The sequence below is a fragment of the Anguilla rostrata genome, chromosome 16 (assembly GCF_018555375.3).
Source record: "Anguilla rostrata isolate EN2019 chromosome 16, ASM1855537v3, whole genome shotgun sequence".
NCBI lineage: Eukaryota > Metazoa > Chordata > Actinopteri > Anguilliformes > Anguillidae > Anguilla > Anguilla rostrata.
In genome coordinates, this window is record NC_057948.1 from 13113197 (window position 1) to 13257375 (window position 144179).

The following is a 144179-nucleotide window of genomic DNA, read 5'->3' on the forward strand; positions in this document are numbered from 1 at the left end:
TTCAAGAGATCCATTTGCTGGTCATTCAACCAAGCTTGAATGTGGTTCAGTGTTTCATTTATTTCGCTTTATTTGTGCATTATTACTTCATTCAAAATAATCAATTGTAAAATTAAAGCAAGTTTCAAATTCATGCTGCATTTGGAGATAATTTGACACCCGAATATCTGGATCTGACAGCTTTGATTTTGAAGTGTTTCGCTCTCAAAAACACTGCTGCAACTGAGTGTTACTTACAAAGTAAAGTAGTCTTGATGACTGTTCATGTTTCTTTTTTGAAGTTATGTAGTGTTAGTGTACAGTGAAGTGCTACCACAGTCCTGACACAGGGCTGGTAACTCCAGCATCAGCCTGTCAAAGCCTGTTTAGCAGTGCTGGAATGGCTGCGTCCTTTACAGGGGTGTCGAATGTTAACCTGACATCCTATTCCCCAGTAATAATCCATTACACTCCAGCTGTGTTAGCAGCAATGAATTTTAAAGGTTCTATTCCCACCATTCATAAGTGGTGAAAAGGCACATGATTTATCTCTTTATCTTCTGTAATGGAATTACCCTTGCGTCTGTGCTAATGCTGTTTAAAAGCATGATTTGTTCCAGGTAATTACAAGGGCTAATAAAAGAGCATTCTGAAACAGCTGCAGAATATTGTGTATGATAAGACCTGATGCCCTCATCAGAGGTGCTATAAAAATGAAATCTGCTTAATCTGCAATGTGGTTATGGATTACTGTATCTCTACACACTGCAAACCCAGTGTAGACTCCTTCCTGCTGAAAAGTTCTTATTTCCCATAAGAATAATAATCACACAGTGCAGAGGTGTTGGATGTTGAGGATGTTGAAAGCCAAGGCCATATTTTTGTGAGTGTTTCAGGGTTTTAATGGACAGGTGGTATTTCAGAGAATGTGACTATGAGGGCATAATTTCAACTTTATCTAACCGGGGTGGCCCAGTGGCGTGGGTATATACGGTACTGTGCACACTCTCATCTCTCTTATCAGTAGATATATAAAGCATGTTGCCAGGACACTCATATCACATGCTTACCATTCAAGCCAGCTTCCTGCCTTGTTCACAGAACAACAAAAAAATCTGTGGCATTCTGCAGATGTATATCCAGGAGAGAGAAAGGGACAACAAAGCCTCATTACAGTATTAAAGTGTTTATTAGAGAGGAAAAAGCTAAAACTATGAAAATGATTCAAAGTAGCAACAGCAATATTGCTTGTGTGTGTGTGAGCGGGAGAGATAGCATATCAAGTGTTTGAATGATTGGGCCACACACCTCCTCCACAGGGAATCTGAGATTTGAGTGGAGTTTGGCCAGCATGAGGCCAGTTTATGTGATGAGCTTGCAGAGATTCTGTTCCCTTTAATGAAGAACAGAGAGAAACAGAGCCTCAACTCTGCCACCAAACCAGGCTATGTCAGATGGGGAATACAGAACACAGACAATACATGCTAAAGGAGAGGAGGCTAAGTAATGGTGTTCTCTTAGTCTTTGTTGTTCCAGTGTGTGTCGCGTTGAAGATGACGTCACGGCACTTTTATGCGGCGTTGCTATAAAGACCAGCTACATTGACGGGGGTACTATCTGCAGTGGAAAACGAAGTACCTGGTACCAAAAGCGAGTAGAGTCGAGTCGAGTTGAGTCGAGTTGAGCCGGTACCATGCAGTGGAACAGCGGCTTAAGGTAACTGAGCCTAACCAGCCCTTTGCTCTCAGACATTTAATTCTCAGCTTAGAATGATGGCTTTTTTGTTATGCTTTCCCCTCCCCTTTTCTCACCATTCTGGAATGACCAATCAATGTTCATGCTCCAACCTTCTTTGCAACCTCTGTTGTTGCATGTACTGTTCTATGAAAGGTGTGATGCTAGCTGCTGTTTATCGCGCAGCAGTGCACTAGTCAGGCTTGCACAGACAGGAGTGGGAGAAAGGCACTTCGTGTGCAGCTCAGCAGACAAACTGAAATCCTTCTGTACCTGAGTGACATGGGAGGCAGTTTGTGAGCTTCCCTGCTGAGAATCCTTTTCAAGCATATGTCAATTTTGAATGTCAATCACTCAAAAGAAGATTTTAAAGTGGCTAGGATACAACTCACACAGTTTTCAATCAATTTATCATTGGTAATTGTCATTTTAATAGGTAATTGTAACCTTAATTGGCTCTAAAACTGTTACATCTTTATGGATTTAAATATGTAAAAAATCAATTTGTCATTGTCATTTTAATAGGTAATTGTAACCATAATTGGCTCAAGAACTGTTACATTTCTATAGATTTTAATAAGTGAAAGTGGAGATATTATGGAATTCTGTGGAAAGAGTGTGATTCTACGGCCTTTACGCAGACTGTATCCATCAGGAATTCAGTGGGGATTGTGTATGCTCTACCAATCAGGCACTAAGCAAGACAAACAGATGAGTATCAGGTTCAAGACCAAGTTATACATCAATGTCAGTATGTGCTGCAGTGGAATAACCACACAGAACCCTTCCACTTCCATTTCGTAAGCCTTATTTTATCACTGTCTAAGGAGACGTGAAAAAAGAGTGATAGAACAGTGTGGGCTGAACTGAAACAGAATGCTTATTTTTGGTGGGTTTGGACCTGCCTGTCTGTAAGAATATTGTGAAGTCTACTTCTGTAGATATTTATTTCTGTTATGTGGAGAATCCTGTGGCAAACATAATTTGGAATTGTCTTTTTTTCACCAGCACATGGAATCTGTCAATAAATCAATCAAAATTTATTTATAAAGCACATTTCCGACAGTGGGTGCGACTCAATGTGCTGGGTGCAACTGAATGTGCTGTTACTTTGCAACGAACTTGTAAGTAACAGCCAAGCATGTGACTAACATTGTATTCAATTGTATTCTTGAATAGATTTCAGATGCTCAGAAATTTCAGATGTTGATTTTTTTGAACTGCCAGCAAGAGGAGCTGTTGTCCCTTTTGAGAAATGAAAGCCATGATCCACTACCTCAGTGCACAAACTTGTATGTTCAATTACATTTACATGAGTGATGTTAATGCAAATTAGGACACTCCAAGACATGCTGGGTATCATTTATAATCTTAAATATTTTACAAGCAGATAAATGGTTGTCTCCTGAAGCATTTGTGTTCACATGAGCAGTCATAACAAATGGCTATTAGCAGCATCCCCTGGGATTCTCTGATAACATGTAAAAGTGTATTCCCAAGGTGTCTCTGCATTTCAAGATATGAATATTACAAGGCAAGCAATGGACTATGGAAGAGAATTTGAAGATGCATATCGTTAAATATGTTACATGCCAAACCTATACAGTATTGCTGCTGTTTTTTTATGCTGTTTCTGGCGATCTCCTGGTAAATTTCCAGGTAAACAGCATGCAGTAGACTTAGGAAACTGTGTTGGTACTCTGCTATTTCCCCTTGATGAAAAGCACTTTGAACTGATTCTCAAGCATAGCTGGCAGGTGGGGGTTCAGGGCTCAGAGAGGGGCGGGGTTCAGGGCTCAGTGAGCGGGGCGGGGTTCAGGGCTCAGTGAGCGGGGCGGGTTCAGGGCTCAGTGAGGGGGCGGGTTCAGGGCTCAGTGAGGGGGGCGGGGTTCAAGGCTCAGTGAGCGGGGCGGGGTTCAGGGCTCAGTGAGGGGGGCGGGGTTCAGGGCTCAGTGAGCGGGGCGGGGTTCAGGGCTCAGAGAGGGGCGGGATTCAGGGCATTTACTCATACTTTTTGATGATCCTTAACAAATAATTATGTTTACACTTGAAATAGTAAATTTCACTTTATGAAGCCTCCAATTATGCAGAGTACGAGTTTATGCATATTTTACACCCACCAGTCACCAGACCATATAGCATTTAGGAAAGCCAAAGACAATTTTACATCCTACAGGCTACACAGTATGACTGGAGAGCCAGAGGCCCTACCCTACAGCCAACACAGGACACAGTCAGTAGTACAGTACTTGAGTAGTGTCCCACACTACATGTGGAGAGGTGCGTCTCTCACTGATCTGACCTTTAGCTGTTATCCTGTGTATGTTGGCAGCAAGGCGTGGTATGATCTTGGTAAGTCATTCAGGTAAGATTTGGGTCTCTCTTTGAAAAAAAATAAATTTGCAAACCATAGATTCCACAAAAGCAGAAAATGTGTTGATTCACCCAGGGGCTGCCTGTGCTTTGAAGCAGTGATGGAAAGCATGGAAAGTACAGGTCAGAAAGATGACACCAGTTTGTTTCATCACTGCCTTCAGTCGATGAGCCTGCACTCATCTTTCCATTCTGCCCGCACAAGGTTGTCTGTGGGACTTGCTTGCTTTAATCACGCTCTCCCCGTTGGCCTGTAGACTTGCTTTTGTACTTTCTGAGGCTGTGTGCCACTGCTCTAACCAAAGGCCTGTCTCCTCTGGAGCTCAACAAAGTTATTTCTAAATAGGAGAAAGAAAAAATGGAGAGACTCTGTAGACTTGCATTGCATGATGGGACCATGGAGGACATTTCAGAGCCTACACAGGTAGAGCAGAATTAATCACACAGTTCAGTGCACACATTATGTAAATGCAACCTATTAAGAAACTAAACCTTAAAACCAATGATCTCACATTGTTCTTTTGTAATCAAAAAAAGTTGTTTGCCTCTGTTTGTTTTCAGCGTGGCTCGTGTAGACACAAGAATGTACGGGAAATAATCTCCATAATCTCCACCCTCCATTTTGTCTAGAGAAGCTAGTTTTGTGGAGAACAGATCTTATTAGTCTGTCTGTTTAGTATGCTTCACATCAGCAGATCGCACTTTTCAGTTTCTTGTGTAGTATGTATTGCTATTATACCAGATAAGAATGCGTAAACAAACAAGGGGTATGTAGAGTTGAAATAAATCTGAAATTTCTTATAAGTGCCATTGTCACGTGCTGGCAGGATGAAAATTGAGCCACATCAAATGGTGCTCCTATTTTATCTATTAATTCAGATTATGATGAGTTTTTTTGTTATAGATTGCTGTCATCTGTTTTTATTTTGGTTCTCAGTTAACATAGTTAACTTGCCTTAGTGCTTTAGTGATACTACATATACACACTTCTGGTCCAGGAATGTTGTTCGCCTAGTCTGGCACGATCGCTCATTTAAAGGTGATTGCACGTATTCTCTCTGACAATTGCAAAGTTCTCTGGATGAGTGCTTCTGTTTAATGAATGTAGAGCAGTCTAATACACAGAGTAATCTGTAAAGAGAAGCAGCCTTGTCTATAGGTGACAGGATTGAACTGAAATTCTCCTGTTTGATGACAAGTGGTTTCCAGATGACCTGTGGTGTCTCTGGTGTTCTCCCTCTCAGTGAACAAAGTGAAAGCAAGTTAACACAGCTTAATACATACTTTTTCAGCCCATGACATAAATGTAAATTTACCATTTTCTATGTAAAGACTGCTTTCATCGCTGGAGAAAATAACTTCTGTTGTCAGTTTTTCTAGCCTTCACGGAGGACTGAGTGCACAGTGTGATTCAGAAACAACGTTGATGGGCTCTCTGAATGAAAAGCATGAAACCAGAAAAAGTATTTGCTTTGACTTTGTGATCACATGAGCATATCAAGGTATGAGGCTGTGTTGTTATTTCAGAATGATGGATGAGATTTTTTTTCCTATTTGTGTCTGGAAGATTTCAGCCTATTCTGGGAGCACTGACAAACAACAGTAATTAACACCCTTATTTACCCTAATGTCTAGCACAGCAAGTCTGCTCGCGAAACCTACATCAAACTCCCAGCAATAATGGAGTGCCAACGGCATTTCACGGAGACCTGTCAGGTACATTCCAGACAGCTGCACTGAGGCATACTAGCTCTGTTCCACAGGTGATTGCAATCGGCTTCCCTTTTATAGATTGCCTGGATACTTATCTACAGTAAACAAACTGATTGGTCAAAACTAAACAAATCGACACAGTGTGTAGTTAACAGACAGATAGCCAAGCTCTATTGATGCTGAGAATGCGACCCATTTTCAGTGGCAAGGCTGGAAGATTGTGTGTGGGCTCCTGTGAGACAGGGATAAATGCGTCATGATAAACATCTACTGTGTGACTGAAACTGGTGGATATTGCTGCTTACATGTTTTCAAGGCTTCATAAGTGGAAGTGGATTTTACCAGTGATGAACAGGTTACTCTGCTAGGGCAGAGACAGCCACTGTGGAAGTAGATTGTTATAGCTATCACTGCAAGGCTGTTGCAAATACTGACATTAATCTCAGACATTGTAAAGCTTGGATTACTGATGTGTTTAGACGGAAATCAGTGTGAGAAAGACACATGTGCAGCTCAACAGCCAGACCTGCGGGTGCCTGATCAACCAGCAGAGGTTGCTAGTGAGCAATGAGATGCTCCAATCCTTGGGCAACCCGAGAGCCAACTGCGTGTTGCCCTGCATGGATGCTGGCCACAGTTGGCACTGGCACGGTTCACTTTACAAACAGACCTTGAAGCTATACCGTGCATATTAATATACCACTGTATGCTGCATATTCAGGAATATGTTCCAGTATGTTTTGCCTTGGTGCAATCACTGAATTATTCAGAGCAGAATTTCTTTGATGAGAGGACTTTGCTGATTTGTTCCAGTGTAACTGATATATCAGCTGACCAAGGTAGACAAAGAATGATGCTTAATTTTTGGTCCCATTACAACACATCACAGGACCCCTGTCATGATAACTGCTCATAGATTCCCAAAAATGACCAAGTGTTTACTTTCTTTAAACTCACTGTTCTGATATTTTTCAAGTACCTGGAAATCAACCCCTGACAACATATTAATAAAAGTGAAAGATGATTAGGACAAGATTACATGGTATAATTACAAATGCTTGGGCCATTTGTTTAAATTGTCTCCTGTATCAATTGATGCCTTTGAAGTACGTAGCTGAATGGTATTGTCTGATGAATACGTTTTTTTCACCTGCTGGTTTATTGTACTTTATCTCAAATCAAAACCACATTATTCTTCTGTATACCTCACCAGCTGCAGTGAATCTCCTAGTATGACAAGGAAACAGTAAACAGGTCTGTGCCAGAATCTGTTTTTTCCAAGAAATCCTTGAGGCGCTAATGCTGTGCAGTCATACTAAGCTATTTGTGTATTCAGTGAATGTCTTTCTGTAACCGCAAAATGTTTAATTACTGATCACTTTATGCAAAGACAATTAGTGCCCAAGCATCATAATGGAGCATCAGGCATGCTCTTATAATTAAAAAATGAAAGATTTTTTCTGAATGATTGAAGTTTTGCAGATGACCTGGTGGAAAGCAAGTTGTCCTCTAGTCCGTGGGTTTAAATGAGCTGAAGTTCTGGTGTGAAAAGCTTGTCCTTGCATTAATCAAACCTCAGAACAAGAATAGAGAAGATTGTAAATGCAGACCATACCATTGCAGTCATGACGATGGGCATGTACAGTCCAATGCAATGGATGGCAGCACTGAGTGTGCTGAGAGAGAAACTTCACTGGGACTGTAACCCGCACATTTCTGTGCCGTGTCTCCTGGAGGAGATTATTAAGGCCTGATGGCTAGAAGCGGGAAGCTGAAATTGACCCTGACCTTACTGTTTTGACTTTTCTGTGGAAATCAGACGATTTTGAATGAACAAACAAATCGAATTACCACTATTGCAGAACACTGTCTGATTAATCTGTCTGATTGCATGCCAGTGACCTCTGTGTATATACTCTAAACATTCCTAAAATATTCATTTGGATTTTGCAGACAGGAAACAAAGACAGAAGAAAATGACCGATTTCATCGTGCATAAAGGTCCGCATTACATATGTCAAGCTGTGAATCCTGCACCAATTTCTCATTTTCATTTTGCAAACTGCTATACTCGGCAATTTTAAAACTGAATGGCTATGTTACATACATCATTTTAAAATGATTCAGTGAACTAACATGTACCCAGAGAAATGGTGGAAGGGCTAAATTTTAAATGGCATAACCTTCTGCAGTAGAAAAGAATCGACCACACACTCAGTATTGACACATAGTAGCACTGGCATACTCGGCACTGAAACACCCAAAACTAACACACCCAGGCCTAATACAAACAGAAATGACACACTCAGAACTTACACTCCTACTACTGGCACACTTAATGCACCCATCACTGAAATACTCAGTGTTGAATTACTTTGCAGCACTGACACACGCTTTAATAATTTTAAAGAGGGCTATGTGCTGACTAAAGGAATAATGAAATGTGTAATTGTTGACATACTTATTTCACAAAGGCCCTTATTCATAAGTTTACACAATGGCAATAAGCTACAGTGGTAAAATGTTGAAGTTCTTTATCACAATCACAAAGAAAATCATGGCTCAGTCTGCCTGAATCAACATTAAGCTGGCAGTATACTCAGCAAGAAGAAAAAACTTCAGGATTGAGAACCAACGGCGAACATGTCCATGAAACTGTTGTCGGTATACTCAGTGAGAACACCGCACCATTTAAAGTCACTCCACGCCGCTGGGGCGTGAAGTTACGAATAATTACGAGGCAGGTATTAACCAGGGCTGGAATCTCGCCCAGACCTCTGTCTCGTGGCTACGCCATGGATGTATAAAGAGAAGGGCTACGCGAGATCACAACACAAAACAAAAAAGTTTAAAGTGTTTAAAGTGGCTTTAGTTCATCTAGCTATGCAAAAGAAGAAAAAAAGGCGAAGGAGATGGTACGTTCGCCCTCTAAACCAGAGTAGGACGGAGAATGGAGAGTTTTGTCTGTACATTTGGCAAATGCAGAGTTAAGACAAGGGGGTCCACTTTCTCTTATTTCCAAATGTGTGCTAGATGTTTTGATGACTTGTTGAAATGAGTAGCACCATTCATCAAACATGCAGGAACTCACAGAATTCCCATCTCTACAGAAGAGAGATTGCCGTTTACTCTCCGTAAATAAGCATGTGAAGTCCGCCCTCTGAACTCTCAACCGTGATGTAACCAACCATGTGATATTTGGACCAATAGCTGAGAGGGGGAGGTTGGAGAACAAGAAAGAAGTTTTCTAAAAGTTCTCCCTGGAGGCACACTGCACCGTACAAACACACAACAGCACATCTTTTTGTTCTTCAGGTGTACTCATTGCTTTGTTTTGCTCAAAAAGTTCTACTTCTTACGAAGTATACTGCCTACTTTGTGTGATTGCAGACAGGTCAGAATGAATGAGCCAATTAGGTGAAAGAGACTAGTTGCAGGTTGGTATGATGAGCCAATAAGGTGAAAGAGACTGAGGGCAGGCTGGTATGGGTGAACCAATAAGATCAAAGACTGGGGGCAGGTTGGGATGGATGAGCCAATGAGATGAAAGAGACCTGGAGCAAGTTGGGATGGATGAGCCAATAAGGTGAGAGAGACTCGGGGCATGTTGGGATGGATGAGCCAATAAGGTAAAAGAGACTGGGGGCAGTTTGGGATGAATGAGCCAATAAGGTGAAAGAGACTGGGGGCAGGTTCGGATGAATGAGCCAATAAGGTGAAAGAGACTGGGGGCAGGTTGGGATGAATGAGCCAATAAGGTGAAAGAGACTGGGGGCTGTACAGAATCTGACGCTAAAGGAGATGAAGAATAAACAGTCTTATGTTGGTGCTGGAAACTTTCATACCTTGGCTGTTTCTCCAGGGAATTTTCTGGGGTTCTGTCTTTTCAAAATCATATGTGCAGGTCTTCTTTTACTTTCTCATTTGTCAAGTTCCCTCTTTATCTCACCTTTGAGAACACAACCACACTTATCTGGTTTCATAAAGAAAAGATTTGAATAATTATCAATGTAGCTGGTAGATATGTCAGGGGCTTTTGACAATCTGTGATATATGCCAAAGATAAAATATTATATTTAAAATACCATGAAATGATAATCTCTGCTCATTATTTTTGAATGCAGTCACTATTTGCTCCCTCACAGTCACACAAACTCTTCATGTTTTTCCCTTCAAAATTTCAGGGTGAGGTTTGTGGGAATCCCTGTGACACTGCTTGATGAATGTGCTCACCAGTAGCACAGAGTACATAAAACAGCTTTCCAGGGACCTTTCAGTAAATTACCCACCCCTGTGCAGTGCCCTACACAGCTGATTACCATCTCAAGGACAAAGAGCTCAATACACAATACAGCTTTTACAGGGACATTATATTTCAGCTCCAGTCTTACCTGGGTTCTTTTCCAATTTACAGTGTTAAAAAGTCTCAGCTTCACTTTGCTCCACCTTTCATTCCCATGAACTTGCAGCAGTATTCAAATAATTTAATAATTCAATAATGATTATACAATTTAAGCTTAAAACCTGTTTGAGCTGTTGCTTCATCTTCAAGAAGTTGAAAGCAACTTTCATATAATTTCAACTTGTTACCAAAACAAAGTGTAAAATGAAAAGTGCTTTTGTCAAGGACGTTGTTTATGGCCATTTGATGGTAATCTGCAGTTAAAGGTGAAGTCTGTGGAGCAGAATCCAACCGACACTGAGCCCCAAGGTGGTACAGCTGTTGTAACCCATTTGACAAACTGTCTTCCTTCATCTGCTGCACAAATTATAATCCCTTTCCACCTTAAGTGTATTGATTTAAATACCCAACGGGAGCCTGTTGTACCTGAAATGGGCTCTATCACACAGAAGTGCAGTCATCCCGTGTCGCTATAAAGCAGCTAGTACAGCACCGCTGCGCATAGCCTCCACAGCAGGACATGCCTCAGCTGCCTCCAGTCATTTGTCACTCATTAACTGGTTGGGGAATCTAAGCCTGATGCAGGTATGGGTGGTGTTTGATCAAAGGGTTGAAATTCTGTCATTCAAGCCACCATCCTCACATTCTCTCTTGTTTACCACCCTCCTGAGGCCAAAGTCGGGTCTCCTAATGCTGCCTGTATTGGATCAACTATGAGAGAAAATATCGATGATAGATGAGGGCTGGGAATGGTTGAGATCTCTACTAAATATCACCTGGCACTTTGGAACTGAGGAAAATTGCACTTTGCATATCAGAAGAGAACAAGAAAGAGCTAAGCATTCAATAGACCTGAGAAAGATTCTCATATGTGTTTTGCATTTTTTTTCTCATAATTTCATGCAATACATCAACACTGAAAACACACAGTCAGTACATAATGAAGACAGATGCAGAACACACACTAAAAAAATGTCTACTCTAACTCTGCGTTCTTAAATGAGTAATATTAATGGAGGTTTAGTGCGATACACCTAGTATTGGGGAAGACATTAATCATAATTGAATAATCAGTTCATTATGAATAGTCCTCCTGCAGGCAGACTCAGAGTATCCTGCTATTGCAAAAATAATTTTCATGTAATAAAGAAATAAGTAGGTTTTTCACAAATGCCCTTAATCCCAATTTAATTTGCCAATGTGGATCAGGTGATCATGAGCCCATTGGGGTGATCTGTAATAAGCATCTGTAATAAGCATCAGCGAAGCTCACTGAGTGACCATCCACCACAACAGCCTCAGTATCTGTGCATTGTCACATTTAAATCATGGGGATCTGGCTCTACCTATGGAATTTGGCTGGAAAGCTGGCAAAATGGAAAGAGGCCAGAGGAAGGAGACGGATACACATTAGTTAAAAATGTAACATTATCTGTCTCAGAGCTGATCTGTCTCATGATACAAAATATAAATTCTTTGTAACATCGATACTTGTCTCATGTTTTAGTTGGCATTAATAGGGTAAACTATCCCTCGTTAGCCATTAAGTGTTGTTAATCCTCAGGAATTTTAGGTTAAGGTTGAAATAAAACTGGCTTGTCAGCACAAGAAATGGCAGGTGAATCAATACACAAATCAGACAGAAAGTGCAGTCAATCTGTGCTTTGTACTGGGCATGAGGTAGCCCTGCCTGCTGAGTGGTGTAAGCAGCGCTTCACTGCTAGCTCGCTGTGGAGGAATAATGAGTGTAGAGTGGTGCAGAGCTCGGAGTCGAAGGGAGAAACAGGTATTCCGTGTTCTGATGCATAGGTGTGTAAGGGCAGTTGTGAGAGTGACCTAACGTATAACTAGCTGTAGAATCTTCTACTGTACAAACACAGACACTATGAGCATTCTGCAACTATGAGGCATTCTCCAATTAAAGCTGCACTCATGTGACTAATTAGCATTAGTCTCTGCCCATTTCCTGCCAATGACATTGCAGAAGGGGGAGGGGCACAGACCCCTTTAATAATGCAGAAGACAAACTCTGTAACATCAGCAGAAAAATGAGGACGATGTTAGCCGCATATTAGAGCATTACCTTGGTGCGGGCTCATTAGTGGTGTGATGGTTACTCTGAGAGACGGCGCTCTCCCCAGAAATGTGCCATTAAAAAGTACACTATGGGAAAGTGCCACTGGCTACTGAGGTAAATGGGAAGCCATGTGGAAATCCGGCCTGCAGCTGTCTGAAATGGTGAAGGTGAAAAATACTTGCTGAACTCTGGAACAACCCAAAATAAAAAAAGCTCCTTGCAGGCAGGCTGAGTGTGTTGGGAAGAACCTTATATGTTGTGTAAATTTACCAAAGCATACGGTGCAGTCAGACCATTATGTAAGGCTTTTAAGTATGAAAACAGAATATGTTCTTCTGGTGTAGGACATGTATGTTCACTGCTGGAATAAATAATTTTTGCACTAAAGGGCGTAAGTGTAGAACATTCTTCACCATCCAAAAATATTATAGTTTCATCCAGAAGCTGCCATAATTCTGTCTGTCCCAGAGATAAATTTCCCTTAGAGTGTCAAAATCGCAACCACCCAAGCACATTGCAAACATTATTCAGCTGAGCTGTTTTTTAAAAACGAATTTGTTATGTTGGGAACAATAATTACATTAAATATTTTCTTCCGCATTGTAGCTAGATATACACACAAAGTTTGGGCTTGTAAAGTTTTAGAGGCATGCATGCATGCATGCACGCACGCCGTTAAAAAATTGTAATTAATCATGATTAATCACAGCAAGCCCTGTGAATCACTATTTAGACACTTTTTTATGTTAGTGTACACACACACACACACACACACACACAAATTTAGAAAAAGAGAACTGCTTGAGAACGCAATTGATTTGACTAAATAACCAAGATTGAGTGCAGTGGTTAAGTTCATATGAAACTGAGTTGTGTTTGGAAGTTTCCAGACTCCCCCAAAATGAATCTTTACTCTTCTGCTTGTCTACAGTGTGTGCCATGATTGTACAATTATGATTGTTACAAATGTGTCTATTTGCCTTTAGGAAACAATTCTATAAGAAACAATTTTATATAAATGATGAAAAATCTATAGAAAAAACATCACTCATTACACTTGTTTAACAGGATATTAGTAAAAAACGAATTTAAAAAGACAGCGTAGCCTTCAGAATTGGAATGATCTAAGCTTTACCATGACATTTAGCTCTAAGCAAAATGGCAGTTTGGTGCTCTTATCAGAAACCTGTCAGCCTCTGCCCTGAGCCAAAGGCTCAATCCTTTTCACACATGAGATTTACTCCCCTGAATGAGGGTGACACATGGCCATAATATCTCAAATGATGTCAAAAGGTTTCCTGCACTGAATTCAGGAAATGTGTGGTGTAAGCAGATAGAAAAAACAAGGCTTGTGTGAGCATAAAGCCTGCAGTATGTCAAATTCAGAGTAACAGAAACAACTCATGAATGCAAGTGCATTTCAGACGTCACCATTGAAACTATAGAGTCTTACACACAGATATCATGTTGCATGAGCGTGGTTCCAGAACCAGCCATTTTAAGTCCTGGTAAGTGGAACCATTCTGGTCATTCTAAATACGGACTATTGACCATGTACATTCTTGGACAGCAGGTATTTTAACTCCTTAAGAAATCAGCATTTGTATGCAGTGAGAAGCTGCATATTGGACTATGCAATGGGAAGGGCAAAAGCAGCACAGAAGTGATCGGGACCTGTTAGTGGGATTATACAACCTGACAGCAGATGTACTGTGAAAAAATGGTGCAGAATATATGATGGGAGGAGGTCACTTGGCATAAATCAAGTTAGTTTCTTAATGGCCGAGAGCAAAATCAGAGAGATAATATGCATGGAAAGTTCTGTCTGAAGATTGTTTTTAAGTAAAAGTCATCTTTTTGTGTTATTGTAGGAAGAATTTTTTTTTAAAAAAAACTTGTCATTTGGTCTGTTATTCGATAAATGCATATATATATTATTAATTGAATTCATATATAATATATATTAATTGAATTCTTCTCTACCTAATGTTTTTTTTTTTTTAAACTACAGGTGGCCTAATACATGTGTGTGTGTGTATATATATATATATATATTAGTTAAATGCAAAATCAGTTTAGCTTCAGAGTCATTTAACTGTATAAGTATGCTGGTATTATTGGATTAACATGTAACAATAACATTCTCTTTGATGATTGATTGATTGACATTAATGGTTTCAACTAGCAACAGCCTGGATCTGTGAGAGGCAGCTCTGCCGTTGCAGAAGTCTAGCTGTAAAGGACATGCAGAATTTAAAATGGCACCCTATGACATCAAGAAGCTCATTTTTTATTTTATGAAATGAAAATGGTCCTCAGAGGGTTTTCCTGTCAAACATTAGACAATACTTAAATTCTTTAGGGGTCTGAAAACTTGTTACCTGAAATAAGACTTCATTTTCTTTCTCAGGGTCAGCAGTATAGAAGATTTTCATTTGATAGCTGCCAGTCTTTGCTGACAGGTCCTTAAATATTCTACAGAGAGAAAAAATAGAGATGTAGATGTGGAGTTCAGGAAACAGGACATTTCTACAGGCTCAACTGAGTGATTTTTTAAATTATTTTCTTTTCAATATTTCAAATCCACTTTCAATATTGGTATATTCCTAAACCCCTGAATTTCACCTGTTCATTATTTTTGTTGTGTCTAATAAATTAATAGACTTCAGCAGGTGAACTTCAGCTTGGCTTTGCGATCACCACAGTAATGGACAGACCAAGGCTACCTTTTTCCCCCAAAATAAATCATATATTGGTATTGTCTTGGGAGATAGTATAAATAAAATAGTATAAGGTAGCATTTCAGCTTGGATCTGGGAAGCACCATATTACCCAGTAGTGGCTTATGGGTGGCTAATGGATGAAGCACATTGCTTATTCTACCTGCAGATGAAAGAATCAGGGAGCTGATGAATCCTTAAGGAGAGAGAACATTCACACAGCATGCAGTCAGCTGCAAAGCATGCTGGGAAACAGGACTCCAGTAAAGCAGTCTGTTTAGAGCAGTGGACTCCAACCCTGGTCCTGGACAGCTACAGAGTCTGCTGGTTTTCATAGTGACTCTGCACTTCATGAATCAATTAGAGCAGTTGATTACACAGTTAACTCAACTCACCTGGTATCTTGGGTCTCAATTGGGTGCTGATTTTAAGGTGAAAACAAAAACCAGCAGACCCTGTAGCTCTCCAGGACCAGGGTTGGAGACCACTGGTTTAGAGTCACACTCACAGCGTGTGGCAGCGTTTATTCTCTCTCACATGAGTAGCTGCACTCTGAGTTTTACTATCCTTTTAATCTCTCAGTTTCACCCAAAATATAATTTAAAAATGAGTGAATTAGTACATCTGAAAACATGTTTGTGGTGTGGGGATGGCTGGTTTAAGCAGCCACACCTGCCCTGGGTCAAGCTAATTAGACCTGGCCAATTGGATAATGGGTTAAGAATTAGATAATTGGCCAGGCTAATTGGACCCAGGAACAGGAGTGGCTGCACCTGTGCGTAGTGAGGTAATCACTGCGCACAGGTTAAATCTGCCATCCCCACCCACACCAGGAGCTCTCTGTCATGACAGGGTTTAACATCTGCTCATTTGGCGTTACCATCTTGCCAAACCCTCGTGGAATAAATGTGGACGGTTTGAACATCATCTCCCTGTGTCTCTGTGCTGGAGGGCCCCTAAGAAAGCCACTTCGGTGGCCTGTGGCAGGCGTGTTTGCCACAGTGGCGCCCAACGTGGGGCTCCTCCGGCACAGCAAAGAGGCACAGGAGGGCCAGCCAGGAAGCACACTGGAGGAGCGGCGGCTGAGGTGTTCCCGACAGGGCTTCGGGCGGATCCTCCGGGCCAAAAATGGGGAGCGGAAGATGACCAGGGAGGGGAAGGAGGCAATCCTCAGCTGGGACGCTGAGGAGCTGCACCTGGCCGAGGAGGCAGGTCAGCGACGGGCGGTGCACGAGAGGTGGTCGCGCCGTGAGCTGGACTTGGCCGGGAAGGCGGGTCAGCTACGGGCGGCGCACGAGCGGTGGCCGCGCCGTTTTGCTTCCTTTCTCGTCCTTTGGTTGTTTTTAGTTCTTTGTTTTGGCCTGGTTGGTTTGCCCGGAGCCCATGAGCGGATAAGCCTGCAGCCGCCCGCCAGCAGAGCCGACTGGCGGCCACCACAGCCACGAGGGTTCCTGGTCCCCAGCACCACAAGGCCAGTCCACCAGCCCACCAGCCCAGCCACCCCACCACAGCCCCTGGAACAGCCCAAGCCGGTGACGCCCCCACCAGCCAGCAGAGCAGCCCAGGACTTCCCGTGCTCCAGGAGGGAGGAGGAAGAAGGGCTGCCTTGTCATCCGAAGGAGGGTCGCCGCATGTACTGGACTGTTCCGGGGCCACCCACCCTGACTTTTTAAAAAAAATTTTTAGCGTGTTTGGAGTGTTTTTGTTTTTGTTTGTTGTCTTTTGCTTTGGGAGTGTGGGGGTGGGGGGGGGTAGGCTTCGGCCAGTGATTCTCCCTGGCCTCAGTTTGGCGTTGGGGGTATGTGGTGTGGGGATGGCTGGTTTAAGCAGCCACACCTGCCCTGGGTCAAGCTAATTAGACCTGGCCAATTGGATAATGGGTTAAGAATTAGATAATTGGCCAGGCTAATTGGACCCAGGAACAGGAGTGGCTGCACCTGTGCGTAGTGAGGTAATCACTGCGCACAGGTTAAATCTGCCATCCCCACCCACACCAGGAGCTCTCTGTCATGACAGGGTTTAACATCTGCTCGTTTGGCTATACCATCTTGCCAAACCCTCGTGGAATAAATGTGGACTGTTTTAACATCTTCTCCCTGTGTCTCTGTGCTGGAGGGCCCCAAAGAAAGCCACTTCGGTGGCCTGTGGCAGGCGTGTTTGCCACAATGTTATTGCCAATGTTAAAAAAGCAAATTAAAATATTGCAAAAGGATAAATATTACATAAGACAGACACTACAACTTACATAAAATACAAATAACCAAAGAAAGAAGAGCCACCTGAAGATCAGAGACAAAACTGAAGCCGTTGCCCAAAGCTGTTGAAGAGACAAAAAGAGCTGCATGTGAGCAGCGATGAACTGGCTTATCCCCTGGAATGCACCTGCTCAGGTGCACTTCAATCATTCAATTAGCCTTCACCAGCTCCACCTACAGGCAGACAGGTGGACAAAAAAAAAAAAAAAAACAAAGTAGGGGAGCTAAAGCCGGGCACCCACCGCACGCGTATCGACCGCGAGCGCACTACGCGCGTATTACGCGCGTAACTGAAGCGTAGTTGAAGTACTGTTATTACAACGGCAGCGGGCGACGTCGTCTCCACCAGATGCGAACGCGTCGCGTACCGGCTGCGAAGCTCGCGCGACACAAGCGAACTGAAGCGTAGTTTTTCGCTTCTGTTCTATTTTTTCGGCTTGTCGCGCGTCACGATGGCCTGTTTATACACAGAAATATGCTCAAAAATGCTAGGTATACATGCTCTGATTTATATTTCATCCTTATATTACTGCGGGTGTGTTCCTAGTTACCTCCTAGATATTTTATAAGCAGTTTAAAAAAATGCAAGCCTTTTCGTTTTGTAAAAATAAATAAATAACTGGAACCTGGGGAAAAGGCTAACTTAGTTTCGCTGTCTTATTTTGCGGAGGGGGTGGGGTAAATTTGAAAATACACCACAGAAAGACGTAGCCTATTGAATGACGTAGAAGTGAATGCACCGAGCAGCAGTTTGTTAGCTCTAGTGTTGGAAGGTAGTTTTTAACCAACCATTGCTCAGCCTATTTGACTTCTCCGATGTCTTCGTTCGCCGTGCTTTCAAAAAGGGCTTGTTAATAAAAATCAGATAATCCACAGAGCTTAAAAAAATCTGATTATTTAGTGGTCTTGCCGATGAAAATGCACCTATTTTATAAATGAAGTTGTAAGTAAGCCTTTATTGCACTTATTGTACTTCAAAGCTTCCGGTGTTCATGGCGCTGTGGTGTTCATATCCCTTTAAGATTAAACTGTTACTGTCTTTTTCATGATTAGCTGATTTTACTAAATCTGATCCTATAAATGTTTTGACGTGAATGACAAGACAACACGGGAATTCCCAATGGTTGATTACAGATTATTTCTTATTATTATGATCATTACATATTCTTCATGAAATTGGCACGCTTGTTAACCAAGCAAATAAATTAATACAGTTTGAGATTTGATTGTTTGATTGTTATGCAGGCTACGTTGCGATTTAAGTTTATGGTAATTCTTGAAAGCGTTTACTTTCTGACGTATTTATGAGTTAACGAAATATTACCAAATTAACAAATTAACAAACTGAAAAAGGTCTCTCACCAAAGTATTCACTTAACCCATAATCAACAGTCATGAACAAACGTGAAATACACGATGTAATCCCACTGCAGACTGCGAGAGCTACTTGGAATATAGAGCTTTAAGCAAGCCTTTGCGCGACACAAACGGAACCAGTGGAGACACCCTACGCGTCGCGCCGTGCTGCTTCGCCGTGCTGCTTACGCAACGCGTGCGGTGGGTGCCCGGCGTAAGACAGAGGAGATTGACTGTGGCATCTGTTCAGTTCCCATACACACAGCTAAAACTCAGGGCCCCAGAGCAAATCACCTTAAAGTGGAAATAAATGCAGTGCATAAATGGTTAATCAGTAATGACCGAATATCAAACATTGCTCAGAGCAGAGCCAATGAATCAATATTCCACTTACGTAGATCAAAGCAGGCCTGGAACAGCTGCTCCTGCATGCCTTCAGTGCAGGAAGAGGGGGCTGCCTGGAACAGCCAGGAGACGTTAGCTTATCAGTCCAGGTCAGCGTTTGTCATGTCTCACTGTGGTGACATCACTCATCATCGTTAAAGGCCTGATGTTAGATGCAATTTAAATAAATTACTGTCAACAAGGGAAGGTAAAAAATATTAAAGTGTTGAATCTGAAGAATGTTAGTGAGTCATTGTCGTTGTTGTTATCTGCCAGCCTTGCAAAGTTGGCATCTCTGCAAATAACAGCAATTTGCCAAAAAGGGATCATTTTATGAGTGGTAATATCTGAGCCCAGAATGATGCCACCAGGGAGAACTTCACCTAGAGTCTGGAGCCCGGTGGTAAAATGTGATGGCCTGGTGTCCTTGAGGGAAAAGAATGGCAGTTATGCTCCTGGCCGGAGACACAGTCATCATACCATGGAAGATGAAACATGATTTATAATTAAATTTGAAGCTGTTGAAAACCAGTTTGAATTAAATTTCACGAAAACTTTCTTAATAGCTTTTCACAGAGGAGAAACCTTAACAACCTCAGCACACACTGCCTTATTTTCACACACATACAGTATTCTTTCTCTCCTTCTGTCTGTCCATCTCTCTCTCTCTGTCTCATACTCACTCCCTCTATCACACACATTATCGTGCACACTCATATGCATACACACTCACATGGATAGTCTCTCTCTCTCTTTGTCTCATTCTCTGTCTCTCTCTCACACACACACACACCTATAAATACTTTGAGACAAGAACTGAAAGTACCAGACATACAGTACATGGAAGCAGCTACTGTAGTGCGGTTTGCCAACTTTGACAAATTGACCCAATATCTTGTGAAAATCACAAAAAGAATATTGAAAAATTGAGGTGTCTTTTGTCTCCACTGGGACCTTTATGCTGTGACTTTGAGGGATTATGGGCTATCTCTGATGAACAGAACTGCTGTCTCATTCTTCCTGAGTGATGGAATTATGGATGGAGTTGCACAGTATTACACTTGCTGAGATCAGTAGTATCTCACTGGTGACAATAAGCTCAACAGTCCAGACACAGAAGGGTGTACTGCCCAAGTGTGAGTACACACACCACCAATGCCGCAACACTGATACTCTACACATTATATGGAAATAAATCACTGCTGAATAACAGTACATCCGTTTATCCATCATTAAAACAGCTATTATCATGAGGGATGGTTCCATTATTTTCATAGTTAAATGGACTGCATTTATATAGCGATTTTATCCAAAGCGCTTTACAATTGATGCCTCTCATTCGCCAGAGCAGTTAGGGGTTAGGTGTCTTGCTCAAGGACACTTCGACACACCCAGGGTGGGGTTTGAACCGGCAACCCTCCGACTGCCAGACAATCGGTCTTACCTCCTGAGCTATGTCGCCCCAAGTTCACAGTGTAGTTCACAGTGTAGTTCACAGTGCCATTTTTCTGACAAAAAAATGGATGAGACCTTTTCTGTTGCAGTGAGAGTGGTTGTAAATAATGGCTGCTGGATGGAGCTGGACTCATGTCATATCTGAGCCAACTATTATTTTAGCTGTACAATCATGTTTGAAATTAACATAAAGATGTGTTGTCAGACATGAATATTTTTTTGTACTGAATCAAGCAAAACTACACAGCAATCGTTAAGAATTTAAACAGTGGCACAGTTTTTGTGTCGCTGTTTTCAGCACATTGGATTTGAAATGAAACAATGAATATGAGGATACAGTGCAGACTGTCAGCTTTAATTTATGGGTAATTACATCCATATCGGGTGAAATATGTAGGCATTACAGCCCTAGTTACACACAATCTCCCCATTTTTGTGGACCAAAATTAGTTGGATAATTGGCTACTAAGCCATTTCTTAGCCAGCAGGGATTCTAGGAGTGGAATTTACGTTTGGAGTTTGTTACTGTTATCTCTCAACACGAGGGTCAAAGAAGTGTCAGTGGCAGCAAAGCATGCTATCACAGGGTGGGAAAAGAGGATCATCTGATCAGAGACATTGCCAAAGCATTGGATGTATCAAAATCAACTATTTGATACATTCTTAAGAAGCAAGAATGCACTGGTGAGCTCACCAATAGCAAAACACCTGGTAGACCATGGAAGACCATTGGTGTGGATGACAGAGAAGGAAAAAATTCACGATTGTCTATGGAGCAACTGCCCCAGGTGGAGTAGTTAAATTATCTCGGGGTCTTATTCATGAGTAAGAGGAAAAAGGAATTTGGACATCGACCACCGTCTAGGTGCTGCGGCCATGGTAATGTGGCCAATGTATCGGGCGGTGGTGGTGAAGCAGGAGCACAGCCAAAAGGCAAAGCTCTCGATTTACCAGTCGATCTTCGTCTCTACCCTCATCTATGGTCACATGCTATGGGTAGTGACTGAAAGAGTGAGATCCCGAATACAATGACACCAATGATCCCAAACACACTGAACAAGTTTTTCAGGGCCAACAAGTGAAATGTTCCTGACTGGCTAAGTCTATCACCCTGCTTGAATCCAGTTGAACATGCATTTCACTTGCTGAAGACTGAACCCAAAAATCTCACAAAACAAACAGGAACTGAAGATGGCTGCAGTGCAGGCCTAGCATAGCACCAGGAATATACCCAGTGTCTGGTGATGTCTATGGGTCACAAACTTCAAGCAGTCATTGAATGCAAAGAATTTGCAACCAAGTACTAAATATGACAGCTTTATTTAAGATTGCGTTCATTTGTTAAAATGGGGGGACTATGTATAAAAAGGGCTGTAATTCCTACATGAATTACTGGATATGGAAGTAAATACCTGTGAATTAAAGCTGACAGTATGGACTTTAACCTCATATTGTAACCTCATTGTTTAATTACAAATCAAAAGTGCTAGAGTACAGAGCCAAAACAACAAAAATCGTGTCACTGTCAAAATACTTACTGACTGCCCTGTATGTCCCCAGAGAGAAAGAGTTACTTATAATGCCGAATAATTGAACAAGGGCTTTACAGTGTTATCTCCAGGTAAATAAGCAGACTTTGTGTACACTGCCTGGGTTGAATAATGGTGAAACAAGAGAAACAATTTGCTTGCTTCTGCAATAATGCATCTTTTTATCAGGATCAATGGAGCAAAAAGCAAACTATTATATCTGTACTAACACAAGGCACTCAGAGTCAAAGACGTGTATGCCTAGTGTATGTTATTTTAAATCTATGCCATCTCTCAAATATCATCATTAAGTCTGCCAGTTAATCTGCATTTTTGGTCTTTCTCTCAGTAGGCGGAATTCTCCAGTTTTTTAGGAGTTTTTTTGGAACACAATAAAGCTTGATTACACTGGAGAACTCAAACCTGTAAGTTTCTCCTCAGGCAAATATTCAAACTAATGGCTGACCATGTTACAATGCATTATAATCACTTAGAAGACACTCTCACAGTGATGTACAGCAGTGGAGAATATCAATGTAACTGATAAATACAAAACTGTGATATCACCAAGAAGGTACAGAGGCCCATTAATAATCAATAAGTTTAATATGAAACAAACAAAGAACTATTTGTATTGTAATTAAAGAAAGTACCACAACACAGATGACATACCTTTATATATCTATGACTACAACATTATTCAAAGGCAAATCCAAAGTCAGAAAGAAAAAAAGATGGGGGGGGGGAGATTGCAGGAGTGTCAGTCATGTCCTGAATAAACACACATAGCTTCTATAAAGAAAATTGTAATTAAAGACATTTAGAAATTTTTATCCATCAATTAAAGACAACATTTTTAGGATTGTAAGTATAATGTTGGCTTAATGCATTGTAATTCTCTTTAATTTTAAGGACGCATGGGAGATGTGGAGGTTATGAAGTAACACTGTAATTTGCAATGGGAGTTTAATCTTGCAGTTGAACCCCACACTTTGAATACAAACAGTCCACTGCTTTGGCAGAATCAAGAGCAGAGCAAAGTGCAGTTAGAGGATAAAATGAATAAGAACGCAGGGCTTGGAAGTAAAATCTGCTGATCTGTGCTGCACAGAATTATAATGAGAAACTAAAGGGAACCTTAGGCTAATATTCCAACAGATGGCTGACCATGTCCTGAAGAAACACAAATTTAAAACAATTACTAGCAAAACAGGACAAGCATAATGTACAATATAAAGCAATATATATGAATTGTCTTCTGCAAATGTCTCTGCAAATTCCTGAGTTAAATTATAAGATATATCGATACAAGAGAATTATATGTTATTCGTGTACTGTATACATGCTTGCACACTGCATATAATATATGTACATTGCACACGTGAATGCATGGCTCACACTGTATTTGTACAGCCATCAGTCACAGTATGAGGGTCCCAGCACATGGCTCTAAACTCTAGATAAATCCTTCCAGGTGGAACTATAACCTGGGACATGACAGTCATGATTTATCTCAGTTCTGTATTTCTGTCTCAGCTGATACAGGAATATGATAAATATAATATTCCATCTTATTGCTCCTTCAGTGTGTGATTAACTGCCGGTGACTGCTTCTATAACACGCTGTATCAATCTGGGCCTGGCACCAGCCCCCAACACCCTGACATCAGTATGCTGAATGTGTACTGAGTACGTGCTCAGTGTATGCTGAGTGTGCATTTAGTGAGGTTCAGTGTGCGCTGAGTGGGTGCTGAGGATGTGCTGAAGGTATACCGAGTGTGTGCTGAGTGTGTGTTGGGTGTACACTGAGTGTGTGTTGGGTGTACACTGAGTCCGTGTTGGGTGTATACTGAGTGTGTGTTGGGTGTACACTGAGTGTGTGTTGGGTGTGTGCAGAATGTGGGCTGAGTAGGGTTGCCAGATACCTGGTTTTGGACTGGAATGTCCGGTTTTCAAATTATTTATACTGGCCCAGTTTGTGGTCCCGACCAGACAATATAAATGTCCTGATGTGGTGAACCAACTGAATAATTAATTGAAATTTAATCGCTAGTTTGTAATGATCTACTGTTACACTTTTTTCCTCTCCTCCCCTCCCCCAAACCATCCCCCCAGGCCCAGTCTGCCACTGGTTCTGACAGCCCTCCATGCTTCGCGATCCAGTTTTAAGCTGCCCCCCAGTCAGCGAATGCAGACTTTGCCAAAGTGTGCATGTGAGCATGCATGGTGTCCAGTTTTGACAAATTCTAAAACTGGCAGCCATAGTGCAGAGTGTGTTCTGACTGAGTATATGCTGTGTGTGTGTTCAGTATGCACTGTTCGGTGTCTGAGACCGTCTCTTCTTGCATGCTCAGGAGAAGGATATCAGGAAGAAAGGAGTGTAATGAAAGCATTAGACGGCTGCAGAGATTTAGTAAGTAATGTAGGATAAATGATTTTGTTGGCTGCATACTCGCCAACGAAATAACCTGAAAAAATAATAAATTACCCCTCAAAATATCAGCAGCTCTGTTGTTTTTGACTCTTCTGCTCACACATTACAAACACTGAATAAAATGTGTATGTACATAACATAGAACCTTACTGAGCTCTGACCCAAGGCTAAACTACTTCTCATCTTGTCCAAACGTGTCACTTAGTCCTAGACCAGGGATAATTAGTTTGTAAAATACTGCTCAGGGTGCTGTCACAATAGTGTCTAAGTCCAAACACAAGCTGGGTGTTTGATGGGATCCATACCTCAGAAATGCTGGGAATCCTCCCATGTGAGTGTGGTGCTTCCAGGAGAAACAGCAGGAGCTTCTGAAGGCTTGAGCACACAGTAACGATGGGACACAGGAGCAAGGTTTAAAGGCTAAACCTGGACTACACAGGGTGATCTCTGATTGAGCTGAGACTGCACCTGCTACACCATCCAGAATGACTGAGGCGACCAGACACTGCACAGGCTCTAAAACCATAACAGCATCTACACATTAACTACACATGTTCTATCCAGTTACTGAAGATTCTTAAACCACTAAGCCAATCAGCAATGACCCTTCAACACCTGTGCCAATCAACAAAAACTATATAACCACTGATCCAATCAGTGCCACCCCGTTAGCTTTGCACACTGCAGTATTTATAGTGTTCTTTAGCCTAGGTAGCACTGCACACTAGGAGAGTATTCCAACGTGAATACTGTATTCCGAAATGCAGATGCATTGTGCTTAATGTTTTTTCCAACAATGATGATTCAACCAATAATATTTGCACCTGAGATGTAGCTCAGAAAGTTTGTCTTGTCTTTTTTGTGTTGTGCTGTGAGGACGAGGATTGAACACTATGAGCTTCCTCTTGCAGGCTATCAACAAATCAATCCCTGCGCCTTTTAGTAGAATTCTGTTGTCTTTATAAAATAAATTGGAAAATGATGACACCAGAGGAATGAAATATGTGGCCATCTGGAGTATTTCTCAGTCTGTAGGAGTTATATGTGAGAAGCCGTTCCTTCTTGTTGAAGTGTGATATAAAAAAAGTTGGTGTGAAAAATGAAATGCACCCTCGAGTGTGATGGTGAATTACAGCGAATGTGTTATATGGCATGCCTGCAGTGCTGTGTGTTTGGGCCCCTGGCATCTGATGTGTGTTATCACCTTCACTGGCTTTTTCTGCTATTGCTTCAGGACCTAGCCAATACAGCAATTGCAAACCATCGACTGCACCTTAGATTAAAATCTAATTCTCCCTGTTGTCAATGTCAGGTCTTTGCTGTTTGCTTATCTACTAGTAATTTGTGGGTTTTGTCTGTAAGCTCATGTTCACATTGACACATGGTGCTGTAATCACGGATGGCTTTTCTCTGAAATTGTACCAATGATAAATAAACCATTAAGACCAACATGACATGCCAAAGCCTGCTAATCCCTCTCACACGGCCGCACCAAATACAAGCACGGAGCCCGAGCCTGCAAACGTGTTTAACTGGGAGGCCCACTCCCCTCTGCCATTGATCTCTTCTTGCAAACAAAGGAGAGGAATATCTACATGACTAATTCAATAGGTCTACCACTGTTTAGGAACCAGGACTGACGTCCATAAACATTAATTAAAGTATAAAATAAATACCTTTACTTTCTTGGTGTCTATTTTAAGGAGAAATAATTGACCACTCTATCGTATGTATGCATCTTCAGACATACTGCATTCTCTGTAATTTGTGTAATTATTACTACTGTGACAGGTTGGCTCCATGCCTCTACCACCAAGTATTTTTATCCACTTGTTGTTATGGTAACAGTAAATTTGTAGCAGGGTGACTCTAGTAGTGTTTTAGCCGGAGACATGACAGGAGGTGGGACACGTGTCAGTTATGGTCAGACCATCTGTGCACGAACAACACTGACATGGAACTGCAGGACCAGTTAAAATGCCTCTGACAGCTCTAGCACTGCTCTGCCAGTTGTCTCTATAAAGAACAGCTAAAGAACTTAGCTTAGTTAAATGCAGATTGCTCAGTCTGGGAAGTGTGATGGAATCCATTTCTAGCCATTTAAATTTAGACTTATGCTGCATGTTACACAACCAAGTGCCAAGAAATTCACATACTGTAGCTTGAGGTATTAAACTGTAAAATAAAATACACATCAGAGCATTGAGTAAATGTCCTTACTGTGCATGATTCACACTGGGTCACATAAAAGCATAATTAAAAATATATATATATATATTTAAATCTGTGTACAGAAAATAAATGAAATGATGAATTGAAGGCAGATGAGAAAGGATTGCTCTTTTAAAACATTTTTGTAATCACCTCTTGACTTGGGCAGTTAAGGGATCGTCAGTATTCACCCCTTTCTGGTTATGTCCTCAAAGCTTGGAAAGGGGGTATTATAGGTTTTATGACTTTCACACCTCTCTGATGAAATCTGATCTAAAGCACCAATTCCACTGCCCTAAGTGTGCACACATTTATAGTGAGATTAGAGTTGCATCTTCTGTACAGTCGTTTTATCTGAAATAAAACTGGGCCTCTCTGCATTTGGACTGTGACTGTGTGTGTGCACGTTTGAATCAGTCCTCTGTGTGTGTGTGTGTGCACACGTGCACTGTGTGTGTGTATGTGTGTGTGTGGGGCAAAGTCTTCATATCAAACACCCCACAGTCCTGATAACTCTGAGCCCAGCAGCCAGCTTTGATTCATACAGCCCCACAGAACTGCTGCCCATGCTGTGATGCTGAGGCTGCTTCCCCATGGTTGTCATGGTGACTGCAGTATTTCCTGTCTGTTATGGATCTCCTCCTGCTCCACAGTGGCTGATCACTCGAGGTCTCCTAAACCCCTTGAGGTGGGAGGATAGAGGCCCCATAGATCCAGGCATTAGAGGAGATGGTGACTGATGTGAATTGGTCATGTTAATGATGCCCAGGCTAACAGTAAACACCTGTGGAGAGCAGACACCAGTGCTGGCATACGGTAAGTATAGAGCACAACACTGATGAGAAGTAGATGGGAAATGGAACCAGCAATAGCAATGTTAATCTCAGGTGTGCACTCTTTGATCTGCTCTGCCCTTTACACAGGGGTGCCATTCCATTTGAACAGGCATCCATGGAGATTTCAGTGCAGAAGCATTTTATCACGTACAGTTTGCATTATAAGCTTCTGTATGCAATAGGTAATTTTAAAGGACAGGAAACCAAAAGCATTTTTTTTTAAAGAACAGAAAACAGAATGTTTTAAAAAACAAAATAAAATGTGCTTTAAAAACAGAAAGCAGAATGTGTTTTCCTTGCTTGGTCACTCACTCATTTACTTCCTGCACTTACTTCCAGACAGAAAAGACCCTGGCCTTTCATGAGGATTGAGTCTGACTGCAGCTAAAGTGGAGAAATAATCACATTTGTGCTGAAGCTCAGCTGAAGCTGAGAGGTTAATCAACACAACAAATGGAGTGCCAGACCCCCTTGAATGCTCATTTATACACTTCTGTTTCACAACTCTCCTCTTTAAAAAAAATGAATGTGAACTGGAACATTTTCTAACAAAACTAAAAAAAAAAACACCACACTGAGCTATTATCCTTCCTATGAAGTGCCTTGTTTCACCTCATAAAAAGAAGTGGGGTCCTTCCTTAAAAGTGAGATTCTTTCTTAAAAGCCATTTCTAGAATCTGCTCACTGGCTGCAGTGGACAAAAAACAAGAAAAAGCATTTTGCAGCACTTTTTTACTGTCTGATATAAATATTTTAATTTTTTACATTTAGAAAATAGTTTTAAATCTTCAGTCTGAGACATATCAACATAATTGCGTTTGCTCAAAACTGTACAGATTGATTTCTTAATAAACATAACCTACAAACCTGAGACACTAGGAGGGCACAAATACAGCAGGAAACTTATGCTGCTTTTCCACTGCATGGTACCAGCTCAACTCGACTCGACTCTAATCAACTTTTTTGGTTTTCCATCGGCAAAAGTTGTGGATAGTACCTAGTACCTTTTTTCCCACAGCATGCAGGAACTGCTGCCGTGGGCTATGCATGGCAAATTGTGGTCACTCACTCACTCACTCACGGACGACCTTTGAGGGATGTTTTGTGGGACGCATGCGCAGGTGGTGCCAGCTAAAATGTGTTTGCGGAAGTGAGTTGCGCCGTGGGTCTGGACGGTTACATGCATTTGGTATCACCTCCGTTGAGGTTCCAAGCGAGCTGAGGCGATACCAAAAGGTGACGTGAAAACACTGCAGACCACTGATTGGTCAGAGAGAATTGTCACTAGGTTAGCTCACCCTCTTGCGTCGCCTTTTATGCTAATGAGCAACCAGAGTCATCTCGTCGTCTGAGCTCTGATGTTGGATTTCCCAAACTCTCCTGTTTTTTCTAAGCAGTCTTTTGTCTTGCTGCCTCCAGCCTCTTCTGAAACAAAATGTGTCTCCTTGCTGCGACCAACAGCCAAATTCCGAGAATCAAGAACACCATCCCTTCAATATCCTCCATTGTTCCTGTGTGTGTCGCGTTGAAAATGACGTCACGGCAGTTTCATGTGGCGTCGCTATGACGACCAGCTACATTGACGGGGGTACTATCTGCAGTAGAAAACTAAGTACCTGGTATCAAAAGCGAGTATAATTGAGTAGAGCCAAGTCGAGTTGAGCCGGTACCATGCGGTGGAAAAGCGGCTTTAGCAAACACTTGCTACACAGTAGCAAAGATATATCAAAGACCTAACGATTGTATATATCAGAGATTAATGATTGTACTGGATCCAGTCAACACAGAACCAAGGAACTGCAAAATGTATACTCTGATGTTTCAGCCTCCCACACTGCAGCGTATAGAAATCAACAAATAGTGGCCGACTTGTGAAGACACAAATACGGTAAAAATGTCTGACATTTATCTTAATATTTCTTCAGGTGAAAGAGGGAGATGCCAAAGTGCCCAAAGTATCACCATACAGCAGATGTGACTTTAGCTCCTTTTTCCTTGAAAACAGCAAAAGGAGTGTGAAAGGCCAAAGCAATAGAGTCTCTGGTAGTCCTCTCAGGAGCAGTGCTGAAGGTGGGCAGGTCACAGCAAGCTGGTGCTAACAGGGTCATAGCGCGCCGCCCGCCAGCAGGTGTGTGACGGTCCAGCTCTGTCCGCTGCACTGCTGCAGGGCCAGCTGGTACCCAAACTCATTATTGCCGCTTTCCACCAGCTCCAGGCATCGCTTCGACTTCCTGTTCTGGATGGAACCTCCCTGAGAACACAGAGAGGAGCACCTGCATCAGGTAACGCGTCGGCCAGGGAAACTGGCCCACAGTGCAAACAGTCCCACAGATGCATGCCCTCTGATCCACCAGTACGGCTGCTCTTTTTCTCTCCAAAGCCACACCCTCAGGTAAACGATCAAACGCTATGGTTTAATTGTCAATATAAATTACAATTATCTAGAAGAGCAGGGAACTGGGATTGCAGCTTTGAGGTGGTTGTAAGTACAATTTTCAGGTGAGGCTGTATAAATGGATAGCATGCAAGTTGTGCAAGGCACTCTGGATAACAGAATTCTCGAAAGGCCTAAGATGTAAATACAGTATTTCAAACATGGAAGTAATGAAGCTCAAGTGAAGGCTGGTGTGAGAGAGCTGTAATGGTGTTACTGCACAACAGGACACCAAGAAATCAGGTTCTATATCTCTCGGCCCCAGCTCTCCTCTCCAATGCTAATGATCCTTTTTTCTTCAGTGCAGTTTACCTGAGACTCCAGCAGGGGGCCTCCCACATACCCCAGCATGCACAGAGGGACCTAAGGTTTATTAGCAACAATACACCATTAAGCTTAATTAAGTCTCAGTAGGAAAGCAAGAGTCCACAAAAAAGATAAAACCTTTACTACTGTTACCGTAGCGAGAGAAACAGATGGTGATCTTCCAAACTGTGAATGTCCACAACCAACTACATTAGGAAGGCTAATAGGAGGGACCTATTCAGCTGTGTGTCTCTATATTGATCCAATCAGCTGTGTGTCTGTACTGATCCAATCACCTGTGTGTCTCTGTACTGATCCAATCAGCTGCATGTCTGTACTGATCCAATCAGCTGTGCGTCTGTACTGATCCAATCAGCTGTGTGTCTCTGCACTGATCCAATCAGCTGTGTGTCTGTACTGATCCAATCAGCTGTGTGTCTCTGCACTGATCCAATCAGCTGTGTGTCTTTGTATTGATCCAATTAACTGTGTGTCTGCACTGATCCAATCAACTGTGTCTCTATACTGATCAATCAACTGTGTGCACTGATCCAATCAGCTGTGTGTCTCTGCACTGATCCAATCAGGTGTGTCTCTATACTGATCCAATTAGCTGTGTGTCTGCACTGATCCAATCAGCTGTGTGTCTCTGCACTGATCCAATCAGCCGTGTGTCTCTGTATTGATCCAATCAGCTGGGTGTCCGTACTGATCCAATCAGCTGTGTGTCCGTACTGATCCAATAAGCTGTGTGTCCGTACTGATCCAATCAGCTGTGTGTCCGTACTGATCTAATCAGCTGGTATCTGCAGTCTGACTCATAGTGTGGGGGGAGGCCTGCAGTGGTCAGGTTCTGTACTGCATCCACTGCCCCATTAGGTCCAATACAGGGCCAGCTGTGATGGATGTGACAGATGTGAATTGTTTTTATTCTCCTGTTTCTTCCCCTGACACGGCTCTGTGGCTTGGCCATGTAAAACCGCCCTCATTAGGCTGACAGAAAGACTATCGGGGAAGGACAGTGAATGTCTGGCACAGAGACCACAATCAATAATGCACACAAGCCATCGATCATTCAGCCACACTTTCATCAAGAGAAGCTCAAATTTCATTTCGTTTTACTTTAGGCTTCCATTTGGTCAGCCGACAGTCCCCTTTCATCCACTGTAGTATCACTGTACGAGAGATGCATTTGACTGCGGCTCGAGAATTAGCTTACGTTGGATAACGACCAAAAAGGATTTTCCAGCTTACAACAATTTTGTAGCAATGTTAAAGGAACATTACCAGGTACATTATGTGTATATGAACATGGATACAGCCAGAGAAAAACAGCTGTTTGGTCTAATCTGTCTTAGGAGGACAGGCGGATTGGGAATCATATCTTCAGAGTTTGAAAGGAATATTTTTCTTTGGCCACATTCTGTCGTCCCTCCCTCCTGGCTCCCTCTCATGTCCCATTTGGCAGCTGAGAGCCTCTGCCGTTGCTTTTAATGAACTGGAAATGAAAGAAGCTTCAAAGTTCAAACCCTCATAAAAGATTCCAATTAGAAACCAAAGAAGCATCATTCAGTTCAAACCGTTTTGCTGTTTATTACATAAGAGCAAAGCAGGGAACTTCTCCATTTACGAACCAGCCCCACTCAATTATAGTTTATAACTCAGAGTCTGTGAGGCTTCTCTGTGTGTGATCTTTCCCTGGTTTACTCTTTTAGGTTTGTCCATCCCATTGCACATTATACAATACATCTATGTGTATGACTGTTATAATTTTGTGTTGCTTCTCTGAGTTATATTCTGTGAAACAGCATGTGGCAATTCCTTATCTCTAAATACTGAATTACATCCAGTTCCAAGCCTGATTTGAATACATTCCACCTACTGAATAGCACTTGTAGACACCTGCTGATATCCTCAACATTACATGAGCGTACATGCATGGATGAAGTATAAAATGGAAAGTAAGATGGGTTTATTATTTTGTGCAGTAATGTGACTTTCTCAACAGATTTCTTTAACTTCTGCTGATGGAAGCCGCAAGCCTTTTAGTTGTTTTTTTTTTTTTTTTAAATGATAAAAATGTTTTATTTCAAGTACAATTTAGTTGGTTGATTTACTGATTGATTGGGTATGTTTAAGCTACGGTGCATAATGTGGTCAGAACTGATCTTAATTTTGTGCAGTCCTAATGAAAGACTCCACGGTCACCAGACCAGCATCACATATATATATTTCAACAGAAACGCTGTTCAGATGCTGCTCTGAAAAATCCAGTACCAACAAAATGATTATCAACTACAAGCCTTCCCCCATTCAGGAATGCTATCACAGTGGGTTGGTCCACAGCAGCACAGAGAAATTGAAGGTCCTCCTCAGCATATACATGCGTAAAAGCTACCTTGTACAAGGATAATTACCCGGACCGTTCTCCACTAAGCTCGCTCGTTTATTCAAGCAGGCAAAATCCAATCAATATGATTTTATCTCTTTCTTAAACAAAATCAATTTCCCATCACTTAAATGGTGAACAATTTCTTCTGGTCAGGAAAATGAGTTCTCAACAGTGTCTCAGAAGCTGTGCAGTACAGAAGGAATCAGACAGCTACCTGGTTCCTGGTTTTAACCAGATGTGACTCGTTTTGTATGTTAATACCACACAGTGGCCGAGACCTGGTACATGCCAGGAGCTCTCTCTTAATTTTGGACGCAATTTAATTTCAAATTTAGAGGCATGTGAGTATTAGAAGAGACCTGCAGATCAGGATTATGTGTATCCAGTACCCATTTGTTTTAGATTTTTTTATTTTATTACTTTGAAAAGTCCTTTACATGCATGTGTTCCTGTGTGATGGATACTCGATTATTCTGTTTTCTGTACAGTGGACTGTCCTTTTGTCTGTGATGCATTCCAATAATGGCAGCAAACAAATCTTCTTTGATTTTCAAGCGTGACACAGACCCAGATTTGTAGGAGTGTAGCAGAGCATTCTGATTTACTATCGAGCTGGAACCCCCAGGGGCTGTGATGTGAACTCACCAGGATCAGATCTGTGAACTTAAGTGCTAACACAGGAGACAAATGCATGAAAAAAAATAGATAATATACATACATTATAAAAATTAATATTTCAAAACGAACCAGTCAGTAGACTGATGTGGACATGCATTAGAGCCAGAGAAGAACATGCAGTTATTATTAATGAAATCGTGTGAGTCACATGTCACGCAATGACAGCGAACTGGATGTGCGTACAGGCATTATAAATTGCAGTGTGCTGCTCTGAAGTGTGTGAAGGACGAGTGCAGATCTAGCATACGGTGGAGCTGGCGCATCCTGGCACAGAATCAAGCGTGTGGATTTGGTGTGCCGCTCAGAATTAAATTATGTAGGACAGAACGCAAGGCAGTAGCTGCTAGCAGGAGACGGGGTCATTTCTAAAGGTGGCAAAAATAATTATGGTAAGCGTCTGTTATCTGGGAGGCACTGAGGCTACGGCGCAGTGGTGCAGGGGACAGACTGCATGGAGGATTTAAACCAAACTTTTCCCTACAGTCCTCTCAACAGCGACTGTAAAAAGGAGTACAGCGCTACACTAAACAGAAACACCCCTCCTGCGTGTCACTGAGTGTCAGTGCTGGGAGGCGGCTGCTGTGAAACGGTTGCCGTGGCGCGCTGATGCGGTTGCCATGTCCGTGCCTCCCTGAGATGTGATCGATGCTGGCAGCTGGGTTTGCGTGATGCGATGAGCCAGCCCCGTATCCCTGCCAGGGCTCTCGTGTTAGCGACTTTGTTCCCACCTTCTGACTCCAGTTACAGGAGGGGGAGAAAAAGCACATTCAACACATTTAGCACTACTCTGCTTTGCGCTACTCTCCCAGGCTGACAGGCTCGTGAACATTAATTTCATCATCGAATGAACTGATTACATCCTCTGCTTTTCCCGTGTAATCATTCCAACCGAAGAAAACCTGCAGTAATGTAAATACACAAATAAGAGAGGGTGCAGCCACGGTTCGGGAAGGCTCTAACACTCAAGTGTGCTAGGAAACAAAACTTCTGTCGAGCAAGATTAATTTAATTACGCTACCAATTTCACAGGCCTGTGCTCACTGCTATAGTTCACAGTTATTAGGGTATTTTACCAGTGCTCTGACAGCCAGTAATAAGTCTGATATGATCCTTCGTACCTGACCATAATGTTGATGAGCTGAAGTTGAAGTGGATCTGGGGATATGCCGTATTACCTGTTGTTACAACATGCTTTAGCAAATGAAGACGTGCAGCTTTATGTAAAGTGTTTTCTGTGTGGTCTCGTCCTGGAAAAGGTTTATATAGTATAGCCCTAACCTCCCCTTGCTTGAATCTTTTCCATACTAGTTTTACTTGCCAAAAAATTTTCAATGAGTTGCTTATAGCTTTGTGAATGCCTGGAACAGATCAAGGTCACATTGCCTTACTCAAGTCAGTGTCAAACAGGAGGACCTTTGTCCTCAACCACAAAAGTATACATTAATTCTGTTTTAATATAATAGCACCCTTACTCATTATAAAGGACTCCACTGAGAGAGGCCTTGGGCTGAGTGCTCTCCCAGCCTTTTCATGATGAACATCTCAATAAGAGTTCCAATTGAACCCCGTGACACATCTCAAATGCTTACATTTCCACACCTTCCTACTGTCAGTCAAAAGAATATTTTCATATATTACATAAAACAATGGTTATCTAATAAGTTACAGCAAATATTGAAACATTTCTAAATAAGCTATGCCTACATGTTGCTTTTGATCAAGGTGCCTGTTGACATTTTTCAAAGCTGAACAGAATTAAGGGCAAGTTGCACTCTGAAATTATAGAGATACAGAATTATAGAAATTATAAAAAGTCAATAGATTGACTTCGCTAAAAAAGCACAAGGACATTGAGGCAACAGTTGAGGATGGAACTTCTGCGCAATTTTGAGATGGCTATTGAACAATAATAGTTTTGTAGAAAATTTTTAATTATTTTAATTGAAGTTAATATTAAGATAGATGGGAGTTCAGACAATATGGTGTGTGTGTGTGTGTGTGTGTGTGTGTGGCTAGAGGAACGGTGCACAGAAGACTGGAAGCTGCAGGTTTTTAATGACAGTTTCAGACCTGGTGAAGACTGGGGGTTTGAGGAATGTAGAATGAGTCCAGTGAACTGTGATATTTCCCAGACACGGGTGGAGTCCCTGGAGGAGCTCCGTAATGAGAATGAAGCTGGTGGTACAGAGCGCTGAAGCATACTGGCATACAGCTTCCTGTACCAGACTCCTCCCTCTCAGTCACAGGCAGGGGGGCCTTCGCTCTGTGTTGGAAGATGGATAGGGCTTCTGCTGTCCTGACCACAGTGGGAAGGTCATTTCCACACCCGGGGTGGGGGGGGGGGAGCGCAGAACAGACAGGTGCCTGGGCACACCGAAGGACGGGGGGGGGGGGGTTCTCTTTTGGTAGAAGTGTGGGATAGGGAGATTTACCTGAGTAAAGAGCCAGTAGAGCTTCATTCGCTTGGCTTTGGCATAGCTGCACTCAATGAGGCGAGGCCTGCTGTTCACATCCACCAGGCACTTGTTGTCGTCATCATCGATGGTGGGGCTCAAGACCCCAATGTGTAACTGCTGAGTGCTGGTGTAGTACACATTCTACAAAGACACAACATACAGGTGCTTACTGTTCCATTCTGGAGTAACATAGAACATCTCAGCAGAAAATAAAACCCTTAATGAGGTGCAACCCTTACTGTGAAAAGACAACAGATAGATATATTAATGCTGAACATTTCCTGAATTTTTCAGAAATAATAACATCTAGAATAACACTGTTAGTTGCTCTGGATAAGAGAGTTTGTTAAATTAATGTAATGTAATGTATGATAAAGCTGAAACAAAAAAGAACACTGACAGAAGTCTGACAGCCCATGATGAATACGTAATTTGGAAAAGTGCAGGGGTAAAGGGAATTAAAAATAAATCTTTTTTTCTGCTGTGGTAGCTGGTATGTGTAAGGATGTTGTGCCTTTGAGGAGTTACATTGTAGGTCACTTTCAAGAGAGATGCTGCTTTAAGCGCTGAACAATCTAAGCAGTCAAAGTATCACTACACACAAGGGCACATCACCCAGGCAGACACTGATGAATAGTCATTCCTTTATGAGCACCGTGTGGCATTGCGTGTTCGCAAACTTGCTTTTTAATAAACTGCTAACCACAAGAAAATAACTTTAAGAACATTCTAGGTCAAGGATGAATCGGTATAAATCTGTTTAAACAGCAGAATAATTTAGGCAACATCCTCTTGCATGTTTCTAGTCATACTGAAAGTGTATAATGAATGGTCAACATTAAACTGTGAGGTGGTGGCACCTCTCTCTCTGATTTCTGCGGGTTAATTGACCCTGACGAGGGGCAGGTGTATGAGTACTATGGTGAGGTGATAGCACCTCACAGGTATTTGTCTGAGCTAATTGTCCCTGATGAGGGTCAGGTGTAGGAGGCCTATATGTAGCCCCTGATTTCTGGGGTTCAGCGCAGACTCATTGTTTGTCAGACTCTTAGTGTGTAGGGGTGTGAGAATCGGCAGAAGTTACCGTGTTGATCCTATCTGCCTGATTTGATCACCGTTTAGTTTCTTCTCGAGTTGGTGATCTCTCTGCGCTGTGGAGGACATTTTGCCGTCGTCTCTTTAGTTTTCTTTTTGTTTTCTACCCGCCGGGCTGCGAATATCCTTTTTCTTTTGTAAGTGACCCCACTCTGTTTTTCTAGTGGGGGTTTTCTTTTTGGGCAGCTACGCTGCGGCGGTGTTTAATTTCTTTTAGTTTTCTGAGCCCGCTGACAGAAGTTTCAGTGAGTGGAGAGAGCGATTACTTCGCTCTTTATTATTTGGTTTTTCCCCTTCCCTTTCTATCGCTCAGCGATTTGGTGGTTATCCCTCAGGGTTAACTTTTAGATCCCCTCGGTCCGCAATTGCGTCCCACCCTCCTCAACCGTGACATAAACACAGTACACTTGCACCAGTTTATACTGACTGGTAAAGATTACCCACAGTGCACCAGTGTAAAATGAATGGTAAAGATTGCCCACAGTGTATCAGTGTATACTGATTGGTAAAGATTACCCACAGTGTACCAGTGTAAAATGAATGGTAAGGATTGCCTACAGTGTATCAGTGTATACTGAGTGGTCGACATTAAGCACAGTTTTACCGTGTCCTCCTCTTTTCTCTTTAAAGAGTTAGTCGTGTTTACCTCAGAAGGGGTGACTTTGTTTTAGGTGATCCCTCTCTGATGCCATCACTCTTTTCCTGTTCTATAGTCTCTAACACGGGGAATTATACATGGATTTATGTAAAAGATCCAAATGCCCTCATTGGTCCTTTTCATATCACACAGGACATGGTAACACAGGCCTCTGGTAGGTTTTTTTCCATTTCCAGGCTCTAAACTCACATCCTGATGTCTGTCCAAGTCTTAACACTCACACACTTTCAATGATGTATTTGTGGGTATTTTTTTCAATCCCAGTGCCATTAGCATGGTGCTTGTTCATGAGCATTCTTGTGATCCAATAAAGATATTACAGAAAGCAAAGATGGAAAAAACAAATGGTCAGTGATGTAATGCAATTCCTTGCATCGTTGGATGAGCAAACAGTAGGCCTAATTAAGCCATTTTAAATTTAAGATTTTTTCAATACACTTTAACTGTATTTTTAATGCATTTAATGTTCTTTGCTTCTGTCGATTAATTGAACTCAAGGCTATACATCTATAGTGCTGACTCCTGACTGCAGCTGGATTTAGTCCAGAAATTCACAGTTCTGCAAAAATTATCTGCAATTCCCTTCACCGAAGTGTCCAGAGATGCCACTTCAGATAAGGGCTCAGTAAGAGCCTTCCACCACTTGTAAACTACTTATATGGGACAACCCTGAACCCTCTCAAGTGAGAACGCACATAAAGGTCAAGGTCATAGCTAGGTTTCCAATAACTTGTGCATTTACAGTTCCCATTAAATATTTTTACACAATAGACAATTATAAATCAATAGTTTGTCTTAAGCTAATATTCATATCTTATCATCATACATACATGCAATCTTAAACAATAGATAAGACTTCAGATGTCAGTCGTATCTATTGATATGGATGCTACATTGCATTTCTAAATTTTACTCCCTTTTTTTCATATTTCTGCAAAGAACATAGATTCACTAACATAAGCTATTAATCTATGAAGCACCTAGTCCTGCCCTAAAACTAACGACAAATGGAGGTAATCCTGTACATATAGAACTGAGTAGGATCCAACCTTTTTCCTCCAGAACAGGCTGAATTCTCCTCAACATTGATTGGATATTTAACAGAGAACAGGGGACAGTGCAGGCCATTGGACTAAAGTGAGGTCACTGTCATGTTCGTAGAACCAACTTGAGGTGATGTGTGCTTTGTGACATGGTGCGTTATCCTGCTGGAACCATCCACTTGAAAAAGAGTAGATTGTGGCCATAAAGAAATACACATGGTCAACAACATTACTCAGTTGGTATTAAGGGGCCTACGTGTGCAAAGAAAACATTCCTCACATCATGACACCACCACCAACAGCCTGCACCATTGACACAAAGCAGGTGGACCCATGGATTCACGTTGTTCATGCTAAATTCTGACCCTACCATCTGCATGTTGCAGCAGAAATCGAGATTCATCAGAAAAGGCAACGTCAATCGCCCAGATTTGGTGATCACATGCCCACACTGTAGCCTCATCTTCCGGTTCTTACTGTAGCTGACAGGAAATGAATCCAGCATGGTCTTACAAGACCGGAAGTAGCCAACCTGCATCAAGGTTCAACACGCTGTGCCTTCAATGATACCCTTATACACATAGCTGCTGCAAACAGCTGTTATTTGAGCATTTCTTGTTTCTTTTAGTGTGAACGAGTCCACACATTTTCCTCTTACTTCTCAGTCAGAAAACTGACAGTTACAATTTAAGTCAATTGTCAGAAATAAGCACTTAAAATCATACAAGAAGAGCCGTTGTTGACGGCAAATGTTCAAATGTATGAGGACAAATGTTCCAGACGCACTAAGTGTAAATAATGGAATACTCAGTCAAAGCTATTTTCAGTGCCATTAAAAAACTGGTCCTGAATAAATGTTATTACTGATGGACTGGTGTGAAAACAGGCTATGATTTTTACTGTAAAGTTGCAGTATACCACATTGTAACTCCACATAAGGAGACGTTTTTTGGTCCACTTTGTCTACAATACATGTATTTAAGGTTCATTTAATATTTTAATTGTAATATTTATATTGATTTGTGGAGATAACATTTTCAGTTACCCTGCTTAATAAAAATAAATACGAATATGAATATTTCTCATCTGTAACGGTATCAATGTTCATGCTGCATCTTGTTCACTTAATCTTCCTAGAGCCATAACATGGAAAATCAGATTATAGAAGAGGTATGAAGACCGTAATGCACATTTGTATTTATTCACATTTACAGAGTCATTATAATTATGTTTTATTTAATAAATATGCACATTGCTGTCTATCTACAATCTGCCGTGTATTAAATATGGACAATGAACCAGCAGAGAATTCCTCGTTTATAAGTCCCTGCATGAAAATTGTCTGAATGTCTAATTTTCACATGATGCACTTAGATAAAGGCTTTAAAGCAGAAAAGTGTAACAAGATTTTCACAATGCCACAGAAGCCTATCTGTACAATTCCAAAAGAGATTCAAATCTGACATCCCAAGACCCAAATAAGAAGGTATCTTTATTTTACCAAAGCTGTCTTATTTCTTGCTTTCTACAAGCGCAGACAACATCCCTGGGCCACGTTCTTGCATTTGCAATAAAAAAAGCCGTTAAATTATAGCGCGGAATCCCTTCAGTCCTTGGCAGTACACTTCACTTATTTAGCAACACACCCGAAACAGAGGCTCAGCGTGCACGCAGTCGTGCTGAGGCAGAACCCCTGTGCAGCCGGGGCAGCCCAGGGCCCACCATGCCAGTCTGCCCACCATGCAACAGGGCTCCTGGTGGGCCAGTTTCATTTATGACAGGGAAAATGTCAATTCCAATACCAACATTTAAGCACATCGTTTGATGGTCAGTACAATATCTCTGTCCTTCCAAGCCCAAAAGTATAACGAAAAAAGACCCAGTGCTCTGGAGAATACCTTGAGCAACATTTTTTTCAAACCACAATTTAGTCAGCAGTGATTGTACTTGAGTGATGCAGCACAAGTTTCTCCTTTAGCGGTAGAACATTTTCCACGAAGAGATAAAAAGCACTTGAGTGATGCTGTGCTATTTCTTTGTACTGCTGAGAGAGCATTCTTTAGTTAGCCTTGTTGGACAGATAGAATTTTCTGGAAATGCCTTTCAATTTATACATTATCAGTAAGTATAGAGGGCACACTCAGACAACAAATGTTTGGCCAAATCTTCCCTGTGAATAATCACAGCTCTTGTGATAGGCTCCTCGGTCTATGGAGAAATTCTGTTTTCCAAAAACCTAATGCTATAAATCAGAATACAACTCACACCAGTCTTCACAGATATGCAGAGCTTCAGCAATGCACACATTCAGCAGGAAAAAGTTGATGGTACAGGTAGCATCAGGTACAGGCAGCTTCAGGTACCCGTTGGCTACCTACCCGCCCAACCCCCAACTCACTGACCTCCCTTGGCTACACATAACTACAAGCTTCAAATTTAAGAAACTGTTGCTAGCCTACCAGGCTACCAAGGGGACTGACCCTTCATACTTTCAAAAGATCATCTGACCATACACACCAGCCAGACCCCTTCGTTGCGCAATATAGGAATTTGTCTGCCTCTCTCCAACCCTGCACTTCCCGGGCATGTCTATTGTTTGTTTAGGCCCATCGATGGTGGAATGAGCTTCCCATGGCGATCCGAACAGAGACGTTGGCCATCTTCTGACAGACCTTTTCGGACTGCGCCTCGAATCCTCACTACAGTCTGCTCAGTTTATAACGCTCTCTTTAAAGCAGAAACACTTTGAGTGAAATCTGCTTTGAGGTCAGGGTTCTGACTGTATTTTCTGCATAGAAGCACCCCCAGCACCTTTACTAAAATTCAGAAAGGCAGCTTTCAGACTGATTCCTGGTATCGATTGGAGGAATCACTGATGTTGCTCTTATGAAAACACGAGTGGCCTGCTGGAGCCCAGTTAATTAAAGTTTCTCAGTGAAGAATAATTCTCAAAGGGCTCCATTTTGTCCAGTCTTTCATTAAATTAATCAATACATTCCAGGCTCACTGGAAATCGCCCAAACCTAAATCAATGTTTTATTTTCTGCGGAGGTGTGCCAGCAAATTAAAAGCTTCAGCTCCATGTGCCTGCATGTGCCTGTGCTCTTTGTGGAAGCACTGGAGTGTGAATTTTGCACTCTGAAAATACAGCACTTCAATCAACGGTACACAGAGCCGATCCTCCATTTCGGCAGAACCCACCAACTCAGGGCAACCTCATTCACTTTCCTGCATTCATACAGCTCTTCCCAACACAAGGTTTTTTCTGACTGCAATGGAGCTATCTTCAGGAATAAAGATCAGATGAATGAAATTCAAATCTGTCCAAATTAAAATGTATTTCCATAAAAGTGAACACAAATGACTTACCAGGCTATTTTGGGGGAAAAGAGGAAATTGGACAGGGATTTGGGTTCGTGGTCTATAATTCGTCCAAGGAAAGAGACAGAATAAACATATTACACTCCAAAAACTTGCATGAGGTGCAGAGCCAAAACATCACATGAGAAAATAAGTTGTGTGCTTAACCATTTATTTACTTTCTGTACCCATTACCTGATTAGTGAGGGTCAATCACCAGTCTCTTTTGATTTGACAGTTCTTTGGCTCTTCCCATTGTGATGGATGACAATAGGATTTTATATGCTTGTTATACCCTAGTGAAACTGGAAGTGATGGAAGGCCATAACACAGTTCCTTAGAATGAGATTAAATAAGTATTTTTAATCATATTTTTACTCAAAAGAGCACATTTTTAAAATAATAATTATATTAAAATAACCGTATATGTATTTCTAGTGTCTGACCATAAAATATATCCCACTATCGGTGTTAATTTATTTATTTATATGGTCTACTTTCAACAAGGGTGGAAATAATTTTGGACCTGAATGTATACTGTTAATAACTTTAGTAATGTGAGTTTTTGGATATTTAAAGTCAGCAAATGACACACCCCAGACTTGAAATAGACATGCATATGACAGAGGGCTGACCCACTTTGGAGACCCAGATAATGCAAGTGTTGATCTGAAATGCTCCACTCAGGTAAACAAAAAGATTACTTCACTACAGATTGCTTTTTGGAATGTATATGTGTGTGAAGAGCACTCCATGTTCCATGTTTTGTAGCAGAATGTTCATGCTGAGCAGTTCAATTTCGATACATTTTTGAAAATACAAAGTCCCAATATTTCTCACAAAATGTAATCGAATCAGACACCAGTGTTTATCTCTCCCATCTTGTAGCCTTTAATCAGACGCTAATCTTCATTCTTATCAACACTGAGTGCACCAATAACATTTTATCATTCTTCACAAGCCAAAATTTCCATCAATCAGCTATTACACAATCCTAGTAACTGTAACAAAGTAACTGAATCTTAAAACAGAATCCAAATGTAGATGTCAAAGCTACCATTTTAAATAAAGCACACAGTCACATTTTGGCGCAATCTGTAATCGTTTCACTCTCCCTTAGGAATACTTTCACTCAATAAAAATTAACTGAGCTTAACTTTTCTGAAGAACCAGGTAAGAACAAAAAGTTTCCAAAGTGCCGCAGTTAAAAAAGGATGATGCTGTTCAATCAGCCACTGAAATTCAGAAAATGAGCGTGTTTCCCCACAACAGAAACCTTACAGTGGAAAAAAGGAGGGATGATTCTGCACCACAGAAACCTTACAGTGGAATAATAAGCAATGATTCCACACCATACAAACCTCAAGGTGGAATAATGAGGAGATGATTTCGCACCATAGAAACCTTATAGTGGAATAATGAGGAGATGATTCTGCACCATAGAAACCTTACAGTGGAATAATGAGGAGATGATTCCACACCATAGAAAACTTACAGTGGAATAATGGGGAGATAATTCCACACTATATAAACCGTACAGTGGAATAATGACCAGATGATTTGAGTGCAGCATTAAGAACAATAAGGTCCCTTGTCACAATGGAGAAATATAATTAGGTTCTCCATTTTTGAACAGGATAACATTTATTGCACAAGAGCTCCCCATTTGTATTATCCAAACAAAATGCATCACTGAGCAAATGACTGCACAGAGTACAACCATTGAAGAGCTGGGCTTGATTCATTGCATATAGCTCCCTGTCACAGAATAATCCCTTAGTAATTAAGGCAGTAATTACAGTGTACCGTTTAGCTAATATAACCTCACGTACTCACGTACTCACTCATTCATTCACTCACTCACTCACTCACTTACTCACTCATTCACTCATTCACTCACTCACGCACTCACTCACTCACTCAATTAAAGTGTGCGTGATGCTGAGAGTACTGAATAAGAGGACTGAACTGGGAGGTGGCTCAGACATCAGGAGCACAATCCCTTACCATGCCATCGTAATGACTAGCTGATCTAACAAAGTAACTTATGCTGCATCTCCCAAACAATGTGCTAATCTAATGAGGAACTCTGTGCATTCCTGCTCCCCATCAGAGAGACAGCCCAGGCCTCAGCCAGAGACCCAAAGTCTTCCTGCTGTGCTATAGCTCTGGTATCTGTTCTGCATGATAGCGTTAGTGCTTGTTTTCGGTATTAGTATGTTGTAAATCTCATGTCTGTCATTAACCAGTTCAGTATCTCTTGGAAAATTAGATGTTATGTTTTCTGAATTAATCAGCTAGCCTACAAGACCGCAAAGTGTTTGCATGATTTCCAGAGTGTACATTTCTTTGTCTCTTTAAAACACAAATTATATTAACTGGAGATGAAATCCAGCATTTACCCTCTAGATCAGGGCCACAGTATTTGCATTTAAACAATAGGTTTCCGCTGATTTAATTAACTGCAGCCTGCAATGGGTAACCGCTTTCTGTGCTGCTGATGTTAATGCTAATTGTGCAAATCCTGTAAAGTCTAGCACACAAGTACCCAATGCATAGCACACATTTTACACTCTGGCATCTTTCTATGAGCGTTACACACGGCAGCACGGGGACGGAATCTGGCACGGGGCCTGACCACTCAGATTACCATCCAGCAGAGCGTCAACCTGACCACTCAGATTACCATCCAGCAGAGCGTCAGCCTGACCACTCAGATTACCATCCAGCAGAGCTATAGCCTGACCACTCAGATTACCACTCAGCAGAGCTTCAGCCTGACCACTCAGATTACCATCCAGCCTGACCACTCAGATTACCATCCAGCAGAGCTTCAGCCTGACCACTCAGATTACCATCCAGCAGAGCTTCAGCCTGACCACTCAGATTACCATCCAGCAGAGCTTCAGCCTGACCACTCAGATTACCATCCAGCAGAGCTTCAGCCTGACCACTCAGATTACCATCCAGCAGAGCGTCAGCCTGACCACTCAGATTACCATCCAGCCTGACCACTCAGATTACCATCCAGCGTGACCACTCAGATTACCATCCAGCCTGACCACTCAGATTACCATCCAGCCTGACCACTCAGATTACCATCCAGCCTGACCACTCAGATTACCATCCAGCAGAGCTTCAGCCTGACCACTCAGATTACCATCCAGCCTGACCACTCAGATTACCATCCAGCCTGACCACTCAGATTACCACCCAGCAGAGCGTCAGCCTGCATAGGCCCATCCGTACTGGCAGCAGAACCACACTAATTAAACCTACAGTCACTGAACGCCTTTAAACAGCATGTCTTCTGCCTCGCGTGTTTATGAAGATACCAAATCTAAACAAAATCTTAATCCCCATTCCCATGAAAGTGTTCTGGCATTTAAGGACAACAGTAAAACAAGTTTATGCAATGTATAAATGGCTGCCTTTACTGCATTTACCACAGAGAACCCAGAGTTTACTGGGTTTAAAAGCCCGTAATTCAGCCCTCCAGTGGCAAGATGGCAACAGAGCCCCAACATGATGCCGTCTTTCAGGGATTCATTAACAGTCATCCCAGACTCTTATTTTGTCTCAAGAGGAAAGAAATTATGTGGTTACAAAGTAATGACAAAAGTAATGCACATTGAGCATTCTGTACATGCTAACTTTGTCAAGAAAGGAAGTTTTATTTGTGCCATGCTTTCCTGTCATCTATAATGCTTAATTATGCTTCCCAGTAAACATTTTCTCATAAAATATACTCAGGGATTAACACTGTGTTGAGAGCTTTCAGTTTAAGCAGATAAATGACCCATCTTTACACAGCGATCCAAAAGCCTATTAACTGTAATTTTTTCTTCCACTGTCAGAATGTTTACATCCATTGTGTTAATGTGATAGGTTGTTAGGCTGTACCAGACTCATTAAGATTGATTTCTTATCTGATGACTGCTTCATCAGCATTAATTTCCTTGTTGTGTGTCCAACTAGAGCAGCCATAGACATGACAGAGCTACAAATCCAGAGCAGTTATATAACCTAAAAAAAATAGAAACGCCTAAAATCACAATTACTGTGCTTAAAGTAATCCATATTGAGAAAGAAAGGGGGAGAATTACTGTGCTAGTGAAGCACACAAAGCAGAGAGAACTGCAGTTTTCCCCAAGAAATGGGCTGCATCTGTCTGGCCCTGTGACCCAAATACAACAATTGCATGCCTAGCTGTCCCAGGTAACATTAAATTATAATGACTCCTCGCACCCGGGGCAAGAGTGCAAAGCTGCTCTTCTCAGTGAGTTAACTGCTCACGTCTGTCAGTAGATCAGCCAGACACAGTGGTCTCTGCGCAGTCATATTTAAACTTTTGAACACTACAAAGTTCACATACCAGAATAAGAAAAGTCACATTATGCTTTTTTACATCCAATACCAATCTTGAAATCAATAAAAAAGCATTTTAAAGGAAGCTGTTAAGCAATCATTTGATTGTTTGATTTTATCTAAAGACACCGCTTCAAAAATATTCACTAAAATAATAATCAGAATTATCATTCATATTAGAAAGTCAAACACAGATCAGGTATTGCACAGTGCTGTGAAAATGATGTTTTTTACATGGGAGATATGAGTTTTTGATCACGTTTTTCATGAAATAAACAAAATAATAATTTAAAAAGTGTGTTTCCTTTGTCTACTTACACTTACACTGTTTATAGAACTGAAACCATTTAGTGTGACAAATATGCAATATGCAATATTTTTTTCACAGCACTGAGCCTGTGTACTCACAATACTTTTTGAGTGCTGTGATGGACTCATACTCTGAAACACATCAGCATTTTTAGAACTTAAGGGAGTTCTGGCCAAAAGCGGTTCTGTGTTCTAATATTTCTGCATATATCATAGTCCTTGCAACACTATGTAAGCTAAAACCTTTGTATCGCTGTAATCGCTGCGCATCAGACAATCTCAAAACTGCTTTTTGGTGCTTTATGATATAAAGGAAATATCTTGTTCTGCTAGTCTCACTGCATATGAAGATGAGATTCTGTCATACTGCTCCAAATCTCTGGTTAGCAATATTTCAAAATTTTCTCAAAAGCAAAGCTGGCAGTAAGAACATGATATTGTCAGGGATTTATTAACAGCTTCCTGATGCAACAGCGAGTCCCAGGGCATCTCCTAATCCTATATAACCCTGATCATGATACTCTGCTATGACAAATAACAGACAAAGCAAAGCAATTGAACAGCTTCAATTTGTGAAAGATTAAGACACTAAATACATCTGAAACAAAAATCTGTCTTTCTTTAGCCTTTATTCTTTTAATCTGGGTTGAGATTCTATGTGGACGGGGCACTGCAAATGTTGAACCGACAGTTGTGATGTTGGATACTAGGAAAACTATGATCCTAGACCTGTTGTCCACATACAGTTAAATATATTAGTATGTTCTAACCTGGAGACCTGTGCTGTTCCTCTCGTTCGTTTAAAATGACGTAAATAGGACTACACTACAATTTTTTTACAATTAGGGTATAAATTATAAGTTAAAATTAATCATAATATTTAAATATCAAGCTGATGTACGACATGCAAAATGTGATTGATGAGCTCTGGGTTCATTAGATCCCATTTAGAAATTAGCATGAGAAAATATATATGCCTTATATTAGATTAAAAATATTCCATTAAGATTCATGGATGAACAGCCACCAAGCTATGAGTATATTTAAACTCAAAAACACTAGAAGTGTTTGGAAAAAGATTTGTAATTTGACCCTTCACTTCATGAGGTAACACAGCAGGTTGTCTTTAACCTAAAGCCGCGTTTCCACCGCAGGAACTATACCCCGGAACTAGGAACCTTTTGAGGAACTCAGTGCGTTTCCACCGCAGGAACTAGGGTCTAAATTTAGTTCTGGGGGCTTTGTTTTACCCCCCAAAACGTTCCTGCTCGGGGGGTAGTACTTTCCGAAAGTACAGGAACCTTTTGGGTGGAGCTTGCAGCGCTGAACATTTCTGATTGGTCGAGTACTCGTAGAGTTTGTGTTGTATTTATTTTCCGCCATTACCCGCCATGTTTGAAAATATGCAGCGGCAAACCAATTTATTTTCATAATAACTTCAAATCAAACTTGTATGTTATGCGGCGCAGTAGCCTACTTTTGGTTATAGCCTATCAACGTCTTGGAATTATAACGTGTGCTCTTCTGTTCTTTTCTTGCTTTAGTATTCGTTTTATAAAATGCTAAGCATTCGTGCTGGGACAGCATATTACGTAGGCTACCAAAACATTCAAACGGATTAATTCGGTTGCTGAATATTTTCTTCCAGATTTTCTTTGTTAGCCCGTTGTAATTGACTCAAAACGTTTGATACAGTTATGTGAGGTATGCGGTAGTTCTGCATAATTAACATTGGTGATACAGTACAAGCAAACTGGAAATCACCTTCCGCACTTTTTATCCGGGTAAAATAACAGGTTAATTCTAGTAATCTTCCCTTTAGCTTTTTCAGACTGCCGTAATTTTACTCAATTTTACTGCCATTTTTCAATTCCACGAAAAAACCAGGAAGACTATGGACTCATTTATGGTGCATGGTTCGCATCTGGAGGGCACACTTCGCTGCTCGGCTAGCAGTAACTTCGAAGGAAAGCAAACGGTGGCTGTACCACTACTAATTTACATTTTCACGCAAGTCCGAGTTTTCGTTCTATTCTTGTCATTTTGCGATTAGCCTATATGGAATTGACGACGAGAAAGTAATAAAACAGCTAATTGTTTACAACGTGTGCATGTTTTCTGCAGTTAATGAATGTGTTTGAGAGGATATATGAAAATCAATAAATACAAAAGTAACCATATAGTCATTGTTGGTAACCCGTTGTATATAAGTGGAATAAACCCCTCCGGGCTGTCCCGGTTATTAGAAAATAATGTAGGCTACTTCGGTGGTAGTATGGGGTTACAGAAGAACTCATATGACAGATGGACCGACGACAACGTCAGTGGGCTAATTTGCCTAATCTTCGCGGTACTTTAGACCCCGGTGGAAACGCAGACAACCATTGGCTGAAGGAACCTTTTAGTTCCTGGTAAAGTAGTTACTGGGACTGAAAGTTCCGGGTAATTTCGGTGGAAATGCGGCTTTAGATGAGTTTACTTGTAGACCCCAGATAGCTAGATGAAGGGACAGAAAGGTGAACTCAGCCTTATACACCAGTTAAAAACCTGTGGACATCTGGCTGAGTCACAGTGGACCCTGTGACACAGACTGAGGCTCTGTGTTGAGGAGTTTGGGGGTTTAGGGGTATGGTGATGTGCAGGGCTTGTGGAGATGGGGGGTGTGGGGATTCAGTGGTGTGGTTTAAGGGGTGCTTGGGTACTGACCTGAGGGGTCATCCCGTGACATATGTAGAGGATGGGGACGTTGTCAGTGTCAGGCCCCTGGTCCAAACACAGGTCACTCTTCAGGGAGTTCTTCAGCTGCAGGAGACAGTAGGGAGACATGAGCCACAGCAGTATGAGACATAGAGGTGCACGAGCCTAAGGAAGGAGCATGTCTCTCCCTTACATACATCTCCTGGTGAACATGTGATCCACGCATCTCCTGGGTTAATCTGTAATATAACTGTTAAAAAGCATCTCAGTTTTACTTGGAGGTGCATGTAACTAAGGTCTCATGAATGGGTGTAGCTCACGCATGCTCTCAACCATTGACTGCCATCAACCAATCAAAAGATTGCTCTCCACTTCAGAACTTTGACAGCTACGCTGATTTTGAGGTTTGTGAAGCCTTGCTTACACTAACATCTTCCGTGTTCGCGGATCTTGGAAACACTATGAGCTCGCATTCCATCATTTCAATGAGGGCCAAGAAAAATAAATGCAAAAATAAATGCCCTGTGGCTGCTGTGAATGCTGACTGTGAGAATTAAAAGCTCATTCAGAGCAGCTGGCCTTGGGACAGGAAAACAATGGATCAGCAAACATAACTTCACTTTGATTTAGGAGAGACGGGTAGAGCATATACTGTATATTATATATCAAATATTCAGAGCACATACTTTCACCACACCAGATGCCTACATTTGCATGAAGCAGGAAAGCATCCTGTGACAGTGAAAGCAGGGATAATAATTTCCTGCAAAACACTGATGGCCGGTAGCTCAGGGCAGTCTGCTGGTATGCAACAAATGCAGCTCATCAAACAAATACAAGCGTCACTGAGAAGGGGACACGTTTCAATCTTATTACATCTGACAACTTTTATTTTGACAAACAGAAGTGCATAACAACATTGTGGAGTGACAAGGACTTGTGGATTTTAGGGTATTAGGTTGGGTTTTATTAATTTGGCTGGGTGATAGATTGGTTCATTAGACACCTCAAACTCCTGCTATTGAATGGGTCACATTTAAAAGGCTCACACTCCGTTTTTTTGTCCATCAAGGGAAATACACGTTACGGTTTGCAGCTGCGATCTTGATGATGTTATCACCCATATGCGATTGGCTGCTAATCAAATGCCACTGAGCGCTGCAAAGACGGTTATTTTTGGACCTTCCATTGCCAGCTAAGTTTTAATAAGGCTGACCCATTTCCATCTTCTAATTGCATCCCTTGAAGTACACAATATGAAATCAAACAGGGAACTAAGTCTGCAGTGCCAGCACAGATTATTCAAAAGCGCAGTTGGCAACAAGCGGACATGTTTGGATGTAAAATGAAAATGAAATATGAATGGAGCTGGTGGGCTGATGGTGGAAAGCAGCAGTATCCCGTATTCAGTGGAGGCGCAGTGATTCACACATTCCACAGGGTAACATATGCACACACATCCTGGCCCATCTACCTCGCTCCTTATCGTTCGGAAAGCTACGTATCTACAGCATTAGTGCTGGGGCACACCCAGCCCAGCAAATCTCCAGGAACCTGTGATTTAAACTTCTGTTGTGGTGCTCACTCAGTCTTCACATTTTGTGAAGTAGGACACAGACAAAAATCTTCCACCATTAATGGAAACCATCAAACCATCATGTCAACAACGGTCATTGTTTTTTCGATAGCAGACCACCTCGGAGTGGATTATCCCGCGTATTACACGGCTAATTACCTGACGACAGAAATCAATCAATAATTTGACACAAAAGAGATCAAATCACTTTAAGTGATTTTATTGAAATTAATATGAAACAAGTTTTCCAGTGTGTTCTTGCAAGTAATATAGTAAGATAACAATGGAGTAACGTCTTCTTGACACCAAGCAGTGTGATATGACAAGCGTTGATTGAGCGGTCTGCTAGCCATAACAGCGGTCATTATTCAGAAATACCAGACCATGGAATGTCTGAAGTGGCCAATCAGAATTGAGCATTCAACAAAGCCGTGTAATAAAAGACCATAATGTGTCTCCCCACTCCATAGGCGATAAGAGTAAAGGTCTAAAAGTATAAATCTCACCACTCCGTAGGCGATGGTGTCCATGTACATCCTCATCTCAGAGTAAATGTTGACGAGGTACCAGCGGAATGTTTTGCACTGCAGCCTCTTTCTCAGGGCCTTTCTCTCAGAGATATCCCCGATGTCAATTCCAGAGTCCTAAACACACATGCACACAAACATGCACGTAGGCGCACACACACACGCACGTGCAAATGCACGCACGCACGCACACAAGTAAGCACACACACACACATATATATAATCATACAATGTACGACAAAGTTCTCCATGGGCCTCCTGGGTAACTCTGTGTAAGGGGATGGAATCCTGACTGATGCTGGGGGAACATAGTGTCGCTGGGAGGAGGAAGGTGTAGGTGGGCAGGGAGTTCCTGCAGTCTGCAGCTGTGCAGCCCACCCCCTCTCCTGTACTGCAGCTGCGCAGCTCAGCTGGCACACTGCAGAGTAAAAAGTAGCGACGGCTTCTGAGAATGAGCATGAGAGCACAGCTGTTGCTTACAGTCATGTTACTGGATGGCAGGAGAGATATTTACACCATAGACCCCAGCAAAGCCAGGAACGTTTCATTTTCTGTTGGATGCAATGCATGCTGGGACATTGCAGTGCCAATTAGACATTATTAGACATAGCTGTGCCTAAAGTAATGAGCACATAACTAAGAAACAGCAACGGACTAGCAACAGGTATGTTTCTTAATAAAGAGGGATTAAAATTATCAACACTTATATTTTTTATGAGAATAAGGTGAAGCAGCATCAGTTCAGGAGTTACATTGATACATATTTAGTGTATTATGAAGCAGGTTTCTTTGCATTGAAATAAATAGTCTGGGTTTTTATGACTCTTTCCAGGGAGGATGTGTCTTTGTAGCAGACAGCTAAATGAAAGCAGATGCCAGTCCAAAGCACCTGCTTAAATGTATCTAACATTATATCTGCCTATTTGACGAGCAATGAGCACTGTCAGGAGAATGGAGTATGTGACAGCTATTCACCAGTAAGACATTAGTCAGAGGGAGAAAAGCAAGCTGGCTGGCAATGAGGGATCACTGAGCTCTATTAAATATGCAGAGCTCCTGCACCACAGAGAGCTATACTGTACACAGTGGAGCATTTTAAAACCATGGCCAGCACTAAAAAACTATAGCCAACACTAAGAAAACCATGGCCAACTCTAATAACCTGACAGGGGCATGGATATTTACCATATAAAAGGATTTCATTTCACCATTAAAAATCCCCCTTTTTAATGTTCCTATAGAGTCATGTAGCATGTTCGCCATATTGATTGATTGATTGATTGATTGATTTACATCATTTATCCCCCGAGGGTAAATAATGCCCATTGTCACCTGCAGCAGATCATGTATACATTATTCAAACAGACCCTCTAGCAGACCAGAACATAAAACTACTATATAGACTTCCCCATTGCACACCAGTCTACACAGAGCTACAATACAGACTTCCCCATTGCACACCAATCCACACAGGGCTACTAAAGAGACTTCCCCATTGCACACCAGTCTACACAGAGCTACAATATTGACTTTCCCATTGCACATCAGTCTACACAGAGCAACTATATTGACTTTCCCATTGCACCATGCTTGTCCAGTGCATTTTTGCGGGAGAACTCACTTTCTGCGGAATGTTCCAGGCCATGTAGACGTGACTCTTGAACTCATCCATCCAAACCTCGGCCACCCTCAGGGCATTGCGGCGCATGTGGGCAGTCAGGTCCTCAGTGTAGGGCTTGTGAGCACGCTCAATGTGGGCAATCCTGGCGCAAGGCAGCACCTCCACACTGCCCCCACACTGCCACACCTGGTATTACAGACAAAATGCTAACACATAGCATCCAGTACAAGATCCCCTGAACAAGCAGAGCTAGAGAAAGACTCCTTTAGACGGATTGTGGCAATATATCCTTTGATACAAAGCTACAGCACATTATCATTAGCATACATTATGCAAAGTTGAACATAATTTCTCTCCACACTTAATGTATGATGCACTTCGAAACAGCGTGGGGTCCTGACAGAGACAGTCGTCAATAAAGCCTCAGCCAAAATGTGTCACAGAGGAAGTCAATTTCCCGCAATGAGAGGGATCTCAAGCACAGAGTGAGGACTCCATCTGGCCACAACAAACCCAGAGCACATCTCTGGATAATTACCAATCTCCCCGGAGGATCCAATGTAATTAACTTTGAGTTATCCAACAATACATTTCTCCCCTCCCCACCATTATACGACAAGAGTAATCAACCAGCAGGAAGCTCTCAGGCAAATTGAAAGGATTCTTGAAAACGGAAAAGTTTCTAAATGAGACTTCTTCAGCCTAAGAGAACCCAACTCAACCCTGCTCCTTCCACTTACAACTTAGCAGCACCGTTTTCCTCAGAGATCACATTATTTCAAACTATTAAGATTTAGATTTGCTAGAAATTGCTGACATACACTTTTGCGAAAAATACATGGGACCCGCGGGGCGGCTTGGCTGATGAAAAACAGATTTTCTTTCACACATATAGCTGATGATTCAAAAATGAAGAAACATGTAAGATTACTTTCTGCAAAGCGCTTAAAATTCAAAAAGTAATCCTAAGCCTTTTCCCATATTACAGGAGAAAAGGAAAGCAAGGAAGAGGTTAAGTGAATTAAAATATGGAAGGAGTATTGTGTTACAAGCAGGGTTTTTCCTGGCTCACAATAGGGCTTAGGTGGTGATTGCGTGATAACAACTGCATTCAGACTGGATTTACTGCCACTGTCAACTCTATGCGTCGTCTCCCAATATTTAGCTACATCTAGAATGTGAAGTTCAGTGAAGTCTTCAAGAGACCACCGCAGAAAATTAAGATGTAGGCTCATATATAAAATAAAAAATTAAACGCATGACAAAAACTTAAAATTGGAACAATTTCAATGTGCCAGAATTATTATGGGGAAAATATAGCCTATACTGAAGGATTAACACATTGTAAGGGGTCATTTAATGCATTTCATTTTTGTCACTCAAAACTTAGGGTACAATATCAACCATTTACCCAAATGACTCCACACAAACACTTAGGAGGCATCGACTAAGACATGTCAATATGTCAATGTAGGAAAAACCCTAGTTATAAGACTACAGAGATTACTGACCCTATTAATTACTTTGTTTTACCAGAGAAGAACCTACAGTTACATCCTGTTTACATAATATCAGAGGATACTGAGATAAGGGATGGAGTAGTACTGGAAAAATGACAAAACCCTAATACAAAGAAGGCCACAAACTCTGATGGCATATATCCAAGAGTTTTCTAAGAGTGAGGGGCATCTTTAGATCACTGACAGGTATTTTTACACACAAAAAACTATAGAAATACCTGATGACTCAAAGGTAATATAATATAATATATTATAATTTAATATAATATAATATAAGTGGGGGACTGTACTGATCCAGGAAACTATAGGCACTTGCTTTTGCAGGGGAAGGTGCATAATAAATCTCTTGGACTTCTCTGATGAAGTTAAACAGTGTTTTGACCCAAATCAGACTTGAGAGACTTGAGTGTCAAAATGAAGTCAGTAGGAATTACAAAGCGAGTTTGAATTTTTTAATTTGGCAAATATGGAAAAATGTACATTTCTGCATGGGATAAATTGAAATTTAAGACAGTAATTTATGGGAGGAACAGAATAAGAATGTGCTACATTTGAAAAAGACTTGGGAGCAGTAGTTGACCAAATTCTAGCAGGGGCGAGGCATTGTGCTGCAGCAGTAAAAAGGCCAAGATGAGGCTGGGACATGGCATATAGCAAAGAAACCAAAGGAGAGTTACTGATGTTTTATAACGCCTTTGTCAGATGACACTTTGAGTGCTGTGTGCAATTCTTGTCACTATAAGATTTGGAAAAAAGTACAAAGAAAGGTGACTAACTTGGCTCATGGTATGATATTTAATATTTATGAGGAACGATTTAAGATACTTCATCTATTAAGGTTTAGCAAAAGGGGCCTGTACTCATCATTATGTATTTTTATGTTCTTAAACTTTTAACAAAGAGATATGATCTTAACTTGTGAGCGCATGCTCAGTTTCTTCCAGGAAATGGAATCATACTTACAGAGGGAAGGGACGCTGTGGCACCTATTGAAATGAGCTTCTGTAGGTTAATATTTCTCATGTGCTTTAGCAGCTGGTGCAAGGGACAGAGTATTTCGGCACAGATAGTATAATCACCGATTTTAAACGCATCAAACGGTACATACAAAATCAATAGCAGCTCTCAAAGGCAACTATTGCTTCTGTTGTGCCATTAATATAATGAGAGCTTTTTAAAGGCAACTACCGCATTGATAGAAAACCCATTCCTAGGTGTGCAGACACTAAAATCAATGTGGCTTGATGGGACATACAAATGACTTTTTCAAGGCCCTCCTTTTAATTTTGCGGGAAGAGAGGCTGTAATCTGCAGCACTATAACCACCATTACATGCAGTCAGTGGTGTGAGTGTGTGGCTCTGAATGTATGAGGTTAATCTGTAGAATAGCAGCTGCAATTTGGGCCTCCTAAGGATGTGCTGAAGGATGCTGGGCTGATTGTGCAGACAGATAGAGTGGTGTTTCAGAACCGCCCCGACCCCCCCCCCGCACCCCCGCCCCCCTCCAGAGAAGAATAAAGCATCCAACCCTTCTCTGCTTTTAGTGCACATTGTGTGTAGTGCACATCTTTAATGTGCTTAGTGTGCATCCAGGTTACCGTGTGTCTGATTCAGCGTGTGCCTGCATTGCTTTCACTCACATACAGCTGGTTTTATCACTGATGTGATTAGGGGCCTGACTGTGTTAGCAGGATTGCTGAGAGAATTGGGGCAGGTATTATGGGGAGGATAACAGACACACCTTGCACCATTTGCTCCTGCACTGGCACTGTACACTGCCCAGAGCCACAGAGCTGCATGGGCTTGCTGGAATAACCACCAAACAAGGAGCAATAAACCATGCTCTGTGCTTCCGTTAAAGCAGGTGCAATTAACTGTGTTTTAGCTAGTGTGACATCATGACTTGCGCTGATCCACAGTGATGTGACATCATAACTCTCGCTGAAGCGCAGTGATGTGGCATCATAACTCACCCTGATACCAAGCTCCACATTTTCACCCCCGTACACCTCCATCCCTTCATCCAGAAGACCAATTTCCTCAAAGTACTGTCTGTCCACCACGAAGCAGCCAATAAGAGCTGGACTCCTGTGAGAAAAGATGAGAGGACCAATAAGAAGTGAAAAAAGGTCTGTGTACAGTACACAGTTTACAAGTTTTGCAAAACTGATTCAAATCACATTTTTCTTCAACCAATATTCCAGCCCTACTTTTACTTGGGTTCCCAGTTTTAAGCCCCTCCCACTGGAGCAGTGCCATCTACTGTCATGGCACAGAGGCATGGTCAGGATTCTGTACTGGGGGGGTGGGGTGGGGTGGGGGGGGAAGTAAATCACTGCACCAATGACTACAGCTCCAGCACACTATGCAAATGGCCAAAGTGACTGTCTCAATAACATGTTAGCTGTGATTATCATACCACATATACTTCTTACTTTATGATTTTATGTAACCAGTTTTCATTAAAATGGCAACCTAAGGTAATATACATGTTACAGATTATTTGTATACTGAATAACAATCATAAATACATTTGCTGTGCAGTTGTGATCAATAGGGAAATCATTTGTAGCACTGTTTTACAAGAGCTTCCATGGCCTGGCTGTATTGATCTGAGAAAATGCTCCTACAAGAAACTGATGCAATAGGGCAGTACATCATTTACAGATTACAGCAATAATTGATTATCAAGACAAGTGCTCAGCTCTCCCACATTCAGCTTTAGCTTTTCATGTACAGAGCTGCAGGGGTATGCATTTTTGGCCATATACAGACCTGGAAACATAGGGCATGTGTCCACCAGGGACCTCTAGCTAGTTAAAAAGCATTAGTGCTTAGCTGTTGCAGCGCACGTTGATTGCACCAGGTGCCAAATGGTGGCACCTGCATGTAAATGCAATTTTGTTGTTGGTATGTAATAACTTTTTGTTGTTACTACTAAGCAACACTGTGTCAAATGAGCTGAATCAGTTACATTTAAGTAAGTCCCATCATCAGCACCAATTTTTTTTACCAGGCAACTCTTGTATTTAATTGTTAGCCTATTTGAGACATGTCCACTTCTGCGAGGATTCTTCTCTTCTCCCATGCACAACCAGAATTTGACATTACAACCAGCTCCATCTTTGTTTCTGATATGTAGCTACTGCTTCCGCTTACTCTATGCTTGTGATGGTCCTGCAACTCGTTCAACTTGACTGGCTGGTAGTACTCAAAGCGAAACTGACAAGCTGTACTTGTCAGGAAAAGTTGATATTTGTTCAACTCCCAAAACGAGTACAGCTCTCCGAGCGCTAAGCGCTAAAAACAGCTCAGGTCATGCTTGGGGTCAGGAGCGCTCAAAACGCAAACCTCCCACACAAAACAATGAAAATATAAAGCCAGTACCACTAAAGAGAGGCCTAAGGGACAGTTGCTTAAGTGGTTTTGGTTGAGTGAAGTTATGCATGCTTTCTAAGCAGGTATTCATGATGGTCTAGAGCACCTGCTTGTCTCTCATATTGGGAGGCACTGTAGCACTGTCAATGTCATGACAGTGCAAATTGGTCATTCATATGATGACACTGCAAGCCACCTGAGGAGGTGTTTAGCTCCCTCCATTTTATATTTTGCATTCAAAAAGGGTGAAGGAGTCTTCAAATTATTGTCAGAAGGGCTTTAATCTGGAACCGGGCGGCCACTTTGCAATATCGAAGCAGGCGGTGACTCATCTTAATGTAACTACAGCAAGTCCATTTAAATGTACCATATAAAAACATCTAACCAGGCAAAGACAAGATTCCATACTGCCATTTGAAAGTTACCCAGGTAACTGAAGCTACCTAATGGGCACAGTGCTGCAGTTATACTGTGCTAACTGTACTGGAGGTACCCCATGGGTGAGGTGTTGCAGGAACACTGTGCTAACTGTACTGGAGGTACCCCATGGGTGAGGTGTTGCAGGAACACTGTGCTAACTGTACTGGAGGTATCCCATGGGTGAGATGTTGCAGTAACACTGTTCTGGAATTCGAGCTGATGAGTGGATTTACCTGATGGGCACAGTGCTGTTCTTCTGGTTCCACCACGATTTAGGCGGGTTCAGGTAGCGACACCACAGCTCCCAGTCAAAGCCCTGTGCAGACAGGGGGTACTCCTCGATCTCAAATGTGTCATATTTGATGTTGTCAAATGATGGGGATATTATTCGAGTTCTATCCTCCTTAATTCTCTGCAGAACAGGTTCAGCCCTGGAAGAACAGACCTGAAAATGAAAAAATCTTTCCCAACAGAACACGTTTCTTCAGAAAGTTGCAGTATCAGTGGAAAAAAATAAAAAATGTGAAAATGAACAAATATGAGATGACAGATCTCTGATGATGCTGGATGGAGGTGATGGCAAGGACTATGTAATCTTTTCCATCCTGCCAGTAATTGCACAAAATGAAATGTATTCATGATGAAAACTCTCCCCTGTGGCTGAGGGTTGTGTGCTCAACAAAGAATTTCAGATAGCAGATCTACAGTTAGCTCCTGTTTCAGAGCTGGCAGCTGACAGAGCTAACAGAATACAGTTGTACAATTAGCAGAGATCTCTATAGCTGCAATACAGCATATCCAGCACCGACTGATAAGAGAACAAGAGCTGCAGAACCACTTCCCTTCGATTCAGAGTGACTGGAGATAACGAATAGGAAGTTTAGTTAACATGCAGAGTAAGTCCACACATCCTATTGATCATTGACCTTTACACAAAACCTCCATGGTAGGTGTGTGTATTTAAACAGATGATTTATGTGAGATGATTAATGCAGAGGATCACCACTCCCTCTCATTGACAGCAGGCAGAAGAAATTACCAACAGTTAAATGTTGATTTTTTTTTTATTTTATTTTGCTCAGCTCACTTATTAGGTAGTCTGAGCTACGAAAATGACTGATTGAATACAATATAGCAACTGCAAATAATCTGTTATCAGTACGCAATCTTGGAAATATGCAATTTGCATAGGTGAAGACTGTTTCTAAGCTTCTTACACCAGCACAAAATAACATTACTTGTTAAATAAACTTACCCCATTTACTGTATCATTGTACTAATTAAAACATTAATAGCCACATTGTTTTAATGATTGATACTAAAAAATGATACATGCTGTAAATCCTTATTTGATTCAAGGTGACATGTTTCCTGCAGGACGTATGGTCAACAGGCACTTTCTGGACGTGGCTCTGGCGCAGTTTGTGAGGTTAGCAGGTACTTCCTGTAAGTGGCTCACCAGCCGATGTTGAACTCCACGTGGGCATCGAACAGAGCCACCACGGGGGCAGTGGCAGCCCTCCAGCCGCTGACCCGGGAGCGGATCAGCCCCTCCTGCTTGGCGTGACGGACCACCTTGATGAAGCCGGGCCGCTGCCTGTTGGTCTCATCCACAAAGTCCTGCAGCTTCTCCTTCAGCTCCTCTGCACACGGGAGAAACCACAGAGCTGCAGAGGCTCAGTCCACAATGAAAACTTACTGTAGCAAGGCTCTGCTGGCTCACAGTACAGCAAAGCTGCCTGTGACCTCACGCCTGCTTACCTCCACCCCAGTACACTTCTGCAAACGTTTTTTCAAACCATTTAAAATTACACCTCAATGTTTCAATTTAACTCAGTATTTCTCTATATTTATAAAATACCAACTAACACTTCTCTCCATTTATCTTGTAAGTCTTCAGACAAATACCATGACAGTGAAACTTAAATGATTGTAACTTTACTAATCTCTAGCTCTTTTGCAGGGGCTGTGTCCAATAGAATGGGCAGGGTAACCTCTGGAATTTGACTGGCCACCCCAGGTGCCACCCCTATTTTTCCAACTAAAATATCATATTATCATTGGCTAATATAACTGTTGGAGATAGTATTGCCCCTTGTTACTGAGTCTGTGACCCCGTCCCCCCGGCCCCAGCCGCCCCATAAAGAAAATTGTGGTAACCCCCCTGCTCTTATGGTAGTTGCTTAGCATGTGAAATGGACGTTTGTACACTGCTTTGGCTAAAAACAGCTGCTAAATGACTAAATTGTAAATTGGTGTCTCCAAGAGACTGCTTTTATGAGTTAGGGATAAGAATATGGGTTGAGACACTGGGCCCTATGTTGGATGCAGCTATGTTTCCCTTCCCTAACAGAGCCAAACTCCCCCACAGCACAACACTGTCAATCTGCCTCTTCAGATGTTCCACTCTGTTTAGCCTATTACTGTTACTCTCCCTTCAGGTTGTTAATGTTAATCTGTTGAGACGGTTAATATTCCCCTGTACAGGCTGTTAATGTTAATGTGTTCAGGCTGTTAATGTTCTTTCACTGTGCTTAATGCTGTCCCTGCCAATCTGCCTGCATCGGTTGCTGCTTGGTTCCGGTGATGAGCTGAGTCAGTCTGTTTTATCTGAGAGCTTGGTTCTCATGGCTGCAATTTGCATGGGCTGTGAGGAGATGATGGATATTGATTTATTCTTTTTAAATAGAAACGGATCGCTCTTATTTTGGCATTTTTGGTTAAAACAGAGGTGCTAATATGAGGATAAAAGATGCACAGGTTTCAGCATTCTGGCTTCATCAGTGAAACAAGTGTTAAATGCTGATGGTAACCTATATAACTAACAGCTTGACCAGGTGCACATACATAATTAGGGAGGAACTACTTCCTTAATTAACACTCCCTTGGAGAGGTATGTATATACCACTGCCATCAGCATACAACCCCAGGCCACTGTTAGCCTTACTCCTCTTTCATATGATAACAACTGAGCACTGCGTTCAATGCCAAGCAAGGCGGTGACTACACGAGAAGAATCGAGTGCCGCCAGCAGTTGAAACTTGACGTCATTGATCCTGGAAGACGGGGGTTTGGAAAACAGGAATGATAATAGTAGGTTGTCTGCGGTAAGATGTTTCTGTCACTAGAGAAAAAGAAAGCATTGACTTTAACCTGTTCTTCCAAGTTTACATCTGCCTGCATCATTCTAGGCTGTAATGCAACTGCATTTGCTACGAAAGGTCAAACTACATCAAAAAATTTTAACTATGAGCATCGTGACTCAGTATTAATTCTGAACCATGCACTTCGCCAGGCATATCGTTGCTGCCAAATTGGGTGTCAATGCAGCCTCCATAGGACATTAATGGTTCGACGTCATGCCAAGCATTTTGATACTGATCATGTGCAAACAGCTTTACTGCAGCTAAAATGTTGAGCATGAATGCAGTTACTGAATTACTTGAATTGTCACGCTTCTGTTTTTAACACAAAGGGCTGAAATAAGAGCCCAATATACAGGGTCTAATTGGCGGTTCTCCTCTAATTACCTTGTACACCTGTGGTGATGCTATAGTTAGGTAATTAAGACTGCCATCAGCGCAAAACGGTTTCACAGATGAAGCCAATATTCCAAAAATTTTTAATCTTTTAGCATCTTCATTCAGCTGAAACACAGAGCGTGGATATTGTCTGGATCCAGTTGTTAATTTCTCTACTCCAAAACCACAGTGCATTTCCAATTCTGAAAAATCTGTGCTATTAAAGCATCATCTGGACTTATGAATAATATATGCATAATAATTCACAAATATTCTGGCAGTGAGGACTTTTTCAATGTCACACCAGAGTATGAAAACTAAATGTTAGCTGGTATTCTCTTGTGGCACTGAATCACATGGATTTTTGAGATCATCATCATAGCCACAGATGTACATTAATGACTGGTGCACACTCTAAGATAAGACAGAATCAGACAGGCTACAGATAGCATCACATGAGCTGTTTTAACCTTTCTAAATGTTTACGGGGGAAGGGGAAGAAGAAGAAATACCGTCAGACTGGAAAGAGGGCTTTATCAACAAGCTCCCTAAGAAAGGAGACCTAGGCAACTGTTCCAACTATAGAGGGATTACCCTACTCTCTGTGCCAGGGAAAGTGTTAAATAGAGTCATCCTGGATAGAATGAAGGATGCAGTTGACCAACAGCTAAGAGACCAACAAGCGGGATTCAGGAAGAATTGACCTTCTCTTCGTATTATCATCAAGCAATCATTAGAGCGGACTTCCTCACTGTATGTCAACTTTGTCGACTATAAAAAAGCGTTCGACAGTGTGAACAGGGAGACCCTCTAGAAGCTTTTGAGACATTATGGAGTGCCCACTAAGCTGGTGAACCTTATCAAGAATAGCTATGCTGGAATGACTTGTAGAGTGATACATGAAGGACTGGTCACCAACCAGTTCGAGATCAAGACCGGGGTCAGACAGGGTTGCCTATTATCTCCATTCTTGTTTCTACTAGCCATCGACTGGGTAATGAGAACAAGAACTGAACAAAGAAAGAACAGAATCCAGTGGACTTTGTGGACACAGCTGGATGATCTAGACTTTGCAGACTTGGCACTACTGTCACACAGCCACCATCAGATGCAGGATAATACTACAACACTTACAGCTACCGCCTCACAAGTAGGACTTAACATCCATAAGGGAAAGACAAAGATCATGAGGATGAATGCAACCAGTGACGAACCAATCACACTTGAAGGCAGCAAGCTCGAAGAAGTAGAGTCCTTTACCTACTCAGGGAGTATCATCAACAAACAGGGAGGTACGGATGCAGATGTCAAAGCAAGAATAGGCAAGGCAAGGACAGACTTTTTACAGCTCAAGAACATCTGGTGCTCTAGAGTGATACAGCAACGAACAAAAATAAGAATCTTCAACTGATGTAAAATCAGTGCTGCTTTATGGCACCGAGACCTGCAGAATGACAAAGACCACAATCAATAAAGTGCAAACCTTCATCAACAACTGCCTAAGAAGAATTCTTAATATCCACTGGCCAGACAAAATCAGCAATAACAATCTGTGGACGAGGACACAACAACTGCCAGCAGCAGACAAAATTGGAAGAAGAAGATGGAGATGGATCGGGCACACACTACAAAAACCGGTGTCAAACACAACCAGACAAGCTTTGACATGGAACCCTCAAAGGAAGAGGAAAAGAGGCCGACCAAAGAACACCTGGCGACGGGATCTCCAGGCAGACACCAAGAGACTGGGATGCACCTGGTATCAGATAAAAAAGAAAGCTAATGACCGTGAACTCTGGAGGTCCCTTGTCGACGGCCTATACCCCAGGAGGGGTGTCAGGCATAAGTAAATGTTCACGTCAGGCTCAAACCCACCAGCAAAAGCATTTACTGTCCTCAGACATGCTAAAGAGGCTATTCCCCTTCGTGGACTAAAAAGAGAAGCAGTGCTATCATTTCAAAGATTGAAAAAGAAACTAAATTCCTTAAAGATGAGAAATCTATAGATTCTAGAGTAAATCCATCAGCTGTGCTCAATGACCTGGAAAAGCAAGTCATTCGGAGGCTGCGGCTAGCTGTAATGAGGATTTAAGGGGAGTGAGCAAAATCATTAGCGTTTAATACCTTTCTATCTGACGGCTGCCTTTTTCCACATGACTGCTGTTGACTCAGCTTTCAGCACAGTATTAAAAAAATACAAACTAAGAGGCTCGTGGGTATTCCAGTGCTTATTCATGTCTCAACACTTGACAGCACTGTTCTGAGACCAGTGATTTTATTCATTTCCTAAATCCCCATCAGATGCCCATTCGTTTTTGTGTGATGAGCAGTCATTGCAGGATATTACCCTGTGCATCGAAATTCAAGTCATTCACGTACGCCAGGAGCGCTAAAGCTAACAGCAGATTCACTGGTAAACTGGAGTGCTATTGCTAGCAGTGAATCAACCAGGAAACTGAAGCATTAATGCTAACGGTGGATCCCAGCATAAGAATATCTCCAGTAGTGGGCAGAGGGTGGTTTGAATGATCTGTCACTTCCTGTTTCTGCAGGTTGAGAGACAACTCAGCACAGAACTGCCAGCCCCTCACTGCAGATACCTCATCACACAGCACCCATCTGTAGCTACAGCTCATGTCACACCTGTCTATGCCCAACGTCAGAGTGCAATCCTTTTCCTACAGAGATTTTATTCCATTTAAATTTAACGCATTTAGCAGAAGCTTTTATCCAGAGAAACTTACATAGCTTACATTTTTTACATACATTTCATTTATACATTCATGGATATTTTTACTGAAGCAATTGAGGGTACACAATTCGTGCAAGGGTTCAATGGCAGTGCCCCACCCAGGAATTACACCTACAACCTGCAACTCCAGCTCCTTAAGCATTATTCTACACAGCCACCCTAAAGACCCCGTAAGCTTCTTTAGGAGAAACAGAGCCAGATACAGCATCACATGACAGCAGCTGCTGCTTCTAACAGAACCTGGCCAGTTCCCCACCACCACCTGTGAGTGGAGTGAATTGACTATGACCTCACAGAGACAGACAAAACATTTTTTACTCAGCTAGAGGTATATTTGCATACTGAAAAGCTTCTATGGGTTAAATACAGACTGAAAAATGCAGCAATGGAACAATACAACATAATTTTAAGAAGTGCATAACAGAGCATGGAGGCTAAATCACACAAAGTTGATGGTCTCTGTCAGACAGGATTGAAGGGGAACCATGAACAAACATGGCTTGGAGGATCGTGATCCGTGGGTCTGACCCGGCTGACCACTTGATGATAATCAACAATCTCAAAAAAGCACAAACAGCAAAGAGTGTTTCCCTCATCATAATCCCAAATGGCACAAGAAAAAAAGCATCACAAAGGATATCCTTTCTGTTGAGAACTGGAGGAAAAGCCATTTACAAGACTGGAGAGGGACAAAGGAGAATGCCAGGGCATTATTCTTGTTTTCCTCTCATTGTCTCACTGTGTGTGCTTTTTCTGGAGAGGGCTGTTTCTAGCATGTTCCACAGAGAGCTTGTGATAGAATAATTGCGTTTACTTGGAAATATCTTTGCTTACATCATAGTCCGGATTTTGTTTTGTGCTTTTCTCTTTGTATCTTCCTGTAACAGGCAGTGTGTTCTACTCAGGCGCTGCAGACCTGGTGGGTTCCTCCATGCTGCCACCAAGGGCTAGAAATATTTTCGGTTCACAGTCCTGCTTTGATCGGGTTTAATACAAACAGCCTGTGGTGTAGAAAGAGCTTCTGAAGTGTTGCCTATTATTAAAATCCGGAGGAAGTAAGAGGCCTTATACCTCTGCAACCTGCTCAGAGGCAGTCAAAGCAGGCTAGCGATGCAGGAACCCAGAAACCAATTAGTGTACTATCAAGTGACCCAAAAACTACGATCTGTATTTCAGTCATCACACTGTCAACACTGCAATCTCAAAAGGTTGTGAAAATGCATGTACTATTCAAAAACATACACATGCACCACTCTGAACTGATTAGATCTGTTTAATTCAAAATGCACATTTCTTAAGGAACTCCCAGTTTTTTGGAAATTTGGAACCAGTTCCAATTCAAAACAGAATATTTTGTCTAATTTTTAGAACTTTGTTTACCTGCTTGAACCTCAAATGTATTCCATTCGCTGAAATACATCTGGCCCCTCCTGAATGCATACAAAAAACTTCCAAAGGACGACAAGTTGTATTTATAATTAGATGACTTACAAGAGGGTGAATTGATTGGGAATAAGAATGATGATCAGCATTGCTTTGCAATTAATCATAATGAGCCTCCCGCCATAACAGGCGTAACACATTCATTACCTAAAGTCGGGCTCAGAGCTGAGAAGATCAATCCTGCAGAGCCATGGACACGGACACAGACACAGTGAACAGGAAAGCACAGCAATGATACTGTCACAGGGCCTGCTGTGTCTATTAAACACATCTAACTGACAAAAACTGCCAAAGGTGATTTCTGTCCTAGTATTGTTTATTAGTACTAATGCATGCCATGTACATTTACAACAGTGTGCTGCTTGCTCAGTGGAAATGACCATTGTGTATAAAAATTAAATTTAGTCACCTTTCTAGAAAGACTGACCGTAGCAATGTTTTGAATCTATACAGGTCTATACAGGCTGAGGGAAATGGAAACATTCTGCACAAAAGTCCTCCTGCACCTTAATTGAATTAAAAAATCCACTATTGTCTCATAAGAATGAATATTTGAAGTCAGAAGTATTCACAAAACACCCAAATCGCTAACTTGCTCACATCACATAGCCTAGTTCCACTGCTCCCCAACAAACAGTATCAGTGGAAACACCTGTCTCAGGGCATTGTGCTCCTGGGTAAATGCACTCCTCTGGAATGCAGAGAAGAAAAAGAGTGGGGATTCCTTTGGGGACAAGGGGAACGTTTGGCCCTGGGGCAATTTACTGCTTCTGACAACACACTGGGCACAGATTTACACTGCTACTGTGTTACTGTGGGAGCCAGCTCTATACACATAGCAATGCGGCTACAGAGTCAACACAGTAAACACAGAGTCACAGGTATGCACAGGTCCACCCTGTCCTGTTGTGTCTGCAGCTCTCTGGGAGATCCATGGTTAACGGATGGTAATGTCACAGTGCGGACATCCCTCACCTTAGACTCCATTTTGAGTTCACTGTCTGTCACATGCCGGTCGCTTACTGTTGAATTTGTTGGCGGATTTCTCTGTAAATTTTTTGTAAAATGAACTTATCAGCAGCTTTTGCTGCTGTCTATAATAGCGGGGACAACAAAAAGGTGCATACCCTAACAGTGTGATGAGGTAGGTAGGTAGGGATGGAAATGCTCCCATTTTTTACAGTAGGAAAATCCAGCTTACAAAGAAACACTACATACATTCAACCTCTCATTTATATAGTCTGCTTATGCCAGTGTTTCCTAACCAGTGTGCCAGGTGTGAAAAACCTTTTCTTTTTTATTATTATTATTCAAAAGTTCAAATGAATTTTTAAAAATGAACAAATCCCATTGCCATTCCGCACATCTATAACTGGGCCACACTGGCCCTCTGCCTCTAATAAGCAGCTACCCCGTGCTTTCCTAATGACTGCAGATCCACACTGCCAATTTGCGGCTCATATTTAACTACAGCCGTTTGGTTTTCTCCACTAATTAGCTTTATTAAGTCAAATTGCCCTGTCAAAGTCACTGTAAAGGACCTGACAGCAGCATAGGAGCTGAGCCGTAGTGCAAGGAGTTCCAGTCTCAACAATTTTCACTGCAACTACGGCAACGGCAAAACTGTGATTTTTCTATTAAATGGATGAAAAAAATCAAAATATTGCCAATTCAACAAAAGAAATACATATTTTAAGTGAATTATTTACAAAAATACATAAAGCTATCATGTTGGGCCCAAATTTGTTTGTCGAAATCAAGGACTGAGTCTTGCTACCCCTTTTCCGTGCTCCTGAAAATAACCATAACGTCAACCCTAACACTTACTGTGTTACCCTAACTCTAATTCTAACCATAACCCTAATTATATCCCTGGGATTTAGGTAAAATACAGGACTTCAATTAAAATGGATGAAATAGCACTGATGTGAGAAGACAATTTCCTTATTAGTTCTAACACAGTTCTAGGGGGTAGACTGACAGAACTGTTCTGTGGGTAGACTAGCCCCAGATAATTTCTAACAGGTCAGAGAGCTGAGCTGAGGGATGCACAGGAAGCAGACCTATCCTAGCATCCCTACACTGGCTGCCAGTCTCTTTTAGAACTGGTTTTAAAATTTTACTCATCACTTTCAAGGTCAGGTCTGGTCTAGCACCGACATACTTTCAGATTTCAGATTTACATTCCCCCTATGAGCAAACCCGTAGCCTGAGATCCTCGGGCAAAGCACTGTTGGTCATTCCAAAGTCTGGGTTAAAAACAAAAGGAGACCGGGCATTTGCGATTAGAGCTCCTAGACTTTGGAACGCCCTGCCTGAGGATATCAGGCTCGCTGAGTCAATGCCTCGTTTTAAATCTCTTCTTAAAACACATTTTTACAAAGTTGCTTTTAATGTTTTAGCCACTTAATACCTATTCTACTCTTATTTTTATATTTTTTAACATCCTGTTATTTACTATATTCTTTTAACCTTGTATCTGTATCTGTTCCTCTGTTTGGCCCTCTTTCATGCTGCTCCCATTTTCATTAATTTATTCATATACTTTGTTTTAACGTGTCCCTTAAGCTGTCGTCTACACCTTGTATTATTTTATTTCTTTTATGTGTGTAAAGCACTTTGTAACTTTGTTTTTGAAAAGTGCTATACAAATAAAGTTTATTATTATTATTATTATTATTATTATCAGGAGGGAGCCAGGATGAGCTGAATGGCCTGTACTAGTCAGCATGCGCACTTATGTTCTTACATGTTCTCGTACACAGGCTTGCTTCTGAGATGCTCTACGTTACTCATGGCCATCATCACTTAGCTCATCTGCTGAGCTCAGTGGGACCACACTGTGAGATGTGGGGCCATCTGACTGGCCAAGCTGGGCTGATAGAGGGCTTCAGTGTGCCCTCTTCCGTTCCTTGACAAGTCCCGCAGAATACACCAACATGCTGATGATGTAATGTTTAGCCAGAGCCATATGACACATGCTAATGATCTATGCAACAGTCAGCGGCTGTGAGCGTGACACTTCAATCTGCTTGAATCATTTCCACTGAAAAGCGGCTTTGTGACAGTGTCTCTGTCAATAAAGCTGCATCTATCAATTAGCGTGAATAAGAGTTAGAGGTAAATAAAATCTTCAAATCTGTTTTGACACCAGATGGTCAAACAGGAGACAACATTTATCGGCCATCATAGCAGCAGCCCTGGCAATAAGGACAAAGAGAAATCTATCAGTGCAGATATGATAGAATTCTATTGCAAACAAGTTGGCAAGTCATTATCAGAATGTCAAACAGGACGTGAGTGGATTTCCAGAACAGAAACCCCGGAGAGCTGTTTCAGAAGACGAAAATGCTACAAGCACTATTTGATGTTCCTTTCTTTTATGTAAAAAAACTGGAAGGTTTGGTAGTGAGTGGCTCACTTCACCCCTCACACAGTTGAAATCGGGGTGCTCTGGTTGAGTGGCACAAACAGAGGCAGCACTAAAATGCAGTGGGTGGGGCAAGGCAGGGGGTGCATCACAATTGTTAGAACTTGCCTCAGCTGCAGTTCTCTTGCTACGCTCACAACCTAGGCACAATAGTTGCTGAGATTGCTATGTACATAATCTAATTTTACAGCCATAATTTATTCTGTTAGCAGATACTCTGATCCAGAGGGACTTATGGAAAGTGTGTTCAGCCAAGGTGGATGAGAAAACAGGGTATTACAAAGACACAGTCACTGCAAGAAAAGCCTTTTCCCAGAAGTCCCACTTTACAAGCCATCCCGCAGCACTGGCATGAAAGAGAGGGGGATGAAAGCAGAGGATAAAAGCGCTGGGACTCACCGTTGCTGCTGTTGTCATCCACCAGTATGAACTCTTTGAGGAGGTGGGGGGGCGTTCTTTGGATGGCGGAGTGGACGGAGCGCAGGATGACGGACAGCGCCTCGTTTACAAAAATAAACACGATGCTAACCTGTGGGAGGTTTGGGGGATACGAGCTGTTTTTGCACCTGGAGGGAGACAGAAGAGAGTACATCATTTTGATACCTTTGCTGGATTTGGCAGAAAGCTTTACTTCAGGAGCCACTGGGGCCATCTGTTTGGAAAAAAAAAAGTTTTGTTTGCTTCATGTTGACCTGGCTGCATGAGAAAAAACCATCTAATGGATTTTAATGGAATTTGGAATAGTTAAATTATCATCAGAAAACATCAATTCAACTAGTGTATACTTTCAAACAGATATTCAATTAAATAAACAAATGCCCATATGTCTTCATAAAGTGTTCTAGTCAATCAAACATCCAATCTATTAATCAATAAACATTCCTCAGCTGGAATACACGACCGTAAAAGTAAACTGACCCTTGGTTTCAATCAGAATCTGAAGTTAAGTCCGGGCTCAGAATATTCCATTTCTGGAGTTTCTGATTATTTCAGTTTGTGTATGTTTTCAGTTAGCCCAGCCGAATTGTGCAGTAAAGGATATTTTATACAATTACAAAAATTTCTGCCAACCAGTCTTGGTAATATCTGGTACAGTGCCATTCAAGGATTTGGGGTCTAAAGCAAGAAAATACACTTAAAGTAACTCCAAAGCAGCTTACACAGTGACATTAGGTTTCCAGAGGCTGTACATATAAACATGCAAATTTTATAGGATTTAATCAGAATTGTAAATATAAATATGCGGGGTAGATTCACTAAGAGAAAATACATAGAGCAGTTATTGTGCCACAGCTGCAAATGCTATCTGCACTAATCGATTCACTGCAGCGTTCATGCAAATCAAGTAACCATCCATTCACACAACCACACCCAAACATTAACAGTTAATGTGCAAAAATATGTTTAATACGTTTTAGTAATGAAACATGGTGTTTCATCCATTAGATCAGCCTTCATAAGATATTTTATGAGTGACAGTCACAGTTTCGTCTTCTCTATTGCATTAGTTTACATAAGGTTTGAGGCAGCTCCTCATCTCAGTTGTCTGAGCACAATTATTTTCTTTTTTTTTAAACTCAAGACAGGTCTTGGTGTCATTTTATCTCCAAACAAAAATAATAAAAGGCTTTGCTTTTTAAGTTTTACTCACAGCTATTTTTGAAGATGTGCAAGCGATGATTCAATAACATTAATTGGAAGCTTGCCTGTCATTTTACAAGGGATTCATTTAAATTTGGCACACAAATAATTGTGCAGGAATAATGACTAAAAAAGGAACCACTGATCAGCAGACTAGTTCAACTGAAAAGACCAGAAAATGGACCTTTTCAATATTTACTGCAATGTAACGTAAAACCATGCGGACCAAATTGGAATGAAATAAATCTTATATCTTCTTCTATGGGACTCAGAAAACAAATTGGTGCCTGGAGAGTAATTACTTCAATGTGAATAAATTTTAGAGCTTAAAAAGTAATGTCCAAAATAATTTAATTTGGCCAGGGTAAATTCAGTTTTGAATGGACTTCAATGGGGGAATTTTTGTTTTGGAACACCGCTGGCACCTGATGGGCTAGACTTGTTTCGGCCCAACGCTTCTCAGACCAGAGATACATGGCAGCCTGTTCATAAACTCAATCATATTCCACCTAAACGGTCCACTAAAATACAGTACATGGCCAAAGGTTTGTGGACATCTGGCTTCCAGCATCTCATCCAAAATGATGGGCATTAATATGGAGTTGGTCCACCCTAATCCAATTGCCTCTTTATATACAGTAGATATGAATATATTTTCCCAGCATGCCCTGCCAGCCTCTGTCTGGCAGATTACCCATCAGGCCTCAGGTCAGGGATGGGCCGGTCCAGGGCAAGCCGGTCACTGAGGTAGCTGTTGTATCCGTAGTACTGGAACTTCTTCAGTGCAACGCGTCGGGTCTCAGGGCTCAGGTCCTGACCCCAGCGGGAGAACAGCGATGAGTCCGAGAAAGACTCTGCCGCTGTGTTCTCATCTGCCTTTGGAGGCGTCTCTGTGGGTGGGGAGGGAAAAGAATGTTAGTCCAATGTTAATGCAACATTAGCCTGACATTTCTGCATCTGCATTGTGTTTTACATACCAGGAAAACACAAACCCTACCTCTGAATAGCCATGTTTCACATTCCAGAATAGCACAAACCATGTCTCAGAAAAGTGCTTTACACAACCTGTGCCTTTGAATAGAGCATTACATTCTAGAATAACAAACCATGCCTCTGAATAGCACTTTCCATACCAAAATAACACAGAATAAGCCTGTGAAAGTACAATGCTCTAGGGAGGATCATAAACTGGATTGGGCTACATTACAGCTCCTCAAACAGCCTGTCCGTATGTGTGACTGCTTTGTCTACCAGAGAAATCTAATTGAATTTAAATAGACCCTCTAAATTACCTTCTTCAGCAATTCACCACTAATTTGTTGTGTACCAAAAGGCTGGGATTTAATACGCCTCCTTCTTTTAAAGACATGGTCTTCAGTGATAACACCCCAAACAGCTGTTATACTGTAGGGCACTGAATTCACTCACAGCATCAATAACGCACAGAAATACAGCTGGGAGCTCTACTGTATTTACGAACATCGATTTTACAAAAAAACAGTCCTCATAAAACATATGGAATATTAAAATGTGCTCTGAGGGTAATTAAAGAAAGCTAATGAATAGCATGGTTATATTAATATGGCCACTACAGTGCATTTCCTCACATACAGTAATTAATCTCTGCCGGTGTCCCACTGCAGTTACTGCTCTTCTCTTTACAGCCAATCATACAGCACCTACCAGGCCCTGGATGGACAGAGTATTTCACCTATGCTGCCAGATTTTCCACATTTTCCAATTGCTTTAAACAGTAATACAACTGGATAATGGTCCAAAATATCACCAATTTCCATAACATGCCTTCCTAAGATTTCTTTTCCCTCTGTTCAATTATTAACGTGACCTCTCCTGTCAGAGAGGCACACAGAACAGGACATGATAAAGAGAAAATAACAATAGCAGTGTGTGCAGAGCATTTGTGATGACTCCTTTCTCCTTATTGTGAGCACTCAGGATGCTGCTATTGGTTCTCTGTAGCCTAGATACACACCTAATGCTGTTACCACACAGTCCCTGTAGTTCACCTGCATGGCAGATATTACTACAGAGGCATCATGCTAGAGAAAGAACAGACTTCTGGATAAACTGTACTGTAATTCAGCCCAGTGAAAAGTACACTGTCCCGAGATCAGCCATGAACACCACCGTAATTTAGAGCCAACAGGGGGAAGATGGAGGCTGGGGCCAAGGGATGGTGCAGACGCTGCTGGGTCAAAGGCAGGTCCTGTTAGCAACCGGCACTGAGACAGTGCACCTCAACGATGCTACATTAAGAGGCAGACACTTCTTTGGTTTTAGTCAAATGAGGAAAGAAATACTTTCCTACTTGAATTGAAAATGGCTTTGCAATTAGGCTATATTCAAATGTATAGACTTCATATTCATTGCTTGATTATCCTGGCCAACATTTTCACGATATACAATGTTATTTATATAATTATTGAAATAAGCTTAAACAGTATTTAAACATACTGCAATGACTTAAAAATACTAATATATACTAATCAGAAAACATCTGTTGTTAAAACGTTTTATTGGCCATGCCAATAACTAGTTTAACAAAATAACAGAATTCAGACAAAACAATGTTGATAATAGTGAATTTATAGACTGCCAGGTGTTGCATTCGGCTAAAGCGCTTGTGCTCAGTACAGTGATGGGCTGTAAGGTCGAGGATGGAATCCTGAACATGCAGGGCACTGCATAGTCCGCCACAGTGCTGCCAAGGCAGAGAGAGAGAAAATTAGCTGGCATTCACCTGCTTCATCTACTCCTCTGGATGATTGTGTAACTGCTGTCTTTCTCTGTGAATTATTATTATGGAGTCAGGCTAAGTATTGCTGTATTGCTGAAAGCTTGACAGAGAGCAGCAGTAGCCTATATACTTTTGCCATAATGAAAATGGATTAATGCATTTCCTTCTGAAATTAAAGTTTGTCAGCATTATTGGTCGCTTTCAGTTAAGATTCACAGGGCTACATGTGCCAGACATGTTGGCAATGCTTCAGGCCGTGTAGTAAAGCCCTAGGCTGTATTTCTTCACATTAATCTACATAACCGACCCAGTAACTATCCCAACAGCAAGCTGCACTCTCCGATCAAACAAAACAGGTTCAATATGATTCAAGGGAACAGTGGGAGAGTTCATTGTCATACAGTAGTTGATTTCAGGTCATTGTTAGCCATTGTCAGAAAAACACAGCTCTACTCCCTACTAGGGATAGGCACTCTAGCATTTGAGTACTCGAAAGATAAAGACTGTTCAAGCACTATACAGTACCCCGGAAACTTTTTAAAAATAAATTCATATGAATTAACGTCTTTTGTTTTATTCTTTTTTTACAAATTGCAGCTTTAGCAGTTTGATGCTTTATGGGTAATGATGTAAGTTTCAGAAATCCTTGCTCCGCAGTTTAGTTCTTTCGGCAGGTGTTGTGACTTTAAAGTGGAAAAGTTCTCAATATTGTCGGCCTCCTGAAGGATACAAACCCAATCAACACCAATGATCTTTGAAAATTGTTGATGATTCTAAGCAGTTTCTTCAGTTTCTTTGAAAATTACGTCAAAATTGTATATCACATTAAATCTCCACATAAGGATTTTTTTTAGTCAACCAAAATTTCATTTAAGGTTAAAATAATATATTAATTTAGCAGAAATTTGTTCCGCCTATTGCTATGTTTTTCCAAAGCATGCTTTTTTGTCTTTAACAGAACATGAAACACATCATGCTCAAACTGCATTTGGCCTTCCAAAAATATAAAGAAGGGTTGGGCTACCGTCCGTTCTTTTTTACTTCTTTAAGGTTTGTTTTGGTACAACAAGTACATTGCGAGGTTTCAGTCTTTGATGAAGCATACTGTCACTGACACGTTATGGGGAAGGAGAGCTCATCAACAACTCTTTTGACAGGGGCCATCAAACATTCCATTACAACTGACAAGGACTGGAATCTTCATCCCAGAACATTCTAGAATCTACATTGCCACACTGTTTCTCCCAGCATGTTGCAATATGGTGAAATTGCATAGGCCTATCCTATAGGCTACAAACCACACTGTAGGCTACATTAAGGTTGACAGTTCCCATCCAAAACTGCCGGAAAATCATGTAAAGCACTAAAAACGGAGGAAATCTCAGAAATGGTAAAAACGGGAAAAGGATCTGCTAAAAATAGCAATAATCATGGGATCCTCCCCCGCCAGGAGCGAACGAGCGCTCGAATACACTATCAAAATTCTCCCCAGGTACTCGAGCACTAAAAATCATCCAATTGCCCATCCCTACTCCCTACCACTCCCCTAGACATGGATTTCACTTTAATAGGCCCACTAGCATCTTCAAACTCTGATTGAGCTTGATGTTACATTAAGAGTTCAAACCTCAACATGGAAAAAGCACTGCTCTATTTTTTTGATTGCTTCTCCTCCCGGCCAGTCCGTGTGTGGGCACAAATCCATTTCTCAAGCGGAAATCTGGAGCTCAACGGCTCTCATAAGTCACGTGACATGAATCCCATTATACAAATGAATCAGGACTGAAAAGAGGTTATGGAATAGTGCACCTCTTCATTGTACTTCCAGATCACAGGCTTCAGCACAAACAGGTCTGAAGCTCAGAGCTCAGGCTTCAGTCCTGAGCACAGACTTCAGCTGTCAGCTTCAGGAGAAACGAAGCCAGGGCTCCGGTGTGTGAAACCCGCTTCAGTTCACAACAAGTGAACAGTACAGTACTGGTGTACTGCTACAATATAAGTCTTCTTACAAAGGGACAAGGCTGTGTTGTGAGAGACTATAATTTCTCCATTTGATCAATAAGACTGTAGAGATGGAGCATTGTTCAGCTTTCCCAAAGGCACTCACACACGCTCCTCTCTAATGGCAGTCCCTGGGATGGAGGATATAATTTCTCTCCTTACAGCGCACAAACCCAGTTATTCTATTCTACTCTCAGGTAGGTAGCACCCACCTGAAAAGTAAATTACATCAAATCTGACACTGAGACCAAAGCCTCACAGGTCAGGATATCACACGAGTAGCACACAAAGAACACAATGGCCTTGGGTAAATATCCAGTGAGCATTAAAAGAGAAAATATGGTACACATGAGCAATCAAAACCAGAACGCAAGAAAAAACATACGGTTTCACATCTAGAATCAATGGACTCTTCCAACAATCTCAGCAGAAAATGGCCAAAATGAAACATTTGCAGTTCCGGAAGCCCAAACTGTTCTGTCCTACACCCGAGCGAATAAACAAATCGATCACAGAGACTGATGAGGATTTGGTAAATGTCCAATTTTTCCACATGAATCTCCCTCCTCAGCCCCCCGCTGATGATGCATCCCCTTCCCTCTCAGGACGCCTGCAGCTCCACACTAGCGCAGCGAGCTGTGGGGTCTGTGCAGTCTGTCTCTGAGACAGATGGGTAGATGTGGCATGGCGTGCCCCAGCCGAGACTGTGACCATTCCCTGCTGTCTGAGCAGGAGCAGAGCTTCCTGAAAGCTCTCAGAGGGAGGGCGGGCTATGAGAGGCCGTTTAACCCATAAATCATACGACATCTCACACACACAATTATACTCTCACATACATCATTATACTCTCTCATACACACCAACATACTCTCTCACACACACCAACATACCCTCCCACACACACAATCATGCTCTCTCACACACACCAACATACCGTCCCACACACACCATTATACTGTTACACACACCAACATACCGTCGCGCATGCACCATCATACTCTCTCACACACAAGACCAGGTAAGATCACCAGGTGGACACTGTACCAGCATAGGCAGGCACTAGATTTCCTTGAAAAACAAATTATAGATAAACTTAACATTGTAAGATTTGTAAACCAGAGAAACATAAACCCAAAAGCTGTTTCGTACATGACAGTTTATAACTGTCGCCCACGTTTTGCAAACACAATCCTCGTTTTATGATTACGAAACATTACGCCTTCAGTTTTCAATTTACAAGTCTCCACATTCTATCTCACACAGTCAATCATTCTCTCACATACTCCTATGAAATATCTCAAATGCTTGCTGTATGTAAGAAAATTTATGTGAGCATAAGAGGTTTTACATTTATATGTGAGAGTATGACTGTGTCTGTGAGAAGAATTACTGTGTGTGAGTTTGATGGTGTGTGTGCCTGAGTTATGATTCTGGGTGAGAGACTATGATGGTGTGTGAGACAGTATAATGGTGTATGTGAGAAAGTATGATGGTGTATGTGAGAGTATGCTTGTGTGTGTGAGGAAGCATGATGGTGTATGTGAGAATATAATGGTGTATTTGAGAGAATATAATGCTGTACATGAAATCAAGTATGATTTATGGCCTCAATGGCCTCTCATAGAGGGCCTCTCACACACCCACACACACACACACACAGTGTAAAATAAAGCCTAGTTAATTCATTTGGCTGCAGCTTGTTTAAAAGTGGTGCTATAGCTGTAGTGAGCAGCAGACTGTGGGGGAACAGAAGAGTGAGTGTGCGTGTGTGGTTAGGGCACACACAAACACACACACACACTCGCTTTCTCTCTCTGTCTCTCTCTCTCTCTCACACACACACACACACACATGCACACACTTCTGTTCCCCCAACACCCTTCTGTTCACTACAGATATAGCACCACTTTAAAAGAAGCTGCAGCCAAATGAATTATTCAGGCATCATTTTACACGCAGGCTGGACGACTAAAGAGATATTTCGCCCTGTGTTTTAGCCAAAATGAGCCATGTCCTTGACTTCACTAATAATAAAGCAGTGGAATAATTACATTAGGGCTTTGGCCCAGTCAAGCCCAGTAGTCACACCACTCTGTAAGGGACCTTAGTTCTGTGTAATGGCTATAGCCAAGTAGGGCTGCACTTGAAGTACTTGATGAGATGAGAGGCCTCCTCAGACAGACAAGTCCTGATTCAGTATGGTCGTTAAAGCCCCCAAAGCCCCATGGAACTTATCTGGGTAAATAATGTGGTGTTCAATGTGTGTCCCTAAGCTATGATGTTACACAAAGTATCTAATTAAACCAAGCGTCATTACTTTTTAAACCTATCTCTATAGCATGATCGGTACAGTTACAAAACACCCTCTCCACAGAACTACAGACCTCTGACAAGAAACACATCAAGTATTCTAGAAGAATGTGTCTGTTCATGCCAGCTGTCTCAAGCGAGTTCCCAGTTGTGTGATGGTTACATTGTGCTCAGTGTAATTTCTCTTTGAAATACTATTTTAAATGCTAGCACTGAGCACAACTCATGATAGAAATACCCATTCACAGACAGCCTTCAGAGCGGTTTATTCAGAGAATCGTGTGACCAACAATCAGCAAGAAAAGCAAGGCAGTCCTATGTAAGAATGCTTTATGAACATTACCACTTCAGCTTATCGGATTCTCAAGAGGAAAGCCTTGGATTTTACTGACAATTTTTGTCTTTTTTCCCCATATCATACTTTTATGATACAATATGTTATCCTTTTTTGTTGAAAGCAAAACATTTCATTTATACATTTCATTATATTTGGCGGCAGGGACATGCAGAGGGAAATATTAGGCGATAATGCACACTGTTGCTCTGGTAACATGGCTGTGAGCTGAAACACAGCCCATTTCTGTTCCCATTCTGGATAAAATAATATGGTCTTTTTTTAAAAAGAAAAGCTGGCCGTGCATGGTCACACTCCATAAGTCTGGACATGGAGTGTGAAATCAAACAAAATAAAACACATAAGATAACTCTCCAATAAATTACAATAAGACCTCCTGAGATGAGCACAGCAGAGGAACAACTGTTGCACCACCATTTTACAGAAATAGTCAAACTGCAGTGTCGTTCACACACTCATACTTTTCCCATTTAACTATTTTAGACAATGACTGACATTATTTTCTTGGAATACTTCACCTTGCCAATGACCTGACTTATCTCAAGAACTCAACAAGCACGAAACCGTGCAGACCCACGGCGCACTTGTACAAAGTGTCATGAGTAAAACTTGGCTAACTATATAGCTAGCTAGCTATGGCATGTCCTCACCTCTGTAACGTTATTTGTTGTCTTCCGTGTGTCCATACATCTGTATCGGTGGTACGCACTAAGTAGGTTAACTAAAGTAGTCGATACGCTAACATGTTAGGGTTAGCTAAAGTAACGTTAGGCGATAAAGCTGTGCTTAAAAATCTTGTGCCGTTTGAAGTGGTGATTTTGGGAGATGCACCTGCGCACGTGTCCTACTAAACGAAGCACCACCTGTGCATGTGTCTCACAGGTCATCCGTGAGTGAGTGAGTGAGTGACCACAATTTGCCATGCATAGCCCACTGCGGCAGTTCCTGCGCGCCGTGGGAAAAACAGTATGTGCTCCAAAATGGGTGTAGCACAAAATTCTGGGCCCTATACATATAAGCAGTCTCTGGGGGCCCCCTTCCTCTCTTGATCCATGTCTCTCACGCATCATTCCAGGCTTTTCAAGGGCCCTCCCCCCATTTGGGCCCTGGGTAGTCAGTCCCACTTTCCCCCCCACTACGACGCCCCTGCTCCAAAATATTATATCATGAAATATCACATTCTGTGAAATATAATGTAAGAAATGAAAAACCAAGACTATGTTCTACAGATTTGCTAAAATGTTCACATTCATACTGAAAACTCAAACAGATGAATATTAAAAAGCAGTGATAATCACGCCTGTCTCTCCATGCAAAGAGAAATGTGATTAAGTGTATTTTATTGAGACAGGCAAGCTTTCACAGAGGCAATCTCAAAGAGGGATTTATCCTTCATCTCTGGAGTCAGTGGTTAAGGACTACTTAATCTTTCATTGCAAATATTACTTTTCCTTATTGGAGTATTATCATGTTCAAGAGATAATCTTGCATCTTCAACTTTGAGAGTAAGTAAGAGGGAAAGTGATGGTAATGCAATAAGAGGGAAAGAGATGGTAATGTTGTAAGAGGAAGAGTGATGGTGATGTTGTAAGAGGGAGAGTGATGGTGATGTTGTAAGAGGGAGAGTGATGGTAATGTAGTTAGAGGGAAAGAGATGGTAATGTTGTAAGAGGGAAAGTGATGGTAATGTTGTAAGAGGGGAAGTGATGGTTATGTTGTAAGTGGGAAAGTGATGGAAATGTTGTAAGAGGGAAAGTGATGGTAATGTTGTTAGAGGGAAAGTGATTGTAATGTTGTTAGAGGGAAAGTGATGGTAATGTTGTAAGAGGGAAAGTGATGGTTATGTTGTAAGAAGGAAATTGATGGTAATGTTGTAAGAGGGAAAGTGATGGTTATGTTGTAAGAGGGAAAGTGATGGTAATGTTGTTAGAGGGAAAGTGATGGTTATGTTGTAAGAAGGAAAGTGATGGTAATGTTGTTAGAGGGAAAGTGATGGTTATTTTGTTAGAGGGAAAGTGATGGTAATGTTGTTAGAGGGAAAGTGATGGTTATGTTGTAAGAGGGAAAGTGATGGTTATGTTGTAAGAGGGAAAGTGATGGTAATGTTGTTAGAGGGAAAGTGATGGTTATGTTGTAAGAGGGTAAGTGATGGTGATGTTGTAAGAGGGAGCGTGACGGTAATGCTGTAAGAGGGAAAGTGATGACAATGCTGTAGAAATCACAGCAGGTACGTAACAATAAGTAGGGTTAAAAAAACTCCAAAAATATGCTCAAAACATTATATGTTGTTACATCATCAAACCAGGTGTCTAATCTAATAACAGCAGGCAAACAGGTGATGTAATGACAGCAAGAAATGACAAAGCAAAAAATGAAAACCACTGTAACTGCAGGTAAAACATTTTTTTAAAACACACAAAAAAAATCTATATTAATTTAGTTATAATCACATGAATCAATTCCACTAATGAAATCAGTGTTAGTTAGCCCTACAGGGACCCTAAAGGCTTCAGGGTTTCTTTATAGGGAAACAGGAGGCAGACTTTACTGGTTGCATTTGCATTTGGCATTTACAGGATCACTCAAGACAGGCTTGTTTGGAACACAAATGGGTTTTGTACATGGGATACCTATTAAACCCAGATTGGACTCACATTTCATAATATTTTCTTTATCACGAATGTTAAAAAGTTTATAAATCAAGTCATAAAACTTCAATTTGGGTGGGTTTAATAGGTACACTTAACCCAATCCCAGAATCAGACGCACTTACTGCTGCTCAGTTCAGCTCTTTGTGGTGCGACTGCAGCACTGGTTAAACACACAGAAGGATTCAGTCCGGGGATTACAACCAAACCTGAACCAAAGAGATCCTTTAAACAAAATTACATTCCATGTTTATCTGGCTTTTCTCAGAATGGGAAAAAAGTCAAACCACACGATTCATTAAAGAGAATATTGTTAAAATTCTCTACTTTTCACACGTTATATAAGTGCTGACTGATGCACACAGGTGAGCATTTATTCCTATCGACAGAGATCACACTAATCTAGACTGAGATGGAGCAAATCTTATTAACATGGAGATTTCTGGGGAAGGATTTTGGCTGTGTGAGTGGCTCTGATAAGTCAGAACAAAGATAAGAGAACGGTCACACATTGTGGAAGACTGTGATTTATTCATAGGTAATCTTCCATTATTTCCTCCTGTATAAAAGAGCACAACTTCCCCCTCCTTATCGGGGTCTGCTCCTGTCCCATTTAAGCCCGCCTTACATCGGGGGTGTGAAATAAAGCATTCAGCCGCTTGTACTAGCCGATGGTGTAATTGTTCTCTGGAGCGGAGAGGGATGCTTTCCTCACATCCAGGCACACAATACTGCTGAGAGAATGCAAGACGTGCCCCAGGCCTGGCGAGAACACACCGCCGTTTTCTACAAGACCAATTACCTCACAGCTGGTGGGTAAATCACACAGACAGGCACACATCCCTCCGTTCAAACCACACAGGACCTCATCTTCAAACGTGCTAGATCCAGAATCCAGAAGAGTGAAGACAATGGCTTTCAAGTCTCTAAATGGATTACGTTCTTAGAGAAAATAAATGTCGTTAATCACTTTCACTCAGACCCGAGATAAGCCTTGTAAAATGAAGCCAGTGAAAGAGAGAGCGGATGTATCTCTTGATTTGTCTGCTGTTCGGACTTGATGTGTTCTGTGATGTTCTACAAAGAGGCGCTTAGAATAGAGGCATCACGGGAAAACTTTTATCAATCAGTGTAGGCCTACAGAGCAAAAAAGATTACCAGTGGCTAAATTCTGGTTTTAAATGCCTTCTTCCACAGTACAGGGTTTAGGGATTACAGTTTAAATGGGATTTATTTTTACACCATATATTATTATATTCTAGTGTGTCTGCATGTGTGTGTGTGTGTGTGTGTGTGCGTGGTCTCTAAAGGACAGTCCCACACACAAACACACACACACACACACACACACCTGATGTTCCCCTTTGTTCTTTCTCCTCTCCAGGCTTGTGCTGCAGAACCGCAGAGTCAGTCATTATTATTCCCTCCATTTCTCCCATCTGCTTCCTGTCTGCCTGAGTTTGAGAACCATCTGAGCTGCTGATTCTTACTGCTTCCGTCTCTAAGGAGACCAGCAGCATTCGTTCTGCAGCTGATTTAGGGGGATTGTGGGATTTCAGGGTGCTTTGAGGGGGTGCATTATTTAATGCCTCCAAAGAGGCCTTTCCAGGGCAGCAGGGACTGCAGTCCGTTTGCAAACACAAATAAGAAGCTTCACTGTACAGTAGGTGGCCTGGGCTCGGTTTACTGCTTACTACAGCGTTTAAAGCATAGTGCAGTCTGCTAGCTTTGATGAATACTTTGTTGTTCTTAGTGCATTCACTGTTGGTGTGCCCCTGAAATTGACTATTCAAAAGCGGTCAAAGCTAGTGCTAGTAATACTGATTTATTGCAGTCAATTATAATGCTGAATGTAGTAATTGGATTAAATGAGACAGCACATTGAGCTTTCCATCACTAAAATGCACTAAAAAACAACATAACAGCTGAACAAAACCCAAGGATCTAAAACAACATTGTTAAATCCCAGATAAGCTCACAGTCTAATGGCTCAGACTTTGACCCTGACAAACTGCACAGCCTCCGAAAACAATGAAAAAGAACAGACTTAATATCACAACTGTGTGCCATCCTCAAAGCACATCAAAGCTAGTGAATTGTTGATGGAACATCTCTCAGGGATTTTGAGTGTTTTATGAGAGGCTGAAAGCTGTGGTAATGATCCCAGCATGCCCGCTGGTGTCAGCCCCTCACTTTATATGGCCTTTATAAACAGTCCCACACCCTTCCGTTTGTGTCCGTCACGACAATATTCTCATAAAGACCGCCTGCTGAAATCGGTCCTGCATTTTTACTGCCATGTGAGCCACCGCAGTTCGCTGGTTAAACGGAGCTGAACTCGGTGTGACAGTCCTTTAGTACAGCTCAGTCACAAAGGTGTTTTAATGGTGACAGGATCCACGGGGATTACAGGGGGCTTTGACTACAGAAGTAGACGACAGGATGCCGTGTAAACCTTTTAACTTTTAAAAAAGTGGATGTTGAAAAGCATGTGACATAAACCCGGTTGAAAAGTGTAAGTGTTGGGAGTTTCAGTTTCCCACACTGTGCAGCTCGGTGCAGCCCTGCAGAATATCAGTACCTCCACACTGTGCAACCCTGCAGAATATCAGTACCTCCACACTACAGCCCTACAGAATATCAGTACCTCCACACTGCACAGTCCTGCAGAATATCAGTACCTCCACACTACAGCCCTACAGAATATCAGTACCTCCACACTACAGCCCTACAGAATATCAGTACCTCCACACTGCAGCCCTGCAGAATATCAGTACCTACACACTGTGCAGCCCTACAGAATATCAGTACCTCCACACTGTGCAGCCCTACAGAATATCAGTACCTCCACACTCTCTCACCAGCTGAGGCTCCCCCTTCAGAGGGCAGCCCTGGAACAGAAACTCAGTTGGAACTGAAGAGCACTTAAAGGGAAAAGAGATTTTAACTGTTATACACAGAGGGAGAAAATAAGCCCACATTAGCTAATTTAAGAGTAGCGCTGGCATTGCGGTTCTTAGGCCATGTTGTGTTCCAGTGTGTGGGCGGTAGAGCAGAAGTCTGTGTGGATACAGTTCAGATTCACATGATATAATTCCCCATCTCGCATCCTGACTATAATTAAAGGAATTCACCCCAGCTCAGAGAAGTGAATAACATCTTTAAAGTAATTATTCTGGTATTTTCTGTTTAAAAATAAAAGTCAGCATGATGCTGGATGCAATACCGTTGTCTAAGGCAGCTCACAGCTCTAAAAGTCCAGCTGCATATTCACTGTTATTTACTTGGTTTACTGTGTACTGTGGTTACCGTGTACTGTCAACTATAGATTAATCATGCTTTTACTGTACAATTTCTGCTGCATTGTCTTGAACATAACCACTATCTCTTGAGCTGCACTCCATACTGCACACTGTACAGCAAAGAACACTCTCTGTGGCACTGCAAACTGCACTCTGGACGCTCTCTCTGGTGCTGAACACTAAAGGATGCTCTCTGCTGCTGCACACTAAAGGATGCTCTCTCTGGTGCTGAACACTAAAGGATGCTCTCTCTGGTGCTGAACACTAAAGGATGCTCTCTGGTGCTGCACACTAAAGGATGCTCTCTCTGGTGCTGAACACTAAAGGATGCTCTCTGGTGCTGCACACTAAAGGATGCTCTCTCTGGTGCTGAACACTAAAGGATGCTCTCTCTGGTGCTGAACACTAAAGGATGCTCTCTGCTGCTGCACACTAAAGGATGCTCTCTCTGGTGCTGCACACTAAAGGATGCTCTCTCTGGTGCTGAACACTAACGGATGCTCTCTGGTGCTGCACACTAAAGGATGCTCTCTGCTTCTGCACACTAAAGGATGCTCTCTCTGGTGCTGCACACTAAAGGATGCTCTCTGCTTCTGCACACTAAAGGATTCTCTCTGGTGCTGCACACTAAAGGATGCTCTCTGCTTCTGCACACTAAAGGATGCTCTCTCTGGTGCTGAACACTAAAGGATGCTCTCTCTGGTGCTGCACACTAAAGGATGCTCTCTCTGGTGCTGCACACTAAAGGATGCTCTCTGCTTCTGCACACTAAAGGATGCTCTCTGGTGCTGCACACTAAAGGATGCTCTCTGCTTCTGCACACTAAAGGATGCTCTCTGGTGCTGCACACTAAAGGATGCTCTCTGCTTCTGCACACTAAAGGATGCTCTCTGGTGCTGCACACTAAAGGACCTTCACAGCCTCCTTCCCAGTATAATACACAGCCGTGCTGAATTATGTCCAGTCTGTCTGAGTCTTAATTGGATGAATGAGTCTAGTCCTTATCAAGCCCATGCAGATGCCCCTGAAACTCCCAGGGGGCCTGAGTTTTTGTCTGTTGGCTGATTATGATGGGCAGAGGGATGGCTGGCACCGCCACCCACAGCACCCAGCTGACATCACTCTGAGAGAATGCTGCTCATCACTGCTGTCTGCTCCTCACCTTTTCCCAAACACAAAACAGCAAGTTTCTTTGAACTGTAGCCACAAACAAGTTTTTCTAAAAGAACTGACAATGTTATAATAAATAAGATCTCCCGGGCGATGCCCCAGCTCACCGCTGGACTGAGCCAGTTATCCAAATATCCTCCCGTGTACAGGAAGATGGAAAAATCTGAAATGCCATACTGCAAGGAAGTATGAGGTAAAAATACCTCAAGCAGTAAACAAAGTGTCTTGATCACAAAGAAATAATTACTGTCTACCACACTAAACAAAAGCTAAATCCTGTATTGTGTTCTTCGCTGTGTTTGTAAAACCGCTAATTATTTTTCTAATTATGCCAGTTACAAAAAAACAGCTTTCATGCTGGTAAGGGTAGCAGAGTTTTACAAGAAAAAGTAAAAAAACTCATTAAATACTTTTGCTTCAATCCCACAAAACACAATTTATTTTTGTGTACACAAAAATGTCATGCTGAAAAAATTTCCATTTTCAATTACAAATGAATATGTCTATCCACTTTCATTTCATGTCTTAATGGAATCTATGCACATGTTAATGTACTAAAGCATTCATATGCATCAATTAAAATACAGCCAAACTTAGGCAGATTTCTTTTCAGAAAAGATCAGCTGAGGCACTGAAAATTGTGAATTTTAAAGTTTCTGTTGGGGCAATGCTGTAATGATCTAGTTTCTTCCTGAATCACCATGTTGAATTGATTTGGTTCCATTGTTACTCAGTAGATTAGCCTTTGAAAGGCAGCTGTGAATATTGGATGGTGTGTCCTGGCCAGTAGGGCAAGCAAGATAAGGGGTGGAGGGCGGGGCTCCTGTAACTGAAGTGGCTGTGTTTCTCTATGCCATATACAGTAAAGGGCTACATTTATTAGCTATGCTAGCAAACTTGCAGTAAGTACTAGGTAATTTCTTAGGATTATACATTCTGCCAGTCGGCTAGAGTTGGTTCGTAAATGTCAGACAGTAAAATATAATTGGCCAGCTTTAGCTACAAGCTAATTAGCCAACAATGCCTCTGGAATTCTGCCAGCAGTTACTGTGGAAAATCTCATTTGTTTAAATGCCAGGACGGAATGTATGCTGAGCATTACACAAATTTTAATGCAATAGAGATTGCAATACAATCTTTACAGGCTACTTTAATACAAGAGAATGTGTGTGCGAAGTTTTAGGATAGATACGTTTTATATGTATCTTAAAAACTGCAAGAGGAGATATTTCTGGAATAATGTCAGCAATAATAATAATAATAGTTATTAATATTAGTATCATTATTATATGTTGACAATAATATAGTGAAAATAGTTGTATTTATGTTTTGAACCTGTAAATAGTATTGTGTGTGTTTAATAAATGTAAAAACACTGGCACATAGGCTAGCTTATAAAGTGCCTAAAAGCATAATTTTAAGGCAATGCAATAATTATTCAAATTTTGCAGTAAAAATTGGAAAATAATCAATAATATAATCTGTGTTTTTATACAATGTTTGCATTGGGGGGGGGGGGTGGACAGACATGCAGAGTGGAACTCCAGCAGACCCACACTTATCACCGTATGACTAAAGGAGAATAATTGCCTGTATCGATTAAAGCCAGGATTCCTTGTCCCTGCATATTTTTACCAGTGCAGAAAGATGCAACATTGAGCTGTAAATGCAGAATGCAGTCCTGTCCATATAATGTCTCTCATCCTGCAGAGGGGTGTGTGATACATGAGAGCACAGAGCATAATTCCCTTAATTGGGGGATAATGCACCAGCCACCAAACCATAATCCACAGTTAGAACTGTTGGCTCCTAACATGACTGGTCCTGAAAGGTGTGTCAGTGTGTCTTATGTAAGGTCATGAGTCTGCAGCTCCTCACCCCAGCTGGCTTCTACTGTGGCCATACAACAGATCTAACCCCCTCCCATCTTTAAAAGAGATATCCAATGGCCCGGTGAGGCAATCTGAGCAAAGCAAGACTGACTGGACCAGCTAAGAAAGGTCAACACTTAAACTATCTACCAATCACTGTTTGCAGGCACAAATATGGTGGACTATGTAGGCTGTGTTCATCTGAAGCACACTTTAGCTAATAAACCCCACAGAGCAGAACACTTTCTTGGCGCAGTCTTCATAAAGAATGCGAATGTATGCTGTAGCATTAAGATTTGCCTTCACTGGAGCTAAGGGCCCAAGCCCAAACCATAAAAAACAGCACCAGACCAAGGGGTGTCCAATTACTTTTGGTCATATAGTGCAGCTTCAGACTCACACAGACATGATGAATCAGCACCACTGCCATGGACAGAGCCATTAATACTTATAAATTCAGATACTTCTCCCAGCAAAAGAAAGAGAGAGAGAGTGAGAGACAGAGATGGGGGGACATGGGGCTAACACCAGTGTCCAGCCCGAGACCTCTATTCCCTGGCAATAAGGGTTATGGATGTTATGCACCAGATGTACAGGAACAACTATAAAAACATGATTGCTAGAGTACTCCGCATCTCCTTTATCTCAGTATGGCCCGAATGCACAATGACATCTGCTAAGCAGCAGCCAGCCAACGCAGGAAGCTCTTCCCCACTGTACTGCGGAGGCCTGCCCCCAGGTACCACAAGGTCTCTTTCATCCCTGCTTTTTCTCTCTGTTCAATGCAATCAGAAGCATGCCTGTGCACCATCCTGGTGGCTTTGAAATGGAAATCAGATCCTACAGAAGACAAGAGAGCCCTGCTCAGATCAGCTGCACTGAATGCATGAAGTCTGGCTATCACAGCATTCTCAGGTCCGAGGTATAGGTGTGAACGTACCGACACTCTCAGGTCCGAGGTATAGGTGTGAACGTACCGACACTCTCAGGTCCGAAATATAGGTGTGAACGTACCGACACTCTCAGGTCCGAAATATAGGTGTGAACGTACCGACACTCTCAGGTCCGAAATATAGGTGTGAACGTACCGACACTCTCAGGTCCGAAATATAGGTGTGAACGTACCGACACTCTCAGGTCCGAGAAATAGCTATTAAGTGACTTTTTTCCATTTTTTGTTTCTAATGTATAATATGTGAAGTTACTTCATAACACATTTGGGCTTGCTGACATTTCACTGTCCTGTGAAAAAAAATCTACAAATAACAGGATGCCATAATTTATACACTCCGCAAAGGTCAACACACATCGGAGTTCTACAAAATCAATGAGGAGAGAGGACGTAGGACCCATTCTCTCCTAAAAAAGATAATAATATTAGTGGATGTTTGAGTTCCTCCACACAGCTAAAGGCAGAGGATTCTCTGAGGACTTGGCACTCACTGGTGATTTTCACACTTGCGTTATTCACAGATCATGGCACATTTCTGCTTCATCCCTCAGATTTTCAGCATGAAAACCTTATCAAAGGCACCTCTGCTGCAGCACTGTAAACTAAAGACCATTCACTGAACACAGCACACTGAACACTGGACACCATTCACTTAACACCGGACACCATTCACTGAACACTGCACACCATTCACAGAACACTCAAACCCGTTCCCTCTACAGTGCCCGTACGAACATCACATGAAATTTCCCGTTTCACTTTTTTTTTTTTTCATATGTGAACTGAACATTTTCATGTGGTTAGATTTTTTCCACTAGTGAATGAAAATTTCCACATGTTCCCATGAAAATAGGTGACACTGAGTAATTTTCATTTTCACATGTCACAGACTTTTTAAAAAGTGTATTATGAGTAGGATTATTATGAGTAGGCCTACTTATTAGCAGGATTATTTAAGGATTATTTAAATGATTCACAAGTGTACTCTTCACTTGTTGGGCATTCACATGTGGTTTTTGAACACGTGAATTTTTCGTAAGGGTGCTCACTAACATCTCATCAACTGCACAGTGAAAGGTCTAATAAACTCTGTAATGTGTCTCATTGCATAACCCCTAAAAGTGTGCTACATAACTGTAACTCACATTTATCTTCATGAGCTGCTTTGAGATTAGTCAGCCATTTAATAACACAAAAAAGCATTTTCCTTCTTTATGCGATAAAATCATCTGATGCAGAAAGGACTTCATTACATATCGAAGGACTCCAGAGGACCTGCTTGGTAGCTGATGGTAAAAGCCACAGAAATCAATGATGGTACACACATGACTGTGGGTGCAAATGCAGTCTGACGGAGCTTATATCAGCAGATGTCAAAGGAAATAATGTGATTTCTCCGCTACTGTGGAACTTCTCGGTGGAGGTGGACAGGAATCCATGTGTTGCCATGGTAATTTTATGCATTTCCATGCTGTGTCAGGCCTTCAGCTGACACTGTTACCCAAGGCAACATACTTTTCCCCCCCTCAATATCCCTTTATGGGTATTTTACTGGAGGAGTTTAAGTACACTAAGCACCAAGCTTACAGATCCAGTGAAGCACCCCTAAAGTGAAGCAGAAACTCTGTTTATAAGCCATTTACAGAAAACACTGGTCTGGATTCTGTCAGCATTTGTCCTTCACAGTTAAATACAATTGTTAAGATGGGTCAGACAGCAGAACAAAGCACTACACAGATAATCACCAAAAGTACTGTAATATGACATGCCAAATGTGCTAATGAACTTCTGTGCATCCATTTCTTCTTCAGTAGAACAGCCAGCTGGAGCCAATGCCAGTCCATGCCCCAGTGATAAGTGCCGTTGGGTTGAAAAAGTTACTCTGCAATTCTGAGATAATTTAATAATCAGAGTGACTCAGTTTGGTCTAATTAATAAAGAATGACATTCCACTGCCTCTAATTAAGGGTCCTGAGCACAGAATCTGAGAAAAATATGTGACGCTTCCATACAGTAAATGATCTGAGCTTCATATCTTGTTCCTACCAACCTGCACAAACACTAGCACAAGTGAGGCTGGAAAAATCACTCCCATGGCTGCGTTTCTCCATATGCTGGGCCTGTATTGGCTGGTTCAGCAACGAGCCAAATTCACTGAGCAAAATTAACCCTTTACATCCCACCAATCGGATCAAACTGCCACAGTCTTAAAACATTTACACCATAACACAGTTGTGTTGTTATTATAAATGTTATCTGTTAGAGTTGAATTAAAACTGGAATTTTTACTGCGTGGTCTAACAGAATGTGGCTGGCTCTTGCAGAAAACAAAAATCTAATTATAGGGACATTAAAAATGTTGCTTCAAACTGATCCGTTGGGTAATGGCTGATGTTTTACCCCCCCCCCCTCCCCCTCCCCCAACGTTGATATGGGACATGTGTTGTGTGAAATCAGATGGCTTCATTAGAGATCTCCTCCGCTGTGCAGAGATGCTTTGGTTCCTGCAGTGCACCATTACAGAGTGATCTGTGTGCAGACCCAGAACAACTGTGCCTTCTTTACCCTGGAGAATTTCAGCCTCAATACGCAGGACATCACTCACCGTCTACCTATCTGAGAGAGTATTTCTCCTATAAAACAATGTAGTAGACACAATGGGGGCAGACACAGTGAGTTCATCATGCTTGTTATTTAAGGGGATCTCCTCTCTTGACATTGTACTCCAGGACGGGCCCCTGTAATGTTAATGTACGGCCTCCATAAACCATAGATTAATATGATCAATTCATTCAACAGAGAAGTGCGGTGCTGTGATTGATGAGTTCAATTTGTTTTTATTGTTCCTTTTTGCATTTCTCTTTGAAGCTTAGGCCCTTACCTGTTCAGTGATTTATTGTGTTTTTCTTTGTATTGCTCTCGGGGGTTGGGAGAGGGCAATGCTACCCTAATAAGTCAGAAGGTTAAGATAGACGTACTCTACGGGGGCAAAGACTATGCCAGAGTATTATGTCAAACACCATGTAATCTGTGTACACTGCTAAGAAAATAATTTGCAAAATAATATTCATAAGATGTGGATTATTTTCTTTTTTTATTCATCAAAAAGTAAAAACTAAAGGGAGATGGAAAGACTTACAATACAGGTAAAAACAAAAAAACCACCCTTACCTTTTTTTTTTTTTACTGTTCTTGAAGAAGATTTTTTCTGTTCTTGGTTGTAGAGAGCTATCCATCCCACTTTATTTGTGATTTAAAGGATGAGTCGCTAAATGGTTGTAGAGAGCTATCCATCCCACTTTATTTGTGATTTAAAGGACGAGTTGCTAAATGATTTCTTTTCTCAATTATTTAAGAGATGAAATTATTATGAAGAGCTATCATATATATTGACAGGCATTGAGTTGTTGTTGGTTGTTGTGTGTCTTAGTGGTTGTGTTATGTAATGTGTGTTGTTATGTATTGTGAGTCTTATTGTGAGTATGAATGTTACGGATGTGTATTGATGTATTTTTCTGTACGGAAGTACTGTAAAAGATTTATGGGGACCCCAGGAAGAGTAGCTACTGTTACAATACAGTAGCTAATGGGGATCTAAATAAACAAACAAACAAACAAACAAACAAGCCTCTTCTCCATCTTCCTCTTGAGGTTCACAGGCTACTTTCACATTTTCATTGCACTCACAGTGTACCAATTGCGCTGTAATAACAATGCTAATTGCACCAATACGTTTCCTTCAGTAATGACTGACAAGTAGACTTGTAAATAAAATGGAATGTTGCCTTTTTCATTTGAGCATATTTTTTCATTAGGGGCTGAAGCGTTGCTCCCTGCGGCCTCAATATGAATCACAGCAGAGTGACCTGTGACCTGGGACAGCACAGAGGCCTTCCCATGGCTCGGCCCATCACAGCCCCTCCCACTTCCCTTCTGCATCACAGAGCTCCACCCACAATCCTTCAGCATCACAGAGCCACGCCCAGTCTTTCAGCATCACAGAGCCCCACCCACAATCCTTCTGTATCACAGAATCCCACCCACTGTTCCTGTGTATCAGAGAGTGTGATGAAATCTGCCCAGGAGGAGACCAGCTACAGGGGCAGGAAGACTGAGAGCAGGGTGAAGCCTACTCTGGGCCACTGATTTTTTAACCACTTTCATGGGCCATGAGCACATCGCCCACTCACACCGAGACACTATCGGCATTATGGTCAGCATCCCTGGGGAAGCATGTGAAATATGCAACTGCTGCAATGCGAGCAAGACCGTAATAAAAGTGTCAGGAGTAAGAGTAGAGTATGCAGGCATTGAAGTCAGAGTGAAAATGCAGAATGTGGGCATTAGTGCAGAGTAAACGTGGAGAACGCACACATTAGTGGCAAAGTAAGGGTGGAGAATATGAGCATTAGCGGAACAAGGGTGAAGAACATGAAAGGCACGTTTCTAGAAAAAGCTCTGTGGCACTCACACTGGATCAGCCTCGCAATGCATCACTGAAGAACAGTGAGACGGGCTGTTAATTTCATTGCTCATTCTGAATGAAATGGTGCAGGTCAACCTACAAAGGGAGAATATGAATGTGCATGCAGGAAGTCGTTTGACTGAACGTGCAGAGTCAGGGGAACATTAAATTAAATGCTTGGACAGGCTTAAAAGGCATGCAGTTGTGGTGTCCTCTATTACACCAGCACAAAGAGAGGATCTCACAGGTTTTTCCATGCAGCCATGAGATGTCAGTAACTGAAAGCAATAATAAGCTCTAAGCTCTAAAATAAAGATCAAAGAAAAAAAGTATGAAAAAAAGAATGAATATTATAATAAATAAAAGAAAATACAAGCAACTTTTGTGATGGTTAGCAAATTGTCCATATAAGTGCTAACGTAGAGCTGAGAGACAGGCTGAACACTTCACAGGGTCACCTCCACCAAATTGAGCTCACAGCCTCCTGTCCACCGCATACACATAGTTTATACACACCTAAAGCACACTAGACCTCGCTGGGCATTTCTATGAGCCGTGCTAACATGGCACTAATGGTGTGTGTGTGTGTGTGTGTGTGTGGGTGTGTGTTTGCAGGTGTGTGTGTGTGTGTGTGTGTGGGTATGTTTGCGTGTGCAAGTGTGCGTGTGTGGGTGTGTGTGTGTGTAAAGCACAAATGGTACCACTTTAAATGGGTGTGGCTACATGAGTCATCCAAATGAAAAATGATTTTCCAGCTCTTCTGAGTTCATGGCAAAACTATAATCAATAAAATAATTATAAAAGATGTTCTACACATTTGTAAGTGCTATAATTGTGCTGGTTTCCTAGTTATACAGTTCATAGGTTCATCCAATTGTCTTTCCTAGTTGATCCACTGATGTAAAGTAATATCTCCCAGGGATTCACAGACAGAGGCATTTGAGTGAAATATGGTGACAATGTTCTTTCAAACAGAGCTTCAGTGAGAACAGGCTGAGAGCATCTGCAGCTTTAAAAGCCCCCAGCTGTGTCCCTGAGTGAGAGTCAAGATCGACTTCAACAGAACAGGGCGCTGCCTCACAATCAACAAAAAAAAATAGATCCAATGCAATCAATACCTACTCTCACTCCTCTCTGCACCACAGTATGCCTTGCCTTTTTACTCATAATAACCTGCACCTTAAAACAGTATTTTCATTTCAATGTATTCACCAAACCCTTCCCAGAATGCCACAGCATGAAGGCCACATTTGACTACCGCTCTTCTTTGAATGCCAGACAAGGAGGGGCTTCGTCAGCATGTTTCAGAATAAAAACGTCTGAGAGCCAATGACAGATGTGGGGATTTTAATGGGTGGTATGGGGAAAGTCTTGAAAAGGGTGGGGTATAACATCATGTTTGTAGATCAATGTGAGCAGCCAGCATTGTGGAAACCAAACACAGCAGCACCACACCAGTCGAAAACAAACAATGTTGTAAAATGGATTAAGTAATTATTAAGTAATTAATTGCTATGGTATAAAAAAAAATGTCTATAAATCCTCACTGTATGAATGTATTATTTTCCTCCACATAGTTCAGTACGAGTGAAGAAATACCTTCCGTTACATTTGCAGATACCAAGTGGCACTCAATATACACCAAAAGTGTGTGGTTCCGTCTGTTAATTGTTCTGAATTAGACACTTTCAATATATATTGAGGGATGATTGATCATCTGAAACACACGTCAGAAATGGCTATGCACACTTTGAAGAAAAATGTTTCATACTCCCTTCCCCAGACATTTAATCAGCCAGATCAACTAATGCTTTCATTCTCACTAATGTGCTTTGTGATAAATTATTCCTTCAGAAAGGATTATTAAATTATTCCTTTCGAAAGGATTATTAAATTATTCCTTCGGTTAGCGATGAATTGGGTTTGCTTGAATAAGAGAAAAGGACTATTCTATAAAGAGAAGTGCAGAAATATACCAATAGGGCTACTTAAAACTTAAATGTAATATTACTACTAAATCAATTGAAGCAAACACATTTAAATCTAATAATTGTTACACAGAGCAAGGGGCAAAAGCAGAAATAACAGAGCTATCTAAGACACATGATGTGGAGTGAAATATTTCAGTCGACGCTGATGTAATGTAATGAAACAGACCTTTTAAAATCTTTTCATTCTAATTAGTGAGAAATTGAACACTCACAAAATTGAATGACTACATTTCTTAAATATACTCAGCTACTTGTTTTGTCAGAAAAAACAATTTTTTGGCGGTTTTTCAACAATGAGAATAAATATTTGTATGAAGTCTACAAAATAGGAAATCTCCAGGCCCACATGGTATTGAAGGCAAATTTTATTAACTGAACGAAACTTTACTGATCACTTTACGAAAAAAGAAGACCCCCCTTTATGTCGGAGTGTCACTACTTAATAACAGCAAAGATTCTTGTTATTTAGAGTCTCTAACACACAAATTGATACACCCAGACCAGACAGTCTCTGAAACAATTTCATATTTTATATTACTCAAACAAAGCAACTGATCCTAGTGTACTTCTTTCTATTGATGCAAAAAAAACCATTTGATAGAACTGAATGGAAATATCTTTCATAATCGTAAAAAGATTTCAATCTGGACCCATATTCTGTAAATTGATTTAAATGTTGTATAACAGCCCAAAGCCTCAGTATAAACCAATTACCAAATTTCTAGCCACATTCATTTAACAAGGGGAAGGTCGCCCTGCACTGCCTTTGTTATTTGCTTTGGTCATTGAACCGTTTGCTGTGGCTGTTTGCCCCTCCTGAGATATAACAGGAATCTGAATTGCAGGAGAATCACATTCTCTCTTTGTATGCAGATGACATTCTCCTTTATTTATTCTCCTGCTCAAATGCCTGCTGGAGTTGCTTGTGGGGGGGGGGGCTGTGCAGCAGCTGAACAGTGCCATGTTCTCCACGCACAGGGCTAGTAGCCGTAGAGATGCATGGGCCACCGGACACATGCATACGCCGTCTGTTCATTGACTAAGTGGCATTGCTTAGTGGGGACGAGGACGCAGGAGGCAAACACCATTGTGAAGCCACAACAACACTGCCCCCACAGCAGCGGTGGAGGTATTGCAGGTGCTGAAGGTAGGGCTTGAAACATGGAAGTGGGCCAGAACAAGTTGGGAGTTGAGTTGAGCTTTCAGGTGAAGGACAGGAAGAGGTCCAGGCCCAGGACTTAGCTCAGCAGAACAGCAGTGTTGGTGCACTGCGGCAGGGACCACAAATAAGTCACTATGTCCAGGAATGAGGCAACCTGGGCTGCAAAAGTGAGCTGAAGGATGGGTTGCACAGTGCCGAAGTTAAACCAGAGGGGACTGATACAATCAGCTGACAGGCAGAAGAGCACAATCGTGACGTTGTGAATTGCTGAGGGTCTAACTAGCATGGGAGAAAGTTGCATGGTGCAGGGACTGTGGCAGGAGCAGAATAGATGGACGCCCATGAAGGTTTTTGCACATCTGTTGCCATGCGGGTCTTCAGCTGAGGCAGTGTGGAATGGCAGCCGGCAGTGTGCACAGCACGGTGCGGATGTAGCCGGTGCATCAGCGGCATCACAGGCTCAGCGCTGACGTTAGCGGGGTAGCCTTACGTGGTGCCACATTCAGCAGCTGCATCAACCCACAAGGCTAATTTGTACAGCGGGTGATAAATCAACTGCTGATTCTAGTAACAGTCGGTCGCACTTTATCATTCTTGGTGCCTTCAATATGCTGGTCACAAATCATTTCATCTCTGAGGGCGCCGAATTTCCATGAGCTAACCAAGCCCCCAAGGTTAGCTACGTACTATCTACTGTCAGCTACCGGTTATGAATCAACACGCAGCCAACCGCGTTACTAACGTCACCCAAGCCCAGGGCGTCCAGGTATGTTAAAGACTATTGAACCACAGCGGCAAGGATACAGGAGGCTCCCCTGGCAGAGCCAGAAAGGAAGGAGAAAATTCAGCCATCCTCGTCACCACAGGTTAGGTCTGAAGAGCTGACTGATCTGCCAGGTTCAGAGCAAATGGTTTACATGCTCTGATTGCAGTTCTTACACGCAGACCTTTCAGCTCCCGCAGAGTACTGCAGTTGCTGCAAAGCAGCAGTGCATTACCAATGAATATTACCATTGCATTGCTGCATAACACAGTGCCTGAACATAACAAACACAACCCAAAAGCAACTCTGAGGGTTTTTTTTGCTTTTTAAGTACAAAAAAATATATTTTTAGGCAACACACCGGACCACCTGTTAGCCATGATTTACAGGCCCGTATGGAAAATAAATCATGTCGGGCCACCGGCCCTGTGACTGACCTACTCCTGCTGCTGGTGGTACTGACTGAGCTGCTCTTGCTGCTTTCACTGAGCCCCTCAGGCACATTTGGGGGAGGGCCACCCCCAGCTGCAGCCCCCTGCACCCCCTGCGGCTCATGAGACTGCAACATGCACAGCACCCGCTTTCTGGCACTGTCACAAAACTTTTTCTCCAGGAAATGAGATGGAAGCTGAGCTACATCCTAACATGCTTTCTGCATGTTAGGATGTAGATGCACATTAGAAGCCAGACGCACATGTTAGGAAGCAGATGCACACATTAAGATGCAGATGCACATGAGACAGCCCAAGCCCAGACTTCAGCCTCCATATTCCTCTGCTATGGCTTATTCACAGTTATCAGGGCTGACGTGACGCTCCTTTTTCTCTGGGTGTACGCTTCTCAATAATTTAATGTTTATTATAATGTTCTCTACATTAGCATGATGGGAATTAATTGTTTTCATTACCAACTATTCTCTCGTGCATTTCTCCCACAATAATTAAATGTTGATTTAATTACTGGGTGACAGAGTGAACATTCTGAAAGGGGCCATGCCCTGCACTGTTCCAGTTCTTTGGAGGGGAAGTTCCTGAGGGACACAGATTAGTGTTACACAGCACTTTGTGACCCACTGCTGGAGCAGTACAGTATGTCTGTCTCATTATGTTCTTCCAGGAACTTATATATAGCATTTCAGACAGCAGGAAATTCAATATTAAGTCACTGTATTGTTAACTCACTTTTCACAGTAAATCCATTTAATGCCCTTTTGCTGTGCGTGTCTGAAGCAACGGCCAAGCTCTTTAAAAACAAGCACCGTGGGTGGTGTGTCTGCATTAATAGGCCCTGAATAGCGTGCAATTTGAGCAGCCTGTCACTGCGCACAGCACAGTCCGGCACTGTGGCCATAAATCACCCGCGAAGGGGGCTCTTCTGCCAGGGAGGGGCCAGGCCCAATCTGACAGCTGACTGGCTTCCCCATCTGTCATCTGGAGCGATGATCGGGGGGATTCGAAGCAGGAGACGTGTCTTGCGCATATGCTATCACTGCAAGGGCAATGTCACAGCGCTTCCCAATGTTTCCATGGCGCCCTCCACCTGCAGAGTTAATTACCTGTGATCACATGGGCACTAGAAGGGGTTGAGGAAGGAGGATCAGGTGATGAATATGAAATCGCAGCTTCCTATTGGGATAGGAGCATTGCTGTACAGGTGGCTGCCCAGAGCAGCTCCAGCAGGCCTGTCCGTCTCCTCAGGTCACCATGCAATCAGCCATTTACATCTACCCATTTTCCATCTAAAGCAACACTCTCAGCTTTTAATGAATGCTGGGAAACATGCTCCTCGGAGAGCCTCATCCTCACTACTCCTTTCGTTCAACTAGGAGCCAGTACACTGCGCAGTACTGAGGGATTTAACCTTACCATCTGTAGTAAGTAGTTTTTGATTTTTGGTTTAGGCTTTCTATTTAAGTTTACTATCTACGGTGAACAGTCTCACATAGGCTAATCTTCTGCATCAAAAATAAACTGGCCAACTTAGAAAACCATATTTGTTTCAGTCAAAAAACTCTTTCCACATTCAAAGATTTCCCTCAAAAAGAAAAAGATCCAAAAACCATTACAGTTAAAATGCTCCAAGAAATATACTCCTGCATTTTGCCAGTGCCAATCTGAATGAATAAAATACTAAGCACTTTCATCCAGCATTATTCTTATTTAGTTCACAGAATGCATTTTGAGCTTAACTGATTGTAATTTATTCCGTTTTCTAAAATAAATTAAGCGTCATGGAGGACACATCATTTAAAAAACAAATACATTTCCAATAATTTCAGTTTAAAGTGAAACTGTGGGAGGAAATCATATGAAGATTTCTGATATCAAACTGAACAAACGAAATATTTCTGCCAGATCCCAGGAGCAGCAGCCATATCCATTATGGATGTGACATTTTGCTTTTGCTTTCCCTTTTCCTCAAATGTGATGGAGAGATCAATCCATCTGCAGTGAGAATGCATAAATGCCTCACTATCTGCTCCAGTCCTCTTTCTGACAGCTCTGAAATTCAACTGCCATTTTCAACATATAAAATCATTTTAAATGTTCATTGACTGCAGATTCCTTCTTTAAAAAAAAACATTTTGTTTAAAGTACAATCCCAAAGTGAAGAACAGACGAGTTCACAGGAGTGCACACATTTTAGCGGCACATATTTAGTTATTTTTAACAAATGCAACAAGAAAAATAAATTCCCAGTGCGGCAAGAGCAAATAAAAGTAACTGATCCACACAAAATGTAGCCAATCTACAAATAAATGCAGCTAGCAACTTCAAAAAAAATAAACTAACTATGAGCAAAAACCCAAAACCAGAAAGCCCTGCAGTGAGGATGCTTGTGCTTTTTGGAGTCTTTACCGAGACAAATACTTATCTGTATTTGCTTCAGTTTCTACAACACACAACTTACTAATAACATGCAATTGCTCCATGCAACACTCCAGAGGGGTCCAGCTGATGGGCAGTAATGTTAACAAGAGAAGACCAGGAAGATCAAGAAATAAGACAAATTGTGGAGTCTAGTAAAAGAAACCTTTGTAAAATTACACCACAACTACAGGTAGAACCTAATGCAGCTTGAGAAAACCAGTTCCCCGGGCTACAGCGAAACCGTTACTATGATCTGCTGGTCTAAAAGGATCCCAGAAAGGTTGGGATTCAAACCAAGGACTTTCTTGCTGTGAGGCAACAGTGCTACCCATAGCACCACTATGCACCCTTAGCTTCAAACAGAAATCATTCCTAGGGTTTTAAAATATTATTTGTGGTAAAAATTTGTTTTGATTAGAACGTCAAAACATTATTTGCAGCATGGAGTTAAGAGGCTTAAGGACAGCACTCTCCTAGGGATAATTTATTGATTCAAGCGAAAAATTAAAGACTGACGCATTTCAGAGAAAACATTCCAAAATGCATCACTCTTCATTTTCTTTCCTTGAATCAATTATTTCTAGAAGAGTGCAGTCCTTATAGGGTAATAAACACTAAATCACATTTTTCATTTATTTATAAACCAGTGTGTAACGTCTCCATTCGATACATCACATTAGTCCTATTGTTAAAAAGCAAAAACAAAGCCCTACCACTGCATTTTGTGCAAAAAAAGAGCCATGCACTGCCACCCAAAGGTGAAAAGCTTGCTTTCATTTTTCCTGGAGACACACCTGTGACTTGGGAGTAGCAAAGGCCTACTTCTATGTAAGCAAATCAATGCCCCATCTCCGCCCCTCTGCGGATGGTTAACTGATGGTTAAGTAGCATGCATTCAAACCGATCTTATACAAATTACCCAACATGCTCACTGTTGTGACAGTCTGGACAATGATTTTTTCACTTCAGATTAAAGGTGCAGAATCTAAGTTGGTTGTAAGAACACTTTTGTTCAAATTTGGCTAGATTTCCTTCACATCCAGACAGATATCAATACATTATAAGGTCTAAGAAAAAATCCGGTCTCTCTGACTGCCCCAGGCTCTGAAATCAGCCACTCCAAATTTCATCGTGCCTGAATCTTAACAACCAATCGAGACAGCTGTCTGCCCTGTTTCCTGTTGGGCATTCCCAGTGCGGCAAGAGCAAATAAAAGTAACTGATCCACACAAAATGTAGCCAATCTACAAATAAATGCAGCTAGCAACTTCAAATACATCAGTATCTGTAAAAGGGTAAATGATACTGGCATCAGTCTGCAGTTTGCTAGTTACAACTTCTTATAAATAAAAAAAAGCTTAAATTACAGGCTGCGACAGGGACAGTTAGGTGAAACTACCATTAATTTTCTCCAAAGAGAAATTACCCTTTGATCTGGATGGGTAAAGGTTTTACTAAATTACGAATGACATACATGTATTGTGTTATCATTGTGAGTTGGGATATTATGGCAAAAAGTTATTTTTATCAGAACACAAGTGAATTAGTGTAACACACAGATGTTGAAATGTCCTGCATTCCAAAGGCGATGCATTCCATGGGCTAGTACGACTACTGACCCAGTATTGGTTTCTAGTACACAAGAAGTACAGAAGTACAAACTACAACTTCTGAAATTGTGAGCAATCACATTTTTGGTATTTTTGAGACGAGGGCTATCATCTTGACCCAAAAATTAACTTCAAACTTATTCGTAATATTGCAATGTCTCAAGATTATCAAACTGAAATTGCTGCCAGTATAGAAGTTGAAAGAAAAGCTATTCAAAGCAGAAAATAAAATAGGCAGGCAGGCATTTGTTCTGAGTACTTGCTTGCTTTGTCATTTACAGTAACAGCTTTACGTAGCTGTAGTAACAGTTAGTGTTATACAGCCAGTAGTAGCTGGATAGCTAGGACAGGTTGCAAGGCAGCTAGCTAGGGTAATTGCATTAATGCTATGGCTTTTGTGTTCAAAAATAAATTTGTAGCCTTTATCCAGTTTTTAGTGTCCAATACCTGTAACCTTAAAGGCTTTATACCTGCCTAATAGCCTACCTGTAACCATGCAGGCTCCACCTGCCTATCACTTACCATTTTATAGGAATATGCAGGGTTGCAAATTACGCTGTTGTTGTGTGGAGGTAGTACACCTCACCTGGCCTAACCTCAGATCAGATGCCACTACTGTCAGTCTGTCCATTTAATTAGTAAGCATATTACACATTAGACATTTTTTATGTCAACATTTAAGGTTCTATAATGATGACAGTACACTGTAGCTGTAGTTAAAGTTAAAGTATCTAATTAAATCTAATTTAGTTAAATTAATGATTTAACTAAATGAAATCACAAAACTAAAAAGTATCCAGATAAGAGTGAAGCAAGAGTAAGAATGTAACATGTAGCAAGTCAGTCACACACACTGGTTTGTTACATAAAATGTATCCTTGGGTAATGGAGTTAAAGAATTTCAACTTCCTTCTTCTCTAAACGCCTGGCTGTATGGATACAATTTAGACTGAATGCATCCCAAAATAAAGACTTGATTTAGCAAATAAAAGTCCTCAAATCAATACAGATGTACAGAATACAGATGTCTCTGCATACTGTGTTTGCCACTCTTCTCCCTCCCAGCACAGTCGGTTATAAAGGACTAGATGATTTCCTTTATGGAAGATTCTTTGCCCACTTAAGCGCAGCACTCAGTGAGACTCAAGTTCCTTTCTGCGAAGCCGAGCACCTCTGACCACCACCTCTTTTCAATGGATGCTTGGACTGCAATAACTGCAATGTCCCGGGTGCTTTCAAGTCTAAATACAAGCAGCAAACACTAACACTGAGTCCACTTTACCACACTTGTGCATAATTCTTATTATTATTATTGTTGTTGCTGCTGTTAATAATAATAATAATAATAATAATGACTGTTTTCAACTACCTCGCGATTCCCCATAGCTATCATTTCTGTCACATATCTACTTCCATTGAAGTTCTCCATCCTATGCCATTTAAGCCATTTCATACAAAGAATATTACCAGCTGCGTTCCTCCTCAACTTTCAACTTTAGGAATTGATTCGAAAAACACTTTCAGCTTTACAGAAAAGATAGTATCAGGTGATGGAAGTAAAACAGTTCTCTACATTATATTACTGCAGAATCGTAGTTAAGACGATTTGTTTCAGCGTGCACGCAACTGTAGATTGATATCTATGTGGAAACATTTCTTCATCGCGCATAGGAAGAAAAAATAAAACGAAACTGTCGCATGGTATGCTACTTATATTTTGTTTTTATTAGATTTTTCTTTTTTCTAGAAAAGTCATTTCTGTGATAAGGACGCATACGAGCTGGTACTGAATAGCATGGTGGTGACATGAATTCTGCATTCGGCAATTTGATGCAACTCTCGTCAAAACCGTAAATGCGCGGCGCGTGCCATTTAATCCCCGTTCTCTCACATCCATTCAAAAGCGCCACCACCAGCTGCTACCCGATGCGCCAGAGTCATGCACATGAAGCCAAATACCACAGCACAAAATGACGTTACATTCTAAAAGAACAAAAGTGACTTGAAAACATGCGCATGTAGATTATTTCCACGAATTATAGCCAATCTATGCTTTAATAAATCAAGCAGATTGATAGCCTATCTAATGCATATAACGCGTTCAGTGGACAGTCCTTCAGATCCGTTCAAGATATTTTTTTAAAATGTGACGGTACATAAAAAGCAGGAAGATCATACCTTGTATGTGCTGGTTGACAACATTCTCGAGTCGATCAAGTCGTTCGATAATCCTCAAAGTTTCCCCTTTGTTGTCCTCCTCCAACTTTTTCTCCGGAACAGGTTCGGGAACTTTGATGTACACATTCGCAAGGTAATTGGTAACCCATCCTACATATAGAAGACAAGCAATGTTGGTCATTCCGCTCAAGATAACACATGTTGACACCAAAGTCTTGGTTCTCCTCGTGCAAGCCATTCCGACATCCCCTCCATATAGCCTCGAGAATCCAGGTTACCACAGGAAAAGCGCGGCAGCCCCCTGGTCAATTATTGCCGTCTGTCATAGAAATGTTACTTCGCAGTCTGATTACATTCCCGCATTGACAGAACCATTTTGCCAGGAGAACGTAGGCTATTACCACAACAGTCTTCGCCGCTTCTGACCACTACCAGATCTTCCCTGCTGTTAGCGCCACACTTGGTCCGTGAAGATGTTTAGCAGTGGAGGTATTGTACATTGCCTAACTTTCCTTCCCTCGTCAGTGATCAGGCAACGGTTTTGTTTCAATGCTTCACGTAGCGGAATGTGGTAAATGAGCCGCAGAAGCTGTTGGCCAATGAGATGCGGCAGTGGGGCTGTAATTTTCATATTCAATTGACCAGCAATCCAATTAGAATGTAGTGGGCGTGTGTTCGTGAAATCTCCATCCAGACGCTGAACTAACATCAGAAGAAAAGCATAGCAGACAGTTGCACGTGGATGTGCACTTATAGGCCTGTTTAGAATGGACGGCTTGTACTGTTAAAAATCCTTCGGAAAAGCAAGTTATATAGGTGTGATTTAGAGTAGACCCATTTACAATATAGCCTGGCAGTTGTGGTTCCGGGGTACTAAAAGGAAAAATGTTATAGCACAACATGTTGTAGTAAGGAAGATAATTCACAACGGTAATGAAAATTGTGAAAAGTTGCAATTATGCTACGTTTTGTACCAGGTGGGTAAAAAGCTCCCAGGAAATGGACGTGCCACTGCACGAAGCCAAATAAAATAATGTGAGGACGACACATAATAGCGTGTTTACTGCAGCCTACATTTGGATTAAATGAACCCTAACTGTTCATTGAATCGATGTTACGGCAGAGTTGGTGAACCAATTCAAAAGGTTGTGTAAAATGACGGTATAAGAAGTATCTCATACTGAATTAAAACCTTCCATGTAGGCTACTGGTAAGAGCTCTTTAAACTTGCCCCCCATCTGTCTATTTCTGTTAATTTGCTCAAGACTGTGGTTAAGAATACAGCCTTTTTGGGTCAAGGTTAAAAATAAAGCATTTGCTTCTGTCAATTGAGCTGACATTACAGACTTTTGCCGGGCTGCTTTTGCCAGGTGAATAATGCCAGTCATCGATCAGTTTAAGATACCAAAATATGGACCTATGTATTTTTAAACGAAAATATAAACAATGGTGTTCAATGTCATTAAGAGGTGTTCAATGTAATAAGTCGATTGACGTTCCAGCTTCCACCACGAGAGGGAGACACTTTACTCACAGCTGTAACTCCAAACTTTAAAATTTGTTTCGCTAAATCGACAAACATTTTATGCAATACCATACTATGAAATTAATGCATACAATATTGAAAAATAGCAGAATAGCAATACAAATTCAGATTTACAGTAAATGAATGACATATTTTCATGCATAAACCAAACTTACTTCAACATAAACTACATATGAAATGTGTTTTATGTAAATTTAAAATAAACACTATATTTATATATATATTTTTTATTTTCTGTTGATTTCCTAATCTGGTGACACATGTTATGTGAATGTGTTGATGTAGTATAGCTTCCCAAATGTTGTGTTTATGCTTGCTTGAGCCATTTGAGGCAGTGGTGGGAAAGGCTGGTCTATGGACCCAGTGCTGCTGGGCTCTGCTCTGTGTCCATACAGTGGGCGTGTCAGCCGAGTGCAGCCTTGCTGTCCCTCCGCTGTAGCAGAACTGTCCTTTCTGTGATCATCATGTCACATCAGGGTCGTTCTTCTTTCTTAATTCCATCTGTCATTTCCCACAGTTAGGCTCAGGTTGGCTTTCTGGTATTTCCCAAGGCCTACTTATCTCCCTCAAGGAAAATTTCTAAGACAGTCAAAATGGAGAAGAAAAAAAACAAATAACTATTATTATTTCAGTTCTGCTGAAGTCAATGTTCAATTAGAAATAAAGAATCTTTTAAAAATTTATTTACTTAGACCGAAAGCCTACATCTCAGGATTCAGCCAACATACTCTGTGATTCTAGCCTATCAAGTGTGAAGAAGACTGGAATTCAAAGCAAGCTCCTAACTATTGAAGCTTGGTTATGAAAGAAATTTGACTCATCCATCATGTAAATATGCAAAGACAATTTTTTTTCTGTCTAGCGATTGCACGACACCACACAATGGCTTAATCAATAAATCTCACCCCAGCTTCCTGCTCAAATTCCGAATCAGCCCACACTACTCCAGAGAGGTTTAATGTCAAATTACAGGATATCCGTACCTCTCTATGCCTCCCCATCACATGCATTTAAAGCAGAAAGCCCAGGTTTGAGATTATTTATCAGAATCCAGAGGGACGTACAAATGAGCTGAATCTTTTACTCCACTCGGCAATGAAAGCAACAGAGCTCACCTTTGAAAGCTTGGGGGTTTGAAACAGTGTACATAAGTGCAGCAGCAGTTTTATATAGTCTATTTTCATATGTTTTACATTTGAATTGTTCAAAAATTGTTATTGTGTGTTATTATAAAAATTGCAGCCATTTTAATGATACTGACAAAAAGTGGCTGCTTGTAATTAGTGGCCACGAGTAATACCAGCAGTTATAACCAGTTATCCTATAAGAAATATTTTTAAATTCATTTTTAAATATTTTAATACTTTGACATTTAATAATTCAAGAAAATGGCTGCAGGTGTATTAGGCTGCTGGTTGGTTGTGGGCTTGAGTGTGTGTCTGTCCCGATTGTCTGTGACTAAATCCGGACTGAGCCTAGCACCCCTATGGGCCCCTTCATGACAGTCCACAGCAGGACCCAGGGAGGGGTTTCAGTCAGCGGGACTGCCACCCTTCTTGTCACACAAGAGCACTGCACATAAAACATGCTCTTCAGATGCAGTGACTGTGCAGCGCAGCAGGTGGGCTGGAGAGCGAAGGGAGGGGGGGGCAGCTGACACGATGAGCTTTGCATCAGCATAACGTATGATGTTGCAGCAATGAGACCATATCCAAAAGGGCGAACTTGAGAACTTGTGAACTTGAGATTAGAGAATTTCAGCCAAGCGCAAACTTCCTTTCGTCTCCCATGGTGTAAAGGCTGTAATGTGGCATAGCTGTGAAGGTTAGTGCTTTTGTAACCTTGCCTGTGGCGCTGATCCTGAAGTGCTGCAGGGTCTGGCTGTACAAACGGCGGCTGTAAGTGGCTGTGGAAAGGTCCCGCCCGCTGGAGATGAAACGACCCGCTGGAGTGGAGGCTGTGCTGGAACAGCCGCTGGGCCCCGCTGTCCCCTCCAGGGGTAAGGCTACTGACACAGCGGCTCCTGGCAGCGGAAAACTTGAGTGAGTCTGAAGGATGCATTCGCAGGCATGGAGGCTTTATGCAGCGAGAGCTGGGACCTGTCTCATCTGCAGTGCTGCAGTATCTCCTCCGCTGCAGTCACAGAAGGACTGTGCTTATCTGGCCTCAGCAGCCTAACTGCGCTTGAATTTGCAATCTCCAGAAAATTATTAAAGCTGGTAATGTTGTTCTGCCAGACCTCCTCATCACCTGACAGGCAGCAGATTTCTAGCAATGGTTGTTTTTTTTTTGCAGCAGTGGGGAGCCACGTTGGGCTGTTCCAGTGTTGCAGCAGGGTGTTACAGTGTTGCAGTAGGGTGTTACAGTGTTGCAGCAGGGTGTTACAGTGTTGCAGCAGGGTGTTACAGTGTTGCAGCAGGGTGTTACAGTGTTGCAGCAGGGTGTTACAGTGTTGCAGCAGGGTGTTACAGTGTTGCAGCAGGCTGTTTCTGTGCTGCAGCAGGGTGTTACAGTGTGGACCAGTCCTGTGGCCTTTGTGGGGGAGCATTACCTCTCCATACCGCATTACTCAGGAATTTTTTAAAAAATGGTACATGTTGATGTTCTCAAGCTGCCCTACCAGCTCAGGGATCATTTTGGGCATTTTACCCTGCAGGCATTGATTCTATTTCATTTAAAATGTTGCACACCAGTGTTGCTTGCGCATGTACATACGAAAGAACAGCACAGCTTTGGGAACATCATGCCAATTTGATGTCAAATTTACACACATACCATCTCTCTCTCTCTCTCTCTCTCTCTCTCTCTCTCTGCAACCCTCCAAGTCATCCTCTCCATCTTTATTCCATACTATTTATTCTCTGCACAACACTCTTTCTCTCTCTCTCTCCCTCTCTCGCTCTCTCTCTCTCTCCCTCTCCCGCTCTCTCTCTCTCTCTCCCTCTCTCTCCCTCTCTCTCTCTCCCTTTCTCCCTCCCTCCCTGCCTCCCTCCCTTTGTCTCTCTCTCTCTCTGCTAAATACACAAACACACACAGCCAGTACATGTGTGCGACCAGGGCCCTGGGCTCAGTTCCTCTCTAGTCAGAATGTGATCCATGACCCTACCGTGTGAAATATTGATGAGGTGTGAAATATTAAAGCAGGGGGCATTTTCACCTCAGGCCTCTGGGTCTGTAATCAGAACTGAACCTTCTCAGCAGCTCAGTCCAGATTGGCAGGTAAGACAGGCATTACGTCATTGCACTGTAAGGTCTAATGTATCATCATTGATTTAATGCAATGGTCAAGCAATAGTTAAACAAAAAAATGTAATACTTAAAAATATTTTCATAATTTACCATATGTATTTTCAGAGGTAAACAAGAAAACTGATTTTTAAAGTCATACTATGCAGGATTTTTTACCTTGAAAATATAAAACATATCTATGATGCACTGGCAGTTTCTGTCATTGCACACATTTGCCAAATCTGTGCTCCTCTACCTGTATTTCTTCTTCTAAAGTGTGTTCGGGACATTTCTGGGCATGACACTTTTTTAAGTTTGGGGAGGGCAGGTTGTGGCTACAGAGCCTGTGTGGGATCAGGTTTCAGAGATTGTTTATAGCTAGCTAAAAATGTGGAATTTCTTTTTTTCCATCGTGACAGCTGAAGTTCATAAAGGGGATGAAAAGCAGTGCGGATTTGTCGTGTTTTCTCTTGGACCTGTAGTAATGTTACTTCTAGCCATCTAGACATCATTAATTGTAAACACAGGACCACAGCAAGGCAAAAAAAAATCCTGCATAGTATGTCTTTATGTAACAATCAATTTTGCATGCCCAGTGAAGGCTGGGCACGGAGTAAAAACAAGGTGCCAATTAGCTGACTTCCTAAAACAGGGTCTGCACTTTTTGTGCAGTTCTGCAGCATTCCAGATATGTCTCCATGGTTACAATTGATGTCACAGGGAGAAGTGTTAGGACAGACAGTAATCACCAGGGGTATTTTTACAAGGAGGACAGGATCTGGGCAGGTGCTACTGTAGTCCCTCAACCTAAACACTGACCTGCATGTAGCATGCCTTGTTAATGACATCAATTAGCATTGACGGTGGCTTCATCTTTGTTAATGGATTTAGAATCAAATGGGATTTTACATTGATAATGGAACTCGCATTCTCCCACAGCATGACACCTGAGAACAAACTAGCACCAATGCTGCATTCTCCTGCCTGCTGATAATGAGTTTATTAAAGTAATGTATTTGGTAAAGTGATGTGTTTGATAAAGTGATGTGTTTGGGAAAGTTATGTGTTTGGTAGAGTGATGTTTTTGGGAGAGTACGTGATGCTGGGTACTCAACACCCCTCCTCAGTTTATGTCATAGTTTCGTCAAAGGGAAAAATGTGGGTCACACCCCAGGGGTCCCCAATATTCACAGTCTATGCCAGCAAGTTGCGGGCTTTCATGTTTGTGGTTCCACTTACTAAAGTTAGGAAATTCAGTACATCAGAGCTGTATCTTTGCAGGGCTGTTATGTGTGTGTACAGCCCCCAAAGTGTATCGCAGTGTAGCTTTCACACTGGACACTGAAGACTGATCTGAGGTTAAAGTGACTCATGCTGTAATCCACCCTCATGCTGAATCGCTCCTAAATCTTTCATACCTACTGCAATGTTGTAAATGACTGGTGCACTCATACATATAAAGTAGGAAGAGGTTTTGAATTTGTCTTGCAAGTACACTTTTAAAGTAGTTGGAATTCCTTTTTTTTTTTTTTTTTTGAATGTACTCAAAATGTAGAGACAGATACAATGGACATAAAAATGTATTTTAAAAAAATGTTTTTATTTCTCAATAATTGTGAGGTGAGTCAACGAAAAAGTTATGATTATGTCTCTGGCCAAAGAATGTGATACAGGCCTGTATGATGCCATAGGAAAGCTACAAAGAGCTTCAAGGTGTGTACTAACGCGGACAGTGCTAATAAAGCCAGGACTCTCTCTTGATCTCAGTCTCTCATACGCTATCCAACAAAGATGCCCTCCCGCCCTCCCTCCCTCCCTCTCTGTCCCTCAGCAGCCGCTTCTGTGCTAAAGCAGCAAGACCAGAGCCTGTATAACAGAAGAACAGAGAACACACCAAACCCACCTTCACCGCTGACCTCTATTACCTGCTTCACAATACACATTGAAATCAGAATCCGCCTCCAAGCCTGACCTCTATTACCTGCTTCACCATACATGTTGAAATCAGAATCCACCCACAGCCCTGACCTCTGTTCCCTGCATGGCCACACTCGTATTACCACCTAGCACCAGGACTTGCGGCAGCCTGATTACTGTACCACCCACCATCCCACAAGCAGCAGCGTACTGCCTCACTGCCTGCAATGCATCAAAAACACCGCTCTGTCTCACTTTGGGGAGAAACAGGCCCATGTAATAAGACTGCAATAGGAATTAGAGGGAGAATTATGTATGAGGCCTGGTGTTGAGGGCATGGCCCTAAGAGGGCACACAGAGCAAAGCTGATTTCCTCTCTGGCTGAGCAGCTACAGGCAAACTGACAGACAGCCAATACACGCTGCCATCATAAACAGTGCTTTGAAGGTGTAAGGAGTTGCCTGCAAACAATATATTACGTAAAGCATATTTTAAAACGAAAAATGAACGTATTTTCACAAGCTGAAATCCAATCACTCAATTGAGCTTTTAGGCTAAGTGAGAAACATGCCTTTTGATTCATGCATAATGGAAATAGGAGTGTAATTTAAAAAAATGGGAGGTCTATCAAGGACAAATGAAAAACATTATTTCTTTAGTAAGTCAAATCATATTACATGTTAAGTGAAGTTTTCACAACGTTGTTATTCTTACAAGTTCAAGTGTAAGTTTGTAAAATGGGTATGCTTTTGTGGATAGTGTGTAAAATTCTAATTATATGAATATTTAGACCTACATTCATACCAAATGTTATCTATTTACAGCAGAAAAGCAGTTTAACATTAAACACAGATGCTTTAAGAAACTGAATATAAATGCATGAATAAAACCAACACTTTTTGTAAAGTGAGCACATGTGCATTGAGAAAAGATAGAATTCATTTTTTAATATTAGTATCCAAATAAAAGTAAAATGTTTAATAAAAGACCGTTTAGCTTACTGATAACACATTCCAATGGGATGGTGGAGGAACCATTGGATTTATTTCAGGAAACAATAGGTTATAAATTATACATGTTATTGTGTCATTGTGTATTGGAATTGGCTGAGATAGCATTTCTCATAAAATGTAGTGCACATATTAGCTCCTGACCAAGAGTACATATTTCTTAGGCAAATATAACCACAATTGCATTGTTCATCACATGATACCCTTCAGACTGAACACAGTGTACTGTAGATTGGGATAGTTTTCTATGTTTGGAAGGGCGGTTGGGGAAGGATGTTGCAATATTTGCAGGTCTGTTCTACTCAGTTAAAGTACAGCAGCAGCTTTCATATATACTATATGTTTTTTTTTTTATTGCAATTGGCAGTACTATGTCTGGTATTACTTGATATTGGGCTGAAATCAAAAGTGGCAGTACCGCCCACCCCTATCCCGTAGTGGTCACCAGTACCAGTCTCCTCTAGTCAGTGGGTTGGCAGTAGCCTATCAGCAGGCTGTCCCCGTCTCTCCTGCGTGATCCCTGCCCCGTGGCTAACTGGTCCCTCCACAGACCTGCTTTACTGCAGGAGCAGGGATATTTCATTTCCTCCATTGGTGAGAGGTGTGATCGGGACCTGGGCTGATGTGTAATATGACACAGCGGGGGACCTGGGACTGTGAGCCTTGATCATCTTCTGACTCTGAGGGGCTGACTGAGTGTAGATACGGTATGGACAGCTCAAAACGTATAATCTCTGTGATTATGAATCATACTGCTCTAGGCCTTTGTGTCGGGTCTCCACCTTTTTCTGTGTTTCAGAGCTTTAAAGTTCTGAATGGCTACTTATAAATCACCATATCATATGGCAGAAGATTTTAAACCTATCAAACAACATGGCTGTCTGACGATTTCCTCATTACTCACCCAACCTTTAAATGATTTCTTTGGTCTCCTACAACACTGAAGCCAGCCATAAAGATGAATTTAAAACATTTAAATGCAATGGAGCCAGACATGCCTGTAATGACCCCTGTCATAAGCTTGTGTTTACATTTGTCTGTCTTGTGGATGTGTTTCGTTTTTCTGGTTCATCATCAGATTGAGGTTTCTGTTTCTAGTTACTCTGTTCGAAAAACCATTTGCCACTTGCAGTACCAGTGGAGACTAGCTCTTCAAACTCATGCCTGGCGATTTGTGGATAGTGATTGCCTTGTTTGACTTTGCATATTTGACCCTATTCGGTTTGATTTTGACTCCCGTCTAGCCCTTCTGGTTTGTTTGCCAAGTAGATCTCGTGTTTGACCACTGACTCATTCCCCCTCAACTCCAATTCTTGCCTTAGCCTTTCTAGTTTGTTTGCCCCGCGTTTTTGTGTTTGACCATTCCATCGTTGTATTCGATTCCGATTCTCACCTAGCCCCTTTGCTTTGTTTGCCGCTTGTATTTTGTGTTTGACCATTCTCTCGTTCTCAACCTCAACTCTCGTTTTCCCATCTGCTCGCCGTTTAGAGCTCCGGGTTGTTAGTGTGTTCCCAGGTGGGCTACAAATACTTCTCTTAGGACACTGCTTTGTTTCTTTGCTTTGTTATTTTTCTTTTATTATTTTTAAAGGTAAGCCTGGGTGGAATTTCAGATCTCTGTTGGGGGTACACTTTTCAGACAGTTCTCAGGTTCTCAGACTGCAGACTGGTTACCTCGAAGCTCAGCATTCAAAGCTGCCCCGTGCTCAGCAAATCTTCAAAGACTAGTTAGGTTTTAGTTAGTTCTGGACAGGCAGGGATTGGAGTTACTCATTGGTTTGCAGTATATTTCTCTTACCCATTCCCCACTCATTTCCCAGATCATACATCCCATTACAATCTGACCCTTGACCAGGTTGTAACAAAAGAGTAATGAAGACTGTAACAATTTTTACAGTAACATTAGAACTGTTTGTTGGATTAAGATCATTGCTAAGCATATTCACAAGAAAGAAACAACACTTCCACTCTGGCTGTTTGTATCATTCTGTGAGGCAAACTTGTAGAACTGGAATTGGAGAGTTCTGACTGTGATTGGGATCTTAGTGTTTCTGCAGTGCAAGCTCCACATTGTGATTAGCATGGAGTGAGTGCCTTCTCTCCACTCTTAGGACTCAAAGAACCTCCAAAGTTGCTCTCTCCCTCTCTCATCCTGCTCTCATTCACTGCTTCATCACTAATCACTATGGGGAAATATTAGGGCTTGCTTATGGTCCAACCCAGGGCCATGTAGAGACCTTCTGAGAGGGAGGTGCTTAAAGTGAGAAAGGGGCACACCAACATAGAAAAACGGTTTAACAACATCCAGTTATCGTAGAGAATATATTTTACCAAAATGAATGAATGAAAATTAACAACAGCAACAATAATACAAATAATACACTTTTTAATGGAATGGAAGGGAACATCTGGCACTTAAGGGCAAAAGGGGCAGGTGCTCGGGCACCCAGAGCCTGCACAGAGCCCGGCCCAACAGCATGTGCCTGGACTTACCAGTGAACAGTATACGTCTTTCTGAATAACTACACTGCTTTCTAAAACTGGGCATTCTGAGTGATAATCATGGTCTGTCATGATGAATCACTGAGCAGAGCTCATTGAACTGATGTATGCTTGAGAATCAAAAAGTAAACATGTAATCATTCATAAATATCCAGAGCTCAGTCATATAGCAAACAGTGAAACACTCAGAGGTGATGGATGAATATTTTGATGAACTCTGAAACATAGAAACATCAAAATGTAAAATATTGCAAATGAGCCTCTCAGTGCCACGAGAGAGAATTGCTCATACTTGGTGATTACAGTGGCGAGACAAGCTGCCATTTTAAAGTCAAAATCCTTTTTTAAAAAAAGGGAAACTGATGCATTGATTATTTTTCAAGAAATAAAGAGGCTTAGAGTGTTATTGAAGAATTTCTTACTGTAAAATCTATCCACTCTTAATCTTGATATACTTTTTTTTCATATAGCACCAGAGAAAAATGGTTTTTAAAGCCACCCCAGGGATAACAGGCTGTTCTTTGCACAAAAAATCCCCACCAACAAAACAAAGTTGAATGTGTGGTCATGTATACACCCAGAGACCAAGCCTGAGAAACATACCAAATATGAGAGGACTGCTGGGAGCTTACATACTGTATTCATTATCACATGTATGCGATGTCATTCCTCTATGACTGTAGTTCATCAAGACGTATGAGAGTTCAATTTAGAGACATTACTGACTCAATGGGATGAGGCAGATCCCTCAGTACTGCGCAGTGTACTGGCTCCTAGCGGAACAAAAGGAGTAGTGAGGATGAGGGTCTCCGAGGAGCATGTTTCCCAGCATTCATTAAAAGCTGAGAGTGTTGCTTTCTGGGTAGATGTAAATGGCTGATTACATGGTGACCTGAGGAGACGGACAGGCCTGCTGGAGCTGCTCTGGGCAGCCACCTGCACAGCAGTGCTCCTATCCCAACAGGAAGCTGCCATTTCACATTCATCACCTGATCCTCCTTCCTCAACCCCTTCTAGTGCCCATGTGATCACAGGTAATTAACTCTGCAGGTGGAGGGTGCCAAGGAAATGTCATTACCATAGTAACCACTGTGACATTGTCCTCCCAGTGATAGCTTCTCAGCAGGACACAATTCCTGATCTGACTCTCCTGATCAGTGCACTGGATGCCTTATGGGGGTGCCAATCAGCTGTCAGACGGTATGCGGTGGAACAGAGTCTACGTGACAGAGACTGCTGATATCCTGCACGCTATTCAGAGCCTGTTAATGCAGGCGCATCACCCAGACGCACAGCAAAAGAACATTAACTGGACATGTCGATTAAGAGAGAGGAATGCTGGGTTGATCTGGCCTGTAGTCCTGTGCTCGCACAAGCACTGTAAACACAATCCACACAGAACTTTGATTGGTCAATTGGCATGTACTGACATCATTTTTTTTTCACTGATTTTTGGTAAAGATATTAATATCAGAAATATGAATTCATTTCAAAGCATTCTAACCATGATCATAATCTCTGAAGCTGCCAATTTATGGGAGCAATGGTTAGATTGATCCTTGACTTGTGGGTTCATCATAATCTATAGTGTTGTGTCAGGTCATACCAGACTACCCCCCCCCAGTTGTCTGTAGAATTACACCTATAAGGTATGCATTATATGTGAGCATAAATCTAAAGCTCCCAAACTCCACATGGCTTTAGACTAGTCACACAGACAGCTGTAATTACACAGTAAAATCATACACTGTTCCCAAATTTGGTGTTGTTTTGTTTTTTAATTGATTATGTTACATGTGTGGGGTAGAGTTACAGAACTGTGATTTATCAACTTGTCTCCAGCTGAATCTTTTCCAAAAACAGCAGTTGTTTGTCCATCGAGTCTGTGGTTGTTTGAATGACATTTGTTTAAAAATATATATCTTTTGGTTGAAAGGTACTCAGTTTTGCACATAAAAGCTAACATGGTCACTTTCACTGGAATGTGGGAGGTTTGTGGAGCAGGGCGTGAGAGTGTGAGGCTGGCCCTCCTGTGTGAGTCTCCTGCCCTGGTGCATACATCATTTGGATCTTAATCAAACTGACCAGTTAGGGAAATCAAACATTCCTCTAACAAAGTTAAAACATTGAAACAAGGTCCTTGGAATGATCTGTGACTCCTATGAAAGACTGAACAAAATTCACCGTGCAGCATTACCCCAACACAGTGGCAATTAGCAGGAACTTGACAAAGCTGCCATCAATCGCAGAAATTTGTCACTACGCTTGATTAACCCTATTGAAATGTGTATAGTTTACCCTACTCTTTTTATCCCTGGAACTCTGGGAATGGATCACTGTACAAAATCCCTTTAATGAGCTGGGGATGGATGTTAAAGTGACAGGCATGTGACAGGCATTGGGCAGCATTTTGGCAGTGGGCACTGGAGCATTCTGTGGGCATGCACAAGCATTTTGACTGTGGGCACTGGAAAATTCAGTAATATGTATGTGTCCTTCAGGAACCAGGTTTTTCCACGTTGTGTTGAAGGAAAGGCCTTCTCAAAATTAAATTAACATGCAATGTACCACAATACTCTTGATAATTAAATTAATTAATTACCATGACACCAGAGAACATGACATTATGATTGAAGACATATGTAATAAGGAGCATAAACCCTTCAGTAAATGCATTACTATTAATTGTCCCCTGACATTTCATTCTAATAATACAGTGTATCTACCAAACAAGCGACAAATGTTATGTCAAAAAGAGATTTTGTATTTTAGGCATTTTGATGTCCTAACAATACAGCAAAACAACAGTAGTGCAGTAATGCAGTTGGTGTCTAGACTGTTGATTCTTAAAGGCAATGAAATGAGCGAACGTGAGCAACAGTAAGAAGGCAGATTCGATAGTCAGATTAATTCAATTATGTTGAAATCCAGAGAAGGCTGTACAATGTATTATTCCAGTTCTTAGTACTTAGGAAATCACTATTTTTTTCAGGCACTGCCGTCCATGGGTATGTAAATAATGCATAGGCAGCTGTGTCCAATGCACACTGCATTATGCAGAACACCCAGACAATCCTCATAAAGATGAACACAGGACTGTATATTAATGATCCCACAGGTTCCTGTTGTGTGGTGCAGAGCGGAAATAATGAGAGGGATGCCATCATTTCATCTCCTATTTATGGACATATCGACCAGCTTTACTGTAACATTCATTTTCAACCCACCCTCTCACTCCCAGGGAAGACACCAGTGGGGTGTTTGAATATGAAAAAAGTTTTACTAGATTCCTGTGAAACAGGATATTTATACAATACCAGTGCTGTACAGGCATCATCCCAGTCATTTCTCTTTTTTTGGGCAACTTTACTGTCATCGTCAGGCTGCTCAGAATAGCAGTTTTTGGCTGTTTGGGTCCATCTTGGTCAATTATTCAGGTTAAAGTTTTAGAAATTCTGATTCTCCATGTTTAAAAAATAGGCTGGTTTGATGATGCCAGAAGGGCTGCTAAATAATTCCTGGATCTTTTTTTTTAGCCCCCTGTTTTGCATGTCTGCAGATGTTCCAGTTCCAGCGGGCAGCAAACGGTGGGATTTCTCTAACCTCCCAAATCCAGTTAGGCTCCTCAAATTAAAGCTGTGAATCAAGCCCAATAATATTGCAGGAGTAGAAATGGAGCTGCATAAATGTCTGACTGAACCGCTGCTCAGTCTCGCTCGCAGACCTCTTCATTGGCTCAGCGTCCATCTCATTTCCTGAAGTAAACAATTTGTGACAGTGCCAAAAAAGCGGGGACTGTGTGTGTTGCAGTCTCTTAGGAGCGATTGCACACCAGCCCTCAAGCACGTTTCAGTGAACATTAGCTGCTATTGTGAACCCAAATGTGTCTGAGGGGGCTCAGTTGTTTGCATGCCTCATATAATGATAAAAACCGTCTCAAGGAAATGCGACAGGAACATGAATGACTGAAGAATCAGAACAGTAGAGCATAATAGTGGATTTGCCCTTTGGCACAAGCAGATTGAACAAATCGTATGAAGTGAGCCGTGAAACTATAACATGGAGAGGGCAATGCAGAGGGGCTCAGATTATATTTAAACAAATACCCTCAACCCAATAAATATACTTCTTTCTGTGAAAATTTTTTAGCAACCTTATTTTCTTTGATTTCTCGAACACCTTAGTCTAAGAAAGTAGAAATGGTAAAATGGAGCTATACCTCACAAACCTGTAGCCTATATTTCCCAACTTGGTTTTTAATTCACTTGCTTTATACAACAAAGTGCTCAAACTTTTGTTTAGTACTTCAGAAGAACATCTTGTAGAAATTATAAATGAGATGGTACTGCTAAAAAGATGGTTTATATTCATATTCTCCAGTTGTCAGTTTGTAATGTATGGCCTAAAACCTGTTCTCTTCAACTGATTAATCCTATCTATATACCCATCTGTGCTGTAGAGTTGATTGTTTGATCTTTATCTCTCCAAGTGAAAATAGAAGCTTTGAATTTTATACATGTGTATTTTTTTATTTTGGTGACTCATATGTAAGGCTTGAGAATAGCAATGTGACTAACATTATGTCATTTCGATTTAAAATCTTCTGGCGGGTGTTTTTACTCAAAGCATAATTTTCAAGGTCACTATCTCCTTGCAATGCATGTTTGCTTTTTCGGAATAAAAATATTTTTCCCCCTTTTTCTCCCCTGGTTTGAATTGGCAGTTGTGTCTGGAGTGACCAGCAGTTATGCAGAAGGGTGTGCACAGCTCCGAACCTCCAGGCTACGCAGTAGGAGAGGAGAGCTGCACCTCTCTGCTGACTATGGCTGAAAGTCTGCAGCCGTCTAATTCAATCGTGCAGTTTTAAAAAGATTACATAGCTGATACCAAGGAAATTTACTAGTTTTATTTTACAAGTTTATGGAAAACTACAGATAACTGCTAAATGCAATGACTACCTCTAATGGGCTTCAAAAATCTTTTATGACCTTCCTGCTACATGCCTTCATTACCATCATTAGTACAGATAGTGGAGATGGGAGAGAATGGACAACATCCATCTTCAGAATGTTACTGCTTCCCTGTGTACTTGCATGAATGATAAAACAGGGAAAACAGTTCTTGTGTGCTTACAGGTGAACTACCTTTCCCCTATTAATTCTGAGTGAATTCCTCCTCTGAGCCAGGCTAACTGGTGAGTCACGCATGTGCTGTGACCTACTATGTAATGCCTGCTGGGGACTGGTCAGAGCATCACAGGATATCAAGACTGGGGGGTCATGCATCCCTGCTGCAGTATGTGTCTGTCACAATCTAATCAGCAATCACTGGGGTGCTGTTATTGTTGTTTTGGGAGTATTGGGCTGTGAGTAGTTAGCTTCCTGACAGAAACAGTCTTGCTATGGTACCCACCATCATGCAGCGAGTCCTCCATGTGCTGCCAGCAAAGAAGCATGAGTTCCACTGATGCATGCCTTCTCTAATCTTACTCTGTCACCAAATGAAATATTTCACATCCTTCCCCAGGAATGGTGAGTATCATGCTAATGGGCTTTCAGCATGAAACACAGAGTTCCGTGATGTGCAGGTACAGTAGGCAGGGCCCTGAAGCACAGGGACAGTGGGCGGGGCTCTGTGATGTGCAGGGACAGTAGGCAGGGCTCTGTAATGTAGAGGGATGATGGGCGGGGCTCTGTAATGTGCAGGGATGGTGGGCAGGGCTCTGTGATGTGCAGGGATGGTGGGCAGGGCTCTGTGATGTGCAGGGATGGTGGGCAGGGCTCTGTGATGTGCAGGGATGGTGGGTGGGGCTGTGATGTGCAGGGATGGTGGGCGGGGTTCTGTAATGTGCAGGGATGGTGGGCAGGGCTCTGATGTGCAGGGACATTAAGCGGGGTTCTGTAATGTGCAGGGATGGTGGGCAGGGCTCTGTGATGTGCAGGGATGGTGGGCGGGGCTCTGTAATGTGCAGGGATGGTGGGTGGGGCTGTGATGTGCAGGATGGTGGGCGGGGTTCTGTAATGTGCAGGGATGGTGGGCAGGGCTCTGTGATGTGCAGGGATGGTGGGCGGGGTTCTGTAATGTGCAGGGATGGTGGGCTGGGCTCTGTAATGTGCAGGGATGGTGGGCGGGGTTCTGTGATGTGCAGGGATGGTGGGCGGGGTTCTGTGATGTGCAGGGATGGTGGGCGGGGCTCTGTGATGTGCAGGGACAGTGGGCGGGGCTCTGATGTGCAGGGATGGTGGATGGTGATTTGTGTTATCAGGGTCTTCCTGATGAGTGGGGTCAGAAGTCACTGTGCTGTGATTCATAATGAAATCACAGAGAGCAGCACTTCAGCTGCAAATCACACATTAAAAAAGGCAACACACTCCAACATTTGACTATACTGTCCAAGTCTGCTTATCCAAAATTATAAAAGTAAATGTATTTTGTAGAATTAGTGTTGTTATTGCAGTTCTGTTAGTATACTTCTAGTGCCCCCAATGTACATGTGTCTTCAGAATATGAATTTAACAAACTTGAATTAGGCAAGTTGTTTTCTTTGGTGGTTCTGCTACAAAAATGGCTGTAAAATACAAACCTGTTTTATGGACCATATGTTGTATTCATATATATTTTATTTAATGAAAAAATAATGAAGTTGGTTCGCAAAAGACAGATTGTCTTTTTTTATCATGAGGGCGTAATGATTATATGCAAAGATAAACATGTTGTCAAGTTTTTAAAAATGTATGTGCTTTCCTGTGCTTAGGAAACAAAAAGTGCACTTTTCATTCATTAAGGTCTGCACACTTCAAAGACATTTTACATAAACAAGATTGCACCTTCTGTCATTGGCTTACTTTAGTGGAATGAAAGGTAAGTTTTGAAATATTTATGCGCTTGCCTAAAATACATATTTAAGAAATACCAGTCTTTCACTGGTATTGAGGTCTGTGCTCCTCCAAGAGACTTTATATAAATGAGGTTGGAAATGTTTGAGCAGGAAGCTTTCAGAGCTTTTTGTTAGACACAATTTAAAGTGCAGCAGGTCTTCCTGGAACTAAGTAGCAGTTAAAAGGGGGCAGTGATGTAACATCCTATGACAGCCCATGAAACAAGCAGCTTTTAAAGAGCCCAGTCATATTGCCATGTCTTCTCATGTTGTTCTTCTGGCTCTCCTGCACCCAACATTGTTCAGAGCTGATTCTATCTATTCTTGTTCCGTTTGTGAAGTTTTGCACGTGAGGGCCTGAGTTCATGTTCTGTTTGTAGAGTGAACACATGAGTACCTGTGTTCATGTTCGGTTTGTGAAGTGCACACGTTAGTGCATATGTCCACACAGAGGAGTAAAGGAAAATAATTGCACAAAGATGGCTTCACACAGCAGCCATTTTGTGCCAGACCTCTCACCACACAACAGCAGCGGAGAGAGAGAGAACCATTAATCCAGTCCATCTGATCAGCTCGACAGATTAATAGAGCCAGTTCAAGAATTTGGCTGAGACATTTGGTGACCTGCCTGTTGTTTTCCATGGGACGTTTATTAACTAAAGTGAGTCAATACTTTGGACACTGATTCCCATAGTACAAGAGGCATTGTGAAAAAGGATGATTTCCCCCTGCTGGCCCCCAACAACCCTTCAGCAGTGGCCTGCTCTTCCCCAGTCTGACTAAGACCAGCTCTGCTTAGCTTCAGTCATCGGCCCAGAGAATGGTACAAGGTGGTAAGGCTGCTAGTCGTAATAAGAATAACAAAACAAAAACATGCTTGTACTACATCGAGAAATACTCACTCAGATAGGTAAAAAGTGAGTGATGTCTTGCATATTCAGGCTAAAATTCTCCAGGGTAAAGAAGGCACAGTTGTTCTGGGTCTGCACACAGACCACTCTGTAATGGTGCACTGCAGAAACCAAAGCATCTCTGCACAGGGGAGGAGATCTCTAATGAAGCCATCTGATTTCACACAGCACATGTCCCATATCAATAGTGTGGGATGGGGGAGGGTGGTGTGTGACATCAGCCATTACCCTAAATTATCTGTTTGATGCAACACTTTTAACCTCACCACAATGTCCTTTTCCTGTCTCTGTCAGAATCAACCCTCCATTGAGATTAATGGCACTGCTTGAATAAGTGAAAGAGAGCTGGAAAATATAAAAGCAAAAAAAAAAACAACAACTATCTCCTTAAAGGTATCCAGTGTGTATAGGCTATGTGTCTGTAGTAAATGTTATACCCACACATTAATATATCCACATTAGTGTTGACATGAAACAGAAATTAGTTTGTTTTTTTAAAGAATTTTAGGTCAGTTGATCATTTGCTACATAGATGGGATGTGCTTGATTAGTTTTGATTGAATGAGAAGTTCACAAGGTGCCACAAACAAATAAAGCCATCAATACCCTCCAGGGGTCATCCAGTAAACTTCAGGTGGTCATTCACCTGACACCCAATTTCAAGTAAGATCTACTCCACTGGCTTCCAGCCACACTGGCATGGCAACACCAGAGCACCAGAGAACCTGAGCCACTGTCTCTAGTTTCCATCTTGCATCAGGCCACCTGGTACGAAGTTAAGTGAAGGTAGCCATGCTGGCTCAAGGTCATGGGCACAGGAAGGACCCTTCATTACACTGCCAGGTAATTGATGAGACAGGGCAGGTTCTTTATAAGCACCAAAGGAGTGTGCCCAAAAACAGCAGCTCCAGGTGGCCAGCACAGTGACCCTGCGTGCACACACATTACCCTGATCTGCTACAGTGCAGGCCTGATTGGATGGATGGATCCGCCTGTGGGTTGAGTAATACAGAGTTTTCTTCTGGTTCTATAACAGTCCTGAACATCCAGCAAAATCATCTGGCTCAGTTCCATCCTCAAATAGCCAGGACATATTCATCTTGATCCAACAGAGGAGAAGGGCTCAGCAGGTACCATTAGCAAGCTAACTAACATTAAACTAGGTAAAAATGGCAAAGTGAAACTGTATTTTAGCCAAAATGATTCAAATAATGGGACCAGCCTTTGCAATTAAAAATACATTATTTACAGCTGTAATTTTTCTTGTTATTTTAAAGGTAAACTGCCGGTTGAGGTCTCAGGCTTCTAAAGTTTAACGTGGGTATTGTCAAAATTTAAATGATACCATCATGTGAAATGATTGAGAATGCATTTCAGAAATATGAGTTTGCCACAAAGATTATACAGCTGTAAAAGTAATTGTTTTTGCAGTTATTAATTAGCAAGTGAGCTAGCTTGCACACAAAATAAAGATGGCAACAGCAAATGTGTTCTATCGGCTGAAACAGCATCACATGCAGTTCCATATATGTCCATTTTGCTTGTGCAAATGGCTACATTGATTAGAGTACTTCAATCAGATGTAGTTATTGGCAGCTGCAGCTAAATGTCCAATTGGGAGAATTATTGATTGAGGGACTGGAGCATTTTTGATGATGAAATTGGCAGGAAAAAGGAGGAGTAAAATAACCCAAGTATGAGACTTTATTGTGCAGACATTTGAAGTTGTATCTTAATTCTGTGTGTTTTCATGAGGTCAGAAGGTACAGAAGTTAATGTGCTTAAGGGCTGAGAGTCTGTTGAAAAGTTCTATAGGAGAAAAGTGTCAATCTCAGTATCTTGCATTGTGGATCATGATAGGTTTGAGATATTTGTGATGTCAAACATTTCGCTCCTACTAGCACATTTCCGACTCAGATTTTGGGGAAGTATGGAGAAGCTCTCCGCCACAGTGGAAGAATGTGAAAAAGGTGCTCTTGTGACAAGTTCTGCACAAAAACCAATCAGTATTGTCAAAGTCATGCTTCCAAGAGGAGACAACTACTACTACAAAAAAAAACAAACATCTTTATGAGTGGAGGGGTCATTAAAACATTTTTCACTTCTCTTTATTTAATCGCTTGCAATATACCATTGCGAATATAGGCCTTTAATTCTATATGGCGTGCATAGGTATTTCGGACATAATGTTGTTTAAGATGGTAAATAATCCCTCTAAACATGAAAAGCACCTAATTAATAAAAAATAGCAACTTATTAAAATAATGGGATTGCAATAGTGGTTGGAACAAAAACCAGCATGCACAGTGGTGCCCCAGGACTGAGTTTGAGAAACACTGTTTTAGATTATGCTTTAAAAGACCATGGTAACATGTGGTTAGATACGCTGATGAAGTGGACAGTGTGTCTGCAGGAGCTTTGTCAGTCTCTGCATGGGTACCTGCAGGTGAATTGTGCCCCCGGGTTCGCCCCCACAGCCTCATGCAGCACAGTGAGTCACACATACTGTATATAAGATATTACAACCCACGTGAATGCAATGCAGACCGTTTGATTATGACGATATAAGCCACCGTTTTTCTACAATAAATAGGTTTTTATATTCATAAAACAAAATGCATTTCTTTTTCATAAAACCTTATGGTCTGATGTACATTTGCTTGTGACGCCTCAAATAGCACCAGAAATCAGTCGCACGCTCAACACATGATTGGTAAATCCTGATATTCAGTGTGTTGTTGGAAGCGGACGAAGGACATCCCCTTGGTAATCAGTAATGAGATGAAAAGCTATAGCCTAAATAAACCAGGACAGGGCAAAGTAGGGAAAGTACATGTGAGATTGTAGCCCTGAGGCCACATGCCGGCAGTGTGGTCAGAGAGAATTCTGAGCAGAAAAACTGAAAGTGGTTTCCTTTCCTTTTTTTTATTTAATGTGTGCAAATAGACAGAAAGTCACACTCTACAGTCACTGACATCAGCTTTGCATACGACTTCCCTGGGCTCCAAGCTGTGGGGTGTGGATGATTTGGTGTCCTTGGGCTTAACTTGTTTACTGTTGTTTTAGATCATTAGACAGTAGAGTGCTTTAGCTCTAAATGAGCCTGAAAAGTGAAGGGTGGCACCTGTGTTTTGGAGTTTAGAGCTGAAAGGCAAATTAAACTTGCAATAATGAGCAGCCCCAGTCAGCCGAGCATGCAAAAGATAAGAAGTTTAGACACATTTATCTGGGATTTGAAGTGTGATATCATTTCATCTGACACAAACAAGATAAAAGAGAACAGATGGTAGGAAAGGTTCCGTGCTTAGTTGGAGAGAGAGTGCCCCCTGATGGCTAGGGACTATAGTTTCACATTCTGTTAAAACTGCAAGGAATCGGCAGCACTGCTGCAGTTCCATCCATATTGTGGATTTGGGTTATGTATAATAAGAAGCAGCACTGCTACAGTTCCATCCATGCTCTAGATTTGGGTTTATTTGGGTTACGTATAATAATACGCAGCGCTGCCACATTTCCATCCACACTGTTCCTGTATTTGGTCAGAAGTCACTTCTTTTACTTCACTCTGTTCAAGCTGAGTGGTCCTCGTGTTCTGCACTTCCCCACCTCTATGTCCACAGAGCTTTGAGAACTCTTTCCGCTGCTATCTTCTATCCAGCAGTCTGAAGGGGTTCTCATTCTTTCTTTCTTTTTTTCTCAGTGAAAAGATCATAAACTGTATGGCAGCTCCGTGTCTGTTAATGCGCAGTTCCTCTGGCGTGATATACTGATGTGACTGATCGCTTTCCAAACAGCAATGCTCTCTGGGCTTGACAGGTCTCTCGTCCTCCATCTGAGCAGAATTATTTTTTCGTACTTCAGTGGGATCTGATTTGCACTTCAAAGCTGCCAGATATGCATAATGTCATGCTTCTGACTACATTCAATTTTTTTTTAAAATAAAGGAAGAGAAGAGAAATTCTGTGATGCGGTAACTCAGGGAGGTCCTCTGCAGAATTAGCTTCTTGGGCTGTGTACTGTTTGGCTTGTGATCAATTGATGTCAAAGAGGATTCCAGCCAAGCTTTGATGACAGAGGTCTGCTGCCAGTGGCTTTCAGAGTGCATATAACATCTGTCTTTTTTTCTGAAGCATGCTCCTAATGCTGTTATTATTGTTTCCTTTATACGGGTATGGTTGTGCTTTGAATGTCTTGGTTAATTTAATGTGTTTCATTCATTAGGTATCAGTCCTGCTCAGGCACTTCTCTTTTTTTTAATGTCTAAGCAAGCAGAATTCATCCTGTATATGGATAAACAAAGTTATTTGATTTGTGGAGCAACAAGAAGGGAACAGAGGTGCATCCTCATCATACTTGATGTCCATGTAACCTCAAAATCTTCTTACCAAAATCCTCTTAGCAAAAATGCAGACTAAGTAATTATAATATCAGGCCGAATGTGATTGGCTACTAGTTCCATTTCAGGTTTAATGTTTTTCATGAAGTTATAATCACAATGCTTTTGTATAATTCTGTGACAGCTGTAAAAAATGGAAGGATATGAGCTTTGATAATTAAAATTTTATTGAATTGTGTTATAAAATGTCCTCATCAAAGAGTCTGGCTGTTTTGATAATCAAGGGAGGTGTTAGTCAGTTGGTGCAAATGAGTAGAAGTGAAAGATGCTTATTAATGATTCAGTTGGTTTCCTCTCTCACAACAAAAAATAAAACTAGTTTCAGGATTACACATTCATTGGAAAGTATGACTACACTGGAGACCATTGCACTGAAACTCAACACTGGACTTAATGCATCTCAGAGACTGAGCGCCTTAAGCTAAGACCAAACATAACACCTGATCTGAAGACAGCAGCCGGCCAAGGGGAATGAACAGGTAAACACAGGTCCCAAGATGCCTCGCTAAAATATTAAGTGTTCTTACAACTAAGATGATCACCACACAAAATAAGCAGTACAAAACTATTATGAAATATATGAGACATCCTGCTCTACACATTTTTATCAAGAGTCCTTTAGAGGGAAAGTCAGTGGGGGGCAATGAGTCGGAGAGAAGCTAGTGCCTCTACAGGAGGTGGAGATCCAGGTGTTATCAGGCTGATCCCAGAACAGCTCTTAGTCTCTGTAGTTAGAGTAGTGGAAGCTGCAGTAATTCACACATGAAAAAGCAGCCTCAGCTCCTGCCCTCATGTCTGGCCTTTGCTTTCAGCACTCAGGTCTATCACTTATTTAATCACTTTATATATATAATTATATAATACATGCTATCATTTCATAATATAATAATAATACTCATACGAAATCCATTTGCTTTGTATAGGTGCTGAGCTTATGGGAAAAACATGGAATCACCTTGAGGCAGAGGGCAAAGCATGGGGCATGAAAAATAGTTAAAGGCTGTACTGTACAGAGCACAGCCATGTGGTATTTACCTACAGTGTAGTGTGGATCTATTTATTGTCTGAGAAGCCACTTCAAGTGACAAAAATATATTAGGGCTACACTCAAGAGATAAACTGATGGGGGCATTTATAATAGAGAAGGCAGAGCATTGGTAAAAACATAGGTACATTCTTGCATAATTTCTATTCTAATTTATGATTGCATTTGAACAATTAAACAATTTTAAATAAAGTGTTATGTTTATTAATTCAGAACTTAATTAAGAATATATCCAGTTTCCACTGTAATATCAAAAAATGTTAATGGTCATAAGCTAATAATCTATTTTAGTTTTGATATAAAATACTGTTACATATACCAACCACCAGTGCTCTGGAGCTACAGTGTATGTGTCTTTGAGTCTTTGTGTTTCTGTGAACCTGAGAGGAGAGGGTCTGTCTACAGCAGGAGCTGTTTGGATTCAGTATCTGTGTTATCTGTTGTGATTGCAGCTAATCAGACTGGCCTCGTACGTGAGGAGCAGATATCTGGACTCCTTTCAACTCTGCAGTCGTTGCAGTTTGATTACATCAGTGACTCGGGGACTCATTAATCAGATCCCGGTTAGAGGTGCTTTGAAGACTATGTTTTATTCAGATATTAGGCTACATGCATGTTCTCAAACTAAAAACTACTGGGGCCATGTGTTCTGCTGTATATTCAACACCCCAATATTGTAATACTCCAAACCCATAATACCCCAATACTATAACTGATCCAGTACCATTACCAGTACTATCCAAATACAAAATAATAATGCCCAAAAACTGATATTTCTCCCAATACTGTAATTGCTGCAGTACTCTGACACCATAATTACACCAGTACTGTTATTCACCAAATACTGTGATGCCATAATTAATGGTGGGATTACGATATTGTCCTTACCCCAATAATGTGATTGCTCCAATAGCCTGATAACCGTAATTACCCCAATTCTCCCATAGCAGAATTACCCAATTGCAATACAATAATTACAAAAATTACTCTGATGCCCCAGTACTCCGATGCCCAATACTCATTTTCTCAATGCTGTATGCTCTGATTGGCACAATACTCTGATGTTGTTTTTTATGAAGAAAAATGGGTGTTGTTTAAGAAAGTATTTCCTTTTCCTGCTATAGGCTATAGATACTACTCTGAGAATAACCAAAATACTTTCCAGTAACGTATAAATCATTGTGATGGATGTATCATTTAGTCTTTCCACAAACCTAGACTCTTCCTGCTGGGCAAATGCAAGAACTTGTGTTCAGAGCTCTCAGCATTTTTGATGTGTACACTGTTTGCATGGCTGTCTGCCACACTCTTCTGGCTAATCAGCTTTCCTCTGGAGAACTGCCATTTTAAAACTTCTCAACGCCAAGTGCAATGTGCTTATTGCGAAAATTATGGGTTGACTATAGCACACATACCTACACTGTAATGCACAGAAAATGTGTTCAGTTAGCAAAGGCCTGTGGGTAGTTAATGTGATTTACATTTGAGGGCCCTACTCTTCCCAATATTGAACGAGATTTTTAAAATTAGACAGACGCTACAATAGCATATAGCCACCATCTCAATAGTGTGTATCTGTACGGTTGACCAAATGCAAAGTACAAGATTTTTAGACAATGTCTAAATGTTGAGGGTGATTGTACAATCATGGAACACTTCAATAATAATGCAAAATAATGCATTAAAAGCTGACTAAAATGGATTAAGAACCTCAAACAGCTTTTTCCCCATTGGCAAGCTGTCCAATACCTGTCTTTGAAGGACAGTACAGACTGTGAAGATGCTTATCTCAGGATCAGGGACACCAGTGTCATACAGTCACAGAACAGACATGATCATTCATTTCATGACAGGCCACAGGAATTTTCACTTGAATTGTTCAAGAAAGTTTTTAATATCGAACAACTTTGTCTCTGCTGATAGTGTTGATTTTACTTGTCAACCCGAAACACAGAACTACTGTAAGTGCAGTAGAACCCCAGAGATATAAACACTTCAGGAATGGGGGTTTTTTGGAACATCAGTCATACTTCAAATCATTAATTGAAATGGTTATTTTCATTAGTCTAGCCTATTTTATTTTTGTTTCTTTTTAATTATTTTCCTCCTCGGTAGCTTTGACCAGCTCAAAAAGCCAGTAGGCTAGCTGTGACGTAAATAACATTTGCAGCAGTGTTGGCTTGCTGTTAGCAAAATAATAATATCGGTTGGACAGTAGCATCAGAATTCAGTAGATCCAATGCAATTTAAGACAGAAATTTGTCCGGATAAAAACATTTTAAACAGCAGTTTAAATCACATTCCCATTCATTTCCCATTCCCATGAATGGGAATGTGATTTATTCCCATTCATGGGAATGGGAAATCCCATTCATTTTCTCCATAGAGAAATTATGCTTTGATCTGGAAATCCATATATGGGTACAGGTTTTGCTCTGCATTACGTCAATCTTCTGAGGCCCATTGTGCATTGCCCTGTGGGCTGCTGGCCACAGTCAGCACTGGCACAGTCTGGATTTGCATTAAAATAGCTTTATTGTACCAAGAAATTATCATCGTTTCCTTTAACCATCGCTTTATATAATTGGGTATATCCAGTTTTTGTATCAATGCAAAGTGTGACTCACTTTGGTAAAATACTAACTTTTTTGCATCAGCGGTAATAAAAGAGAATCTACAGTGTGCTCAATAATGATTGGGACCAAGACATTTTTTTCTTGATTTGGCTCTGTATTCCACAATTTTAGATTTTAATCAAACAGTTCACAAGCAGTTAAACCCCTTTGTGCAAGCACCCAAGTGGCCAGCACGACAGTGGCTGAGATTGCTCTACTCAGACTTTCACTGCTCCTGGAAGTTCTGGAAAATAGGTCTTGCAGACCGATGAGACCAAGATTCACTTGTATCAGCTTGGCCTTATCAAAATTACATATTGTATATTTATATAAGATACAGATTCAAGTATTGGTTCATGTTTTCTTCCCTAAGCAAAAGAGCATTTAAAATGCTGCTGAACAACACCCAACCCAAAAAATACTGATCATAATGATGAAACAGCATTCTAACACACTGCTGCCCCCAGGCCACTGATCAGAATAATGCAACCAGCATCTTAAAATAATACCACTGCAGTTCCCTGTCTGTTGTCACCAGTGGGTAATGCACACGTTCTCTCTCCAAATTAGTATTTCAAAGTTTCTTGAATTTGCATTCCTGGGGATCTGGGTATTCTCTATGGTGTCTCCATGGGAACAAAAGAACATCAGGTTCTGTTCACTCTCTGTGCTTCTCCATCCCCAAATGAAAACAACATCCCATTAGGAAAGTAATAGAACTGAACAGAGTATGGGAAATGGGAATCTGTGGTTCCATAAAACCACCTTCATGAAAATCCTTCATGAAAAATGAGATTGTGCCCCTAAAAACTTCCACAGCAACACTTTTGTTGAGGCGTTGTGGAAGGAAGGGATTGGTGATGAGCCAAGCTGGAAAGTAGCTAAAGTAGAGCAGGCTGAGCCAAGAGGAGCCATGAGGAATAGGCTGAGAGGTGGTGAGCAACACAGCTGCTCTCCTTAGGGACAGGGGCAGTAGGAATGCTGCTGTTTTCTGCCTCAGATGCCTGGAGATAACACAGATGGATAGCATGCCTGAAGATAGCATCTCAGGCAGAAAACAGCAGCATTTCATGATCAGTGGGAAATAAAGAGTGAGCAGTAAATGGGACTGTCAGTATTTAGTGGCGTGTGTGCATGTATGTGTGTGTGTGTGTGTGCATGTACATGAGTATGTGTGTGCATAGGTTGTGTAGGTGTATATGTGTGAGTGTGCATGTGTTTGTGTACTGGAGGTGCAAGTGTCTGAATGTGGATGTGTTTGTGTAAGTGCATGTGTCTGAGTGTAGGTGTGTTTGTGTACTGTAGGTGCATGTGTCTGACTGTGCATGTGTTTGTGTAGGCGCACGTGTGTGTTCACATGAACAAGCCTAGCAGAGTCAGGCAGTCATTTGCCTTCTAAATCTGTATCAATGTTTCCTTGATACACCCCTCCACTCAATGTTCTGCACAGTCAAACAGGCTGTGAGAGTCAGTCCAGGCTTATTTTTCATAATAGATGAATTAAGAGCTGCTCAAGAGTCAGCATGCTGTATCCAAGTAGAACAACTCAAAAATAAGTGTCCTACCCAGCTGGAGAATATTTTTGTAATTTGATGTTAAATTTGCATTCAGCATACTGATGATTGCTTTAATTACTAAACGTGTAATTGTTACATTTCATAACCCATCAGAATTCTTACTTTAATATTGTACTCACGGCATATTAATAATTTTTTATTTATTAAAAAAAAAACATTTTAGAAAGTGTTTTCTCCTGGTCTTCCTTTTCTTCTTTATGCTTGAAGTGAAGTATTCATATTACAGAGGCCAAAATGCAACAAAGTCACAGGAATTAGAAACAATTACTTAATATCAATCAGATAATATAAATATTGTTTAATAAAGCCATCAATTATAAGGTAGGCTTTCAAGTGACCATTCCACAAACTTTGGGAAAAAATTCCATACTGGCTGGGAGCTGATTACTGTGAAGGGACATGTGATGCAGTGGGGAATATGTGCAAGGGTTGTTGTTCATTCTGTAAAGTGCGGCATATTCTCATTTGCTCTACTCTTTATGGAACGATTCCAACTTCTGTGTTTTTCATCTGTTCTGCTGTTTATGGGCAGATTATGACTTCAGTTTTTCTCATTCATTATATTTCGCACCTCATTTGCAGGCAGTGAGCAGCTCTTCAGTTTTAGTGTCAGGCCAATTACTCAGGACCTTAACAGCAAAGGGGAGCATGCATAAGTGTGTTTGGAGAATCTATGCAAGCAAAAAAGAGAAACAGTGTAGGCAATAATTTTCCATATCTGAAACATGGTTAAGGGAAAGTATAACATCGGTGTACGTAATATCACAATAAAATGCTGTACACTCCTGCAGAAAATTAAGAGTATCAATTTTTGCCCACGATAAATTTAAGTTCAATGAAATAAATTCTTGCACTTCGTATAACACAGACATTACTAAAGAGGAGTCACTTTTGGGAGAAATCCCTTTCTGTTCTTCTGGTGGTAGAGATGTGACCATTCTCCTGACAGTGATAACAATCATTTTATTGAAGCCCATTCACCTACCTTGGATCTTATAAATAAGGAAAGCACCCATTGCTTTCTATTGGGCAATTATAACATTAACCTGCTCACAAATGAATCCCTCGCTCAAACTGCTCATTTTATGATTACATTTCACTCTAGCTATATTTATCTTCTCAAATATAAACCAACATTAGTGACTGCCTCATTCGCCACTCTAATTAATAGAATTTTTTCAAATACTCTTAGCAGCATTATAAAATTGTGTACTGTTCACTGACATCTCTGACCATTTCCCTACTTTTCAATTTTCTTTATTACCTGACTATCAGCAGAAGGCTGCAGACAAAATTTCAAAATGCTGAATATTTAACTGAAAAAAGACCATTTTAAGGTGTTGCTGGTATTTCATGGGAGAATGTGTACAAACAAACCAATGCAGAATTAGCTGAACAATGTTTTCATCAAAAATGCTTTTCAATAAAATATTTAATGAATGCTTTCCACTTGTCAAACCACATACGAAAAAACCTGTTGGGTTCAACAAACCATGGTTCAACTAAGGTTTGCAAAGATCTGCAGTAACTAAAATCAAATTATATAAAAAGTTTCATTCTTCTCCAACACCCCTGGGTTCTGCAAATTACAAGATGTACAAAAACAAATTCACACATCTTCCAAGGATATCTAAAAAATACTATTCCGACAAGATTAAAGAATCAGCCAATAATATTGAATCCACATGGGGAATCATCAATCACCTCTTGAACAAAAATAAGGCCTCCGCCATTCTGCCATCACAAATGAACAATGGGAATATGTCCTTCCCTGATCTTTTTGAAATTTCTAATGAATATTTTTGTAAATGTGGGTATTTCACTCTCAGAAAAAAACTGTGTCAGTTGGAAGTGCATCAAAGGTCATTATTCCACTCTAAAACAGTTCAACCCAATATGAAGGAAGTGAAAGAAATCATTTCTAATTTGAAGAACTCAGCAGCATGATACTAAGGGTACATCTTTGGTCAAAACAGTTATTATTGTACCATTGACATATATTTTTAAAATATCTATAGACAGGGGTGTAGGAAGCATGGCCCCTCCAATGTCCCCTGTCAAAAGGCCCCAGAATAGCCAGCATGGAGGATCAGGAGATGATACTCTTTGGGCCTACATAAAAGAACAACTGATCCCCAGAGAAATGGCTGAAATCCGCAATATCAATGCCTTAGTTACAGGTACTGGACAAACATTTAGGGGAATACACCAAGGCCAAGATTTAACCTAACTGTACAACACTTTCAGCATCAAATTTCAGCAAATGCCACATGTTCATTGTTTATAATATTCCATTTATTTCAGTGACCACACAATGCATTATATTCTGTAAGAAAGGAAGAGTTTAACATTTCAGCTCATTGGTCAAAGCGAAAGGTGTGGCTACATTATAGATTACAGTTAGAATACACCTGGGCCAAACTCTCTCTAAAGTTTGAATGATTCATTTGGCTACAGCTTATTTAGAAGTGGGGCAATGACTGTAGAGAGCAGTAGGCTGTTGGGGAACAGAAATGAGAGAGAGATAAAGAGAGAGTGAGAGAGAGTGAGTGTGTGCAAGTGTGTGCGTGCATGCATGCGTGGGTGTGTGCATGTGTGCGTGGGTGCATACGTGTGGGTGTGCATGTGTGCGTACGTGTGTGTGTGTGCATGCATGCGTGGGTGTGTGCATGTGTGCGTGTGCATGCATGCGTGGGTGTGTGCATGTGTGCGTACGTGTGTGTGTGTGCATGCATGCGTGGGTGTGTGCATGTGTGCGTGGGTGCGTACGTGTGGGTGTGCATGCGTGCGTACGTGTGTGTGTGTGCAAGCATGCGTGGGTGTGTGCATGTGTGCGTGGGTGCGTACGTGTGGGTGTGCATGTGTGCGTACGTGTGTGTGTGCATGCATGCGTGGGTGTGTGCATGTGTGCGTGGGTGTGTACGTGTGTGCGTGTGTGCATGCATGCGTGGGTGTGTGCATGTGTGTGTGGGTGCGTACGTGTGTGTGTGTGTGTGCATGCATGCGTGGGTGGGCGTGTGTTGACTCCTCTGAGGGCTCTTAGGACCCTCTGCTCCAACTCCGACAGCAGGGAGCAGTTTAGTGTCTCTGCTGGGACACCCTGCACCACAGGGACCTCAAACTCAAATTCTGGACGGCTGCTGTGTGTCTACAGAATTTTGCTGTGTTCCTGCACTTAAGTGCTTAATTTATGTCATTGATTGGCTAGAGAGTGCACATGCCTTGTTTCCAAGGCCTAAATTGGCTGCCAATTGAAAGAAAATCACAAAAAAAATGCTTGATACCACAAATAGTATTTAACGTTTAACAAAGATGAAAAGGCACATCTATTTAAAGAGAATAATGCAGATGGGGAAGGCAGGTGGATTGTAGCACAGCATAGACTTTTTCACTAAATCACCTAAAAAAATGTGGTATGCTTTCATTTTATTGCAATAACTGTTCAACGCAGGACTTGTTTTCAGTTCAGGGATCCATCAGAGGGATGTTATTGTGTTTGTCCGAGCTTGGTCTACAGGGCAAAAAAAAGCAGTCGGAGTGGCGAATTACTCCAGTAGAAATTAAAACACGTATTTCATGTTCCTTTCTGTGTGTCCCTTCCCCTGGTAGATGAGTGCTATTGCTGCAGTGTTTCAGACACTCACAGAGAGAAAGTGCTTTTTGCCTGTGGCTTCAGAAATCGGTCCTGTCAGATTTTGGTTGATGAAGTTTCTGAGTGCACATAGTATAGTACCTGCAGTCACCGGATGTGGGATTTAAATTTTCTATTTGAGCCAGCACACATCATCTACTGTTCATTTATACTCACTGTCCTGGCTGCACCGGGTTCCTTTATTTTAACACTGAGCTATTCAGCACTTTCACTAAACCAAGGTCTTTATCCAAACACAATAAGGCTGGCTAAATCAGGATATTGGTTCAAAAACAAAGCTTGGATCCAATCAACATTTTTTTTCTGACATGCATATTAATGCAAGTGTTTATTTCAATGCCCATGCAAATATTCTTGTCGTGTAATGTAATTATAATCACTCTGTGATTGATCAAACTTTGTGAAGAAAATAAAGAAATATCCAACACCTAATAAAAAAAAAAGAATCCTTTTTCAGATTTTGAACGGTGGTGGTTTGTCCCTGCTTTTTTCTGTAGCTGTGTTGTTATAATGATTGTGCTGAGTTTTTGCATTGAAGTGTGATGGAAAATATGAAAATGTTTGAAATTTACATGAGTGCAGACTGCAGGAAAGCCACTCAGATTTCACTGGCATTAGAGAACAGGGTGTGGAAGTGCACTTGAGGAAAATGAACAGCTCTCCATTTCTTCATTCTCATTGAACAAATGGACAAATTCAATTTCAGCCACAGCCTTTCCCGTTTTGCATTACAAAAACAAATTTTATAGAAGAATACATTGAACTTCCCAATACCATTGATTTTGTAATACAATTTGAAAGACTGGGGGTGCTGTTATTACCGCACATTTGAGCAGTGTGTACACTCAGCCATCAGCACCTGATCAGAGTAGCCCTGCAGTCTGTGTTTTACCCAGCAAATATCTCCCATGATGCCCCTGGTCTGTGCTCTCTCGGAGGCTAAGAGTCTGGCCACAGTGCAGGACTTCCTGGCCCTCTGAGACCGGCAGCCTGCTAATGGTGGCCAGGCTGACCTTGTGTTCACACTGCAGAATCTCTTTGTTCTATATCAATTCATTCCCAGTACTTATACTTTGTCTCTCAACACCCTCCCCCACCCAACACTTCCCCAACTTAAGTTCCATCTTAATTTCTCCAAATTAGGTCCATCCACTTTGTCCTCTGGGAGCTCATAGGAAATCCAAAAATGCTCACCAATCAGCAGAGAGGAGATTGAGGAAATCCACTTTCCAACCATCAACTCTTCCCTGAAGATTAGAATTAACTCTGCTACAGTAATAAATATATATACTTTTCTGGAAACCTTGGTTTTATTTTCATCAGTGTCAACCAAATAATTACAGCGGTTCCAAGATATTCAAATTAATACTTATTTCCATTTCACTGCAGGTTGCAATATACCAGTATACACCTGTTGTCATTCTGTAATTCTGCATTTGGGGGGGGTGAGTATGGATCTGCATGTCCATTGCGCGCATGGGTGTGTGTTTGTATGTGTGCATTATTGTGCATTTCTGCTTGTGTATGTGTGTGCATGTCTGTGCGTGTATGTGTGAGACCAAAAACTGAAAGGAATATAATGTTGTTTGAGAACTGCTCACAATATGCATAACAATATCCTCACTGGGAATGCTAATGAAATTGAACATTCATTACCTGCAGAAGGGACTACATCCTACAGTCCTACAGTTTTCCAAAAAACTGTGTATCCTACCGATATCCAAAAGTCCCACAATGCCTCCAGACACCCATCCACATCATAAACAGCCTCTGAAGCTCTTCCTCACTAGGTACTCCTGCTGATTTAGGACATGAGAATCAGTAATTTAATGAGAACATTATTCACAAAGCTACAAAACAATTGATCAAGCATTGTTCCTGTTCCCTGGGAATTGTACTCATTGCCTTTACAGAATAACACAGCTAATACGACACTACTGAAATGGCATAGGGATCACACTGCTGCGTGTGCCAAGATTTGCAAAGAATCTATGTGATAATATTTAGACAAACCTATTTTAAAATGCTTGCTTTCTCTGGGCCCTGTGGTAAAGCGATAATGTCCTTTTTCCAAGCAAAAATGCAAGCAGTCACTGGTACATTTTTCCGGAAAGAAGATGGAACTGCAGCCAGAAGAGTCCTAGAGTGCAACAGCGGCTAGCTCCCTTTCAACATAATTACTGCCCAGAAATCAGCATCACTCTGTTCTGTTCTGGTTTCATTGTTTTTCTGCATTTATGCAGTCAAGTATTAATTATTCACACAAAAACACTCTTGACATGATCAAGCTGTAATGGTGCAGAATACAAAATGCTATTTGAAATGAAACGTCACACTTTATAATCATGCCGCAGTTTAGATGCAGAAGAAATTAGACTCCAACCATTTTTAAAGTTAAAACAGTTGAAAAAGCCTGATTAAATAATCAGGCTCCATGCAAGCTGAACAATTTAACTTGTATTCATGCAATTGAGAAAATAAATATTTAACAGCACAAATTAAAAACATATTTTATTCATGTAATTAAATAGGCTAATTAATTAAATATCCATTTAGTATTCTTTCTGTATGCTGAGTTCTATCAGATTAAAGGGTTTTATTATGAATGAGCCAAATACTTTGAGGCTCCAAGAGAGAATTCTCTCTCGAATACCTCAAGACAAAAGGACCAAGCGCTGGCACTAACTTTTATATTTTTCCTGCTCTGGTTTCCGGAAAAGCCATTAAGTGGGGTGGTGATTGAGCAGGAATACAAGGTCAGAGGGCACAAAAGCTGATTTATTTCTCTTAACTTTGGCTGTGCCTGAAACCATTATCTACTAGCCTCTAATAAAAAGAACAAAAAAAGGGCAGCAGTGTAGCATAATGGTTAGGGAACTGGGCTTGTGAGTCTGAGGTTGTAGGTCCGTTTCTCAGGTGGGGCACTGCTGTTGTACCTGTAAGCAAGGTACTTCATCTGAATTGCTTCAGCAAAAATGCCCAGCTGTATAAGTGGATTGCATGTAAAAGAATGCAAGCTATGCAAGTCACTCTGGTTAAGAGCATCTACTAAACACCTGAAATGCAAAATGCAAGCACAGAGAGGCTCTGAGGTTAGAAGCACATTATGTAGTGGTTTCATTCCTGTCCATCACTCTCCAAAAGCCTCAATAACCGGCTTAAGGAAGGCTATGAGCCACACCTGAGCTGATTATTAATGCACCTTGACTGTGCATGAGGCTGCTGCTACTGTCCAGTGTGCGCAAACCCTCTCAGCCAGTGGGAGAGAACAGCATCCATCGGCAGCAGCAAAATAAAAAAAAAATAAAGATGAGCAGCTCTCTCTGCTCCTCCCCCACCCCTCTTTGCTCCTCCCCTAACCCCTACCCTGGGCCCTCTTCCAAACACTCTGACTCCTCGCCCCCTCAGATCTATTTTAATTTTGCTTGAATTGCTTCCTCCCACATAAAGTATTCTCATCTGTATTCAAGTATGTGCATGTGAGTGTGGTAGCAACTAATCGCTGGTTAGTGTGAATAGTTTAAACTTCTTTTTCCATTTGCTTAAATCTCAATCCATAATTTCTTGGGCATGCACTCCTACAGCACATTTTAATTATCCCTGTGGTTAAATCGTAACTGGCAGATAGAATGCTCCACATGTGCAGGAAAGATCATTTGCAGATTCGGATTGAGGGAACATCAGTGAAACAGGATGTTTTTTTTTCTATGCAACATTAAAGAGTTTTTTTTCAGAGGCATATAAAATAAGCAGGAAACTCAGAATGTCACCAAGTCTCCAGGGAGATTTTCTTTCTACCGTCAATTATTCAGTGTTGCCTAAGCCTGTACGAATTTGTATCCCAGGGAATTAATACTGTCTTCACACTGAAATAAATACCTCACATATTACCAGCAGCACTCTACCCGGATGATACTAAACAGAGTTGGGCAGCTAGCGGTTAGAGTTCTGTTTAACTCTGTGCCAAATACTTCTTTTAATTGTGCTCTGTTATGCACCCATCTGGCTATGACAAGAAAGAGGAAAACAATTGTTTTTATCTGTTCGGCCTGGTTTAGATACAATTATCCACCCATCGCTCCTTTTATCTTTGTTTTCTTTTTTTTTGTACAGCCAGAAAACAATGCAGTAAGGTTGAAGGTCTGGGATTTTAAGTCGCCAACAATAAAATGGAAAAATAAATATTTTTCTATAATTTACACTGTTTTAGCACCAGCATCTCTGAAACATTGCAAAATCATCATATTTCGGGTTGTGTCGTGACCCTGAATGCTTCATGCCTGCTGTAGAAGTTATTAAGAACACAAGGCTTATTGAGATATTATGCACTGCTTGCTGCATATTTTATATGTCAATGGTATTTAAAAGATTGGCATGAAAATAATTTACCTTCCTCTGTCGTATGAAGACATTTCAGCTGGACAGTACTTCACCTGTTCAGATAATGATGGCCTCAGCAGCGATAGAGCACTTTTCCTGGCTGTTGCAGTGTTAATACAGGTGGCATAATTTTACAGTCTGTTTGATCTATGAAGTGCTCAGTCTGCCTTGTAAAAGTATTTGAGGACTTAATCTTGATTTATTCTGCCGTTCGTTTTATTGCAAAGCAAAGTCTTCATATTAATGCCAGTTTTTATGAGCTTGAAAACAAATGCCTGGGGAAGAGGACACACCTGAATGATGACGAAGGGCAACACATTATTTTTCATACCCCTGAAGAATTATGTTGCAGTTCCTACAGCAATAACTGTGCAAATGAGACCATGCAACACTACCAAAATTCTGTTCGTCTGTTTGTTTGTGTGTCACCATCAGTCTCTTCATTCCACTAACCTGCAGTAGTTTCTGTCATTGAATGTTGCAGTATTGATGTGAATGACCTCATTACTGAGTGTACCAATCTAATCAATAGCAGTGAGATGAGACACTTCAGTGGCCCTTAAATTACCTCTAGCTCATCTCCTGTTGTCCTGCTGGCCTGCTATAAACAGCCTGCTGAAAATACCCAGTGACACTGAAGAGAGTCTGTGATTGGCTGATGGCTTGTTACCTCACTGTGATGTGTGAGTGAAAGCAGATTATTCCAGGGTAAATGTCATCCCAAATGGTGTTTTTGGGGGTTTTGTTTATATTACAGTATCTTTAGGCATATTCAGGGGGCTGTGACTGGTGTTGAGCCAGAGTAGCTGGCTGCTTGTCTCTGCTCCCTTGTACCTTTCCTATACCAAATCAAGGAGTACTAGAATAAACTATCATAGTTCAGTTGACTATTTAAAAAGGCGTCATATACAGTCAGTAAGTTTTTAATACTCTGACAGAAAATTATCACATGAACAACAGCAGTACACTCTGTAATTCTCAAAGCTCTAGTCCTGTTGGGCTCTGATGCCTTACTCTCTAGCACCCCCTCTGCCCATCTCTAGTACTTCTGCTCCTCTCTGCCGCTCTACAGCACCCCGCTGGCCCTCTGCGCTCATGCGCTCTGCTTCGTCCCTGTGGCCCAAGGAACCTTTAAGAAAATAAACAGGCTGATTCTAAAGCATACTGGCTTTTGGGAGTACGGGTTTGCATAAGAATTAATTCATTTTCAGATGAGAAGGGTACAGAGAGAAGGGTAATGGCTCTCTGGAAACTTTATCTCCCTGTAAATTACTTTGTAATGCTTTTTTAATGGTTTCATGAACTGCTTCCAGCCCCTCTACCCCACAACCATCCTCTCTGCCAGCTCTAACTCTGTGATCATAAAGACTACATTTCAAACAAACAAAGACTGAAGGCCTATAATCAAAGTGAGCAGATAAGCATGATTCATGAGTGAAGGAGGAGTTAAAGGGAGTCAGAGTGAGGGAAGAGTTAAACAGAGTCGAAATGAGGCAGAAGTTAAAGAGAGTCAAAGTGAGACAGGTATGTCCCTCCTTCCTTTAATGGAGTGACAGTGTTACATGAACTTATAGATGCAGAAGCTTCCTCCCCCCTTTTCCACAAACACTGTTCACAAACAAAAAAGTGCTTTAATTTGCAGTGTGGTCATAAAGTTCTTTCTTAAAATGTGCAAAGAATTCAGAAGACTGAAATGCCTGAAGGAAGCAGGGAATGAACTGTGCATAGATTAGTCTGTTTTCAAGGGAATATATCCAACCATAGAAGCACTGCAGTTTTTTTTTTAAATGACACGGTTGATGATACAATGCTACCCCTCAGCCCTTTGAAGGAGAGCTGTAAAAGATTTTTTGAGGCAGTTAAGGGAAAGCAGAAATGTGTTCATTCGTGAAATAATCCTACAGTGCCACTTGAGAATACACTCTTCTTCCCTTTAATTTTCTTTTTTCTTGGCTTGTATCTTGATATGTACTAAATTATCAGCTATATTAGACTGATACAGCATGTGCTAAGTGTACTACATGAAGGCAATGGAGAGGGATAGAGTTGGGCCTAAGAAACGAACCTGCGGTGGCTCTAATGGACTGCAGCCTTGAGCCTCGCATAGGTAGCTAAAAGCGGGTCTGCAAAAAAATAATGAAATCAAATGTACCAACGGCAACAGAAACAAAAGAACAAATTCCGCACAAGTTCATCAGTGCAACACAAAGCACAGTAGCTGCGCAAAGTGTCGCCTGAGAACGACATTCCTAAAATAAATCTCTCACAAAAACTCACGTATTTGTTAATGTTGTACCTAGCATAAGCCAGTATTTGTTCATTATAACGACCATGTGCATTTCGTTTACAAAAAATGTTCAGATTAAACTCAATAAGTTTTGTGATGTGCTATTGAAAACTTAATGAAAGATGTTTTGACTGAATAAATGAATCCTGAAAGAGCCTCCTGGTTATGATGGAAAAGACACTGAAGCAAAGAGACGAAGCAGGGTAACGGGAATTCTGTACCCAGAGAAATCATCGGAAGTCTGAATGAGCGAGTTCAGGGCTGCTTAGAGGTGTATTAGCACACAGAGTGTTTAATAGGTGTGTGAGCAGACTATAAAAGACAATTTGCCGTGCTCATCCTGCTGTGCCAAATACTTTAAATTAAGACAAAGCAAACTTATTTTCTTCGTTCAACCTCTTTAAATTCCTGAGCTCTGACTTTCTTCTTATTAGATGAAGGAGAGAATAAACGGAATATGAATAAATATGAGAAAAGCCAGTGTTTCCACAAGAGGAGAACAATATAAAGAAGTTAAGAGTATGGATCCAGTGCTGTAGTCGCCAGTAGAAACTGAACAAATAAATTCATTCAACTCGCATGACCCTAAAAGTCCCATCAAGCATTATCATGGAACCTACCTGTTTTTGTTAATGCTTCTAAAAAATGCTTTTAAAACATTTCACATAGGCTAGTGCGGCTTATCTTTCTGTACCTGCAGGCTATTTTGCAGAATAAAATTAAATCCTAAAGTGTATAAAAAATACAGTTTTTGGGTATTTACTTAGTTTGGGGGGCTGTAATTATCTCCAACATATATTACTGTGGATCAGATCTATTGATTTTACATATGACATGTTGGTGTAGAATAAATAATAACCGACACATACAACTGCATTTGAAATGGACGCATACTACATGTCCTGTCCATAATACATTTAACATAATTTGCATAATTCAATCATGTGCTACAGCATGGGTTTTTCCATCAACGGTTACTCTCTGATCCTTCAGTATGCTAAAAAAAATGCTCAGATCACAGCCAAGGAAAACACAATCCAATAACCTTTTTTATGGTTAAAAAATCATGCTGATTTAAACTTGGCATTTCAACCCCCCTAAATGGTTAGCTGTTTAGTTTCAACCTCTCTAGGGGTTTCAAAGTGATTTATTTTTACAATGTCAGGACAAGACCATCTCACACATGCCCACTGCTCCACCTCAATGTCCCACCCTACAGCCACACCCACCACACTACCCAGTACCACTGCCCCATTCTACTGCCCCACCCCACTGTATCTTAATGTGGCCATTATCCTGCTGCGACCATATCCCTCTGCACCTCTCTGTTTTTCCCCACACACCCAGGACACCCCACTTTTACCTGTGTGAGAGGAGCGCTAAGCCACTCTTCGCCAAAGCCTCCAGTTTTCAAACATAAAAGAATGGAAAATCAGGCACAAATGCTAAAGGCAAATTTCACTATCTTCTCCAATGGACCAAGGAGCTCCATGGAGGCTGCGATGGTTTTGTCAGATTAGGAAGAAGTCGCCCGTGTCAAAAACAGTTCTCAGGGAACCCACTCACGTCCTGTTTGACATTCTGATAATGACTTGCCAACTTGTTTTCAAGAGTATTCCATCAAATCTGCACTGATAGATTTCTCTTTGTTCTTATTGCCAGGGCTGCGGCTACAATGGCTGATAAATGTTGTCTCCTGTTTGGCCATCTGGTGTCAAAACAGACTTAAAGATTTTATTTACTTGTAACTCTTATTCACCCTAAGTGATAGATGCATCCTTATTGTTATTTGTATGATTGCCCCAAGCAGTGTCTAGTGCCACACTGTTGATGAATGTTGTTTTCAACGTCACTGTGATGCTGAAGGCGAGTTTCCACTTTGTGTGGAAAAGAAGGTTTCTATTCTTATGCTATTCACCATTAACTCTGTAGTGTGTGGTCTAGCATGTGTCAGGCAGGTTATCGCACACCCTCTTCCTGTAGGACAGGAACGGGGCAGATGCTGATCTTTATTGGCTAGTAGTGAACATGCTAAGAGAGGGAAATCTCTCCAACAGGTGTTCCAACACAGCCCTCGGCTTTTTCCAGGGAGTTCACCCTTGGTTTGTGCCTGCAGAAGGTCTTCACTCTGAGGTATGTGTGACCTCTCTTGGTTCTCAGACCTTATCTGTCCTTCACCAGCAGCCATAGCACCCTGTACAGGCCTTAGGTCATCAGCTGGATTTCAGCCAATGCTATAGGCGCTGAGATGGGCCTCCTGGGAAAACCTGGCTACTAAGTGATGTGGGTGGGCCCGTAGCGAGAATCCTCCCTTCTGGACCAGTACAATCAATCAAATACCCCCTTGCAGTGATGAGGACACTGTGCTGTAGACGACCTAGGTCCAGGATCACAGTGGCCATTAAAGATCCCATGTCACTTTTAGAATGGGTTACAGTATTTACCCCTCTGTCCTTGTTATATTCTAAAACTTTCCGCTTAATAACCCTTGCTGTACCCAATTGGCTCCCTACTGAATTGACCATCGCAGATCATCACTGATGAAGTAAGGAAGCAGGGAAGCATTCTCAGGAATTGAGAAATGACTGTGTGTGCATACGTTCGTGCGTGCGTACGTGCGCACATGCATGTGTGTGTGCGTGTGTGCGCCTCTGTGTATGTGTGCATGCGTGTGTGCATGCATGTGTGAGCGCGTAGTGCCCACCACTGAATGACTGTTCTAATGTCAGCTCTTTGAGTCTTCTGT

General features: G+C 41.5%; 1 protein-coding gene and 1 long non-coding RNA gene across 5 annotated transcripts; both read right to left on the bottom strand.

Moving 5' to 3' along the window:
- Nucleotides 1-3717: 3717 nt before the first annotated feature.
- On the bottom strand, nt 3718-18825 carry LOC135242336 (uncharacterized). Of its 4 annotated transcripts, none has more exons than XR_010326311.1 (3): nt 17278-18825; nt 14660-14753; nt 3718-4424 (listed from the first exon to the last, which is right to left on the bottom strand). It is a non-coding gene; the product is annotated as an uncharacterized LOC135242336 (long non-coding RNA). The 4 variants fall into 4 exon arrangements; XR_010326312.1 differs by having other exon boundaries at nt 17244-18825; XR_010326310.1 differs by lacking the exon at nt 17278-18825 and adding an exon at nt 15394-15629.
- A 3739-nt stretch (nt 18826-22564) lies between these two features.
- On the bottom strand, nt 22565-104052 carry LOC135241972 (polypeptide N-acetylgalactosaminyltransferase 18-like). The gene is made up of 11 exons (XM_064312802.1): nt 103491-104052; nt 71779-71974; nt 69843-70009; nt 59757-59940; nt 58531-58728; nt 56473-56587; nt 52979-53164; nt 51337-51474; nt 49264-49359; nt 35701-35865; nt 22565-29709 (listed from the first exon to the last, which is right to left on the bottom strand). The coding sequence occupies exons 1-11, from the start codon at nt 103726-103728 to the stop codon at nt 29563-29565; spliced, it is 1830 nt and encodes a 609-aa protein (XP_064168872.1). The 5' UTR covers nt 103729-104052; the 3' UTR covers nt 22565-29562.
- Between the last annotated feature and the right edge of the window lie 40127 nt (nt 104053-144179).

Coding starts and splice junctions, on each gene's coding strand:
- LOC135241972 (XM_064312802.1), bottom strand. CDS start 103,728: ATGGCTTGCACGAGGAGAACCAAGACTTTGGTGTCAACATGTGTTATC. Junction 70,010..71,778: donor CCTGACCTGAGGCCTGATGG/GTAATCTGCCAG, acceptor GTCTCCCTCCAG/GTGCAAAAACAGCTCGTATC. Junction 53,165..56,472: donor ATGTGGAGCTTGGTATCAGG/GTGAGTTATGAT, acceptor CTGTAATACCAG/GTGTGGCAGTGTGGGGGCAG.